This window comes from Chelmon rostratus, chromosome 24, assembly GCF_017976325.1.
Source record: "Chelmon rostratus isolate fCheRos1 chromosome 24, fCheRos1.pri, whole genome shotgun sequence".
Taxonomy (NCBI): domain Eukaryota; kingdom Metazoa; phylum Chordata; class Actinopteri; order Chaetodontiformes; family Chaetodontidae; genus Chelmon; species Chelmon rostratus.
Window position 1 is genome coordinate 3,741,106 of NC_055681.1, and position 124,691 is coordinate 3,865,796.

A 124,691-nucleotide genomic window follows, 5' to 3' on the forward strand; every position below is an offset into this window, starting at 1 on the left:
CGGTGAAACACAGCAGCTGTGGCCAGGGGTGGAAAGGGGGAACTGTTTTCTCCGTGTGGTGCAAAGGTTCGCAATCTCACCCTGGCTGCCTCAACATGGTTACATAACAGCGAACATGTGAAAGAAACGGCGAGAGAGAAAAAACGAGGGGAAAGATAGATGAGAGAGAAAAAAGGGGGAGGAGGGAAAGAAACCAGATGATGTCATCCATTGCATAGTAAGAGAAGGAGATCAAGTCAGCGGGGCAAACACACAAACATCACACGCTTTTCTTGCTCTCATTCTTCGAGTCAGAGATGCCGAGACGCTGAGCGGCGGCTACAATGCAAACAAGGAGTTTCAGCAGATGTGGCAAACCGGCCTTATTTGGCATCGCAGAGAAGAAAAAAAGGAAGGAAGGAGGCAGCGAGGGCCAAAATTCCACATCAGGTTTTTATCAAATCAAGACCGATGTGGAGTCAGCAGCAGCCTTTAAGCCTCGGCCTGCCCGCTGCAAAACCTGAATAACAATATCTGGAGGCCATCGGGTCAGCCATTTTGAGGCCTGAAGTCTTTCTTGACAGTAAACAAAGATCTCTGATAGTTTGATCTGAGCTGTATTCTTTTTGAATTGTCCTGTTTGCAAAGACATAATAACACGGAGCACTCCTGAGTGATAAGAAACAGAAGAATGAGGGTTTTAAGATGCAAAAAGAGACTTCTAGACTCATCTCAGAGCTCATGTAGTGCTTTCTTTGTGTGTCACTGATTCGGTGTGGCGACCTCGGAGCACAAACAGTTCATTTTGACACATAAAGACACATTCAGCCGCTCACATCTGACAAAACAACCAACAGGAAACAGAACAGACACCTCCTTGTCTGCTCTCTGCTCGCCGTTTTCAGAAATAGCCGCCCCCGCTGTTATCAAGCCTGGGTCACACTTCCTGTCTTTCTGCTGTTTCAATTCGCTCAAGGGATTGTGGGTAAGGACTGGAGGTACCATAGGCACCGCCCCCACCCACCTCTGTAGGCAGCAGGAAGTCAGCGCTCCCACTTCCTCCTCGGCGAGAGCAAATGCAGAAGTGGAGATGGTTTGGGTAGGAGAGAGGTCGCTCTCAGTTCTCTATCTGAACCTCTTCATCTCACTCCTCCTCCTCCCTGTTATCATGTCTGAGCCCATTTTGTTGTCTGGTGCGTTCTCATCGAGAACTGACAACAATGCTGCTGCAGTGGAGTTTCATCACAAAACATGAATAAAACACAAAAGATCTGCAGTAGCATTTGAGTTTTGGTGCCAGTAGAACAATTTCTCTCTACTGTCAAAAATGTGTGTCGAGACATCCATCAAAAAGATCAGCGGTATATATAACAGGTGACTAAGACACCAATTTCTGCACCTTGTGCAGAGTGCACAGAGTGCAGCTCAGATAAGATACAAGGAACATTATATTTTGAGCAATGGCATGCTGTGAAATGGGAAGTAAACCAGCAAAGCAGAGGAAAAAAGACGAAGATGCACAGAAAGACGACTCATCACATGCACCAACTTCAGAGAACAGACCCAAAGCTGTTGCAGGAATAGTTCATCCATCCATTATTTACACTTATCCTTTGCAGGGTTGCACCAGTGCGCTTAAAGTCTCCAATTAACCTGATCTGCATGTTTTTGGCCTGAGGGAGGAAACAGGGCTAACCACCGAACCACCTGGCAGGGGGAGCGTAAGAGTTTAAGGTGTCAGTGTGCTTCAACCAAAGTGCTTGTCAGATAGTCAAACAGGGTCTGGAACTCCTTCCACACACTCGTTTCCTTTGCAACTTTCCAAAACCGACAACATGTCCTGTAAACTAGGTTTTCTGAGAAAAACCCAACCTTTATTTTTCATCGCTAACATGATGGGCTAAAATGTGACCCTCCGTCTAACAGTCACCTGCTACACCTTATTGGTAACCTGTTCATCGTGTGATATAACACTTTCCTCAGTTAGCCAGTGGCAACACTGCTGGGTCTTAGTGTTTGTCCCTGGGGTCGCTATGCATGCTCTTTGACCAGGAGCCAATTAAAACAAAACAACCACAGCTCGGTGTCAAGCAGGTTTTTGATTGGCTGCCTATTAAGCTACTCTGCAAAACACAACAGCATTAAAACTACCTGGATTGTTAATGCGCCCACACACGGACAACAAAGAGGGTGATACTGTGAGCACTGCACACATTTGGAGGTGTATTTTTTCCCTTTTGTCCAGCATACAGTTTTAACATGGATATATCCCATGGACAAATGGTTCAAACAGTAAATATATGCAAGCAAAACAGTAATACACTGATATAATATGTGTGTGGAGGATAGAAATCCCTGCTTTTGGTAAGGTTGTACGGTGCTGGCTGACTTTTCAGGCCAGAGCTTCTGTCCTCGCCTTAATGAACACACCATCCCTCCCACATTCCTGAAACAATGACTGTTCTCTGCACCAAAAACAGTGGTTCTTCAGCTCAGGGACGTGTGGCTGAGCTAGAAAAAAATCCCTCTTGATGTGGTAACATATTGTCCTCGCAATGGGAAGGTTATCTGGCTGGTTTCAGTGTAACAGAGGAAGGGACGGCCCACATTCTTTAGGGCTGACCTCATGCTGGAAAACCATTATACCTGCTCGAAAAAATGGTCAGTAAATCTTAAAACCAGCTCCGCTGGAATTTGTCTTGCAGCACATACTCTCTCTAATTGCTTGTTCTCTTTTTAGTGTTGGAACGTCTCAGCTGCTGACAACAGGAAAGATTTCAGTCACAACCTCACCTACAATTTCACGTTAAAAGTGTGCGAAAGATGAATGGAGTTCAGCCTGGAGTAAAAGAATGCATGAGAGATAAACACATGTTTAACTTTGCTTGGAGTTTCTGGGAGCTATGTGAAGAAGAACATGTCATTATTTGTTTCTCACTTTCTTTCTCCTTCTCTTCCCTGAAAGAAACAGCTCTGAGCCCAACATCTCTGTTATCAGAGCTCTGATTGCCAGAGATAAGGGGCCAGATTGGGAAATTCCTGCACAGCAAATGGGAGCGTGCTCATTTGTGTCCAAATATGGGTGCATGCTGGCACTTGGCAAGAAGCGAAAAAAATGAGGTAAGAGCGACATATTTGAGCTCGTGTGTGTGTGTTCCCAAAAGGAAAAAGCTCATTTTTTGATGAACACGCTGTGAAAACAAGACCTCTGACCCCAGGTGGAGTCTCAAAGCAGTGACACTCCAAACGGCGAAGAGGCGTCCATAAGTCTACGCTCGGTGCACCTGCTGTGCACAAACAGCCGCACTGTTTTCAGTCACAAAGATGCCTTTCTGAAAGCATAATGCATATTCATCCCCCCCCTCCTCTTACTTTACCTGCCACAGTCCATCCATCAGCCATCTATGTGCACACACACACGCACACACACAGAATGAACAACAAAGGCTGCTAATGAGCAGGAATGTCCACAGATCAGTGAAACAGCACGACGGCTGTGGCGGCAGGGGGTCCTCTTACTGCTCGGCTGTTGTCCGCAGCCAACGGTGCCCCCCAATCAGACAATGGCTCGCCTGGCTTTTCCCACCACGGGTGTGTTAATACTGTACAGCGAGAGAGGGAAAAAAGGAGCTGAGAGGAGGAAGGAGGTGATGTGGGTGATGCTACAAGAAGAAAAACGCCTTAAATCAGCCACCCAGAGGAGCAGCTTTGTTGTTAAAGCTCAAATATGTGAAATGCATGAGGAGACTGTTGAGGAGGATTATCAGTGAAAGGCAGGAATGACAGTACAGTTCATATCTCAAGATAAAACGCTGCACATTGCAGTTTTAAAGGCTGCTTCCTTCCGCGGCACCATTAGGACCATTTCCAAGAGTGAAGCTGGAGCTTGATTTCTCTGATGTCTTGCATTTAGGTTTTTTTTACTACTGAGGTCTTGTAGTGAATACCTTGCAGAAAGTCTTCACCTTTTCAAGTAATTTAAATCTAAATAGAGTTTTAGACTCACGCTTTTCTTAATGGGTAACTGCACCTTTAAATTCTGCTTGCACCATCCCGCCCAGGCCAGAAAAAGCAGCTTTTACACATAATATATGTATTGTTGGATAAATTAGCTTTTATTAGCATCACCTGCCAATGAGAATCTATGGTCTAGCTATGAGACATGACGTAATGGAGCTCAATATAAGTGTGATACAACTTGTAGACAACTGGCCTTTACAGGTAGGAAAATAAGCCCTGCTAACTGTCTCTCTGCTAGTAACATGCAAACATATTCAAAGAGTTGCTTCTGTTTCATAAACAGATGTGTTACTTTTCCACATATCATCACACTGCACGTGCCCCGCGCCTCACGGAGTCAACGAAAACGCAGTCGTCATTCAAAACATCCCAAACATGCACAGATTTAGACGTCACTCTTCATTCACATACGATGTGTGTGATGACATAAGTGGAGCAGAAGCGGTTACAGTAATGCCCATCTGCTGCAGCGGCTCGGTCTAATGTCTGAGGAATGCACAACAGGAGACGTTTGGCTCGGGGAGGAGGAATGTTCGCAATTATGGCCGGCCTGGGCGGACTGGGTTTGTGTGTGTTTGTGTTCGAGGTTGTGTGTGTGCGAAAGGGCTGAAAGACTCACTGACAAAAGAAAGAGAAAAATGTGTCTTGGGGGACAATGGCAGTCTAGTTGAAGATCGCTTCGAAGATAAAGTGAGGGGAGTATTGTGTGTGTGTACGCGCGCTCCCACATACAAACCACTCCTCCACAATTTGCCTGCCTCCACTGTGCCACTAGATGGATGTAGGGATTACATAAGACGAGGTCTGATTGGCTGCTTCTAAGCATGACAACTGGACAGGTCTGGACAGATGCATCCCTGTGGATTATGGGTAATAGTGGAAAGTTGTATTAAAGGCTGTCTGTCTGTTTGTCTGTGTCTATATTAATATCAATACCCATATTCATACAGTAGCAGGGCTGTGAAAGGGAAACAATGAGTAATAACAATTGGATTAATCTGCATTTGTGCAGCAGCTTTCCTAAAAAAGTCCCACAGTGTTTTAGCATCAAGTAATAAAAAAAGGCCAGTATCAGAGAGAGAGCTGAGAGATTATATAAGATTGCATAACAGCATTTATATTAAAATGCATTTGTTTAAAAATTAGATGCTCTTATATAACCTTTGACTTTAAAGTCAACCTGAAATTTGAATGCTCCTCACTTTTAGATCATGAAATATAATCTACAGTGGCATTGCAGTTGTTGTGCATATTTTTCTATGTTTTAAAAGAGGATATTTTGCACATATTTGTGGAAACAGCGCAGCTTCAAGCCTCTGTGGGCATTTTCCAACGCAATCTGAGTTGTGAAGCAGCTCAGAAAGTTTCACCTGAAATCTGCTAGCACAGATGTCACATTCTCTTGACATCAGAGGAATGTTTGACTTGTCCCAGCCAGAAAGAGACAGGACATAACAAACCCTGAGAATAGCAGGTCTGTGCATGTTTGTCCTGTATCTTACAATGCAAAAAGACACACACACACACACACGGCCGGTGAAACGCAAGCTGAGAGCAAGTCCAAACACTCTCCCTCTAGATCTGAAGCCAATCAGCGGATCAGCTAGTTTGAGTCGGAGCCACTGATTTCTCGAGCCATCTGCTCGCTTTTGGCCCTGGCACACATTTCCATGACAACGCAGTGTTGATAAATGGAGAAGAGTTTTATTTAAGTCTGCAATCTGCTCATGCAGTGAAGTTAATTCTCCACCACTTCCTTTGTATATGTTTATTAAAATGACTGCCGGTGGCTGCAGATACGGCCTGACAGCGATGAGCTGTAATCCCGGATCAGCGTTTTCATAACAGAGGGGAACTCGCTGTTATTGGGAACATGCAACACATATTTCTTTCAGGAAAGAAAAATAACATGGAAATTGGTATGGGTTTTTTTCTGAGTTATGGTATTTTTTTATCAGGTTTTAAAGGATCTCAAGAACCACCCTGAAGAGGCACCTGCTTTGGTTTTTAGCCAGCTGTGATTCTGTCTCAATGAAAACCAGATCAGGCTATCATTTAAGATTTAGAGGAAGTTTACAGAGCGGCTACAACAATGCCCCCGCAGGCCCAGCAAACAAAACAGATCATCTACACAGCTGCTCCAGTTCCCATGAAAACAGGTTGCTCTCCCTTTGTGTGCAAGGAGATCCTCTTTCCTGTGACCTTCTCTCTCCCGTTTTCACCACCAGCTTTCAATTCCTCAAGGCTTCAGTAGCTGCTCTATTTACACATTACAACCTTCATTTACTTTCAGTAGTAACCTGAAAAAGCAGTTTCACTCAGCAGGTATTTGTGTTCCTGTAAGGCGATGACTCGGAACATAACCGACCAGTTTTACTTTGTGAAAAATAAGATGCTGTTTTAATGGTCTAAGACAGTGGTCCCCAACCTTTTCTTTACCATGGCCCAGTTTAATGTCTGACAATATTTTCACGGCCCAGTCTAAAGGTGTAGCAGATAAAAACAAAATAAAATTATAAGATCGGCATAAAAAAACTGTGGTATTTTCTCTTTAATAATAATAACAACAATAATAATGAACGTAAATCCACTTTTTAATCATGTCAAGAGGACCTGGCTGCAGACTGGCACTGTCAGGCACCTCCACTGTCAGTACGGGAAATCACGTGATACATTTCAAAATAAAATTGCGAGGGCACTTCCGGTAGCATCGCTTTTCTCACTAATGCATTCATTAGATGGATGTATATATTATTCTGTACTGTGAACAGTGAACAGTACACTTTATTTTATTTTTATTTATATTCTTTAATATTTTCATATTAAACTGTCGGGCGCTTGTTCTCCAAGTGGCGAACCAGCTTTGAATGCTTCATCGCCTCATTAGAAAGCCGGTCACCGCATATTACGCACAGCGGGCTAGGTGCGTGGGAATCGCCGGTAGCGATAAATCCATATTTTAAAAAGGATTCCTGATACTGCCTGTTCGGAGCTTTCCCTTTTTTAGCAGGTGTCGGTTCCTCTTCCGTCCCTTCATTGGACCGTTTCCCCTTTGCAAATTTTTTTTCTAAAGAACTTTGTTTGTTGTTCATTTTGTTAGCTTGGGATTTAATTTAGCGGGATATATCACGTGACTTATGGTGTCGTCAAGCGAGACGGTTGTAACAGAGAGAATCTGGCCACTTTTCAAAATAAAACGTCATTAAGACTCGAAAAATAAATCAAACAAATTATGTGAAAAAACAAAATAATGGAAATTATTTTTTCTTTCTGTGCGGCCCAGTACCAAATGACCCACGGCCCACTAGTGGGCCGCGGCCCACGGGTTGGGGATCAATGGTCTAAGATATAAGATATGTGCATCAAAGCAGAGATGAATTGTGAGGTTTGTCGCCTGTTCTAAGAAACAATAAGCAGAACTAATGGAGGGGTTTCAGCGCTGTCATTTGAAGTTAATTACAGACTGTATATGTAAAGCAGAGAAGAGGCTCCTCAGATTAACAACTTAAAAACTTCTTAATTGTCCGTTAAGACTTACCTGCAGTAATGTCACATATATCAGCTAATGAATTTATGGCCCCAAGGTACCTCAAACCCCATCTTTGTGACTGTCTCCATCTCTGTCTGTCATCAGTTATGTAAGACCCAGCCGGAGGACCCACACACACACATACAGCCTGCACGAGTCTGACAGGACCTGCACATCCAGCTGAAGCATCTCTGCTCTGTCCGATCAGCATCTTGTCAGGGTGGATTAGTGTGTGTGAGTGTTTGTGTGTGTTTTCTTTGACAGTCTGGTGGGCGCTGGGGAAGTCAGTGCCAATCATGACACGTGCCTATTCTTGATTAAGCTAGCAGTTAACATGCACCGGGTATCACTTGACCAAACTCAGCACTTAATGTTCATTATTAGAACAAAATTGTGCAATAACTCTGCATTGCAATACTTAATCTTTAGCTGCCAATGAGTCAATTTGCATGGAAACTTCAAACATTATGCTCTTAAGCTAACAGCTAAAATCGTCTTAACCATAAAAGCATCCTAAGCTGCCGTTGCTGTCAGGAACATACATCAGCATGTCCCTTCTATTGAAAGCAATGGCAACAAAAGTAAGCCGTCGCTGCGCAGAGAGCTTCCCGACATGCAGCCTCACTGTGGCTGGAAGCGCCGGTTGTCCTATTTATTGGCGGCGAGCCCGGCCTTGCAGTCCAACTAAACCATTTCACCCCTCTGGCAAGCAAGCGCTCCTCCTGCCGAGCCCAGCCGAGCCCTGATATGACATAGATGTGCAAAAGAGTGAATCCATTTAGCAGCACTGTTCCCGTCACTGTGCAAATTGATTAGCTTCTAATGGCTGCGGGTTGTGTATGGGGCGACCTGTCTGGTGGACGCCGGAATGCGAGAGGCTGCCAGCCGCTAACATTAGCCTATTGTTTTCTTATCAGATGCTGATAAACTGATAGACACTGCATTGTGGGGAAACTTCAGGTTTGACTAGCCCATTATTGAGTCTCATCGCCCTCTTAGCTTGGTGGAATGTCAATCTGTTAAAATGCTCGTATGTAGCCATTCTACTGTTTAAATAGCCTGTTTTACCTTTAGTTCGACTGCGCACTTCAGCTCGAGGCTGTTTAAAAAGCTCCTCTGGTGTCTGTCTCCAGTTACTGTCGTAATGTCAACACACTTACTGAACTGTGTATCATTGTTCTTTGAGACGTACACGACTTCAAAGGCAGTGTACTTTGGATTCACTTGGTCATTTTTTTTCCATGCTAAGTCACACTGATAAGACCACTCTGTTTGGTTTGAACCTTACACTCTTTAGTACTTAACTAAACATGGCAGGTAATTACCTCAAGCAGCATTATTTAACAATCTGAGCTCTGCCTCCAGGCTGCGACGGTTCAGGTAAAACAAGACTAAAGTAGGACTTGGCTTTAGCTTCCCACACTGGATTACGCAGATAGAGCAAGACACAGGTAGAATAAAGCATGTGCATCTGCACACACATACAGTATCTGAACTGTGAAAGCCACAGACAGGCACGCTGCATATATGTTCACTTCCTTTGCATCAGTCACAAAGGAACACTGGAGCTACTTCTCAGTCGTCACATAAATCATATTCAAATCCAGAAGCTGTGTGTGAAACCCGAACCAGCTCACATTTGGTCCATCAGCGTCAGAATACGACTGAAACTGGCCTGCTGGACGTTGTGTTCAAAATACTGCAAGAGGGGCATGTTGTTTCCAGTACCAGCGAGGTAGTGAGAAACAATCCAATGCAAATCCTGCATTACATAACAATGAATGATGCAGGTTCAAAGTCAAAATCAACTTTATTGTCAATTTCAATGCTGAGGTAAATACATGCATGCAAATATTCTGTGTCACATTTAATTTTAGTGAACTTCGACATGAAAATAGATGATGTGAAAAGAGCAGAGAGCCAGAGAGTCTAGCATGGAGGAAGCTATCATATGCAGCTCGGTTACTTCTCTCTTTATCAATGAAAATGACATCAAACAGCCAAGGCGACTGAGGGACTCGCGCTAGCATGCTTCCAGCTTGTTAGCAAGGTAGCAGTTAGCTGCCGAGCTATGTCGCCAAGCCTCCAGCACCGCATGTCATGCTCTCTCTGCTGCTTGGGATGTTTCAGTGTTCGTCTGTGATTTTGGTGCAACGCACCAAGGCAAACGAAATGTGCGTCATTAAAGAAACTATTTCCAAGTCGCAATCTATGAGAAAAAAATGCAAAACAATGGAAGAATACAGTTGTTTGAGTATTAATGGAAGCTGACGTCTAAACTAATGTCACAGTGGGTTTTGTTTCTGATGACAAATGGACCTCACACACACTCAGAAACACGACAGGGAGGAGACGCCACACATCACTCCTCACATACACTCCCAACAGTCTGTAGCTGGAGAAACACATCCAGCTCCATCACACAGTGTTTGTAGCTCCTCGGGCTATGAGCGCTCTTGTGTTTGGGAAGATTTGTTATGGAAAGAGAGAGATGGAGGGTGGGCCTGTTTCTGGGAAGTAACCCTGCTCTGACCTCTGAGGAGAAGCTGGGGGGGTGGATGAGGGGGAGTGGAGGATTCTTTGGGATTGTGGCAGCCCTCTTTCTCTTCGCCTCCTCCCCAACCAACTTTCTCTGTCCGTTTCTCATGTTAATCCTCTGCTATTTAGTCTCAGATTTCTCATCAGAGCTGAGGGCCGGTTAATGTTCGTAAGGCGGCGCGGCGTGGAGGAATACTCCCTCTTAATCAAATGAAAACAAGGGGGATATTGAGTTGGGATTCACTCGGTCGGCTCTTGCCGGTGAATGTTTTGGCTGCGGGTCTCGTTCTACACATCCTCGCACTCGCAGCGCTTTCGGCTTCATTCAGCTGCATTTTGTTAAAGTGAAAAAACGATCAGAGGAGTATTTTAAAACCCTGGAGACATTACGTTTTTCTGCACTAACCCGCGGCCTTAAAGCAGCTTTTAGGGGAAATATCATCCAGCAATCACCTCTCTTGTTCATAGACCTGTTATTCTGGCGTGGCGGGGGCGCTCCAGCTCACAGCTGACATTCCCTCCTCTCCCACGTCAGTTATTCCCGCCCACATCCAGCAAGGTCCGAGCTACATCGGAATGCTAATCTATTGTGTAACAGATGGGATGAAACCTCAGTTTTCCCTGTGCCAATCTAAACATTTACATTCTGATGAGAGCATTTCATGAGGCCTGTAGGGTTTTTCCCCCCTTGTATGATGTGGCTCACCATTTTTAATTGCGCACACACTGCTGATATCCAGCCATGCCACAGCGAAAAAAAAAAACATGTCAGAACTGGCTCTTCCAGGAAGTGAAACAAATCAGCTGTTTCTGGAGAGGCAGATGAGCCATGTGTCATGGCTTTGCACAATTTCAGACATTTGATCCACATTTTCAGTCTGAGGCCTCAACAGGTGTTGTTGTTGGTTGTCAAAGTAGGTATTTTCGGTATTTTTGATCAAGTGGTTTTGGTTTTGGTTATGATGTGCCCATTTTCGCGTTGAGTGTCAAACATTAGGTTTAAAAACACTATATTTAATGGCCGGTTTGAACAAAATCCTGCACACCTGGTTATCCAGCTAATTGAAGAGCTCTTTAAAACATGCGATAGATGATGTTCAGTACTTTAGCCATGTTTGAGCACAAAAACAAAGATAATAAAAATGGTGACTGTTAAAAAATGCTGCTGTCAATAACTTCAAAGGGAAATTTGTCTTAATTCTGCCTCGCTGAGACAGTCCAGACGGCAGCGCTGTGCCAAAGCGTGCCCGCCGAGGCTCCCCAACAAAGCAGTTACTGCGCCCTCATTACACATGAGCACTGACGCCATTATTGTTGTTGTGCCCGTCTTGGCGGCGTGCCTACGCTTGGGCGCAGGGGGTTTTTAGCACGCAAAATGGGGCACGGGGAACAATAGGGGCGTGGGTGGCATTTGGAGCTCGGCCCACGACGCCAGTTGCCAGAGCAGGTCATGTGCCAGATCCGCAGACAAAGAGGGTGAGTTGGTGCTCATCTGGGCAGGAGTCCAGTCGAACTTGGATTGGGACGGTGGAGGTGGGGGGCGAGGGGATGTAGGCACACGTCTGACTAAAGCCTTTATGTTGGGAAGGGGCCTCAACGGACAAAAAGACACAGGGACCGGCTGTTTCCCCCTGCAAAGACGGAGGGGTGCTCAGGCATCTGGGATTCTATTCACCCAGCAACGGCTCAAATCTTTAAAGGGAGCGTTTTGGGGAATTACGGCAGCTTGCGGGAAGTCCGATCTGCTGATTTACAGCGCAAGCAGAGCAGCATTAGCATGTGCGCTTAAAATATCAGCGTCCGTGTGCAGCCACATGGATACTCGTTAGTCCCCTCTCTTTTCTCATTGGCTCTCGTCCTTGTGTGTCACCTCTTCACAGTTTGTCTCTTTGCCTTGTTTTCATGGGAACTGTCTCACGCTACAAACAAATGTTCTGCCCACAAACCACCAGAGTTCATTAATCCAGACCTCAGAACAAGCTGGCTTCACCTTTGATACTCAGATGGGGGAAACTTGGCAGAAAGCAGCACAACTGAGCCAAAGACTCACACCTAAAAACAGGAAGAGCAATCAGCTCCTTGACTTCCTCGTGCAGCGCCAGCGGCAGAATCAGTCCAGCAGGTTTTGCTTTGGAGGACAGACCTGCAGAGGCCGGCAGATCTGCTTTCCTAACACAAAACTCTTCCATAAATTCAAAACACAAGCCTGTTACGATTTCTTCTTGTGTTGCAAATAGACTTCGACTGATAAGACATATCAGTAACACCTTTAATCTGCTGGCTCACATGCACACTGGTTTAATCTCAACAACAGACACTGACTGTGCTTTTATAATTGAGATTACTATGCACATGGTAAGTAAATCAGGTCTCGCTATCTTTATTGATTGGGTGTTGACCTAGATTGCTCACACACTATCAGTGAATCACAGTATGGAAACCATTTTTGTTTTACAAGTGCAGCAATAATTGGTGATTGTGGCCCACGACGGTCAGTTATTTATTGACAAATCAATGAATATCTTACCTAAAACATGCACCATGGCACGCACAGCACTGCATGTCCAACACTATAATAATTTTGGGCCAGGTTAGACTGCAGTGGAGGCTTAACAAACAGCAGGCGGCACATTTTGTATACAAATTGAACAGAAAGCATCTTGTTGTTGCTTGTTTCCACATTAGCTTCCCCACAGCCCCTAATGAGGGAGCATTAATGCTCTCTGGACGAGCACATTAAGCGAGATACATTTATTGTTTAGCAGCGAGTATCAAACAGGCTGCACGTCATTTTGCTTGCGTATCCATGGCAAGCTTGCATGTCTGTTGCCATGGAGACAGCATATAGACCACTCTGACTTAAGCCACTCATGATGGGGGACAGAATAACAGCCACTGCTTGTGCCCACTGACTGCTGGGTGTATCAACATGACCCCTGACGAAATCTGAAGGTATCATCACATCACTGAGGACATTGAAATCTAATAATCTGATCGTTACAACAGTATGAGCGGCACCAAATGAATATATTAGCAAAACTTTGAAGACAACATGAATCATGCTTTCATGTGCAACTTCCTCCTTCTTATTAGCACTCAAGAGTCATTCTTTAACTAGAGCCTGTGTGGCACAGACTTTACATCCTGTGACATTTTAAAAAAGGAGACGAAGCTCTTTTTAATGCAGTTTAAAATGTCATAGAAACTAAGTCTGAAACTTTACTACACAGTAAGTACTGACACAGTGTGAGAGGAAGTTAAGTGCCGCCAGACTTCCCTTTTTAGACACACAAAAGGCCTTATTCATCTCAAAAAAAAAACACAGTGCTGGAAAGGCATGCTGGGACATTCAGGAGGCTGAGCAGATCTTGGCGGCGATCAGGGCTCATGCCTCCGCGTGGGGTAAAAACCCCCCGAGGATTCTGGTGTGGAATAAGACAAGAAAATAAGAATTTACTTGCAACAAACTGGACAAAGACAAAGACTAAATCTGACAAGTCACGAGCTGCATTGAGTGCAGGTTTGGTTGTAGAGACAGAAGAAATTGACTCAAAAATCAATTTTGCAAACTGCAGCGATGATAATAAATCTCATAGTCAGTTGATCCCTCTCGGGAAATTGGATTCGCTCACTGCCAACCACAGCAGGGTCAAAGGTCAGGCTCCACGATCCAGGAGATCTGAAGAGACTGAGCTACTTTCTCATGGCAAACAGGGCTCGAACACGAACACACTCTGGCTTCAGGATGATCTTCTTAGCCAAAATATAATAATGTAATGTTTCTATCATTGTTTTTTTCCCATCGATCAAACGTGCAACTTCCTCCCGAAGAGGCACAGAAACTACTTTTTAAAAATCTATGATGTTTCAAAAAGCGATTTCATAATAAATTGATCCATTTATAGTGACAGTGGGTCATATTCAGCAGCCCTTTTCATTGCAATAACATTTGTGTTTTGCCAGTAAGAGCGATCTCCATGAGGAATTTGCTTCCTTTAGACAAAACAACATGTGGTTCAGCATTCTTGGGATGCCTGGAGAGACTGGCACATCTGTGTCGCCGTCCTTGACTGTGCTGGATGGTCGACAGCAAAGGAGAGCTCAACAAAATACGAAGCAGGAAATTCAGCTCTGCTATTGTTTGACAAGAGAAAAAGCAAAAGCGATTGATTTAAAGGAAACATGAAGCTTTTTCCTCACCTCTTCTAAGCTGTTAGGTATGCTCTACATTGTCATAACATGGAATGAAATGTGTCTGTGCGATGCCACCAGCTGTGCCTGGACTTAAAAACTGCTGGAATAACAACACCGTGCAGAATCAGAGTCAAAAACCTCTAAAAACAAATTTCCTTCATGATCATCCAACTTGCAGACGTAGCCGAGGGAAAATGAGCCTTGAGATCAGTGACATCATTATATTTCTATGCACACACCCCCGGCGTCCTGTTCTCAGATGTAAAAGCTTCAATAAATCTCAGGATGAGGCAGAACTTTCCGCTAACGAGAGGAAAATCTGCCAGTTCTCGCTTTTAAAATCGTTCGGCATTCATGATGGAGTGTGTTTGGGTCTGTTAATGCTGGTGTGTGTGCGGCATAATCTATAATCATAGTCTATTTCACTCTCAATGCAGCAGACCACACGTACATAGAGGGGTGTTCATGATGCATTCAGTTCACATAATCCACAAAAACTGCTAGCCTGGCTCTTTTATACTTAACATTTGTTTTAATACTCAGTCTGCAGAAAGGATTTAAGAGGCAGGTGTTATCTTGTGCAGCACAGATTAGCTGTTGTTTTGTGGGTGAAAATATGTAATTCATCATTATCTTAGTTCTCATTCATTCTCACATTCTCCAGATTTTGGGGAATGGGGTCACTGTTAAAAACTGTAGTCAGATACAACCACAGTCATGGGTCCTGATAATTCGATCCGTGCATGCTTCCAGCGTCCTGGCAGACGGCAGGACTCCAGTTTCCTTATTGTCCAACCTTTCACTGTAAGTGTGCTGCTTTGCTGTTGTTGACACAGCTTCGAATTGACCTTGGCTCGGTTTGACTCACTGCCATGCCAGCAGGCGTTATCGCCACTGGACTGACCTCGCCAACGGGAAATAAAAAATAAACACCGTGTCTAACAAGCGTGAGATATGAGGTTAAGTGGATGATGGGTGTGGTGTTTGAACTCCTGAGATTCAATTCGGGCTGAGAGTGTCAGTCTGCGTGTCGGATCCCTTCGTTCAAACATATTTAATGCAACTATATTAAATTCCCAAAGCTCTCGAGTACGTGCAACTCACACCACTTAACACGTGACAGATTAAAGAAGATGGTGATGGTATCCTGTGTGCATTTCAGAACCCAGTGAAGTGTTGCACAATGAAGTCTTTGAGCAACGTTGTTTGAGCAACCCTGTAAGTCTCATGTCACATAACTATATGATGTAACTCCGTGAGGAGACTGTATTGAAGCCCTAAAGGTAAAATGAGATGAGCAGCAGTGGGATAGGCGGTCTTGAACAGTATGAGCATGCATGAAGCTCAGGGCCTCAAAACAAAGATGAAGAGCTGATAGACGGCCAAAAGCACAGTCTGCGTGCTTCTCTGATAATAAGCCTTCCTTTAGGCGATGTAAAGAGCAGAACAGTAAGGTAGTGTTGGGTAATTACAAGCAACACAAACACAGGCACAGACAGATTAAATTATCAGTGCAACCCCACCCTGATCATGCAGACACAAACTAACTGATGTTTGCACCTCCACTCCACCATTCATCATTAAAGGCCAGGAGCTTTTTTAATTACAGCAGGAAAAGCAGCTTCTTCATCAAGCACAGGCAGTCGCTCGCTGCTCGAGTCAAGACAGCGTGCGAGGCTCAAGCGCCTTTACAAAACCGAATCAGCGATCAGTGTTTGTGCTGTGGGTTGACATTTGATCCAGAGCTGAGGCACATGCAGGCCCAAGCTTACATGGAAATGTTTCTATCCTGTCTGGGTCTGTGCACAGTAACAGTAAGTGAGGCTAAGTTACCCACACATGAGAACACCTCCACAAAGAGGCATCTAGGAGACATCCTGATCAGGTGAGCAACCTCAACTGGAGCCTTTCAACACGTGGGAGCAGCAGCTCTAATTCAGGCTCCTTCCGGATCAACGAAGATGCATGAAAACATCTACAGAGAGAAGGTTATGATGGGAACTGAAAGGTTCAACACACACACCTCTCAGCTCTCAGCAATCTGTGATGAGAGCTGATGCATCTGAAAAGTTGATTTGTCAGGAGGCTTCTTTCAGGAGACCAAAGAAGCATGTTCCACTTTTTAAAGCGTCTACTGTACATGCTTCATCAGATGGTCGAACGCCGTGTGAAACCTTCTCCCTCACGCCGTTACGAAGTCGGAACTGAGAGGCTGCGCATGACAATTTTTGTAACTTTCCAAAGCTGACAATCCGACAGCCGCGCCCTCTTCACGCAGACTGGCCAGGTGTGCGAAGATGTGAAAATAATCAGGGTGCGAATCTCTCAAGATCTCTTTTATTGTTCTCAACAAAACTATTTAAGTCACTTTTGTGTATGTGCAAATTAGCGCAACAATTTGAATGACTCCCTGATATTCGTACCTCTTCCCTCTCCATGTTGGCAGATCTTCGTCTTCAGGTGTGGCTGCGGCCTTCAGATGAGGTTGACCGCACCCTCAGTGTGAGCCCAAACACTATGAAGGAGACTGAGGTCAGAGGTCACGCTACATTACAAAAACACCAGCAGGTAGGGAGGTGTTGGCAGGGAGGAGCTCCGCCAACACAAAAGCTTGAATTTCAGCTTGAAAGGCAGTCCCAAACTTCTGCTCTGCCGTGCTGCATGTCGGTCTCATGCTGAGGAATAAAACTCAAATAAGGACATGAAATGACTGTGCTTGTATTAACAAGGGGGCAGTAATTAAACAGCTCTCTGCTGGGACCGCAGGGGTAATTAACGCTCATGATCAACATTCTTCCAGCAAGCAACTCGGCCTTGGCGACTCTCACACTCTTCTCAGTCAATTTGATAAAGTAGAAAAATTTTTACATCTGCTGAGTTCCTTTTATTACCCTACAAAAAAAATTATTTAAAAAACCACAAGGGTTCCTGGTTTGTGGTTACAGTTCCAGGTTTAATCTGTGTGCCACAGAGCTTTTACATCAAGGTGCTTAAACTCAACAGATGCAAATACCAGACATTAAATTCTCTATATTCCAATAACTGTGCTCATAAAATGTTCAGGTTGCTCACAGCCTTGGTCTGGATCGGAATATTTTGCAGCGTCTTTTGTTTTGGCAGATATGAAAAGGAAAAGTTAGCATTTTGGAGCTAAAATTATTTTTCAAGGTTCAGGAAATCTTTTTGGAGGGATTCATTGATTTTTTTTTTTTTTTTTTTTTTTTAGATATGCTTTTCTGCTGCTTTTGCATTTTTAAAATAAAAAAATAAAAAATGCAGCATCCCACATGCATTTCTAAATAGGCTGGAAATCTTCCAGTTTATAAAAAATTGATCTGCAAGCTCCACTTTTGCAGCTATCAAGGGGGTTCTACTACAAAAAGCATTAATAGTAAAGTGGGAATATTCTCTGTGGTGTTTAGCAAAAGAGAAACCAAGTGTTAGGTGTCTGCAGCTGCAATAAAGTGTTTTGTAAGGAGGAAGAGGAGATGCAGAGAGTGGCCCAGATCTGTGCCTGCAGCGAGGGAGGAGGCGTCTCGTCTGCAGCGTGGCAGTCACAGCCTCTCCGCTCAGGGGAAATGTCAGGGCTGTCGCCCCGTATAAACCCTCGGGAGAGCAGCCACTGAGAGCTTCTCCATGTTTACGCCTCACGGGTGCACCGAGGAGAGTCACGCACGCACGAAGGCCACTCGTGCATGCATCTGTTCATGAGATCACGGGCACCCATGCACAGCTGCAGAAGTGCGAGTCACACTCGCTCTTTTGTTCACACTCACTCTCGGCCATCACCTCAGAGTGGATATTTCCAGGACCGCCTCATCAAGTCACAATGAGTGGAGCTGACGCGCTGTGATGTGCTGCGCTTTGCTCTGCTGTCTATGCAGCTGCATCGATTCTGTGCAATGCTTAGCCTAATGCATTTACAAGCAATGGTGAACGTCAACACCATTTAGACACCATTGATCGGGGCCCCACCTGGGGCCAGACTAATAGAGCATGTCTGGGCTAATCAACCTGAGCTACAGACAGGCAGCTCAGCCTGCTGCAGAAAAAGTCCGGCCTGTAATGTAGGACCACGCCCGCTCTCTGCTCCGCTGATTCTGATCAAGCTGGCTGTGCTTTTATGCATCAGTTTGATTGTGTAATTAGGAGTTATAACTGTTTAACGGACTTTTACCGATGCACAGGATCTGGTGTAATTATAATTTATGCAACAAGAGAGCTAGCTCTGACATTACAGGTGGATGTTTTGAGCTCTTTCTGTGCTTCCTGTCTGCTCTTTCTTACAGTGAAGCGTTGGCTCATGTGTGTGAACTTTGTGTCTTTGTTCAGAAAAGTGCTATAAAAAGTTAGTTCCTGCTTCCCTGCTAACTCCGGACGTGGAACGGCACTTATGTGTAAACACTGTACAAAGGCGATGTGGCTGGTGAAACAAAAAGCTCTGATTCACTGCATGGAAACATTTGAATGTATGCAGTTAGTATGGGAGTAAATCCAGGGTGAGTGTGGATAGAACAGTCCATTTTAACAACTTATATCATCATGAGTTCGAAACAAGAACCAAAAAGGCAACTTCCCCGTGAACTTTCTCACCTTGATGAGCTGACATACTTCCCTGTTTTGTTTCATGTTATCATTTTAGTGTTTCGTGTCAGGCTGTAAATGTGTAACCACCATAACTCTCTCAGAGGGCCTCACAGGCAACATTAGACAAGAATCAAGGAAATCCCCCTCTGTAAAAAGTGAAAGAAACTTCAGGAAGAGTCACAGAAAGGAAGCACCTACCAGGTCTAATGGATAAATATAATATGTTAAGCTAATGTGGAACATTGCAGCAGTCCAGTGGGAAATCCCCAGATTTCAATCTGCTTTTTAAACACACATTATCTGTGTCTCATGGCTAAAAACGAGGCTGTCTCTTTTAGTTTGTGCAACACTGAGTCCTGGAGAAACAAGGTTTTCACAGGACAATGACTGATTCTGTCTCTTTGGAGCTCCATACTGCTCTTCCTGGTGCACTAAGATGGATGTTCTTGCACTGCTACCACCTGTGAAGACAGAAGTCTGTTGAGCGCTGTATTGAATGACACAGTCACAACCTATGAGCTAACACACACACGGCCCTCGGCCCTCCAAACATGGCTGCTCCTACCTCATATGTCGTCAAAAAGCACCAGTGGTGAGTGTTTGCATCCGATGACCTCGAACGCGACAGCGCAGGAGCAACACATATTGCATGTTTGCAGGGTGCAGCTAAATTGAGGTCTCCCTTCAGATCTTTTAATGCTGATCTGCTGACACCGAAACCACAGACAGTCTCAAGAGATACGGTCTGGACAGGAAGCTTGAATAATGACACAAGCACACAGCTTAAAACACTGTTTTCCTGTTTAGTCTCTCTGTTTGTATCTCTGCAATCAAACACATGGTGGATATTTCTGAAAGCTAATGGGCAGGTGTGAACGCGCGATCGATGGCAGGCACATCCCGCTTCACTGGCAACAGCAAATGTAGCTCCTGGGCGGGTTGTTGCCATGGAAATCCAGAGCAGAGCCTGTGTTTGTCTCTGCCAGTGAGTGGCAGAGAGATAATTGACTCTGTGGAAAACCAACCGGTACCTGCAGATAATATATAACCCAGATAACAAGAGAACACTTGGTGATTGAGCCATACTGATATGTGGCTGTTAATTTCTCTGCTCTCCAACAATGCAGCTGGTGATCAGAGTGAGTCAGCGGCCATGCCTGTGGCACTGTGAGGCTGCAGCGAGCGAGTGAATGCTAACATGCTCACAATGGCAATGGCAGCATGCGGATGTTTAGCAGGTGTAATCTTGACCAAGTTTATCATCAGTTCACGCCTTGAAGGCTGAGATTGCATCTGACTGCGCCTTTCCATTGACTATGTAATTAATGGCACCGCGTCAAAAATCTGTTTTGTGCACACACAGTCATGGTTGCACAAGAGGAAAAGTCAAGGGATCATCATTTTGCTATCATTTGTAAACTTGTGCCAATCCATTGTGCTATGAGGTAGATGATGGAGTAATTCTCACAATAACTGCTGGTGGCGCTATAGGAAAAGTCAGGGCATGACCAGAGTCGTTAGGATTCATCCTCTCGGCATCACTGATATCTGTAACAAATTTCATGGCGATTCATCCAATAATTATTGAGATATTTTAGTCTGGACCAAAGTGACCAACATGTCTACCCATGAAGCTGCAGCACCAGCATGGCTACAAACATCGCAGCCAGCCACCTCTCAAACACAAGCCCATCGAGCTGCAGCCTATAAACAGAGCTTCAACAACGGCACCTGTGCTTTCAGTAAGCATCAGTCAATCCGCCCCTCAGTTAATCAGGCCACTTTCAAAGACGTGCCTTCAGTGGAGACAAGAGGCTGCAGGAGACAGATGGTCAAATATGTCTCAACACAGACAACAGAGCAGAGCGTGCTGCGTCCATAATCTCCTGAGCATCCCAAACACAGCAACAGGACAGGTTTAATGACGAGCGCTTGCCAGAGACACAGGCTCCATGAGGAGAACAAGTATCCGACAGCCCAGCACCAGGAAGTGACTCAGCAGCAGCTGTTGCCATGGGTTACCAGGCAGGACACCCGTGGGATTTTGATAGGCTTGCTGCTGACACATCTGAACCCACCACCGCCGCCCCTTCCTCCACAGCGACTCCACCCCGTCTGCTGCTCCACCTTAAATCCTCCGTCACTTTCTCGGGGAGCTGTGACGGAGGCCTGCGTGGGGCCGTGCAGCATGCAGAGGGGAGGCAGTGGGAGAACCGGGACATGGGAGGTGTTAATCCCATCTGAGCGAGGACCTGCGAGGCTTTGGCCTAGTCCTCCTGCGCTAACCCACTAACCTCCACATCCACCCCTCCTCCTCCTCCACGCAGATTAATGCCTTATTAAGAGCAACTGACTTAACACCAATCCACTTACACTAACGTGAGATTTGCGGACTATTACGTGGCCTGCGATCAATCTCCCCATCGGCCTGGGAAGAAACGGCAGAGAAAATAATGCTTTCTCTCTGCAACATGCACTCTGTAAATACTGTGTTTATCCGCCACAGGAAACACCTACAAGACACAGGTTAAATACTGGAACAAAGATGCACCTGACTTGCTTAGAAATGTCGATTTATGTGATCACACTCCTGGGAGGGATTTCCTCCCTCAAATCCCAGTTACCTTTCAATCAAATGAAAGCAGGCACCATAATACTGCACCTACTGCAATGCATGCCGTTTACAGGAAATGTCAGCGATGTCATGCTAATGACATTAAGGCTTTGTAGGCGGTGGCTAATTTAGGACCAAGGCAGTTCAGGACGAACGGCTGAGTAAATCTCCCGCTGAGGCTACACCCTGTACTCTGGGTCAGGTCACATAAGCCACCGCTCACCAATGCATCGAGCCAGATGATATATGGAACAGAACAGGGTACAGGCTCAGAAACACACACACTCATCCAGTATCGTGCATTTACATTGCATTCAACAATACTCACTGCCTTCAGCTGCATTTTGTAAATGATCTTTGCTCCTCAGTCGGCAGGGTCTACTTCCTGGATTGCACACGTATTTGGCTGCATGGCTTGAGTTTCTCTGCAATAATCACTGATCATAGCTCCTTTTCGAAAAGACCTTCGTGACAGGTGGTCTAACAAGTTCCTTTCATTTCACTGCCTCTAAAAACACACACACACACACACAAGGATACAAATTTCATCTACTGTGCTTGCAAATCCCTGCAGGCCTTGCTGTGGAGAACTTTAAGCCTTTCAATAGTGCACAGCCTCATCCCTTAAGTAACGCTAAAGGATTGTTTGTCATCTGAGGAGTTCGAGATGATGTGAAAAGTGGGTTCGAATAAGACGAGCCGTCTGAACGTAAGCTACAACAACGTTACGTAAATGTTTGCGAGTGTGAAATGGGGCTAAGTGTCGTTCTGAAGTGAGGATGGTGATAAAGCATGGATGAGTTTGTGTCTGAAGAAGCACTCTGCAGCACAAATATTTAGTAACAAATTCTTTTTTATTACAACATTTCACGGTTTTCCATTTCTCGTAATGGTTTGTGGCAGAGTGACATGACCGCTGGAAATCCAAAGAATTTTTGATCTACGGTTGAAAGCAAACACATGGAATCGATTACCAGTATTTTTTTTTCCTTTTCCTCATTTGAGATCATTCAAAGACAGATTGCGACACAAAAGCTATCCCGAATCACTCGTTACAATTTAACCGTAAATAAGGTCCATTTGAGCATCTCCCACATCTTGATGGAATCCTTTTTTATCCTTGTGTACATACAAAAGAAAAAAAAACAATGTGACAGACAAGAGTATCAATTTTTGGGGCATTTACATTTTGGCCAGCGTACAAACAAAGTTGTGCATTTTCCGAAAATTAGAAGACGAAAAAAACAATAAAAAAAAGCTTGACGCCTCAGCTTTGGCGCAAAAGCAGCCACACAGGAAGTTGGGTGTCGGTGGTGAGGCGATGACGAGCTTCCTGGGACGCGGGCCACACCCTCGTCCCATCTCTGCTGCACATAGATGTTGGTGGTTAAAGGTTGAAGAAGAGACGTGCACCTTCTGCAATACCCCCCCACCCCAGACAAATTCATCCCCCCTGACAGAACGATGAGCATGAAGGTGGTTAAGGTGGCGTTTGTTGAGGGGACGGGGGCCGACTGCCCTGACGAAGGCGTCGTCCGTCCGCAGGCTGTGCAGCTTGGCTATTGTTGTCGTTTCATATTTTCGGTTACAAGGTTATACAGCTAAAAGAAGTGACTGAAAACAAGGCAATGCGGGAGGAGGGGGGGGTGTACAGTGCATGACGGGAGGGAAGGGCTTCACGACGTGTCCGCCTTCTCCTGTTCGATGGCTGTGGAGGGAAGAGAGGGAAGGAGAGGTGAGATTCCCGCTGAGAAGCTGGACAGTGAATGCAGCATTGTTAAAGTGCAGGACCTTTGAGTCTTACTTTCTTTTGTGGGCAGGGGATTCTTCTCCTGCGTCTCTGTCTTCTTCAGCTTGGACCTGTCGAAGCTGGTCACCTCTGAGATGTCGGGCTTGTCGCTCATTGTTGCAGATCTGGAGGATCAGAAAAGGAAGAAGACATTTTAATTCCAGAAAAAAGATTAAAGGAGAGGTGTTTGTCACCTTTAAGACTCTGCAAGAAGTATATGTATCTAATGTATGCCTGTGTTGCCTTTAAAAAATAGGCATAAATCACCAGAGCACGTGGTCAGTCCAAGGGCGTTGCCTAAATCTCAGTGGCCAAAAATCGGCTGTTCAGTTTTAACTACATGCGCAACCGCAGACTACTTTGCCCTCTAATGTGCGTGGCCGGATCCGCCTTCTTTTGTTCGCCCGCGGCTCTGCCCAGCGTGATTTGACTGCCATCCATCCCGTTATCCAACACACAGCCCGGGATGCTGCACACAGGGGACGGGCTGCTCCAGACAATGAAGCCAGTCCAAGGCGTTCAAAGCCGACATTTACATAACAAAAGGGGTTCCCATGCTGGGCAGAGCGAGAGGAAAAGTGTGGAAAAAATGAGAAAGCGCGCGTGCTAGTGTGTAAATGCTCTTTAAAAATAAATAAGAATAAAAATGATTTTATTCTCGGGGTGAAATATTGAGTGTCCACGCAGGGGCTTCCCACATAGAAGCTGTGCAACATCCGCAGACGCGCTGGTCACGTACTTCTCCCCTCGGGGTGCGATGTGAAGGAACCACCGCCCAGATCGGCTTTGTGCACCTTCCTCTTGCTCTGAAAATCCACTTTCAACTCCACGATGTCAGAATGCGCTCAAATACCCAGCGGGCGTGTACAACGCGCCGTGGAAGCGTTCAAGCATCTTTTTAACATCGGAACCGGGCGCATGCAGCTCGTCCACAGACGCCAACAAAGGAAATGGACTCATATGCGTGAATGTGTGCGCGTGAGACAAAGACACAGCACACAAGCGTGCCCTGCTGTCACATTCCAACCTGTTAGGAGTTATTAGTACACAAAAACAAGCTGCTTTCCCTAAGAAACCTCATTATCTGACCCTTTGCGCCTCTTTTCTATTTGGCACATTTTCCCTGCGCCAGGATCAGACTCCTCACGTTAATCTGACTTTCTTCTAGCTGCAGACTATGAAGATCAAACAGCAGAAATTCAGAGTTGAATGGGGTCTTACCGAAGTGTCGGCTGACGGCTGGAAGGTCTCTGGTCAGTGCGTTGCAGCAGTAGTGGCGCGTCTTTGCGCAAGCATCAGATATAGTCAGAAATATGCTAATGACATGACATCACCAGCTCCCATCCCCCTGCTGGAGAGACACAAACCTCCATCCTCAATCTGACACCAAAGCCCTGAGAGGAGCTCATATCCGCGATCAGCTCCCACTGTGAAACATGGAAATAAATGTATTTATGTGCTGCAGAGAAGCCATGCGGAGCTCAACGCTGCGCTCCACTTTTTCTCTTATCAGTGTTATGCCAGCGTGGTGTTCCCACACGTCTGCTTACAAAAATAACTGTTTTAGTAAAAAACAATACAAAACACATTTTATTCAGCTGCGTTTCATGGGAAAATGTGTCTTCAATGGCTCATTATTCCTCATGACTTTGAGCTGCGTGCAGCTGCTGTGGCTGCGCATTCGTGTGGAAATGGCGCCCTCTGGTGGCGGTTTAACGTTCACTCCTTCAGTGTCTCAAGCAGGTGAGGCAGCTCAGTGTTTTTGTGATCACATTAAAGATGAAAATTTGTCCAACTCTTGCATAATAATAATTATTCCATAATTTAAATTTGCAATAATTTGCCTTTAAGTGCAGATCGCTGAACCCCTGCCAGCCTGTGTGTGCAGTCACTGACTGTGACCTTTGACCTCAGATGAGTCAGAGATTATCAAGATGCTGATTCATTAATGGAAGACTTATTCAGACTCTTTGAGCCTAGAACGGTTATTTAGATGAAACCATGCTAGAGGTAAAGCAGCAGAAAATGAAGCACTGCCTCAAATGTAATCCATCAAGCAATTTAAATAACTTCAATAATTCATGCTTAATCTTTGCATAAAGTCCACTTTCAGCCACATCTTATATTTTTCTGATGTGCTAAATCCTCGGAAGTGAGTTTAACTGTTCCAATTTATTGCAATAATTACTGAGTTGCATTTTGGGAAGTGTAAAAAAAACAACTTTTAGGGACTGCAACACTAAACTGCTGTAATTCACAGAGAGGAGAGCAAAGACGAGCAGGATCGTGCTTCTGTAAGCCATTGTCAAAGCTTTATTGTCAAAGAAACAGCTTGAAGTGTTACATATAATAAAAAAAATGTAATCGCATCAGTCCACCAACTTTTTTTTTTTTTTTTTTTAAATCCACCTCCAGGCAAAGAGTGAGACCTGCCTCTATGGAGCTAAAGTGACCCATTACAGCTGTGATGACAATTACGGTTGAAATCTTGACACTATAATCAAGCTTTGGGCTCAGTCTGTTTTCGTGACCTTTTGGAACATGGGTTCAGCACCCACTACACCTCGTTTTAGACACTTTCAATCAACAACAGACCCGTTGGAAAGTCGTGACATTTTATAGCATTGGCGGTGAAGGTTAACAGCAGCTTATGTTGGGAGAGATGACACTGCGGAGGTACGATGCGTCGGCATGTTCACGAGGCTCACTAGAAAAGTGAGTAAATAAAGTGAGATCTCTAATTTGACACCTGTTTGTGGTCTGTGGTCACATCCACACATTCTCCACTTGTGGTGCAGCTGTTAAACTAGCGTCCGTGGCCAGATGATGGCGCTAAGCATAAACTATTACACTCAATACAGCTTTAGCAAGTAGGGGTTAGGCTCTATTATTTTAATACTTTTAACAGCTGTTAAAGCACTTGAGGGGGCAAAGGTGCCTGTTTTCACATTTTATATTACTAAGGGCCATAATATTTCTGATCATGACACAGTGGAATGCCTCATTTAAAGTGAGTTCGATATGTGGTACAAATAATACACAATGTTACATAATGGACCCTTTGGTTAAAGGTACGGCCAGGCCTCAGGTGTTCAAGGTCGGCAAGTTTGAAACAAGAGAAAAAAGGAAACAGAAAGAGAGAAATACTCATAAATACAAACTTGGTCTTCAGAGATGGAAGTGAGACTTTGCTCTGTCTTCTGGGTAAAATGGTCAAGACAATGTGTGGACGTGACCTTTAAACAGTCACAAGGGGTTGGCCAAAAACCATCAGGCCGCAGGATGTGAGGCAAAAAGTGCCAGCCGAGCGGCCCGCCGGCGGCGAGGAGGAGGAGGCCGCCCTCTCCCTGCTTTACAAGGGCACGTGGCTGAAGAGGTAGGACACTGACTCGCCGTTGTGGGTTCTCCTGATCGCCTCCGCCAGGATCATGGAGATGTCGATGACCTGCAGGAAAAAAGCTACTGTTATTATTTCTGTCTATTCTGCACACAGATACAGATCACATGTTAACAGCAGGTCTAAAGCAGACCAGCTATTTGGGAAGTGAAAAAGAGTTACAGGCCAGAATGTGAACTCAGGTCTGTGAACTGCTCAAACATTAACAAAAAAAGAGAACTACTGTCTAACATGCAGAAATGAAGCTAAAGCTCTTGCCGTCACTGTTGCTATCATGACTGCATTTTGTTTGTAAAGTAAATTTCAGACTGTAATCGTGATGGGAGACGCAGCTGGTTAAGCGTGTGCTGTGCACCTGTATTTTCGGGCACGCCTTCATCTTCTCCTCCTGTGGGATGGTGTTGGTCACCACCACGGCCTCGAACGGGGCGCTGTTGATGCGAGAGATGGCCGGACCGGAGAAAATGCCGTGCGTGAGGATGGCGTAGACCTTCACCGCACCGGCATCAATCAGCCTAAAAGCAGAAGCAAGACCTGTGAATGCAGCACTGATTCTGCCCGTTTAAGTGCCGTTTTTTTTCGCGTCACTTCCTGTGAAGTTTCCATGACGAGGCGACCTCTTCAGTGGATCAAAGGTGCTGCACAACCTTGTGTTGCAATCTCTCATAAAAGCACCTTATCAGTTCCATATTAATATACAAAACTCTGCACACAAAGTCCAGCGCTTCACAGCCTGAGCTCCCTGTAATCCTGCTTCAGACCAACACAGTGACAGGAGATTCAAAGAGCACTGACTTGTCGGCAGCGTGGCAGATCGTGCCACACGTGTCGGCCATGTCGTCCACCAGGATGGCCACGCGGTCCTTGACGTCACCCACCAGCACCATGCGGTCCACTTCGTTGGCCTTCTTCCTCTCTTTGTGGATGAGGGCGAAGTCCACGTTCAGACGGTCTGCGATGGACGTCACGCTGGACGGAGAACAGGAAGAACGACCCGTTAAACACAGACTAGACCTCTTAACCGCTCGTCCAGCAAGACGCCTTTTGTTCCTCATGATATGACTTCAAAATAGTGAAACCTGCGAATAAATCATCATCCAAAGACACTTCTGCACATCAACGAGGTCCCTGCAATCGTACCGTTTTGCTCCGCCGGCATCTGGAGACACGATGATACAGTTTTTCCACTCTGGAATATTTTCTCTGATCCACTGCAGAACAGCGGGCTCTGCATAAAGGTTGTCTACAGCGATGTCGAAAAAGCCCTTAAAAAAAGACAACAGGCAAAAATTCAACTAAATCTTAGGTGTCAACAAAAGTCCAGGAAATACAAGTATTGAGCACACACGTAACCCATGCTAGACACATTAACTAACATGAAAACATCACGCCCCCTTCAGGTGAGATAATCTCATTTTAAACAAATCACATGGCACAACTGCTTCCTGGCCCCAAACTACAAGCTTAAGTGATGCTCAAAGCCGCACCACCCACTCTGTATTAACCCCCTGATAAATACAGCGATCAGCTGTCATCACTGGACTGCGACAGTCGTAGTAGAAATACTAATTCTACTACATCAACTGTGACTAAGCTAGTAGTCGCATTGTCCAACAGCGCATCTGTTGAAGCCACGCTGAGCTAAGCTGGGTGAAGCTGTCAGTGAATGCATCAACTGTTAGCATGTTCAAGCTAAAACAGGATGTCAAGTTGCTCCTTAAAGTAAAAACATGACAATGTCTCAAATTAAATAACTCCCACATGGATGTTTATCTAGTAGATTTGTCTACAGACTGACTCAAGTTCTTGCAGAGAGACAAAAAGAGAGCTAACACTGAAATTACATGAACGTTTTGCTGTAAAGCTCTGTGTACTAACCTGGATCTGTGAGGCGTGGAGGTCCATGGTGATGATGTGGTCGGCGCCGGCCACAGACAACATGTTTGCCACCAGCTTGGCGGATATGGGTGCTCGACTCTGGGACAAGCATCAAGACACAGTCGCTTGAGGTAAGTAAGTACGAAAAAAATGAAACTTAAGAGAATTTTTTAAATAAAAGTGGAAGGTTTTCCTTTTTATTTTTTAACGCAAAAATCTAAATCATCATAGGTGAGCTTTCAAAACTGGCGTCTGAATTTTAAAGACAGCCTCCTGTTGCCAAGAGGACACGTTGTCGGCCGTGTCGCTGCCAGACTCCAGCTACGACCTTTGCATTATGGCTGCTCGCTCGAAAAATCATGACCTTGCTGCAGCCACAGGCTTGTTCACTCAAGAAAAGGCAACACCGACTGCACATCTGACACCGAGCTTCAGGGCGTGTTGACACAACTCTCGACTGCCTGGAGACGAAGGCTGAGCTGCGTGAGCGCTCAGAGGAAACGCACAGTTCGGACTGATTAATTATCCATTGGAAACACATCATGCAGCTCGCTGTTCGCTGCTATGGCTAACTGAAGGGAGCTGAGTGCAGCTCCACATTTTTTAATTCAAAGAATATCATCAAACTGGAGTCTCACATCAGGAGAATACTTTTTAAATGGACTTAAATGTGTGAAATATATTTATTTCCATATAAACAGCGTCTGCAGAGCTCTGACCCGCACATGTGACTCTCACATACTTTGCAAATGTACTGAACAACTGCTGCTCATGTGCAGGTGGAGTGACAGAAAAGAAGAGTAACATGAGGAGGGCCATTCATTGCTCAACTGGTGAAAAACTGCAGCTCTAATGTTGCTTCATACAGAACCTATACAACTGAGGCAACACAAGATAATGATTTACAAGATAAGCAGGCTGTGTGAGCCAGTTTCTCAGCCTGCTGGAAAGTCTCACGTGTCTATTTGTGATTTTTCAGAGCAGCGAACGGCTCAAATTCCTCGACTGTGGCAATTCTCATTGATATATTGGTGCAATGTTAGTGAACATGCAAACCTGCTGAGCTGCAGGAGAAATATTAAGCATTTACTCCCAGTGAGTAAACTAATGCAGCTATAAGGACCTTTAAGTGTTTATTAATGTATTGCTTCTCCTATAAAGACATATTTTATATTCTCACAAATGTGTAGGTTGGTTTATAAACTGTGTAGAAAGGCTGCACAGGGTTTCCAGAGCAGAGACATGCTTTATAATAATTTCCTGATTTATTCACCAAAATAAGTTGGAGTAGGTGCACCAGAATTGAGTATTTTTTTGTATTTGTTGTACACACTAAACTATGATGACTGGATTTATCAGTGATGGTTTGTGTGTGTGTGTCTACCTTGTCCTTCTTGTCCTGCCGGGCGTAGGGGAAGCAGGGGATGACGGCGGTGACGCGGGACGAGGAGGCAATCTTGCAGGCGTTGATCATGATGAGCAGCTCCATAAGGTTGTCGTTAATTTCGCCGCAGCCGCTCTGCACGATGTACACATCCTCGCCGCGCACGCTCTCCCCGATCTCCACGCTGTTTGGACAACAGAGAAGGGAAACACGGCAGCTTTAGGAGTCGGACTCAAGCAAAGATTTCAGGCTGATGGGAAGCTACTTTTAGCTGACTTTGACTGCCTCACACCACAGCATTAATGTTCTGCAACAATCCTGTCCAGATTAAGATGACATACAGTTTATCATCAAGCTCTAATGAGACATTTATGAGCTCTCAATCTCGACTGTATAGCAAACCTGCATGAAGTTATGTATGACACAGCTGCCTTCAGGTAGAGACAAGTTCGGGCCGAGTCCCTTCACTCATCCGAGGATGTTTTGGGGAAAAAAAAAAAATAGTAAAAACTACCCTGACAGGTACAGGTACAGGTACAGGTACACACACACACACACACACACACACACACACACACACACACACACACACACACACACACACACACACACACACACACACACACACACACACACACACACACACACACACACACACACACACACACACACACACACACACACGTGTGAAACATTCCTCAGCTGGATATGATCAGGTCCTCCCCCGGCCTCTGTCATGTGATCAGTGGACTCGTAAGACGTGAGAGTCTGGGCCTGTCTGTGCAGTCACAAGGCCCGCAGCTTGTAAAGAGGCCAGCACGTACAAATCAGCCAGAATTTGTCTGCAACGGTGGCGAATCACTGCGAATTAAAGCTGCTACGCACACTGTTTAATGTCATCACAAGCTTGTACGTCTCTGAACAAAAAGAAAAGACGGTCACAAGATGTTCAAACCCCGAACTCATAGAAACCAAAAAGGCAGCAAATACTCACACTTTGAGAAGCTGGCACTGGCAAATGTGTACAATTTTGGCTTGAAAAGCGAGCCTACCTGCAATTTTATACTCCAGTTTTGGTACCAATTCGGGGTGGAGCACTTTGGATAACTTTCAGCATGCAAGGGTAAACTGTCAAATCAGCACTGACACTGACTAATGGAGAAAGACGGGAGGTGTCTCTGCCTCTGCAGATTAACTTTACAAATGAGGTCCTTTACTTGGGCATTAAAGCCAGTGCTTCCCTCAGGGAATAAACATTTTACCCTGCATTCATTTTATCAGCTCAAAAATCCCACCTGCACCTCCAGCAGGATACTGGCAAAAAAATTGACTCTTTACGATAATGGTAGGTTTATAAAATAATCCAATTTTATCTCATGGGCTTCAAGTGTTTAGAGTGGCAGAGAAATTCAGAAGCTTATGGTGCAAATCATCTCCGAGACCACTGACAAACAAAACTTGGATAAAGAATAAAGATACAGCTCTTCCAGATTATTAATGCAGCAAACGTTAACGTGTCACTCTGTTTAACACTGATCAACACTCTTTTCTTCTGCTTCAGAGTAAGGTCAACCTGCAAGCCTGCAGGGTTCCCTGTGGACCACATTTAAAACACCATCCTATCTTAATGTGTATCAAGAGACATACACAGTGGATACGGAAAATGTTCAGACCCTTTCAATTTTTTCACATCTTGTTATGGTTCAGACTCCTCTTGAAATGGATTCAACTCATTTTTTCTCATCTTCAGTCTTCCTGAGATTTAATTCCCAGAGATAAACTCCCTCTGCGTTGGTCCTTGACCCCTGCATGTCACCTGGCAAACCGGTGTCAGCGCTGTGAGAAGAGCTGTTATTAGTGTACCGTTCTCACCTCCCTGTTAGTCTGCGAGGATGAGAAAATAATCTTTGTTTTGCACCCTGTGTCGTCCAAACAGCTGTGTTCCCTAGAGAGAAACCTCAGCACAGATAATCAGAGTTTCCCCGGGATTTCAGAGATGTGGGTGGAAACATCACCAGCAGAAAGGGTCTTACAGGGGATAAAGGGGTCAGGACACCTTTGCAAGCATCAACCGTGTTTAATGGCAGGAAGTGTTGTGTTGAAACTCCTTAATTCCTCATGGAAAGGAAAGATTATGCATAACAACACACTGCACACCGTGGAGTGGATGCTTTTATCCGGAGTGCATTACAATAGAATGAGTGCTTCAGTAAGTGACCCTGACAGGAACGAAATCCAACAATGTTAATGTCCTGCACACTGAGCCACAGGGTCACGATACACATTAGAGCAGTGCACGGTTTGAATCAAAGAGAGTAACATGCACTTAGACGTGATGTTGGAAAGCTGAATGACCATATCCTCGGCACATATACGCGCAAATATGTTGAACTGCAGACAAGCGGTGTCGTGATGAGTTCAGGTCAACAAAGTCAGGCAAACAGGCCTGTATGCAGGCGAAAGGTCATCCTGCAGAAGGGTTCAAACAAACTACGCGACCTGAACTACCTGTTTAAGGCCAGCCAGCAAAACAGACAGTAAAAATACAAAAAAGTCCTTTGTGATGCTAACATTAAAAGCGGTTAGCTGTTAGCTCAGTCAGTGACTCATCTATTGGTCAGCTTGTCTTTGGAAATTAGCACAAATTAACTGCATGTGATGTAAGCACTGGTGGGATAACTATGGGCTCTTGTTATACAGGCATTAATGTGAGCTACCTGTAAAAAAAAAACTCTTTTATTTAGCTGGAGATGTACTGCAAGTTATTCTCTCAGTTTAGAAACAGTATTAGACTTTTGACATCTCTGTCTGAGTAGCTGCTGTGGTCGAAGTTGTTTATTTTGCTGTCTCTAACCCTGTCAGATGCCTGTCACTGCCCAGAGGCAGTTATCGTCGATAGTTAGCCAGCTAACGGAAATCCATGTTAAATGACAGTTAGATAGCCAGTATCCATTATCGGACACACTCGTCTCCCGCATATTATCCCTCTTATCGGCAAAAATTGAATAGCAGTAGCATTTAAGCGACAGCGTTTAATCAGGTGTACAAATGCCTACATACATTTATAATCGCATCCACAGGTTTCAGGGCTATAGCTAGCTAACAATATCTAGCTAGCTTGGCTAGGTGAGGGCATTAAGGTGTCGCGTCAAATTCTGTACACCAGTAGAAATCTGTTCCCACTTTTAAAACTAGCAACTTTCTAGCTCATTTTAACGGGCTAATAAAACAAGCGGCTGCTCCTTATCATACATAGGGGTTATTCCACACAGGCAAGACTAACAGAATTGGCTGGGGGGGAACACTTTGCAACACATGTACAAAATTTGGCTCCACACTTTGTGCCTCATCTCACACGGGAAACAGATGCAACGTTAGCGTGGTTAGCATGATACGCAGCGGACGAAATGTGACGTTATGTAATTTCACAACTTCCCTTGTTCTGTCAGTCTGGTTCATTTTAACTGCGAGAAAAGCCAGCCAGGTGTACTTATGAATAACTCAATGAATAGAATGATGGGCTGGCAAATCTGTCCGATTAAGTACGCGTTTAAGTTAGCTTGCTATAAGTTTGCTAGCCTGGTGTGTTTACATGTGGCTAGTTAGTCACGTGTAGACATTAGAGTGCTGCCCGCTGAATAGTAAACTATTGTTAGCTTCAAGCTAACCTACCCACATGTGGTACCGCGGCTGAAGCAACACGAGCAGCTAGTCGCTATACCATCAAAAGTACATGCATCGTGCTTTAAGTGCGCAGCTGACGATGACAACGAGTGCCGTGTTAGCGTTAAAAATCTACTCGCCATGTCTCCTGGTTGCTGAATTTCTTCGTTATCACTTTGCCCAGCTCCAGTCCCAGCCGATCAGCTACTTTCTGGGACAGGTCGTGGTGAGAGCTCCCGCTAAAAAGCACGATGTTCGGCATGTCCGAAAACTCGCTGCAGCTCACTCAAGAACAGAAAAGAAAGAAGAGTTAAAAAAATACGACACGTCTCCCCACTTAAGGGTGATGGAAATGGGAAAATTAGCTTGCTAATGTTGCAGCCTTGGCATTGCAATGGTGTAGCGGAGGGGACTGTGTGCAGAGAGGAAATATCAGGTCAGTATTTGCATGCTAAACGGGAAGTGCCCTCCCCTCATTGGACAGTGAGGCAGCACACTGACACATGAACACTTATTGAGCTGCTGTATTGTTTACTAAACACACAAAGGCCCATTTCTAAAAGTATTAAAGATTAATTACCTTTTTGATTTTTAAATTTCAAGTTCTGCCTCTTAAAAAGACAATTTTGCTGGATTTCTTAGTCTTTTGATAATAAAGTAAAGAGCTGCACACTTGGTAAACAAAACCAGCTGTTTGAATATTCAACTTGTGCTTCTGCAAATAAAAAAGGAGACTTTTCACTATTTTGTGACTTTTAGAGACCAAATAATTTAATTTGAGGAGCAGGTCACCTGACAGCTGCCGCTTTGGACTTTGACTCAATCCGGCGTGCATACTTGTGATATTGGTTCTTGTAATTAGATTTTCCACTCAGGCTGAAGTCAGCTGAGACTGCACGCCTCCCCTGCTGTCTTCAGTGGTGACACGCTTTCTGCCATCACTGCTGTCATGTGCCGGCCGGCTAATTCACCGCTCCTCGCATCCAGAAAAGATTTGCATTGACGATGTCCTGTAAGAACCTTCTACACACACCAAGAACTACAACTACAGCCCCCGCTGCTGATTATCTACAGCTGGATTGTGCTAACATGGACTTTGAGTATTTATTTCACTGAAGCGACAGAAGCAGGTTTTCTGTTGCTGTGATTGTTTGCATCATCAGTTAGATTATCTTGAATTCTGCCATCCTGTCAGGGATTGCAAAGAGATCCCATACTTTCAGTGTCACCTGCTAACGCTGAGTGTATCTGCTGAATTGATGTTGTCTAGACAACTATTACTGATCTGAAGAATTTTTGACATTGTGCCATCAGTTCCTTTTTTTAATCCTTGGGCAGATTTTATTTCATGCAAAAAAAAAACAACAAAAAAACAACCCACAACCACCAATTCTTGTATTTTTCAGAAATATATTTTATAGATGATGTCAGAGATGAAATGTTCAAAGCGTAGGTCCCAAAGAAAGATAACATTTTTCATCAATAGAGACAAACAACAAACAAAAAATAACTTTTTATCCATTTACATGTAAACCGAGAATTGCTCTTGAGCCACAGTGGTTATATATATTGAACTGGCCGAGGTGGGTGTGACAATCAAAACGACGATGCCCTTTAAATCAAACCGATATCCGTCATTTCTCTACCGTTCAAAGATCTTTGAAAGAGGAACATTCTTTGGGAGAGTCTTTGTAAGGTGTGAATGTAGCAGAGGTTTGGCAGAGCGTGTTTCTCTGTAGCACATAGCACAGTCCACACATGTCGTAAGTGCTGAATCATGTTAAAATCACTTCTTGGAAATGATTCATTAAGAATGATATCAAATGTTTCTCAGTGGAGTCATTTGGACAAAGTCTTCTGAATTGTTTGCACACCACAGAGGAAGAAAACCGCCCTGCCTGGTGCTCATGGGAGTTGCCGTGGGAGGTTTTTTTTTTTTTTAAGTCCTCCAGTGTTCTTCTTCTATTGTGCAAATACATTTTTGTTACATAGACAAGCAGGCATGCTGACTCACAAACCATGCAAAGAGTTAAAGTTGGCGCGAGCAGACGGCAACAACGAAAGAGCAGTATTAAAAGTTTCTACAAAAAAAAATCAGATTCACTAAAAAAAATGTCAAAAATTAATTAAACAAGTAACAAGTGGAATGTTTTGTTAGACATGAAAAAAAATCAACTTAAGCTCAAATTTAAGTTTATAAAATGATATCAACTGAAAATAAACGTGATAATCGGCTTTAATGGTGTTTAACACAGCAGTGGACCGATGGGGGTAAATCTGAATGTGACTGGATCTACTACTGGTGTCAGATCAGCAGGAAGAGGGAAGAAGGAGGCACTGATGTTACAAAGCATCAAACATAACAGTGCAACACATGCTCAGAAAGAGATTTTTAAATAATCCCCTGATGTTTTCCGTCCAAATTCCACATTTCCGTGTCTTTTCCCGCCCAGTTCAATGCGACGCGCTACATGAAGCGGCCTCTAAAACTCTTTTTGGATGTGTTGTCACAGTCGAAAGGTGAAGTGCACCCATGCACAACAGGAAAATGTGTCAATTAGGCAACAAAGTGATCAAATGTTCAAAAAGTCAATTGCAGTGCCGTGTTATGATTTCACTTGAGGGCAAAACAGTGCAGTCGATGACGAGTTAAATATGCTGCTTTTTTTGAAAGTTCATGGAGTAATATCGTACACCATACTGTTTGTCGCTCACAATATCATAGCTGTCATTAGTTAGAGTACATTTATAAATTTTCCATATACAAATCTCCTATAAACAGTACATGTTATAAATACACAATTGATGAAAATGCAGAAAGGCATGGAGAGCCATAGAAAGAAAGGAAGGAAAGAAGGAAGGAAGGAAGGAAGAAAGTGTTGCTCCTTATTTATGATAAATACAAGAAAGAAAGTTTTGAACAAGAAGTGACAATAGTACTAAGTATGTGAATGGCAGCCCTATAACTATCCAGAAAACGGATAAAAACACAGAACAAAATCTATGGATGAAAAAAGTTAGAAAAATAATCTTATACAATAGAAAATAAAAAGTGGACACGCTTACCAAACACGCTGTTCGATATTGGAAATTGACAACTTGATGTGGAAATCATACATGTAGATACAAACAGGCAACTGCCTCTCAAAATATATTCAATTCAATATACATGACTCGTGTTTAGCTCACACTAGCAAACCAAGGTAGCTGCCAACCGGCAAAGCACGGGAGGCCGATCGGCACACGCACAGAATGCTCACTCCATGTGTGAAGGATTAAATTAGTACACATTGAACTGGGTAACGGGGGCCTTATCTGAAAGGGCCAATACGAGTAGTGTTTGTCGACTTGCCAGCTAAGTGGAGTGAAAGTACTACTGTATATGCAAACTCATGCTTTGGCTTTTCTTGCTTGGCTTTCTCTTTTGGATAACATTCAAAAATTTTGCAAAAAACGTCTGGTCTCTCTGCTCAAATGCATGCTTCATGTGTTTACAAAGCAATGACTTCAGTTAAAGGGAAGCTACATCAAAGGCTGAACCTTTTTGAGAGTTTTCAATCTAATTTCCTCGTCTGAACGTCTCCATGTTTGCACCGTTTTTTACTACTGAAGCTGGCAACTACCTTTACAAAGCGTTTTCTTTTTTACAGAAAAATAGATCCATCCAAAAGTAAAGTTAACTCTTCGAGAGAGGCTGTGCGAGACATAAATGTTGTCTTCGTCACGTTCCAAGTAAACATGCTGAAAGATTGTTTGCTTTATTTTTGTCATTCTCGTCCCCCGAAAAAGGACAGAAACTCTCCGTCTCCCTCCCTCGCGCCGATTCCTCAGCGAGAAAAATCTTTTGACTTAAGGCAATCTTTTCCTGAACGATCGTGAAATCCGGCTCACCAAGGCACTCCTCTCACTCGCCAACCTCGTCAACGACAGGCTGCGACGCTCTCGTCAGCAAATCTTTGCAAAAGCCTACTCAAACTCCGGCCGACCAAAGCCCACAGTGTACGCATCTCGTAAAATAGTATCTCAGTTGCCGCGGTGCCCTTTGTTTGTCGGGAAAAATAGTCGAGAAAAGAGGAAAGAAACTCCCGCGCTGTGTTTGACAGCCGGGATCGTCGCTGTCCCTGGTGTCCATACTGTGGTCAGAAGGCAGCTGTGTAAAGCACCGGATGTTTCTGCACCTCTCTATGGCGAGACCTGATCTCGCCGCAAACTCCAAATACACTCGCCCGCTGCCTTGGTCACATGGTTGGCCGCTGTGGGCTAACGTGGGGTTGCGAAGACTGACAGAAAAAATGAGTGTCTCTGAGCGAGCGCCGCCAAGCGCCGCCGGTATGTCTAATTTTTTTTTCCAATTCAGTCCTCCGTCTCCTGATTGGCTCCCTACTCTGAGGCTGAGCCCACCCCCTCTCCCTCGTTTTTGGCCGAGGGGCCGCCAATCAAGGTGACTGACGTGGTGAGTGGGGTTAGGGGGACTAAATGAAGGGATCAGTCGAGACTCTTCGCAGCTCAAAGAGGCTTCTCCGGAGAGGTCAAAGGTAACGGTGTGACACCCTCACGTTTCCCTCCGTTACAGCGGCTCCTCCTCCTCCATGGGTTCCTCCTCCGGCCTGGTGGACAAACAGACGCAAATATTGAACCTCAGGCTGCCTGTTATTTTACTCTATTGTCATTTAACTTCTCGGTTAATCAAGTGGTTGTATACTATCACAGAGGAGTGAAGAAAACAGAACATATTCACATGTAAGAAGCTGGAATCAGAGAATTTCCGATTCATCATTTGCCAAAATACTTGAATAGTTGACCACTAATTGATTAATCGTTGCAGCTCTGCTGTCAGATTCCCACTGCAGCTGTGCTTTACATGCAGATAACCTCCTGGCCCTCATGGACTTGGGACTCACACCGCTGCGACAGTTACTCATAAATGTTCCTCTTCTTGAAAGCAGTGTTACTTTCATACTCTTTTGTGTGTATATATATATATATATATATTGATGCACCATATGGACCATCCATATATGGATGACTGCCACAGACCACACATACAGGATACAGAAAGTAGAAGAAGATGGCTCCACTGAGGAGCACGCAGCTCCTGCAAATACATCCTGTAGATCTGACTTCAGCTTTTATTTTGGGTCATTCACCTCTGATCCATGGCGTTGGTGTTGGCCACGGAGAGGGAGGCCATGGCACTGACGGCCTCAGCCTCCTCCGAGTCTCCTCGTTTGGCCTCCAGCAGGGAAAGTCCCAGCCGCGGTGAGTAGCGGTGCACCGAGCGCCAGTACTTACCTGCAGAGGGGGAGAAGAAGGGAGGGATGTGTGTGTCTGAGTGTGTAAGCGTACCCAACAATGTCAGCTGAGAGGAGTGATCAGCTCCTGTTCTAACACTGGGTCAAAAGTGCTTGTGATCTTTGTGTTAGTGGAGGTGAAGGTGAACTCACTGTGAGTCTCTAAAACTTTTTCCAGAGAGCGAACGGCGTTGGGATTGGGCCTCTGCTCGAGGACGGCCTTCGGCAGCGGGTCCAGCTGCACGGGACAAAAACACACACAGAAAAACGTCAACACAAGTATGGAACAGGCTGCATTTCCAACACTTTCCACAAGGGGCTGATGAGGACAGAGTGCACCATGTAACTTCAGTTCATTCCACTCCCAGTCCAAATTCCAGCTTGATTCATTTCCTGAATCCGAGATGACTGATGTAAAACCCCATTAATGCCTGATTAATCTACTCCTGGCTTATGTTTCATGAAACGTATTAGAAACACTGAAACTGATCAACTCGGGGGTGTGCAGGGAAGGTTTCACAGTCCAGTGTGTCATGTTCTGATTTATTCAGGCAGAACTTCATTTAAAACTTTCCCTCATTTAGTTCCACTGCTGCTTTCATGCTTTACAGCTCAAGTAATGATACATTTGATTGGGATTAGTGCAGCTTTGTCCTCAAAATAATACATCATTGTTTGTTTTTCGATTTCATTGCCAGCACAGCAGATAAAAAAGGATTAATCTGAATGAAATCTCCAGATATTAAAATGACTTCACATCCACAGGTAGGTCTAAAATAATAATAATAATAATAATAATAATAACAGCAGTGATTCAATGCTGGAGATTCAGATCCTGTGTGTTACCTCCTGGCCTAGCAGGGCGGCCACGCAGGCCTCAGAGGCGTCGCAGATGGCGGTGAGATCATGACCCCCCTCCAGAGCCAGGACCACCCGGCCTCCAGCGAGGGTCATCAGCTGCCTGGTCAGATAGCCAAAACCTGAGGAAAGGAGGAATTTTAGCAGTTTATCACCCACAAAAACACAATTTCAGCCTTTCTCAGTGCTGTTTGTTTTGTGTGGTCAACTGCTGCAGTGCGAGATAAGAAGCGCACTTCACATAATCTCATACTCACACTTGGACGTCAAAGTGTAGCCGCCCAGTGGTGGAGGATGTCCCTCCACAGCGTCGAAGCCAGAAGAGACCAGCACGATGTCCGGAGCAAACTCGTTGGCGATGGGCATGACCACTGACCTGACGGAGGGAGGGTGGAGCGTAAAGATTATACAAAATAACCGCCAATATTTCAACACGAATGAGAAGATACTCAAACAGCACAAACTGTTTATTTTATCAACCTGTAGACATGCATTCATCAGTACACCTCAGCCAATCAGCATCAATCAGCAGCTATTTCACTAATCAGTCATTCGTTCAGTTAATTTTTTAAAGCAAGAACACTAAACGTGATGGATCATTTGCTGCTTTCATTTGCTTTATGAGCTAATAAATACTGAAAGGCACTGAAACCAAACCGAGTGGATTATCTGAAAAATGCTGGAAACAGACCTGTTTTTATTCATATTTTCAAGGAAGGCAACAATCTTCTTGGCTTTTTGTCCAACTTAAATCACCTTTTAACACCTGAACACTTCATTTATTTAGCCGTGTGGTTTGCCGATGTTGCATCTGGTACCTGAAAGCAGCCAGGTACTCTGCATCCCCCATGGGTGGATCAAGGCCTCCGGTGAAAGCAACATTGACGTTGAACCCGACTCCGGGCCCACTGCCCACCTGCAGAGAGAAGCACAGGAGTGACTCACATTCATTCGTACGGGACAGACTTCTGCTGGCTGTTAGCTGTTTACTTTTGTGAATTTGGGAAAATTGCTTTTGTCACCATTTTGTCTGGATTATTCCCAAAGGTCCAAAAAAAGAATAATCGTTTAATGTGTTTCTCTTTTTCATATCTTTGTAAAGTGAATATTGTTGGATTTTGGACTGCTCAGATAAAGTATAAAACAGTTTAAAGTCATCATTTTGGGCTATTTTTCACTATTTTCTGATATTTTATAGACTGAATGATTAATCAGTTGTGTGAAACAATAAATAAGCATTAGTTGCAGCTTTAAAACTCCAACTACTTAGCTTACTAAAAACTGCTTCAGTAAGAGAACATAAAAACAACTGCTGTTGTTATTTATTTTTATATCGTTTACTTAAGAGAAGAAATTCAATCCTGTTACAGGATGTGTCCCACAATGCACTGGGAAGGCTTTGCTCAGGTCTGCTGACAGTAAACACGCACTCACCTCGTCAGGTGCTCCGCTTCCAGGGAAGAAGTTGCCGTCGTCATAGCGATGAATAGACAGGTAAAGGACATTGGGGTCATCGTAGAACGCTTGCTGGGTGCCGTTGCCATGGTGAACATCCTGACGTTAGACAGTAAACACATGATATAATCACAAACTTTGCCACGATGTGTGCTTTTTAAAACACTGAATACATTTACAAGGATTTCCATGATGTTCCCAAGACATCACAGGATGGAGGACGCAGTCACTCCAGAGACTGACCCAGTCCACGATGAGGATCTTGTTGACATTGAGTCTCTGCTGCAGCAGTTTGGCTGCGATGGCCACAGAGTTGAAGTAGCAGAAACCCCTGAAAGCAAAGAGAAGGAGGGCTGATTTGTCCCGCTTGTTATGAAATTCATCTGCACCAAAGCACTTCCTGCTCCACTTTCATGTTTTTATAGTGCTCGCTGTGAGGAGGATATCAAAAATAAATAAAGAAGTCTTGAAACAGCTGGCAGAATAAAGGCACTCAGTACTTTATGTGCAAATAAAGTCAACGGTTTATGTAATTCCTATTCCAGACATGCCTGTTCCAGTGCTGGTATTTGTATATGCATAGATTAAGTGTGTCCAACTGAGAGTGGTGACGGCTGTGGCCTTACATGGGAGTGCTTTCCTCTGCATGGTGTCCAGGAGGGCGGACCACAGCAAAGCCATTCTGGAGAGAGAGACAGGGGTCTGTTAGCCACCGCAGCACTGATCGCCAATCAGCGTCTCCTCTGTGTTTACGAAGTGGTGGTGAACCACTGCTAAAACGCTGTAGTTTAGCCCAGTGCACGCTTAAAACATAAAGAGGGGAAGCTGTAATGATTTGAAATGCAGCTTCAAAATGGGAAACAATCTGACATACAGCGTTTTTAGCAGTTACAGCATTAAATCTGAGGATACACTAAAAGGTGAACTCGAGTGTGACAAAAACAGGGTTAGCAAGGAGCTAATCTAGAGCAAATATAATTCATTCATTCATTTAAAAAAAATCTAGTTCACCGTGTTTTCCTCAGGATGCGAAGTCAAGACCGATCAAGATCATCATGCATTCTTTTAGCATGAGTGATAACAGTTACCTTCAGCTCTCGAGTGGCCACTTTGAAAACAAGCTCCACCACAGAGCCGACAGCGAGACGAGCTGCGCTGGAGGAGTGGACCTCGTTCCAAATGGTGTCACTGTCCACCTAGAAAGACAAAACACAAGACACCATCTAAATCCACAATATAAAGACAAAGTGAAGGACTTCAAGAGACTTCCATCTTCCCAATGCTAAAACGTTTTTTAGTATTTGTTTTCCTAATTATCTTTTATTTCCTACATTAAATTCAGGCCAACTTTGTATGACACTGCAACAGTATTTGTGTGTGTGTGCGTGTGAGCATGATTTTTTTTAAAGCTATCTTACTTCATTTGCCTTTTGATGGTGTTTTAAATGTTGTAATGCATTTATTACCTGAGCTTTAGCCTCAGTCTGTTGGCATGATACATCACCTATGACCTGTTAGCTTTAGCCTCAGTCTGTTAGCATTATACCATCAACTGAGAACTATTAACTATAGCCTCAGTTAGTTAGCATGATATCATCACCTGGGAGCTTTTAGCTTTAGCCTCAGTCTGTTAGCATGATACCATCACCTGACCCCCTGTTAGCTTTAGCCTCAGTCTGTTAGCATCATACCATCACCTGAGACCTGTTAACTTTAGCCTCAGTCTGTTAGCATGATATCGTCACGTGGGAGCTTTTAGCTTTAGCCTCAGTCTGTTAGCATGATACAATCACCTAGGACCTGTTAGCTTTAGCCTCAGTCTGTTAGCATGTTACATCACCTAGGAGCTGCTAGCTTTAGCCTCAGTCTGTTAGCATGTTACATCACCTAGGACCTGTTAGCTTTAGCCTCAGTCTGTTAGCATGTGACATCACCTAGGACCTGTTAGCTTTAGCCTCAGTCTGTTAGCATCACACCATCACCTCAGACCTGTTAACTTTAGCCTCAGTCTGTCAGCATCATACCATCACCTGAGACCTGTTAACTTTAGCCTCAGTCTGTTAGCCATCAATTTCAGACACAACACTAAATTCTGGAGTTGTAATTCACGCTATGAAGGTGAATGTTACTTACCCCTACTCCTCCACATGGTAGCCGTACGAACATGGGAGTGATTGAACCTAGTGACGAGAAAATAAACATTAAAATATGCCTGGATATTAGCAGTTGAGTAATAATACTGCTGTGTGTGTGCGTTTGTGTGTGTGTGTGCTTACAATCAAGTTTCTGTCGGAGAGGGTTGGTTCCATACAGCAGGACGTGGGCTTCAGAGTGAACCGTCTGCAGCTCTTCTAGCGTGGCCTTCCTCCCACGGATACACTACACACACGAACACACACACACACACACACACACACACAGAGGGACACAACTCTCATATGCAGTTTACAACTTTGTGTGATGTTCAGCGTGGAGTGATTTCCTCTTATAACACACCTCACACTGCGCTCTGAGTCCGGTCTCCTGCAGCCGAGACCAAATGCTCTGAATCCGGCCGGCGTGCTCCGGGTGACTGTTGGTGTTTCCACACATACACTGGTGCTTCTGCATTAGAGAGTCGTACACCAGGCCTGAGGAAACACAGAAACATACAGTTGTTAAATCATGCATAAATATTGATATTTTTCCAGCAATGAAGTGGTGCCAACTTTTAGCAATATTTGTACAAACATAGCGTTATTTTCTGTTAATATAGACGTCTAAGAAGCATAAAGCAGAAGTGGACTTTCTTTTTTCCCCAAATTTCTTGCTTGGAACTGAGTGGGAGTAAAGTAGGCCAAAAAAAATATTTAAAAAATCTTCATCTATGGTGTGCAATTGCAAAAACTGCGATTGCCAACTTCAATACAGACAGAAAAGTCTACTGCTGGTTGGAGCCTGATTCTTTCTTCATTTATTCTCAGCCCATTTATTGTTTTCATCTTTGTTTAAAGACTCAAATGTCTGCGAGGAAGACAAAGTGGGTGAGAAAAGGTTTTTGGCAAGATTAGCTCCTCCAGCTCGATTATTACTGCTGCCAGATGGAGGCCGGAACCATTTCACCATTCTTCAGCCAATTCACCTGCTTTCTGGATGGAAGTTTCTCTTTTCACTCCCCAGTGCATTAGGAAGGAAGAGAAATTCAAAGCCAAAATCTTCTCGAATGAATGCTTGAGGCAGGCCAGAGTCAGGCTACAATTGTGGTAATAATAGATAAACAGATTCTGTGCAACACAGCTGCTCTGCAAACAGAAAACAGGCTCAACATCAAAGATTACGAGCAGAAGCACACACAGATAAGATGTTCAGCGAGAGAGGATGGTGGTGCTGACCTGTGGTGAAGCGAGGTTGGGTGGGAGGATCGGTGGTGGGGACGCTGATTGGGAAAGAGGATGCTGAGGCCGGGGACGACTGGGCCCTGGACAGGGGGCGGTGTCCCGGGAAGGAGATCGACAAGCCGGCAGCCTCCATGGAGGCCTGATAGTTTCTGAGCTGATGGATGCGCTGCTGCTCCAACAACAGGGCCTGCTACTCACACACACACACACACACACACACACACACACACACACACACAGGAAACATAAATAAAAAGGTGAATCCTACAGCTGTCAAGCTTAGTTATTGAGAAAAACATTTAAAAGTTGTAGAGGACTAAAGGGAAGAAAATTTGCTTTGACATTTTCTATATTGCAAATACAACTTCTGGCCAAAAGATGGCAGCCAAAACGAATGATACAGCTTCGATTTTCCCTCAGCATTTAATTACAGAGATGCCATAAGGCAACGAGCAACATCTCCACAGCCTTAAATACAATTCTGTGTCTGGTTTTTGGGTTTTTTCACCTCTCCAGAGCTTCACCAGCAACACCTACAATACATTAGTGAAGTAGAGTTGGATCACTCCTCCATAACTTCCTATTGATCCTCCCTGCCTGTGCGGTTTTACAGCTCCTCTACCTGTCTGAAGAGCAGCTCCTGCTCCGCCTGCCTCTCCCGCTCCCTGTGCTGCTGCAGCGCCTCCTCCTGCAGCTCCTGCGGGTCGGGGGGCTCCTGCTTGATGGTGACCCCCGGCGGCAGAGCCCCTCCGTCCTGGTGCTCCCTCAGCTCCTCCTCCGTCTCCTCCGGGTGGCTCTGGTGCTGACGGCCCACGGGGGACTCGCTGGGCTTGGCCATCATCTGCAGGAAACACGGGGAAGGGAGGGAAGGGGAGACGGGAGGGCGATGATGCTACGATGTGAAATTTATTTCACAATAAAACAGCAGGATGTGACAAATCCCCTCCAACGTGTGAGGCGGCATTCAGACAAACGGGCACGCTCTCCTCTGAATCAAATTCCTGGCAAATCACTCCTTTCTCTGGGGCATTCTTCTTTTAACAAGCTTAATTTGGATTACTCAGGCAGATTGGTGTCTTGCTCATTTCAAACCTATGCGTTCTAATTGGATGTGAGTGGCCGCTCCGCCGACTGTACTCTGGGGCAGAATGTGTCTCAGGGAACAGAAGCATTCCGCACTCCCTGTTGTGCCGCTTTTCATCGACTCATTCTGGGATCTGCTGCTCACCGAGTAGTGATTCAGTTGTCTGTTCATTCACTTTTCACTGACATGGGCCATTCAAAAGAGCCATTCAAGGCTGCAGAGTACTCGCCTCCGTGGTGTTTAAGACTGAGAGAACAGCGCGAAAGATGAGGTGTTTGCTGGAAGTCTCATTAGTGGGCTACGGCTACAGGTGTGTGTGTGTGTGTGTGTGTGTGTGTGTGTGTGTGTGTGTGTGTGTGTGTGTGTGTGTGTGTGTGTGTGTTTCCCAGAGCTGTAAGCTTCTGGGTCTCTTGGCACAAAGCTGACACAGCATTGACGTCAGAGCATTCACCAGCGCTCATTCAAACCCCCAGCCTCCCCTCCTTTACTGTTGTTGTCTCCTTTGCGTCCAAAGAACCCCCCCCCCCCCCACCTCCTCCCTCGACCCCCGCCACCCCCTCCTCTCTGCTCTACTTTCCCAGAAACCTCCTCTTTATTGAGCTTAAATCAGAGATACGGATAAAACACTCAATAATGACAAAAACCTTTGTGAGCAATAGTCCAAAACACAAAGATACTCAGATCACTATCATATATGACAAAGAAAAACAGCTGGAACAAGGAAAGTTTGGGCATTTTTAGTGTAAAAATGACTGAAATGATAAAGCAACTGTCAAAACTGGCTACAACTTACTTTTTCAGACTAGTGAATTAATCTTTTGGTCTATAAAATGCAAAAAAAATAAGGAAAAAAGCATCACAATCACAGTTCAGAACCAGGTCTGGACTTCAGGTATCAGCCAGATGTTACTGATCCCATTTAAATAAAGTTTTCTGTTTTTCTGTTCTGGTCATTTGCTGAGCTGAGCTCCTATAGCACAAACCACATGTGTTACGTGTGTTAGACAAGCTGAACTTGTTGTCTGCCCCCGTATCAGGATACAGGAAAATATAACTGCATTATAACAATACAGTCTCATAACCTGCTTTGAACAATATCATTAAAACATGCACAAATGTCTCCACGCACAGATTGTAGGTTATGTGATGAGTTCAACAAAGTTTTTTATGGTACCAGAACTTCTCTGTTTTTTTACACTTTTGTGCAGGTCGAATAAACAACGTGTAGGCAGATTTTGTGACCACCTGACACAGGCAGGCTAGCTGCTTCCCCCTGTTTACAGTCTTTATGCTCTGATAAGCTAATCAGCTGCCAGCTGATTAGTCTGAAACCCAACTGATAATGATATAAACATACAAAAACAAGCAAATCCTCAGAGAATCGTTTTCCTGATAAATGACCATTAAGGATTTATCAGCACTGCTGTCAATTTATTTCAATTAAGTCAGCAGTTAAATGACTAAAATGCAACCACTACTAACATTTTAGAATTCAGAATAAAAACAGCTGTTCATATTCTGATTAATTTAGCAGAATAAAGCAACATTTAAAGTGGACATTTTCTTTCTGTCCTGGCAAAACTCTTTGGCGTGCCAGAGGCTGTTATCGAGATGTTTGTGTGAAGAGCTGCCACTGGAGAGCTCTGAAACATACGGAGGGAGTGAGAGAGCAGAGCAGAGCAGGGGGAGGCGGAGGAGGAGGAGAGGAAATCCCTTGTTTCATCCACCCACCTCTCCTCCAGCGAGTACTCTGCGCGAATAGGTAAAGCCATCCAGTGCAGCGCTCGCTTCCTCCCTGACCATATAAGGCTGAGGTTTCCGCTCTGTTGCCATGGCAGCGCAGTTACCTCGTAGTCCGTGGCAACTGTCTCGGCCACAGTCACAGAGACGTGGATGCAAACATTCGCGCACAAACACACACACACGCTGCTATACATGTGAACCCACACCTGCCTCCACCTACTCACAAACAAAAATACTACAGAGAGAAAGAAAACGGCGGAATGAAATCAAGGACTTCACACACGTCCACAGCGAACACATTACTGGCTGCCGCCTACACAAACAAATACACTGCGGCTCCCGTGCTGGCCCACGCCAGCTTATAGCCCTAATTAATTACCAGTTTATTTGAATGCGATGTCAGATCTGTGGCCCCTTCCATCACCTGCCTTCATCAGCACAGTGTTTCTAACATGTTATCTGACAATAATGATGATGACATGTGCAACAAACAGGACAACCATGGGAGGACAGGAAACTGTGCATTGTAGGCATATGGAAGGAAAGTCAAAGTGCCTCCACCCCTCACCTTGTTGAGGTGGAGCTGCTGCTGCTGGAACTGCTGCTTGTGTTTCTCCAGGAACTGCTGGTGCTGCTGCTGGACCACCAGCTGCTGCAGGGCCAGGGCCTGAGCGTGAGCCTGCGCGGCGCTCCCCTGGGGCAGAGGGGCCGACTGGGTCCGCCCCAGGGGCCGGTGCTGCCGCTGCAGCTTGGCCATGGATGCTGCCGGCGACATGGACAGGCCGCTTACGCCTTGGACACAAACATGGAAGACTTTAGTTACAGGAGGAGGTGAGAGCCCAGGAGCGTGTAAACTGTGTGAATGAGTGTAAACTCATTTGTTCAAAGGCTGCGAGAGAGCTCAAGAAACAAGAAGAGTGAATGCAGCGTCTCAGTCTGAGGCAGGCGGTCTGCTTGATGCTGTGTGTTTGATTCAAACACAAAGGCTTCATTTTCTACACTTTGTCTCTCCGATATAGTGATGCCACTGTTTAAGCTTGATGCATTCAAGTTTTCAGTTAGGGTTCAGTCGATCTTATTAATGGTCCAGATCAAACCTGGCAGAGTATCCTGGTGGTGCATGTTTAGGAAAGCTATCGTGCTCAATAGTGAGTGCTTTGATGATGACTTGATTAGCTGTCACTCCAAAAACCAAGACCTAATTACGTATTTAAACTAAATGTCATAATTATGCATGGGTCTGGAATATTTTGGTGGCTAGCAGAACAGCCGCCATGTTTTACCAGACTGAAAATCTGGAAAGACCACAATGAGCGGTCACTGAGGAGGAACCTGACCTTTCACTGTAAGCTTCATTGACGAGGCTAAATTCCTGCAAAACAAGATAAATATATGACGTCTTGACATCAAAAAATGAATTCCTAATATCACTATTACTGGTGTTGGACCTAAGATTAGTCAGCAGATGTATTTGTGAACCAAATAAAAACAACCATCTGTGCTGCCATGCTGCGAGTCTTCTATTGTGCTGATAGGAGCCGGGAAAAGTGAACAGCTCAGTGCATTTACAGTGTATCATCCGGGTGAGGGAAGTAAGAAAAACAGACTCCACTGAGCAAATGATCTGAGAAGCTTGATTACTGTGAAAATGTCAGAGAAAATGAATCGCAGAGTGTTTTCAAATTGTTTCTCAAAAACCTTGCTCATGCGTATCACATGTTTGGAGATATGAGAAGCAGTTTCATGGCTAAAAACATGACTCTCTCTTGTCTGAGGCGAGAAGTAAATGACTGGCCTGTCGCTCGCTCTCTGCTCCTGGCCTGTGTGTGGGCGGGTTCACATACTTGTCTGTACGTTTTTTTTTGTGCATGAACACACACGCACATGCGTCTGTATGTGCGTCATTGCCCATTCAGTGCTAATGCCCCGCTCAAAATAGCACCAAAATTGTAGTCAATGAATGAGCTGATGGGAAAGAGCACACAATGCGACCATGTCACACTCTCATAGCATACGCTGACATATGAAAGGAGCTCATTAGTTTGAGCAAATGAATGGATGTCTGTCAGTGTGAGGGGGCACACAGTCGACCCCGGACACACATCTCTGTGAGTGCAGTGACGCTACAGACTGAAAACTGAATAATACTTTTAGCCAGAGTTGCATTTGGAGATTTTTCCTCTCATTTCCATCGGTTTTACCAAAGCTGTAACCACTAACAGAGCTAGCACTGCTACCACTGTTAATCACTACTAGCTTTCGTAAAAACCTGCATCAGTACTCCTACCTGTCACCAGGGGGCTCTGTGCCGGACTCTGCTCCATGAGCACCATGTGCTGAAGAAGTGGACTGTGCGCGCCGTGCCCACCTGTTCCCGCTCCGGCCTCGGCCAGGTAGGGGGTCAAGTGGCCACCGGAGAGGAAGGGAGGGCTGAGGGAGAGGGCCGGCTGCAAACCTCCATCCTGCTGGGCCGACGTCACCTGGAATAGAGCGGGGATACGGTGAGCGCTGATTTTCAATAAATGGTCAGACAGTAAACAGCAGATAAAAAAATTCCCAGATAAATAGATGCACAGTCAGTCTGCTAGCACTTTGCTTTGCCAGCGGTTTCCTCCTCACATTGGAAGCAGCAGTGGCCGTGGCAGTGGCGGGCAGTCCCAGGGTGATGTTGGGTAAGGATGGTGAAGTGTAGAGGGACAGCTGGTTAACGGAGCCCCGCTCAGCACCGCTGCACAGCCTCTGGGCCAGAGACGCCTGGGAAGCACATTTAAATGATTTATCTGTGTTTGCATCATGAAGAAAAACCACTGCGGCAGTAATGTCCACATGGAGAATGAGCAACTTTTTCACCCGACTGGCGATTTAAAATCTTCACGGCCACAAGCCTCCTCCACACTGCCTGAGTGCCACTAATGGCTGCCACAATAGCATGTTGCCAGCTCCTCGGCTGTGTTCCTCCTCTGCAGACACATCCCTCACTCCCAGCCTGAGTGCATGCTATAGGCTGCTAAGTTTAAAAAATAATAACTTGCACCTGTAGCCCAGCACACAAAACAGCAAAGCTTCTGCAATTTGTTTATAATTTAGGTTTATATACGTGAAAGTGTCACAGTATATACGCTAAAAATGACAAATACTCAATTTTTCCTCACATTTTTTTCCCCATGCAGAGAAGAAATGAATGAGCTGAAGCTTTTCTCAAAGCTTTATGAGTAGCATAAAGAGATTTTGGGTTAAAGGGTTTTACAGTGCCTTTAAATTAAGAGTTAAACTAAAATTAAAGAATGAATTGTGCCAAAAATGTGTGTCTGTGAGTTAATAACAGCTTTGTGTGTGTGTGTGTGTGGGTTACCTCTGTGTTGTTGCAGACTGACACAGTGATGCCGTTCTCATTGGGGATGTTGTTGGAGCTGTTATTCGGGGAGCTTGGGCCTGAGCCGGGGGCGCTGCTACACGCCGAGTCTGAAACACACACACACAAATCAAACACATAGAAGAAGAAAAACAGCAGCAGCTCAAAAATAAAACGTTCTGAACGCCGGACAGCTGTCGGCGTGTCCCTCACCTGCCATGTCGAGTGAGCGTTTCTTGGCGGTGGCGATGGGGCTGTCCCGACGCCGCAGCAGAGGACTGCTCCTCCGCTCGCTCACCTTCTGCTTCAGCCTGGAGCGCAGCTTCAGGTTGGGCTCCGAGGCTGAAAGGAGGGTGGAGAGAGACGCACCAAACATCATGAGTCATTCATTCATTCACACATGGTCTGAATGAGTCCTGGAGTATGTGGTGGAGTCAACAGAAGAGGGGAAGAAGAAAAGCCAGAGCGCAAGAAGAGTTCAAGAAGCTCGACGCACCAACTTTTCCACTTCAGCAAAGCCAAATCACAACATTTCTTCTCACTTCTGGGATTTCCTTCATGGAAATGATCGGTTTTGAGTGAACGTCCTGAAGCTTAATGTAGTCTCACTTAATGAGCATTAATTAGGAGCCACGCCTGTGTCTGATGACCTGTTGTGTTTCTCACAAGGTGTGTCACTGCTTCTTTTTGCAGCCTGGGAAAGGTCAAAAGCTGCTGTGTTATTTGTGAGAATAAATGACTCAGAATTCAGGAGTTTGCTGGCGAGCTCAAACAATTAGTTGATTAATCGATGAGTCAATCGGAAAAGAAATTTAATCGCCAACTATTCTGATAATCGATTGTTTTAGTCATTTTTTGAGCAAAAATGTCAAACATTTGCTGGTTTCAACTCTTAAACGCCCTTACTCTTAGGCCCTCTCATGTACAGCACCCTGAAATGTCTTGTGCCATTCAGCCACAACATCTTCACCTATGAACTGGTAACTTGGTGATTTTTCTTTCTTGCCAACTCAGCCGCCAACACCCTTGTTGAGCCTCCTTGATGTTACACAGATAACTGGCAGCGGTGTAGCTTTTGACAAATCAATCAAAACCAAAGTAAAGAAAAGGGTGGGAGAGTTACCTGAGCTACAGTCTCATAGGCTTTCATCTTAAACTGGGAGCTCTATACACTGATCTGTCGTGGAGGGCCTTCCACAGAGCTGCTCTGTTATGAAACCTGTTTGGTTCATGCTGCCGTTCGTTTACTGCTCTGTTCCTCCCTCCTTTTCGGATGCTTTCTGAATATGCCAAATTCCGATCCATTTTCCCAACGACATTGCGGCTAAAAAGCAATTAGCTCCAATTTGGGAGCCATGTCTGATTGCCTAAGGCCTTCTGGTCTTTTGTGTTCACTGTCGCAGACTTGTGAATGGAGACAGGGAGGAGGGAACGGCATGTCACCTTGGCTCCTGCCATGGAGGCTAATGCTCTGTTTACTCTGCCCTGCCAGTCAGCGACCTCGGATAATTTCGCTATTCATTATCCAATTTTTAATCATCAAAGGACGGCTAAATCCAGCGTGGTACACTGCTAACCCCGATTATGACATAACCAGATTAATCTGCTCCTATAGTCTTACTTTAAACCGAGCGTGCAGATGCACTCACTGAAAGGGACAAACTTTCCTGAAGGAAACATCAAAAATGAACTTGTTCCCATTCACAGCGTCAGCTAAAAGTAAAGGTGATGAAGAGTGAAGTGTGAGGGATGACGTGTGATGGTGCAGTGGCACAAGGAGGGGGGGAAAGCTCAGTTGGTGTCAAACCAATTAGTGTTGGTGAGAGAAGAGACGCTTCACTACAAATCAGGATTTCAATGGAAGTTAAAGTGTTCTGCCTTAAAAATGTAGGTCGGCAGTGTGAAATGGGCACTTCTGCCCAACAAAGCTACAGTTACGACCTGAATCTGACTTTCTGACACCTGATTTTGAGCATGTTGCATTTACAGTAACTAGAAAAACAAGGTAAAAACAAACCACTCCACAGCTAGCACGAGCTGATGATATTTAACAGCATTTATAGATCCACTTCCTGTGATTGAAAAGATTATTTTGAATCTCTGTGTACGCTTTAATATACCACATTAACAAAGAAGCAGCGAAATTTAATGAGAGTGGAAAGACGGATAAACAAGTTCTGCTAAAGCTAACTAGCTTAGCTTAGCTGCGATTTAGATCAGAGAGTAAAAGCAGAAGCTACGTCCATGAAGATGAGCCACTTGTGTACCTGGTTTGTCTTAATTATTATAAAGAAAATGACAGAAATCAACTTAGATATCTCTGCTCATAATCCAAGATGATCAATCCTTGCTGTCACAACAATGACGACTGAAGCCAGGAACTTTTTTCTCAGGATTTAATCGGAGGACTGTTAGCAAGAGAAGCTAAGCAAATGGGCTATTCTAGAAAGAAGGACAGTAATTAGCCTGTTGAAGTAGAATAATTAGGTTTGTGGTTCCTACTTCAGCAGAGCTTTAACAAATTTTAAAAGGCCAATGATCCAATATGACAGCACCCTAAAATAGTCACAGCAAAGGTAGAGTCAAAGCCAAGTGGAATTAATGGGCAAATGTCAATACGTGTGAAAAGCTTGTTGAGTGGACTGAAGAGAAAACGACAAAATGTGGCGTTTCATGTGACCTCGAAGATACCAGGTGGTTTTCAGGGAAGAGGGGCCAATTACATTCAATGAGGTTGCGTGAAAAGCATTGGATATCATTATTCCCATTTTGGTAATTAACTAACTTTACGATAAGTAATACCAAATGACTTGTGTGAATATAATTGCAGTTTATTATTAGGCATTATACCTAGTGCTACATAGTGACTGGAAGGCTTTGTTATCGCCTTGGGGAAGCATGAGCACATACGATCACACATGATATCAATGCACAGATGGTGCATTGTCGGCCTGCTGGGCCTCACAATGGAGGTGAAAGGTTGCGTATTCAGTGACATGTATTGAGACAGCCGCATTTGGCTCTTCATTCATGAGCGAGCTGCTCAGTCTGGTTTTCAGTTGATGCCACGTACTGTACAGTACCCGTCTGCCTATGTGCTATTGTATCCATGTGAAGGACGGGCTGCCCCAGTTAGGCTACAAAAAACACGTTTGTGGCATCAGTGAAAAGACAGGGACAGTGTGCCTTCCTCTGCCTCGATCAAAGAGCACAGTGAATCACAGGGCCTCAAACTTTCCCACCCCATCCACATCTTTCTGAGGCATTCATGAGTATGTGAACATGTTGCAGACAAGGCATACTGTATGTTCATGTGATGCTCTCTCACCCTGAAATGTGTACAGTAGAAGAGCTAATGATTTTAAAGGCTTCTGTTTGGCTGAGGTTCTGGTTTTCAGGAAGCATCTCTTGTCACGCAACTCTTTTCCCACTACAGGTTTAGATGAGTACTGGTTTCATGAGGGCATTAAATTTATAATCCTAAAGGGGAAAAAACCCAATTTCCATTCTCTCTATATACAATAGTGTTCCGTGTTAGTGGTGGAGTGTGCCGCTCTTGCCTTGGATTCAAACTGCCTACCTAGTAACATTCAAGGGAAATGATGTAGCAAGTAAATCAGCGTCACTGTTCACTGCTCACTGTGCTAACACCGTACCAGAGCTGTATTGAATTACTACTAATTCAAGATCTCCTGCAGCCGCTAGTTCACGTTAAAAACTTTCAACTGGTGGCTTTGAATGTGAAGCAGTCACAGGAAATGCAATGCATTCGCCGCAGAGGAGGGCAATGAATGATGAAGAAGAGTTTAAGAGTTCAATCAATCAATCAATTAAACTGCATTTATTTAGTTACAGGCTGCAAACCTCCAACCAAGGTAACCAAAAACTTGTACTGTGCAGAGCATGAAATCAAAACACCATGAGTTCGCTTGGCTGCACTGTGAACTAAACCCCACTTTCCACTAGCACTGTTAACCACAGTTGCCACCAATTCAACCAGGACTGAAACTGGATCAGAACTATAAGACATCAGAAGCTCAAACTGTTGTTTAGTTGTAATTGTGCTGTGGACAAGAGTATCAGCTGCACTAAATTTCAAAAACGTAAAAGGAGAGATGGGAGATGCACAAAAGAGTGCTGTTGCTTCCTTTGACTGTTGCTGGGTGCCAGTCTTACACTTTATAGCCAGGCGGTGATATAAAAGAGCCTCTAACCTCTCGCAAGCTGGCATTACCATAAGTAAACCCCGCAAAGCACGTCATCGCTGTGGGCAAATATCAGGGTGGCACAGGTTCTCGCCTCTCTGCAGCCGGGAACAATCCTCAGCCTTATAGAAATCGAGGGACGAGCTGACGCTCCGGGGACGATCTTCACTCCGCCATCCTCCTGCCTTTTTTTTTTCTTTTCTCCACATGGAGCAAGTTTTGGGGAGTGTGGCATCATCGTGCCACTTGCTGGATTTGGTTTAAATCCTGCTCGCCAGGCCCATCTTCAGTACTCTCATCTTCTGTTGCTCTGCTTCTAAAACGAAACCAGCGCTCCCTCCATCCTCCGCCTCGACTGTTTTTCTTGACAAGAAAAAAGTTATGAGGTCTTCTAAATGGTCAGGAAGCCATCAAAAGCTTCTACACTCTCATCTTCCTCTCTCCATCCTCCTGTTTATCACCGCTCCATCTTCCTCATCTCTCCTTCCCCCCTTTTCACTCTTTTATTTCTCCTCCTTCCTCCCTCTCTTCCTCTTCTCCTCCTCTCCCGGGGTGGAATGTGGCTGTGTGGGCCAGTGTCAACTGTGGTCTATCTGCTGTCGTAGCCAGCAGCCTGAAGGCTCAGAGTCAACAGGGCTGGGCTGTAGCCGCCTGCCGCTGCACTAAGTGAATAATTGCACTGTAAGACGACCGCTGCTTCACGGCTACACCACCGCACACACCACTCACACTTTACACACACACACACACACACACACACATACACACGGCTGTACACATACACACACCTGACAAAAACACACTGCAAACAGCTGGTTTTACTCTGTAAAGGTTTCTTTACTTTGAGCAGTAAACCCAGAGGACGTTCGGCTGTAGGCCACAAAAAAACTTCTTTCCAGTGGTGCATTCTGCAGCCTTTTAGCAGCTCTAATGACTTTTGACAAGATTTGTCACCCATTTAAAAGAAAACATGCCGCTCCGTGCAGTGCTAGTCACTACCTGAAGCAGCAGTGTTTCTAGATTCAAGTGCACGCCGTTGATAACCTTTATTTATACACACCACTTTTCCAAACACAAGATTGCAAAGTACTTAACAGATAAACGACTATAAGATAACTCTAAAAGTGAGAGTAAAACACTTGAAGTGTGACTTTATAATTAACCTGCCGAGTTTTGTCCAAGCTGAAGGTGGTCAATTAATGGAAAGTACATCAATTAATTACAAGTTACATGAACACAAGCTCTATTCTTAGTGATGACCAAAATGTTGTCAAACCAACAAAAGATTTACGGCCTCACACTAGGCCGTAAATCTTCAACACAAATTGGCTGAAATGTGTCAGCTGTGTTTTTTACAACTTAAAGAGAAACTACAACAAATAATGGGTTAAATGGCAAGATACATTAAGTTTGTGTGACATGGAAAAACACCAAAAGACTTTTTGCAGTATATATAACCAGATTAATTTGTTTTAGGCCCAAAGGTTTCATCAGCCGTTAACATCACAAAATGATTGGATGTCCAAGATTTGGCATCTATTAGACAGTGAGTAAACAGAGGAGAGGTCTGATGGGTTTACTGTGTGTGTTTTATCAGCATAAGAGTGAAAAGAAAAATTGCAGTTGTGAATTACTTCACCCAGAGGTATTATGCAGATTGAAACAATAAAGGGCCAAGAATAGAGCCCTGGGGAACCCCCAAAAGTAATTGCTGCACTGCTAGAAGAGATGTTCCAAACCGACACGGACCTCAAATAGATTCTGTCAGGGCCAGTTAGCTTTAATATGCAATTATCAAACAAATTAAAGGCAGCAGAAAGGTCCGGCAACGCAAAATACTGCAACAGCAAGCTTCAGATTTCTGCTGAATGTCACTGAACATCTAAAAAAAACCCTCAAATCTGACCTGAGCTAAACATACAATCCCCACTCTAAACTCTAAACAGAGCAATTATTAACACTGTCGGTGTCAAGATCAAGTTTCTTAAGACCCTGCTGAACAACAGCAGATTGAAAACAACCCCTGAAGATAAGGATATATTAAAAACTAATAAAACATCTGGGGCAAACGGTAAAAACCACTTTCACTCGACTGAACTCTTACTCCATTAAACTGTTGAACCACCTACGCTTGTACTCTCTCTAACACTCTCATGTGGGGGATGCTGGGAGACCCCGACAGCCAAATGTGGATGCCATTAATGTCATCTAAATTATACTAGTTGCAAGTGTGTGTGTGTGTGTGTAATCCTCTCTAAACGTGAGCCTGCATTGGCTCTGCGCTGCCAAAACTAAGCGTGTGAGCATGTGTGTGTGATATACCAGTCTTTCGCAGTGGGAAGTCATCCCGGGGGTTGTAGACACCCAGAACAGGGTGGTTGTAGGTGGAGACACCAGTCTGTGGAGGCGAGCTCTGGTCCAGAGAGCTGTGCTGGGTTTTGCTATGGAACAAAAACACATACGCACACTGTTAAAGGTGTCACCAAGATCACAAAATCATGTGGCCAAACGCTGTTAACTCAGTGGACAATCCAAAAGGAGTCACTAACTTCATGGCTATCAAAGATCTGTTTGATTAACGCATCATGCAAATCCCCTGGCAGGGCTTGCAGACATGCACTGCCATCTGTTCACTGCCTACAGAATAAGGTGCTGTTTGTAGGCAAAGTAAAGCCGAGCTGGCTCCAGACCAAATACGTGTTCCTGACAAGCTGATGCACACATTCATCTCTTCCAAAACTCATGAAGGCTGATGAGTCCAATGAGCGAAGAAACTTTACATTACGGAGAGAAAGTCGAGGCAGATATAGAAAGAAAGTCTGTATCACTTTGAGCTGTTGAAAGTCAACGCTTGTGGGTGTTTCATTGGGTCACACATCAAGATTATGTAACATTATTTATGTGTTCATGTGTTTGCTTTTAAAAAGAAATACATATCCTTGGAGCAAATCATGTCCAAGTAACTTAGTACATTTACTTCAGTACTGCACTTCAGGAGGTACTTCTGCTGTATTTTACGGTGCTTTATACTTAAAAAAAAACGTCAAAAAAACCTTACTCTGATCAAGACATTTTAGTCTAGAATTGTGTCTTTTTCTCATATAAAGTGAATAAAATCAAAGTGTTGCAGGATTATTTACCGGTTTTCTATTCCAGTAAACTTCTTTCAAGAATTTTCACATCATATTAAATTGAAAAGGCTGCACTGCAAGATAAGGTTTTGGAACTCAATTACAGGCAAATGTGGATTTATAATATTGAAGTTTTACTGGTTAAACCACCCAACACTTTGTAAAGTTGTTAGATTCACCTCCATCACGACCACCTACTACCAAAATGCTGCTCACATATTAATCCTATAATACATATAACACCACAAAAAAGGCCAGACAGTAGGACTACTATTTTTGTCACTTTAAGTACATTTAGCTTATAATACCTCTATACTTTAGTGACATTTTGAATGCACCTCACTTCTAATGGAGTACTTTTCTATTATTATTTCGTAAATGATCACAATACTTCCTCCACCACTGCAAATAAAAATAATAGGAAAAGGAATAGGTTTTAATTAAGGTAACATCCATCTTTCATTAAAAAACTGCAAATGTAGTAAGCAGCATTAATGGCCGTGACAGATTTTTACACAAATTTGACGGAGGTGTCTATTTGCATATTAAATCCTCTGGTTTGCATAACCATGTTTGCAGTCATGCAAAGTGTACACGGTTACTCACAGACACAATGAATGCATGTGACAGGCGGCTACCAGAACGAACAAAGAGGAAACAGAAAATGTACACACCTGCGAAGGGCTGCAGAGACGCTACAATAAACATTCAAGGCCGAGCCTTTGCTCTAAGAGCCCCTATCATCAGGTTCCAATATCCTGCTCTCGCATGTACGTGTGTGAGTGTGCATGTGTATTCCCATCTTTGTTTTATAACCCAGCTCGATCCATCTCTCAGTCAGGCTCATACAGTGTGGCAGGTGAGGAAGAGGGGAAGCTCAGTGACAGATTAAGAGACAATCCAATACATTATTCATCTGCTGTCAGCGAGAGAATTACCATCCAAACTTATGAGGAGGTGCAGTTAGCTGCTACTGTATTCTGCTGCTTACAAACATCACAGAGAACTGGAAAATAAATATATTTAAGTTGTTTTCCAGCCAAACTAACAGGAGTGACAGTGATTTATCAGTGCGAGACAGGTGATGATGACCCTCATTGACTGTGTAATGCAGGCATGTCCAAACTATTCCATAAAGGGCCGTGTGGCTGCAGGTTTTCGTTCCAACCAAGGAGGAGCACACCAGGCCAACCAATCAACATCAAGGGATCCCTTAGTTATCAGCTGAAAAGGGAGATCAGCTGATTAAATGAGTCCAGCCTGGTGTGCTCCTCCTTGGTTGGAACGAAAACCTGCAGCCACACGGCCCTTTATGGAATAGCTTGGACATGGCTGGTGTAATGCAAACCACTGGCAGAGGCTACTCTTCTGTATTCAAACTGTTCCTCACCGGTACCAGTAGGGAGCGTCATTGGGGGGGCCTCCTTGATTGAGGCTCCGCTGGGCCAGGGCCTTCTTCTTATTCAGAACAAACTCCTGGAGCCGCATCTTCACCTCAGTACTGGCCACAGCACCTAAGCAGCAAAGGCGTAGAAGAAAGTGAGAGATAGAGGAATGATGTGCAACAAAGGCAGCTGTCCAGACTCAAACTGGAGACATTTACATTTACAAGCCCCTGAGCCACAAAGCTGCACTGATTTTACTGTAATGTCACAGTCTGAGTAATGAATATCTGAACAGAAATGACTCAAAAAAAGAGATACTGTTTGTTTAAAGTTTATTTGTTAAATTAAAGGCCAACCTCTGTCTTCCAAGCTTCATAAGAACAGCACAATATCAGGTGATGTCCCTGTTCAGAGCCAATTACTGGCCAATTACTGACAGAAAATTAACCTGTAATTATTCTGGCAATCGTTAAAGTCATTTCTCAATCACCACTTAGAACTTTCTCTGGGTTTCGGTGCCTCAAGAGTGAGAAAAGGGTCCTGCTCTCTGTTTTAATAAAGTTTTAAATTAATTCTTTGGGTTCTGGACTGTTGGCTGGACAAAAGGAGCAATTTGAGATCAATAGAAAACTGAGATTCACCTTTTCCATTCAGTTCTGACCAAACATTTAATCAACCAATCCGGAAAGTCGTCAGCAGACTCATTGATAATGAAATTTCTGCACAGAGCACAGGAGCCTGGTCACAAGTAGAGTATTTTTGAAACAACAAAGCAGGAAAAAGAGATGAAAATGATGCAAAATGCTGGAAAAAACTGACCACAAACAGTCACGCAGGTACACGTGAGTGCAAACACACTGAGCAATCCCTCTCACACACACTGACTCGCACACGGACGCAGCCTCGATCTGTAACCACTTTCCATATAGTGTGTAAACTGCTCTCAAGGACTCCTGTCCACTAGCTTTCAATGAACTGTTGAGAGACTTCCAGCAGGCAGCGGTAATAACTTGGCTTAGCCCCCGCCAAGGCCACCGGCTAATACGACTCGTGTACCACAGTAAATACACAGGTTCTCCAAGTAAAATGGAAATACACAGAAGCGCAAACACACACTCACATGCACCAAAACACACAAACACACACTGTGAATACTGATCTCAACGGTCTTTTCAACCTCGGAGCGTTTTGAGCAGAGAGATGTTCAGACGCGACCAAACAGGTTGACGATCAAACGGGAAACTTTTTGCCCGTCAAGCTCATTTCAGTAATATATTCAGACAAAAGGAGGTTTCATGTTTAAAATGGGATGTTTAAGAGCCACAGTGTTTCGAAACAACACGGGATGAAATATACAAATGAAGGGAGTGAACACAGTGGTAGTGAATCTGGAAGCTATTTATGAGCTACTAACATGCAGTTGTGGATGTTTCTTATTCTAACAACTGAAATGTGGCAATGTGTGAATACATGTTGCATGGAAGATGAGAGAAAACAAAAATTACAATCTGAATCAGGTGCCAGGTTAAGCTGCACTTTCAAATTTCAGCTAGAAATGTGGCTTCGTGTGATTTTTTTGAACAGGGATGCGCACAGATTGGCGCTTCTGTCGAGGATGTCTAGTGGACAAACTTAGCTTGGCACAGCTAGCAGCGCTCCTCAGTTTCGCCATTGAGTTTTGGTTCTGTATCTGCAACTTACTCTCTTGTCCCCGCTCCTTGTTCTTCAGCAGCTGCAGCTTCTGCTCCCTCTGCTGCTTCTCCAGCTCCTGCTCCAGACGGTGGTTCTCCATCTTCCTCTGGTGCTCCAGCAGCTCCTGCTGATGCTTCAACGCCAGAAGCTCTTGTTGCTGCTGCAGGAAGAAATGCCAGAAACATGTCAGCAAAAACTTAATCTATCAGAGGTCTGCTGCCTCATATTTGAGAGAGTGTGTGGAAGATTGATGAATGCTTAAAACTGCATGTTCCTGACAGAAATTGAGAAGACGGCTTATCAGCACGCAAAGGTACCATCCGTATTTTCAGCTCTAAAAGTTATCAATTTGTTCATTTCTGGTCTTTCAACATCTATTTACATTCCACTCCTGGTCTGCTTCAGTTGACATCTGAAGTAATTAAATCCGACAGCTGTTTGAGCCAATAAAATAAAACCTTTGCAATTCTATAAAAACCTCAGGCCATAAGCTTCAGCCTTTAAATAAACAAACAATTTAAATGGTGATGAGGCTTTTGCAGGACACATAATCCAATCTGCTCATTTCCTCATCACCCTCGCCCCCCCCAAAAAAGTGAGAGAAGAGCATCTGTTAAAAGGTCCAAAAAATACAAATCTGTCCTCCTGAGACCTTTTTAAGGAAGAAACAAGCCTGATTGCGGCTTGATGGTTGCCCTGCAACCAAAAGGTCAAAAATAAAAGCCAAAATGTGCTCGCACACACCTCAGAAAGTGTCCTTCAGAACCAGCATCAGCATGGAAAAGTGCAGCCTGCTTTTCCCTTTCTTTGACCTAAGGCACAGAATCAAGTGTCCCAATTCTCTTTAATGTCTCTGTAATATACAATAAGTAGGCAAACTGTCTGTGCTTGCACTCAGCCGGCCCCATAATGACCTTCTCTGACATGCCAAGGCATCCACAATCCTGCCTCCTTATCATCACACACCCGGCGGCAATATTTGATCAGTTTACTGTTGCTGCATGTAATCAACTTCTGATGATGTTTTTAAACACCCTAAATAGACACTCAGTAGCCAGGACATGCTCTTGTGTTTACCGTGAGGGCGTATCAAATGTTTGAGACAAGCCCGTGAATAAATTAGCGGCTGGAGGTGAGAGGAAGGTGAGGCGCGGCTCGTGAGAAAAGCGCATCGGCTCTCTGGCCCGCTTCCATCCCGGAGCCTCGGTCCTTTCTTTGCCTCTCACTCAACACTGGGGATAAGGGATTGAGTGGGTGGGAAGGCTCAAAGTAACCTCCACACCCACATGCACACACAAACACACACACACCCAAAACCCCTGTGGCTCAATAGACCAGAGATGTGCACACAGACTTTGCCTTTTTGACTAATACTGTGAAGAGCTTCAGGATGGCTATCACTTTATGAGAGCTCCCTGTAGTCAACATGCAAGAAATGCGTGCGTGTGAATGTGGGAACAAACCGGGCATGCGTGCGACTGTGTGTTTGCTGACATTTGAGAGGATGTGTATGTTTTAATGCCTGTATGCCTGTGAGTGTGTGTGTGTGTGTGTGTGTGTACACAGGGGCTGTGAATGGGGCTGATTGAGGCTGGGCCTCCCTGCTCAGGCTGTGCGTCACTGGCCTCCACCTGAGTGGTCCTGCAGCCCCACCACAGGCCAGACGGAGCTTCAGACAGCATCACTCATCCTTCAGCGTCACAAAAACGACCCAACAGAGGAGACTCAATGCTCCAACAGTACAAACTATAGCCCATAAATACTGCCGGCCCACAGGAGAGAAACACAATGTGAAATGTGCCTGAGCTGAGGCACAAAGCTGCCTCACTACAGATGATCTGAAGATCTGCTAACAAACGAAATGAAACCACACTCTGTGATGAATGAATGATTGTTAAAAGAGACAGAGAGGGGAGGAGAGGACAAAAACAAAAGAGGAAAGAAAGAAGGGAGAGGGGTAGAAACAAATGGGGACAGGAAGGAAAAAAGGAAAGAATGAGGAGAAGGACAAAAACAGAGGAAAGGACAAGAGGTGAAAAGGAAGGATGGGTGGAAAGAAGAAAGTGTGGGGAAAAGGAGGACAAGTGGGAAGGAAGAGAGGTGAGAAGGAGGTCAGGAAGAAGGGAAGGAAGACACAGAGGAAAAAACAAGAAAGCAAGAGGGGAGAGAGGAAGAGATTAAAGAAGGAAGGTGACAGCAAGAAAGACAAGATGGAAGACAGGAAGAAATTAAAGAAGAGGAGAGAGAAGAGAAGAAATAAAGAAGGCAGCAAAAGAGAAAAGAGGCGAGAGGAAGGGAGGAGAGAATGAAGGCAGGCAGGCAATAAGGAAGGGGGAAGAGGAGAAAGACAGGAAGAGGAAAAAGAAGTAATAAAGGAGGTGAGGAAGGAAGAAACAGAGGGAAGAAGGAAGGAAGGAAGGAATAAACAGGGGTGGATCAGAAAAGATGAAAGCAGGGAGGCGACAGCAAGAAAGACAATAAGGGAGATGGATAACACAACAGAAAGAAAGAAGACAGGACAACAGGAAAAAAGGAAATGAAGGGAGGACAGACTGAAGACATATAGGAAAAAAGAGAAAAAAGACGAGAAGGATGGAAGACGGGGAAAGAAGTAATAAAGGAGAAGAGGAAGGAAGAAAGGAAGGAGGGAAGAAGAAAAACAAAGACACTAAGGAAGAGAGGAGACATAGAAGACAGGAACAAAGAAAAAAAGGAAAAAAGAGGAAGACGGGAAGTAATGAAGAAAGAGAAATTAAGAAAACAAGAAGCGAGAAGAGAAGACAGAAGACTGAAGAAAAGCAAGTCGGAAGGAAGAGACAGAAAGGAAGTGAGGAAAGAAAGGCCTCCAGTATGAATCAAGTCGCACGCGAGGAATTAAAATCGTTACATTCAAACTAATGTAATCCAATCTAATCTCCTGCACCCACAATCCATTTTTAGGCCTTTTATTCAAAGAAAAAAGAAGAAGAAGTAGTTCAGCTGTATTACAATTCACATGACAGCAGTAATGTTCTGACACAGAACAAACACTAGAATATTTTTACATGACATCTGAGCCCCACAGGAGCGCTGCGGTGCTCTCAGGGGCCCCGATGTATTAGAGCTCCGGAGTGTGGGCGTGCTGATCTAGATTCACTTCGTATTTCCAGGTCACTCCGACAAGGGCGTGCGATCCCCGCTCGATCTGCTGCGTGTCATGTGCTGGCTCGAAGTGCCATTTCCATCCTCGTGTTAAGACGTATTTATTATTGGACGCCGAGGCTACAACAGGACTGGTGCGTGAGGGTTTAGTTACGTAACCCACCACCAGCGCCACAGAAGTCCATCTTTCACACTTTCTCTGAATGTAAGCACATCCTTATATTGCTGCTATCCATCCCTGAAGCTGAATTAATGAAGCCGAAGTGCCTCCTTGTTCTCGGCTCGCTCTTTACTCAGAGATTTAAAGCTGACAGAGCTGCTCTCTCTCGGTGAGTTCGGTCTGTTAATGAAGAATCCTGTGGTAGACTAAATTAAGAGCTGCCTCTGCTTTGTTTCAGAAACTTTAAAATAGGTTCGGGCTCCTGGACTGCAGCCTCTTGGAGGAGTTAAATAAAAACTCTTTTGTGCAGCTTTAGTTGTATTTGTTTGTGCACATTGCTGCCTGCAATTGGCTTTGCTGATTGATGATGCTATCTTTCCTTGAAAATAAAGGCCAAATTTACTCTGTATACTCACTCTTTGAGGTGCTCCACATCCACAGGAATTATTTCAAACGAACTCCGTGAGAAAAATGCCCCCGAGTCATATCTTCTACCTCACTTATCCAGAAAATCTAGCCAAAGTGTCTTTAGCTACACAGCTGAGATGAAACATTCTGGTGCACTAACGATCAAAAACAGGAATGATTGCATAGGTTAGATGAGTTCAGACTTTCTCGTTTTGTCTCAAAAGCCTGGAAAAGAAGGCAGAGTGGATTATCTAATTAGTCTTTACTCTGAATTCTGCAGTATTATTCTAAAGTAAATGTATTTATCAGTCACTTGAAGGTCAATGATGGTCTGAAAATCTGACTTTTAAAACAATTTTAAATGGTTTTCTTCTTTGTTATGGCTTTAATCGCGATTTCATTCAGTCATATCCAGTGATGGAAGATGTATTCAGATCCATTACTTAGATAAAAGTAGCAAAAAACGGAGTGTAGAAATACTCTTTTACAAATGCATTAGTAAAGGATGTGCATTCAAAGTTAGACGTAAGTAGGTTTTTACTATATGTAATATAATATATGTAATATTACTGGATTCTAATTATTGATGCATTACTGTGTAAGCATCACCAATGGTGCAGCTGGTAAAGGTGGAAGCAGAAGCTAAAGCTACAATAATGCATCATAATTTATTAACATTTTTTAAGAATAATTAATCTGAATCTGTAAAGTAACTTGAAACTAAAGCTGTCGAATAAAAGTGTAGTAAAAAGCTTCTTAATTGCAGTGGAGAAGAAGCAGGAAGTGGCAGAAATGGCAGCTCTGAGGTAACCCTTCAGAGATGTAAATGATATACCTTAATGTGTTCCTGCAGCTGGGCCTCGTGCTGGCGGGACAGCTGCTCGTGCTGCCGCTGGAACTCAGCGATGAGGATCTGTCGCTGGATCTGCTGCTTCTGCTTCAGGGTCAGCAGCTCCTGCTGCAGCTGCTGCTCGCGCACCGAGGCCCCCACCACGCCGCCCCCGCCGACCTGGCCCGTCCCTCCCAGCGACCCCGGGCCGGACGACTGCTGGCCGGGCGGGGAGAGCGAGGACACCTGCTGCTGTTGCTGGTGATGGTCCACGCGTAGATCCATGGGGATGGCGGCCGGAGGGAGACGCAGGGGCAGCGCCGAGTTGATGTCCACTGTGGGGACGAAAACAGAGAAATGTTGATTTGCAATCATACAGAACTCTTTGAGGACGCTGTCTGTCCCCTTTTTACAGTATTAGTTTTAATAGTTTTGTCCAAAAATGACCGTAACATGTGTCTGTGTGTCACATTGATCCTATCAGGCACTTTGCTGGTTGCATACTTAATATTACTGCGAGGAGAGACACTGTGCAGCTGAATGAGATCAAATCAAAGATCTTCAAAATGTTATTTAATGTGTCTGCCTGCTCAGGGATGCAGCATTAAGCGTTATAAAAAGATACCTGTTGGCAGCAGACTGCACAGATATCTGTCTTCAGTGTCAGCATCAAAGTGTTTTCAAAGATCACAAAGAGCTTTGTGATCACAATTAACAGGTTCTCCCAGCTTTTCTGCACACTTAGCGAAGGAAATGCATACCTGCAAATATTTAGAAATGGCTAATATGTTTACAAATCAGAGTGATAAATCAAATTATTAGAGTTTCACCTGACAATAAAACATCTTAAAAACCACGAGAAACATTATAGATGCCTGTAATTGAGAAGTATTGATTGTTATTTGACCAGCAAAAGATCTAAATCTTTAATATCTGTAAAAAACAATCAATCTATCCACACTGGTGACCATCTTCTATTTAAAGCCTGCTAAAGGAGTGTTTTTCATTAGCTCATTCTGACCTCTGACCTCAGAACAGAATCTTGTCATGGAGATCAAAAAAAAGCTTCATGTTGCATTTAAGAAATCCGTGACACTGATGACTTTTTGCCTTTACTCACAATCACACACACGAATACACACACAACCGATGCTGCATGACTGGTGCTGCAGTCACACATGACATCTGACAAAGATTGCATTGACCTGGCAAGGTGCAGACCTTGAGCTGGGCCAGCCACCCACGAATCACTGCACAGGAAGCCGTCCAATCACACGGCTTCCTCCCAACTAAATCTGAATAAATAGGAGACGATTTACCTACATGTTGACAGAGAGAGCGGCAAGAGCCAGAGATACTTGCCTGGAACTTTGTGCTAATAAAGGAGCAAACACGCCATCACTGGCACTCTTAATAGCGCGGCTATGGAAGCGCACGAACGCCCCAACAGACACACTTAACATGACAAATTGCACAGTGAGTTTACACTTGGGCTGCACCAGTTTGAAGAAAATACGCCTAAAACCTGGAGAGATTTTTCAGCATTATTTTAGGATGTCACACTCAATCCAACTGTGAAAATACCTTTAAGAACGATCGTAAATACAAACTGATCCGAGGGATGTCTGTCTCTCGCTACAAGCATCTTCATTGGAAAAATCGCTGCTCTCTTTTCATTTCCACTCCAATTTTTTAGACCTGCATCTGTTGGGCCTCAACAGACACACTCTCTTCAGACATCATTCTCGGGAGACGTGCCACGTTTGAAAAATAAAGCCATAAAGCATTCATAGAAGATCCTTTAGCTGGGTAGCAGGCTAAGAAAAAGACTTTCACTTCTCCTGAACAAGCTTCACTTGCCATTAAAGCCACGTGACGCCTTTAAAAACATCCACCTTTGTGTTTTCGTGCAGCAGGCGAAATGTACCCACATGGCTGCTCGGAGAACCCGGCAACAACATGCAACAGCTCCTGGAGGACTGCCGTCATGAGGGGGATGACAACAACATATGGATCAGTATTTGGCACAGTCTTTCTCTGCTTACAATGTGCCCAAAGTTAATATCAGTTTCGACCCGCAGGACATGAGGTTTGACATTTTCCCATCATAAGATGCCTTCTTTCGCCCTTCCACAGTTAATTCCCATCCAACAAAAGGAGCTACAAGCTTTCTGCCATGAGTGAATGTGACTAACAAGGTGCCTGATATGTAATTAAATGCAGCGACGCCTTCAGTTTTCTCTCGTTTGGCCCTTGCTCGTTTTAGAAGCGACGGCGGCCACAGTTTGGCAGTTGATGAGAGCAGAAAGAAAGGAGAGAGGGGGCTTGTTAGTAAAGACTAACTCCTACAATCCTGAGTCACTCTGTAGAGCAAGTCTGGAACAAAACACAAAAAGGGAGTTTTGCTTTGACGACAGATCTGAAAGCGTCTTCTTCTTTGATTTGAAAGGCCGCAGTCATGCCGTGATTGTACCTGGATCTATATGCGCCACTTTGCAGTTTGAGTCAATGTCTTTCTGACTATTCATCAGGCTCAAGGCTGAAAGCAGCAGGGACTTCACATCAAGTCTTCAGGGTCGGTTTCAAGCTGACGTCAAATATAAACATGCGCTGTGACCGCTGACGTCTGGCCAAAAAAGCAGATTTTCTTATCACATATAAGAGTATACAAGTATAAGAGCTTGTTACGGAAAGGAAAGAAAGACAGCACAGGCAAGTCGGTGGTCATGACTGAAAACTGCACTTGTCAAAGCGTTGCAGCTCCAGACTTGGCCAAAACAAATCCATAACTCATACACACATGTGCTTGCACACACACACACACACACACCCCCGTACAAAATGTTCCTCGACAGATATCGAGTCCCCTCACGCCACACAAACAGCCTCCTGCACTTATTGATGGTGACGCACACAGATGCACAAACACACCTCATATGGCATGGCTGTCACACCGGCAGCGCTAATTGCTCGCCACACAAAAGAGGGAGAAGCACAAAGAGAGACAGGGAGACAGGGAGGTGGGAATCGGCGGTGTCACTAAACGTACCCATCAGTGCTCTCCTCCTCCTCCTCTTCTTCTCAGCAGCCTTCTCTCTCCGTCCTCCTTATCACTGCACCTCCTCCTCCTGCCTTCCTCCTTCAGTGTCTTACAGAGAACGCCAGCACGCTCTCGTTCCTGCTCATCTGACTTCTCCTCCTGCTCTCCACCTCTGTCACTTTTTGCTCTCTGTTCATCCCCTCCTGTTTAACCTGATGGGCGTCTCTCTCTCTAACTCTCTCTCGCTCTCTCTCTCTCCTCCCCTCGTCCCTCGTTTGCCCAGTGGTGACATCACAGGGCAGTCTCAGGCATGCAGCCTGTTTATTCTGCAGCCCTCTGCTTTTCCAGGAACCAACGTCACACACACACACACACACACACACACACTGCACTCTCTCTCCTCACCCTCTATGCTCTCTCCCCGCTCGACCTGCTTTCCTTGCTTCTAAGGCCAAGGAAAACCCTCCACGCCGGTTGCAGTGCATCAAATATCTCCCACACGCTTGCAGGCGTCCCATTCGGCTGCATGTCTCCTTTGGGTCCCCCCTCCTCCCCTACTTATAATAACCATCTCTTTCTCTCACTCGTTCCCTCTTTCTCGTGTGGTTTTAATACTGTGTGTCCAAATTCCAGGCCTGGAATTTGCCTGCATTTCCCAAACAAATAAAACCACAAAATGGTTTCAGGTGAAGCAGAGTAAGGACTTTCCCTGCAGGGAGGCTCCCCCGATTATTAATACTGGGGGATCACAATAAAATTAGGGATTAGTATTCGACAACTGTTTGTTATTGGTTGTTTTCTGCCATCTCAGACGTTGCTACTGTAGCCTCTTGTTTTGACATTGTGCTGTTTTATCATCACGGCGTGTGCATGCATGTGCATGTTTGGACAGACATGTCAAGGTTTCTACTTTTGTCTGCAGATTTCATTCACACTTCTGCTCATTTTGTCATGTGTTTGACTGAGCCTTTTGCTAAAGCGTGTTTATCTTATCTTTTTAGCATTTTTTGACCTCGCTTGTCATATTTTTTATTTCTATTATCTGCTTTTATTGTGGAATATTTGAGGAAGTAAACTAAACTGCTGAGCATTTTGAATATATATCAGGTCGGAGCTGAAGCAGAACCATTTTTGAAATAAATTAACCATTCGTGTATCTTTTCAAACAAACAATTTGCAAAAAATGTTCTCAAATATGAGGATTTCTCATCTTAACTGATAACAAACTGAATGTTTTTGTGTTTTGGACAGTTGGCAGGACACGTTCAAGCAATGTGAACATGCACATCAACGATTTTGTGACAAACAATTGAACAATTAACGGAGAAAATAATTTTAAATAAATAAATAAAAAAGATTAATCAATAATGAAAAACATAATTAGCTACCACCCTTTAACAGGTCAAGCTCCATAAAATGCTCAATAAACATCGTTGATTAAAAACCTTAAAGAATACTGAGAAACCTGCTCTGAGAAAGAGCACACACACAGCACACACCCAAACTCCCACAAACATGACGGCAGATAAAAAAACATTCAGAAGTCGATCAGACTAACTTGGCTGCAACTTGACAAAGATAAACTCCGATATCAGCACATCTTTGTATACAAGCAGTGACGTCAAACACGTACCTCAGTTTACTGATGTGTGCCAGATACAAGACAATATGGGGGCGCTCAGAGAACACCAAAACAAAGACAAACGTGCCGTCTCGCGGGAGACCGGAGGAGCTTCCAGGAGTCTTACACAACTGACAATTTTAGCTTGAACAACGCGAGTCTGACAAGAGCAAAGACTTCAGTTCAATTCTAACGTTTCCTTTAGAATCTGAAGCCTGAAGGGAAACCTCTCATTTCTGTTCCTCTTCTTCTCTTTTAGCGTTTAAAAGTTTCCTTGAGTTTGGGATGGAACATTTTTGAAGCATGACGGGGAATCTCCACGCTGTGATTCAAACATCTAGACGTAGAAGTGTCTCTCCACCACTGTGCAATAATGACATCACGACAGGTCATTTCAGCTCTGACCCATTATTCCTCCACCTTTCAGCAGGGTCGTCGCCTCACTTCCCTCCGTGCTCCTTCTTCTTGCCCCGTCCTCCGGCCCCGCTCTGCGCCCTTCTCCACTCAGTCGCTCCCTCCCACCTTTCTTCCCTCAATCTCCCCGCAACAAATCACAATCTGTTAACAACCCCTCGGGCGCACTCCACAACTCTTCTAGCTCCAATTGCAGATCTATTTATACCAGACAATGCAGAGGGCTGGCGTCTCTGATTTGAGACTCAGTTCGCCGGGTGTATATCGCACGGTCTGACTGCCTGAGCTCAACACTCGTTAGGCTTAATAGATGTCACACGGAGGCGAGCAGAGCCGTTGAGAGCGGCCTTTGCAAAATTATCTTTTTGTTGTTGTTTTTTTTAACTACGCACAGCGATGACAAGGAAGGGGAGATGTTCTGCAGAGGGTTTCACAGTGCATTTAGCAGCAGGGGCAACAAGTAGCACATCTGTTGATGAAAATAGCTGCTGTCCGCTTACTGATTGGCCTCTGAGGGTGGGTCGGGTGAGCGTCAGCCCACTGACTGTTCGCCAAAATGACACTGTGACCTCTTGAAAAACAAGACAGAACTCCGGGCAGGGAGCAGTGAGGGCGTGACAGAGGGACGTGTGGAGCTGCAGCGAGTCTCGTTCTGCTGAGAAGCGAGCTCTGACTTGTCGCGGTCTCGGTCACATCGTACAACGGTCTGCAGCACCGCATCTTAAGAGGAGGGAGATGGGTGAACGCGAGGCAGAGACATAACACGTGAGACGTGAGGGGCCGACGTGTGAAGGTTGAGGGGCCCTACGTGCAGGAACGTGTTCACTTCCATGAGGATGTACATGTACATGATCCCCGTGGCCGAGCACTGTTCCCAATCTTCAATCTATGCTGACAGATGAAGAACTCAGATCAAAACCTCGTCCGATCCAAATATCACATCCAGTTTGCGGCTGAAACTACATTTCAATTTTCAATATTAATGAATCTGTTGATTCATGCTCCAAACATCGCTTGTTCCAACTCGTCTCTTGTGAGAATTTGCTTTTCTCTGTCAAATGTGAAACAATCACAGATGTTTTATATAAACACAAACACATTTTGTACCTGAACAATGAATCAATCAATAGGGAACGGCCCACCACACAGGTGACACCTTCAGGTTGGCTGTTTTGTCCAACCTACAGCTCAAACCCAAACATATTAGTGAGAGAGAAAAGAGCAAATCTTCACATCTGAGAAGCTACAACACGTGACTGTTCATTTTAATGCAAGAGTTCAATGATTCAACGTATAGTTCACCAGAATCTAAATGTTCGTTTGATTGACTTCCAGCACCAGCTCAAAGAGAGCCTAGTGAGGCTTCCTTGCCATGAGGTCAAGTTAACTGTTGAATAAAAGTTCACAGTGTCTCTTAAAACAACCAGCACAGCTCAGGTGTTTGCTTTGAGTCATGAAGCTCCCTGCAGGTGCAGCAGCCACTTCTTTGCATCCCAAAAGAAAGCTGCATGTTGTGCGTTAAATGCATCCACCAGGATCTGACAACATAAAGGATTACATAAAGATTAGATGACAAAGCATTCAGGACTTTAACGATGCAACAAATGCATTTTCTGTGAGGAAGCTACTCTGTAGTGGTGGAGGGATGCTACAGAGTGCAGTATAAATGCTCTCAGACAGGTGTACTCTGCTCGTCCTGTGAGCAGCCCATCCAAACAGTCCGGGTCACACATGCTACCGGCGCGGAGGCCCCAGCAGCTCCGTATCCAAGACAACAGATTTAGAGAATATCTGATGAAGCCACTCCAGCGAATTTCAATATTTTATCAGCGTAGCCGGAGGCACTGAGAAAATAACCCCAACAACAACACGAGAGCACATGTGAGGCTGCGGCGAGGTCGGGGACAAGAGGAAGACACCTCGGGTTAAAGTGAAGAGGAAACTGTTACTTATTTGTTCCTTTCAGAGCAACAGGCTGGCTGAGCTCACCGACCTGCTGACTGCTGCTCTGTGAAATCAACAGAAAGCTGAAGAGCAGCACGGGGGAGTAAATTATGAATCGCACTCTTACTGGCTGCATTATCTTTTCAGGGGAAAATCCAAATTGTACTCCGTGGTGGAACAGTTTAAGTATCCTCATTATGGAATTAGATAATGCATTATGCATATATTACCTCAGACTCGTTTCTCCTTCAGATTACCTCATCTCCATCTTTTCCTTTCACGTCTGTACTCTCGCCTCCCTCTATACAGCTTCATCTCTGCTCCCTCCTCCTTCAGCTATTGTAAATACAGTACAACACTTAATGGTCCCTGCAAAGGACACAGAATAGAGATTCAGATGTGGAGACCTATTTCTCCTGTATTTTCGGTCAGAAAGGTACCTCTGATTTGTTTTGGGACAGCCTGTCTCAGGAACTTGAGGTAAACACATCACCGAGATGCACAATTGCTTGTTTTGCTGTATATTTCCGGCAGCTGTTCCTCTTGAGATATCCGACAATTTAACATAAGCTCACAAACAGAGCGCCTACATTCGGGGCGTTTGTATTTCCATTCAACAAAATGGCACTGTGAGATAACTGCATCAATATAACGTAGAGGAGAGTAAGCATGGACTCTTTTTAAGACTTATAAAATCCCAGCTATCAGTTAGATAAACCATATCTGTGAGTTACAGTTGTCACAGTGCTGCAACATGAGAACAGGTATCTTTAAGGTGAGGACACTTCAATAATTGGACTGAAAACAATCACGACAATGAGACGCGTCCTCGCAACACCTATGCATGCAAAGGCACACAGGATGTGGTTAATAGTGAAATCACGTAGGTGCACACACACACACAGGCTTTGGTTTGCAGAAGCTCATGCACACACACACACAAGCACAGTGTCCAACCTGTTGGGATGTGGTTGAGCGCCGATGTCTTCAGAACCTCCAGCGGCTGCTCCTTTCCCAGGATCCCCTCTGTGGAAGAGAGAGCACATTCCGCTTCAAATATGGTCCGCAACATTGAGATGAGTTTCCAGCAACAAACCTGCTAATCAGGCAGTTAAGACCACAGTCCGAACGGACGGGCTTCAGGTCATCTGCAAAGCAGCGGGCACATGCCGCTGCGCCGCTACCGCCACCTGAGCGACCCCCTGGTCCATGACCGGCGAAAGCGCGCAAGCTGTTTACTTGCAGGGATGCTCGGCTGCAGAGGTGCTCTAATATAAGCTCGAAATCTGAGGGATACCGAGAGGGAGCAGCCTTCAACAGCTCGTGTGTGCGAGTTCAGTGTGCGAGAGGAGGGATGTTGGGGCTCGACTGATACTGCCTGTGCTCAGCATAGCAAATGTGGCTGGCAGCAGCAGCAGAGAGGGATGAAGGGTTGGGGGGAGGGGGTGGGATGGAGAGGAGGAGAGGGAGGGAGAGAGGTAAAAATAGCTCACCCTTTTGTGTATAACAGCACATGCGGAGCACGCACACACAACGCACACACATGCAGACACAAAGACACAGTGGTGCTGCTGCTGCGCTCCTCTCCTGCGCTTGTGCGTGTATGCATGCGTGTCCGTGGGTGTGTGTGTGCAAGTGTGTAGGCTGTAATTATAGTGGCAACATGAAAAGGCTTTTGTAGCTGCCGAGCCCTGGGAAGACATGGCTATAAAAAGCAGAGCGACAGAGATGGGGTGGTGAAGGAGGGGGAGGAGGAGGACGAGGAGGAGGAGGAGGAGGCATCGCAGGAGAGGGGGAAGACAGAGGTAAGGAGTGGAGAGAGGAGAGGGAGGCATGGAGGATGAGGCGATGGAGGAAAAACAAATATAAGGCACAAAAAGGGAGGAGAGAGAAGACTTGCACTGCAACTGCACACAAATCTGTGACTACTCACACACACATTCTCTATATACAGCAACACTACCCTTCAAAATGTTCTGTATTTCTGCATAAATGTGACCTAAAATAACAGCAGATATATACTGAGGCATATGAATAGCAGTATTATGCAACATTAAAGTCTCTGTTGGAAAAAGTCTGGGAACCTCTCGCTTATGTGTGAGCTTAGCAGTCCCTGCCTGAGTGAAAGAATATGTTGCATAAATCTGGGTGTTTACTATCAAAGTCTGGTCTTTACCATACAGGTTTGTGGAAGTGTGCAATACCTCCATCAAAGGAAATTCCTGCAGAGCTCCGACAAAAAGTTGTTGATGCTCACTGGGCTGGAAAATGTCATTAAACTATTTCCAGAGTTGGTCTTTCACCAATCTCAGAACCAATCAGCTTCCGTCTGATTCAGCCTCTGGGAGCAACGGCCAATATTTTGATCCTTCTGCTGCAGGACAAGACTTCCTGTTCCATGTGTACATTTTTGCTAATCTCTATAGACAAATATCTGCATATGAATGCAAATTCGTCTGTTCACAGAGATTAAGGCCTTCACCAATCTGCTGTCACACACAAATGGAGGAAATTCAGCACCATTATTATGCTGCCTGTCTAAAGTTTGCTAAAGGCCACATGGATGACCAGGAAAGCTCTTGGAAGGATGTTCTGTGGACGGACGAGAACTTTTTGGTTTAAATGAGAAGCGTCATGTTTGGCGGAAACCAAACGCTGCATTCCAGCTTCAGAACCACATCCCAACTGTGAAGCTCAGTGGTGGCAGCATCATGGTTTGGGGCTGCTTTGCTGCCTCGGGACCAGGGCGGCTCGCAGTCATTGACGCAACAATGAACTCTGGATTGTACCAGCAAATTCTACAGGACAATGTCAGGGTATCTGTACATAAACTGAAGCTCAACACAAGGTGGGTCATGCAGACAATGACCCTGAACACACAAGTCAGTCTCCCAAACAATGGCTACAGTAGAAAAAAGTTTTGGAATGACGGAGTCCAAGTCCACATCTTAATCCAATAGAAATGTTGTGAAAACACCTGAAGAGAGCAGCTCATGAATTGAAGCCAACCAACATCGCTGAGTTGAAACTGTTATTGCTGCACAAGAAGGTCACACCAGGTACTGACAGAAAAGATTCGCACACTTTGTCCGACAAAGATAATCAATGGTAGATCACTTTGCTCAACACAAAAAGAAAAAAAGCATGTTTTCGTGTGATTTGTTTAACTGGGACCTCTTTATGTATTTTTAGGATTTTGATGAAGTTCTAATCACATTGGAGATCACATTTATGCTGAAATATAGAAAATTCTGAAGGGTTCACAAACTTCCGAGCAGCACTGTTTGTATGTATTTTTAGCAATCATCAGCACCTGATCCATATATATTCTGAGCACAAGGCTTAAAGACATCTGAGGCGCGCAAACATGCAATTATTCCTTTGGATGGGAGATGAAAAGACATGTAAAATCCCTTTGGAGGAATAAAAGCGAGGAAAACAGGCGAGCGTCTCACTGTGCATGATCTATTTCTGGAATTCTCTCTGGACCAGACTGGCACAGACACACAGACACACACTTAATTAGCCATGAAGCTGGAGGATGCATCGCATGCTGATTATGTGTGTGTGTGTGTGTGTATTTGTCTCGCACCACCTTGCATGAATGGCTGCACCCCGATGCACCAATCCCTGTGAGGACTTGGGTGTGGACTTCGAACATCACGTTTGGTCCCGTTCAAACGAATCTCAACACACATGGGTTTATTTAGCTAAATCCCCTCACCAGTGGCTGCCAGACATTGCTGCTTGATGTCTTATGATGAAGGGGAAAAAAAACAACAACCTCAAAACAGGTGCTATTCAAATTCCAAACTTTTGCGAGACACGGGTCAAATCTGCAGCGTCACACACGTGCACCGTGTCAGATTTCATGCAAAAGGTGAGGAAATATTGCAAGAGCAGACAGGTGGTCACACCTCTCCAAAACAAACAGATCCACATCAATGATAGTTGATATCTCTTGACGAGCCTATTCAAATGACGCACACACGCTGCCGCATTTTGCAATGGAAATGAGGTGCATCTGTGTGCGATGACACCTGTGGCTCGGAGTAATTCTACGCCGTTTTTTGCACAAATTGCCTGTAGCAGCTTTACAGCTCCGACTTAAGTGTGGGGAATTAGGGGACGGATGTCTTTGTCTGCGGTTATCTAGACAAAGCGTATAAGCTTTCAGCCCAAACCACGAGGTTGAAACCTGAGACACATGTGGAGGGAGCACAGGTGTGTACAAACACACACATCCAACGGCGTAATGAAGCACCAAACCACACGCACAAGCACCACGTACTTGCAGAGAAGTGCCCTATACCTTGGCAACAGGGTCCATCAATCTTGAATGTAGCCTAGTTCCCCAGCAGCCCCCTCCTCCCTCTTTCTCCTTCTTTCTTTTTTTCTTTCTTTCTTTCTTTCTTTCTTTCTTTCCTCTCCTCTCTTCTTGGTCCCACTGGGCAAGCATCAGGAGAAGGGGAGCTATAAATAGCCTCGGCTAGCCTCAGGCAGAGAGTCAGTCAACTCAAGCTAATGCAGCTACCGCTCGTTGAAAACATGCATGTTATGATCTGCGCTGAAAACGGGGAGGGATGCGGGAGTAATGAGCTAACCGAACGGTGGAGAGTCCTCGCTCTAGCGCTGCATTGCGTAGTTTTGTGACGGCGTGGAAAGACGGGCGAGCTTGACCCCCGACTGCATACTGTATGTTGACAGAGGCCTTTGTTATGTAGGAGAAATGAGATGTCTGCCCGTGCCTCTGTGGCGTTTACAAAGAGAGACAGCGACAGAGAGAAAGGGAGGAAGGATGCTCCAGCCTCATTACATTCAGTGCACTTCCGTTCTGGCTGCTTCGTCCAGGGTGACTCCAGTGAGCAAGGTGAAGCAGACAGGAACAATACGATTAATCAAACACGCCTCTCCTTGAAGAGCCTTTTCCTCTGGGTCGCAAATTTGCTTCCCGAGGGCACCGGCTGACGTCACGGCGACTGATAAAAGAGAATGGGTGACCCCTGTGTGAGCCGCCACCAGTTTGCGTCCCGGGAACAGTCGGAAACAACCATCTGACCCTCATTTCATGCTGCTAGAGTTGGAAAAACACAGCGGTAATGCAATTTGGCATGGTGCTTATTTGTGCTTCTCGGTGAATGCCGTCATTTGATATAAAATCAAAAATTAGTTGGGAATTGGTAATTGTCTGTTTCAAGTCCAAAACACATTAAAGTCATGAGGTCAGTAGAACAATACAGAGACCAAAAACTACAACTGCAGAGATGCTGAAGCTACAAAAACACAAAAACGAACATGCATAGGAGTGAGCCTCAGACTCGAAGTGTTGCAATGTCTGCAGTTCAGATTTATTCATTTAATATGACCGTGGCTGTTGGATAAGCATTTGTACGTGAGTTATTAGCTCATTTATAATTTAAGGGGTGCAAATTTATGGGCATAAGCTGCAGCTTGAATAAGAGAGAATGGTCAAAGCAAAGCGGAGGAGGGTAAAACCTGCCGAGAAGACGACACCTTGGGTTCGTCTGATCGGACTTCAGAAATCCAAGTGAAAAGTTCTTTTGTTCCTGATCGACAAACATTATTTGATTTATATAAAACCAGACAGCTAAACTGAAATACACCTTTGACACTTGAGTTTCCTGCATCTAAATCTGCAGGAAAAATAATTTTTCTGTGTGAATTCTGGCATTCAGTATGATGCATGTCGGTGGTGACCGTGCAACATAATTAAATAACGCAACAAAACCATATAGAGGGTGTTGTAACACACCCCCCAAGCAGCCGTATTGGTGGTCCAAAGAACTTGAGCATCAATGGCAGAAAGCTATATTTCTAACCACAAGTTAGGCTATGAAAGGTGTTTCCCTGACTTTTACCCAGTGCATTCTGGGAGAGACTGCGGCCCCCTGCACTCACCTTGTGCAGCAAAATTATGTACAGAAAATGGACAAATGCATGAATTATTGAGCTAGCCCACACACACCACTTATCACACACACACACACACACACAATCTCTCTTTATTGAGAGCGTTTTTTATTTGCACACAGTCGATTCTTAAAGGACATCCATGATGGTGCCACACGCGGTTGCTAGGCGATTTGTAATGCAACCGTAAAGCCTCGGTAACAGGGCCTAATGCCTTACAACAACAAACACCCACAATATGTGAGATGACAGTTGCTCCGCAGCTACTATGCATACAGAGTAACAGGTGCACCGTTTAACATTTGGTATATTTTCACTTTTTCAAGCATTCGTATGTTTCAAGTCGCAGCGACGATCATCCTCTGATCCGTTTGTATAACGGTTGTACTTCCTTGATGCCCAGGCCAGACATCCATGCTTCCTGTCAAGCACTGTGGAGCACAATGTCAAAAGGCACAAGGATAGGGCTCTGAGGCGGCAGTGTAAACCGTAATTGCCGTTGACAGCTCGTTGGCAGAACACAGTGTATCCCGTTTCTCAGCCGGGACGAGACAAAAGACACAGGGACAAAAGATGCGTCCCGTTCCTTTCATTAGCTCTCTCTCCTTCTCTGCTGTTTCTGTACTAATACCAATTAAAAACAGAGCTTTTCTGAAACAGCACTCTGTATAAAGGCCATGATTGGAGGGGGATGGGTGCGGCAGGACAAGATGGGTGCTGCGCCCCATTTGCACAAGGACAAAGCTGAGCTTGTGCATGTAGGGGGTCGAGCGTTGCACAAGAAACCCCCCTGGGTTTGTTCTGGGATGGACTGTTAGTCATGTTCAGCCAAGTTGGTGGCACATGGGAGGACAGAGCTGACGAACTGTCTGGCTGGCAGGAACCTCATCTCTGTTCGCCGGGTTCAGCGAGGGAGGGAGGGTGCAGCATTGTGGGAACACGCCGCTGAAGTGCATTTTGCAATCTGCCACAATTTCATAATTTGGTTTTGTAGAATAGAAACAACATGTCAGCACAAGTGGACGGCAGGCAAATGTGACAATAAGGCTTAAATTACCCTGAATAGGGCTCGTGCTCGCATCACACTGACCGGCGCACAAAAGAGGCAGCCGTTGTGTCATGCATGCACTCGTCCAGTGCTCCATTTTTAGCCACACGGCAACAAACCACTCGATCGTGAAGAGGAGAATCAACACGGGAGACCAAAAATAATGACTGTTTGTTCGCCATGCATGCACGTGCGCATATCTCGTGTGTGTGTTTCTAAAAATAGACTCAGGGATAAGCCGGGCCCTCTTTATTGCAGCGAAAACTTTTAACCCTTTCACCCCCGGATTTAAGCAATGTGACTGTGCGCATGTGGATAAGAGGGCGAAAAGGAGTGACTGGATGGGTCCAGCCTGGAGAGTAGGATGAGAGAGATGTAAATTTAATGCATTAACCATCTTTACACTTTGGCCTGACAATCACATCTCTGTGGGCAACCACTGCTGAGAAACTTTTACTTTTATTTTACTTTTGAGAAGATGGCAGATTAGGAAGCGTCCTTTCTCCTCGGCTCATCTCAACAGTTTTGTATCTGACATAATATCCCAGAGGAAACCACTGCCTTATTGTGGCAGCTCTAGTGGACCAGTTAGGATTCATGTGTCTTGCTCAAGGGCACCTCACTTTCTCTCACTCTCATTCACTTCACTTCCATTTACCAGCCAGTACAAGCCAGTGATCTTCCAGTCCACGTCAGTTCCTTTAATCTCTGTGCCACTGCTGCCCCGTTAATAGTATCTGGCAGGTGTAATAAAAAGCAAATCCATAATATAGACTTATAGCTATCCAGAGATTTGTGTGCGAACTGTACTGCAGTGTTTATCAAAGACTGGCGTGAGACCCGAATATGGTTCAGATCAGGGCTCGAGACTTCGTCCTTGAGGCAGCAGAAAATGTGTTTGGGATGAACTGCTGGATGAAACAAGACTTTTGTCTGTATGTTTGTATGTATAATTAGCGCTTAGCAGAAAACAAACTGAACCAAACGCTGACGACAACGGAGCACATCTTCTCATGCGCTCGTTGTTTTTGTCAGGCAGTCTAGTTGGTTGATTTTGTGATGTTGCTCGGTAGATAGCGCTATCAGAGCTAACTGCTTTCAGAGCTAACAGATAACAACACTAATAGAGCTTACAGCTAACAGGGCTAATAAAACTAGTAGAGCTAACAGCGAACAGAACTAACAAAGTTTTCAGCTAACACAGCTAATAAAACGAGCAGAGCTTACAGCTAACAGAGCAAATAAAACTAGCAGAGCTAACAGTGAACAGAACTAATAAGTTTTCAGCTAACAGAGCTATTAAAGGTAGCAGAGTTAACAGAGCTAATTGAGTTTACAGCTAACAGAGCTAAAGGATCTTACAGATAACTGAGCTAACAAAACAAGCAGAGCTAATAGCAAACAGAACTAAGACGTTTTCAGCTAACAGAGCTATTAAAGATAGCAGAGCTAACAGAGCTAATAGAGTTTACAGCTAACAGAGCGAATGGATCTTACAGATAACTGAGCTAACAAAACTAGCAGCAATAACAGCTAACAGCTTAGAGTCAGAAGTACTTCAGTTGAGTACAGATTGGAGGTAAAAGTACTTTGACTTTAATGTTATAGACACTTTACATTAGTGTTTACATTTAACCAAACTTCTGTCAGAGATGAAAGCTAACCAGAAAGATTTACTGCAGTTGTGTACTTAAATACAAAACTGAGGTACTTGTACTTTGAAAAAAAAAAGTATATGTAGCTTAGCTTTAACTGTTGCACAAACTATGTCACTAACAACTAACAACAACAGATGGCAGAAACAAAGCAAAGAAACAAAATTTTGAGATTTTGGGCTGTAAAATTATTCTGGAGAAATAAGCATTGTAAAAAATGACAATCCAACCACCACAAGGCAAAAAAAAAAATCAAAGCTAAATCTCAAAATCCTGAGTGAAATCTTCTTTCTGTCCCTGCCTTGTATGATGAGGCACAATACGAGACAGTCAGCAGTAGGGGGATGGAGCTGGAGCCTGAGTTTTATTAGAGCCTGCCCTAATAAACCTGCAAGATTAGTTTTTGGCCACGGCAACAATTACCTTGAGAGGGCCAGACACAGCCTCCAGGACTTTTTATCACCTCAGATTGGATCGTGAGGACAAGCATGGACAACACAGCAGGAGCAGAGGCTTCAGTCCAACACAGTGTTTCCCCCGCTATTGCCTCAAGGGGCCTGCTGACTCCCCCGAAAGAAACCACATATTTTATTCATATTACGCTGTGAATTATTCACATTCAGAGACATCTATGTTCAGAGACCTCTATTTTGAAATTACATGTTTGTTTCTGCTTCCTTCTTCTTCTCTCTGCTTTGTTTCTGACAGTACAAATTATGATATGAATGGTGTAACGCCATAACTCGATTATCTCTGTGCTGTCTCTAAGCTGTCATGATGTTACGCTGTCTAGTTGATGCTAAGTATGAAGCTAACTGGCTAGCATATGCAGAGCAGAGGTGAGACTGGTGACGTGAAAGGAACACCACTGTAAGTGCAATAAAGGCTTCCCAACAAAAGTGAATTATTAATGTAAGCTGTCTAAACCCACAGCGGAGGAGGATGCTCCAAGCTCTACTGCTGCTACTGGGTGAAGTCAGTGAAAACGGTATTTGTGCGTCTCTTTTGTCAGTCGTCCCACAGCAGCCAGGGAAAAGCCCTGCATCAGGGCACCAGGGAATAAACATGTGTGTCTCACTGCATGGTCGTAGTGCTGCTTACGTCAGCGGTAGTCCCTCACCATGTCTGCCAAAGCTCCGCGCTGACCGATTCAGAATAAAAGATTTAAAGGAATGGTTGGATATTTTGAGAAATTGGCTTTTTTCCTTTTCGCCAAGAGTTAGATGAGAAGATCGATACCGGTCTGTATCTCTGTGTCTGTATGCTAAATAGTAGTGCTAATAGTGTGTGTGTGTGTCTGTGTGTGTGTGCGCGCGTCTAAAGCTTCTAACAAGCACGAAATCCATCTACGCCTTCTGACCTGTTTCCTGTGTTGGAAGAATTATTTTAATTCTCTAACATCTTCAGAATTCAGTGTTAATCTTTATTTCTCAATTTCACCATTTGTGTTTGATTTGATGAAATAGTTTAAAGCTGGTCTGCAGGTGTACAAACGGAACTGTTAACATTTTTTGGCACAGTGGCGTTCTCTTTTCACCTGGGTGCCTAAATATAATCTTGACTAATTCAAGCACAATTTATGAGTAGTTTGTATGAGATTCAAATCTGTATATCCAAAGCAGCAAGTCCACCTGCGCCTGAAGCCTGATGACACATTATCTAATCTTGGGTACCGGCGCGAACGATGCCATCTCCTGCCCCGACTCATTAGTGTTCATTTCACTTTGATTCTCCTCAGATTTTGTTGTTTTTCAAGGCAGCGTAAACCTGGAAACTGTTGCGCTTGTAACCTAGATACAGCTAAGCCTTCGAGGAAAGGAGCACTGTGTCAAGTTCACCGGTTCAGAGCCATAAAAGGCGCTCACGCCCACACAGGCCCTGCAAAATAAAGCAGTAAAAATTCAACCTGAACACAGTTTGCATCCTGTTGTAGACCTGCTTTTGTTCGTGGAATGTGTTCAATTCTAATTTTTGCATAGAACAATGTAAAGTGCAAACCTCTCATTCACAAATAATCACTTACTGTACCTGGCACTTACTTACCAACCACTTACTGGTCTAAGTGTGTGTGTGTGTGTGTGTGTGTGTGTGTGTGTGTGTGTGTGTGTGTATGACTCATGTGCAGACCCAGTTCTTGTTCCAGTGGTGAGCACTGCAGACTTTCCTGGAAAGCTGGTGCACTTCTGACTAAGACAAAAACAAATCTTTGCCAGCTAGTGGCATCACCTTCCCTCTTTAATAAGGCACTGTAACACCTGAGGAGGCCGGCTGCTCTTTTTAAACTTCTGTTTTCATTTTCACTCACAGCTCACGCTGCCTGCATCAATTTCACAGCGGAGCATCAGAGGTGAACACGGTTTCTCTTTCTTTATGATGGTGGTAAAGGGATGAATATGAACCTATGCTTCTTATACGTTTCTTCTTATGGTATAAAAAGATATTCCACTTGCCAATAAGGAAATATGGTCCCATCTAATGTTAATTAGTCTAATTAGCAATTTACAATAATAAAAATATTCTTTATTCTAGGGATGATGAAGGCATCACAACATTATGTTCTATTAGGAAAAATAAACCCGTCAATCTAAAAATACAGCATTTATTGCATCTGTAAGATTAATATTATTGATCACTGTATCTGCCACAAGTATGAAGAACCGTATTATTGGTGCATCTCCAATACAAAGTGGTCTGGGTATATGCACCTGTCATGTCCTATCATCTCCACTGTTTCATTCTTACTCATTTATTCTACATCAGACATTGGTTTATCTTTGTTTTTGTCACTGTCCTTTCCTTCTCAACACACAGGAGCATGCGGTTTGTGTAGTCTTCCTTCCTTCTATCTGGATAGAGGGCAACCCGGATTGTCGCCAGGAACTGATAAGGGTGCTTGGCAGGTGACCACAACCACAGAGGGGCCCCAGAGAGTCATGGGAAAGAGGCAAACACTTGATGATGAACCCTGAGGTCAGACATTTCTGAGTGAGGGCTAATGTACAGCAAATGAAACCTTCAAAGGCCCAAACACAATCAGCAGTTGACTGATTTTAAATGACTTTGCCGTCAGTTGGTCATTTATGCTTCGGTCCAACACAGAAGTTCAACAGTTCAGCTTAAACAAATTCATGACTGGCAAGCAGGTGGCGCTAGTTAATCACCACGCTTCTGCTTGTGTGTGTGTCTGTTTTTATTGAATACTCCATATTTAGCCTAACTGCTATCGACAAGTGCGATTCATCCTGAGCGTGACATTTACAGAAACCGCCCCGCTCAACCAAACACCGTCAACATGTTAGCTCATTGCTAAGCACGAGTGCAAAACAAATGTCGCCAGCTAATGTGCTAAAGCTCTCTGTACACAGAGTAATCACTCCTGTGCAAACACTCCAGGCTGTTTGCTGATACGTCCACAAAAAGACTGATGTGATGGCCTCTTCGGCCTGACCCGCCTTTTGTTCTGGCAAATATAAACCCGACAAAGCGTTTTTACATTTCACTTTTCTAAGAAGAGATTTATGGTAAATGATATTTAATCTAAAAATCCCACCGCTGCTGTAATAAAGAAAATGAGTAAGTCCTGGATCAAAAAAAAAAAAAAAAAAACGTGCGTGCTAGTAAGCTCATTTGCAGATTACAAAAATGGCACACAAGCAGGCAGGCACGCATGCACGCTCGCAAAACACCCGCCAGAGCTGCTGCATGAGGGTGAACATGTAGGGAAACACACACACACGCACACACACACACGCACACACACACGCACACACACACACACACACACAGCTTTACTTACAGGGCTGGTTCATGATTGTAAATAAGTGCAAAGCAAGAAAAAGAAGTTGGCAATTTAGGATCGCACTGCAAACACAAGAGTACAACAAAGCCGAGGATCTGAAAGTCTCATTGTTCACCCTGAGAACAAAGCCAATGTTGTTTAATTACACTCAATATAAAACAAATTCAATTTAACAGCGGCAGCAGCAGACAACCCTGATGCAACCAGAAGCCACAGCATCCATTTCCTCGCGTCTATTTTTCAAAAGAACAATTAGAACAGAGAAATGGAAATGATGCATCTCTTAAAACAGCACAAATTCCTTCCCCTGCACTTCTGTAAACATCACTGCCGTAGCCCGGGAAGCGCCACAAGGCCAATTCCTCACATTTCATGTCTTTAAATGTCTCTTGGCTGCTTGTTTCTGTCTCTCAACGCGCACCACCATCCAACAAGTGTGTCTCTAAGCTGTCATTCAAACGAGAGAAGCAACACCTCAAATTGACGCCCACGCTCGGCAGCACTCTGAGGACCGGGATCGTCTCCTCTGAAGGCTTTTCGGAGGCAAACGAGACAGTGAGAAACAGCAGCAGCAGGTATAAATCGTCTCTCCTGGACTCACACAACAGATCACAGCTACTTCTGTTTTGGCGGGAGGTGAGCGGACGCGGGTGACGCTGGGCAGATCCTCGGTTGCCCTGTTTGGCCCTGGTGTGGGAAGCAAACTGTGAAGACGAGAGGTAAAGCAGGGCAGGGCGGGAAATTAAAAATGGGCTAAATCCTCTTATATTTTAACAGGAGCTGGTTAGTTTATCAGCTGCTGCAGCCCGTGGCCAGAAAGGAGTGAAATTTCCTGCCTTGGCTGTGTTCAGAGCTGGGCACTGACTCAACATCACTGTTTGTCTTCATCCAATAGAATTGTATTATGATAAAATAATGATTGAGGTACCAAAAATTAGAAAATAAAAGCAATTATTTATCTGTAAAAAGCTGGTTTGCTTTCATTTAATTTTTTTTTTGCCATTTTTATACATGAAGCTTTACTCATTGAGTCTAATGAAAGTTGTATTATGGGAACTGTCCAATGTTTTTAGAGCTTGAACCCTATTAGGGACTAAAACTCAGGATATCTCGGCCTCTGTTGCTTCAATTTTGACCATTTTTATTCCATCGATCTCTCATGAGGCCTCTTTATGAAAGAGAAATGCTAAATCAGTGGACAGTTCTGAAACTCAGTGATGCAAAGGACTAAATTTAACTCCATTAAAGTTAATTTACTGCCTTGATTTTAAATATAACAACTATATTTTCGGACTTTACTCTTTATCATTCTTTTAAATTGCAAAATTGTGTAAAAAAAAGAAGAAATACATATTAAGATGTGTCATAAAATGAGCTATAAGCATCTGCAGGACTGGTTAGATTTAATCTTTAAGACATTTCCAAATAATTATAACTTCTAAATATGAAAGAAATAAGTAAAGATCATAAAAACTCAGTTAAAACAGACTCCTGAATATTATTTGCATGTTTCATCAAACTTTACTGCGCGTTAGCATGTATGTCGAGGTGGCGCACACACCTCAACCATTTAACATGTCGTTGTGCATCAGTTAGCGCTAATCACTCTGAAAATCATGTGTTGGGATTAGCGGGGCATTGCTTCAGTCAGGCCTGTTCGTCGAGGAGACGAGTGAACGTGTGGGGGAATTAGCTGAATGGTAACGGTTGAGCCGCACTAATCTGAGGTTGATCTAACGACGTAATGTGCTTGGCCCTTACTCGGTGAAAGCGAGTCGACACACTCACGAAGCATCTTCTCTGGACGCGACTTAAACACTAGAGTACGAGACGCCTGCTCCGCCCGCCGCGGCGCGTTCACGTGTCGGTGATGGAGATGTTGGAGGGCTGATGATGCCGGCTTAGGCCGCAGCTCGCTCGTGTCCCTCGGGGCCCAGTGGTTACCTCAGCTGTGGTATTTATAGTGCACACACTCCCAGGTGTACAAAGTAAACACGGTCGACGCTGTCAGGTACCACACCGACCGGGGCAGGAAGCTAACCTTTTCATCTGCCAGCTGCTCGCCGAATAATTCATCAGCTCACTAAAACACAAACCGAAGCTTCTAAACTGAGCTTGATTAGGTGTCAAAGAGGAACGTAGACTCTCTTAATGAGCCCGTGTTATGGACTTTTTCTCTCACCCTCTGGAGCTCATTCATATTGAATCAAGCCAATTAGCAGTCATAAGACCAGATTAAAATGTTTTATTGCGTTTCAGCGAGCCTCGATCTGTCTGTGTTCAAAATGTTCACATACATCAACGTGGCAGACGGAAGAGCGTGGAGGTTTCCCTCAATGTGACTGTACTGAGGAGCTGAATTCGCATTACTCCGCACGTGACGGTTACAAATTTTGTTGAAGATTCCTGACGCGTTTCAGCAGCGGTGATGGATCGGTGTTTCCTCGGCGCTGAGGCCGAGAAGGTGCTGCATGATTACATCGCCAGTCCGCCGTTCTGTCGCTTCTAAAAAGCGGAGTCCTCCCAACAGAGTTATTTCCTTTCAAGTTAATCTCATATGTTTTATCTGCATCCTACGCTGGTATTTGTGCACTTAAGTTACAAATAAGAACAGTCCTATTTTGATAACTTTTGCTCAAAATTTAAACCAAAACCTTTACAACAAGTCCGACGAATAAAACTCTGATTTAAGGAGCATTATCTAATCCTGAAATCAGGGTGACCCGATGAATGAACGGCTCACTTAAGATTATTAGTTGGATATAAGGCCAACAAACCTCACAAAACAAGAGGTACTGTATAAAGGTAGTGACGTAGCTCTTACCTTGGTGGCTGTGTGATGTCATCGCTGACAGGTCAGTCAGGTGGGCGTCCACGCAGTGCGGCAGCTGAGCACCCGGCTCGGTGTGCGTGTTGCAGAACAGACGTGTGTTTGTGCAAGTGCAGACGTGATCTACAGAGTGGCGATCAGGAGGCTGTTATCCTGCCAGAACTGTGGATGTCTGGGAGTGTGTGTGAGTGTGTGTGCGTGTGTGTGTGTGTGAGTGTGTGTGGGTGTGTTTGTGGGGGGGTTTGAATGTGTGTGTTCAGGCTGATCCAACACTCAGGACGGTCCCTCAAGAATCCCTCAAGGCTGGAGACAGGAAGCAGACGACCAGCAGCAGCAGCCAATCCCCATGAGGCTTTTGATTTGGCTACTCCAATCAGAGCGGCAGATCGCTGTCTAGCACCGGTACCAACCTATCAGAGAGGGTGAAAAGGATAATGTGGTTTCTGATGTAATAATGTCGGTTTACATCTGATTTTTTAAGCAGTTTTATTCACGTTAGTTTGGAATCTGCATACAAACATCAATGTGTCATGGCAGTGTTTACATAAACAAGATGTATTCTGTTGGATCAGCTTTGGTGGTTCTGCTGTCGGGCCACGAAGGATCCACATTAAACACAGCTTCTTGTTAGCATTCAGTGTTTCCACTGTCATGTACATTCACTCAGTCATGGTGGGCTGCCAGCTCATCTTTTACTGTCCCGCGGCCTCATGTGAACTCAGTGAGTCTCATGCAATGAGGTTTACAGAATGTACATTCGTGGAAGGGAGAGCACTGATGTCAGGATGAGCTGAGGCATCGGAATCAGCATCAGAGGAGAGGAAGCTGGATGGGTGAATCCCCAATGCCTGACACACACACAGCTCATTTTCCAGTTATTTATATTATTGATCTTTGAGTGACAACTGTTGACTGAAGCCCAGGAATCCTCTTACGCTACAGAGCTGATATGACTCGGTCATCTGTAATCGTGACAAGAACTCTTGACAGTTTTACATCCATCAAAGCAATTATCATAATTTAACAACCCAGACCTGCAGCTGAGGATTATTAGGTTAATAATAAACTATGGATAGTAGATTACAAGTATCCAACACCTTAGAAAACATCATTGTGATACACATTTGCACATTTTACAACCACAAGGCCCAGCTTTGACACAATGCGAGCATGATGATGGAGAAACATCAGTCTCGTCTCCACATGCTCTATATGACTGTGTGTGTGTGTGGCACGCGCACGCTCAGCTGAGAGGTTGCGTCCTGCTGAGTCGGGCGCAGAGACACGTCTGAAGTGTTTGACAAATATGAGCAAAATAACTGATGACAAAACTCGTTAAGAATGGGATTGATTGCGCAGACGCCAGCAGCAGCAACTAAAGCCCACTGAAAGGGCTGAATTTTCCATATAATGCACGCCGCATTGACGGCTTCATGAATGAACGAATTATCTTTATTTACATTGCACTCTAAGACGCTCTGCAAACACACCAACACAGGCAATGTTGTCAAAGTAACAGGTCTGTGTCACGTGAGGGAACTGAGGGGTACCTTAACGGTTTAAAATGTCGCAAACTGCCATCATCCAAACAAGTGCTTCAAATCGTGTTAAAAATAACATGATATAATAGAACTTCCTGCATTAACACATATATACGTGATAATAACAGTTATCTAGAGAGTGTGTGGACTAAAATGCACTAATAAGTAAGACATGTAAACTCATTAAAACATGCAATAATTAAGATCAGTGCATATGAAGGAATGATGGCATCAAACGCCACCAAATTTCAGTCCCCGGACCCCCCGACCTGGCGACTGCACATCCTTGTTGATTGACTGACTGAATAATAAATAATGGTTTCAACTCGAAGCAGTCTTAAGAATAGTAAACTTCTAGATCGCCATCACTTAACGACTTTAAGACATTTATTTCCTGTTTTTTAATCTGGGCCAATTATGCGATCCTGCTCCTTCAAAGGCATCCCAGGGTTTTTTTGAAGTAAAATACTGTTGCCTTACGAATCCAAGACCACCGTCGGAATCTCCGTACGACCTCAAGTTCGACCTCGCGCTTACACTGCAAGAAGCTGTTAACCAACCGGGCAATAAATTGCTTGTCCCGGACATAGTTTCTGTTTGACTGGGGAGAAAAAACATGGAAAAAGTATGATGTATTACTTCCATCGTAGCGATGTTCTGTCTGTCTCCGTCAGAAACCTTTAATCCTTTTATTTCTTTGGGGGATAAACGATCTTTTCTTTGTTTTGGGAATAACGGATGCTTTTTTTTTGCTGTTTCTGGAAATTCGTGATTGTTCTTTTCTTTGTTTTCGGAGAGTAGCCCGAATCCTTCGAGCCTGGAGCAGGAGTGTCAGATGTAATCACGGCTCGAGCCCTTAGCAAGTCGACTTTACCACCACAAATAGAAGGGGCAAAACTGCCCGAGGGCGAGGCGGGTGGGGGGGTGGCGGAGCAATGGGGCCAGCGTGCATGTTCACGCCCTTGTGTGTGTGTGTGTGTGTGTTGGCAGAGGTCTCTGAGGTCCTCTGAAGCGGGATGGATGTGTGTGTCTGTGCGCACTTAGGGGGGTGGGTCTCAAGACAAGAGGGCCAGACAGTGCAGCCGCAGGGCGAATTGCCCCCCAAAAAAGTCGGTCACTGCACAACGCACGCACACTCGCGCTTTGTGATGGGAAAGCAGAGCAAGGAGGGGTGGGGGAGAAACGTGTGTGTCACAGGGAGTAGCTGACACTCCAGGGGGGCTTCATGCAACACCATTCTCCCAGGGCATCTCATCTGTCTCGGGAGGGGGATTCGTGTGTGTGTGTGTGTCGAGGGCCATTGTCCCTAAAAAGAGCTTGCTTGATGCAGGGTGACAGATCTGGGGAGACAAGCCCTGAAGCCTGAAGTGAAACAGGATAAAAACACAGACGTGGTGGATGGGTTAAAACCAGAGCTACTGCACCAAAACTAGCAAAAAGTAATCATCAACATCCAGGAAGCAGGCAATTATGACACAAGCTGCTGTCACAAGAAAAGGTGGGTGCACTCAGTTAGCTGCCCCCCCAGTCCGAACTCTAACTCCCTCACATATCTGAAGCCACAATTCACCGTTTGTTGCGGTTATTTCCTGCTAAAAGTCGCTCAGTGCCGCCGTACTGCGCTGCTTTGATGTCGCTTTAACAGCTCCAACAAGCCGAACGCCCCCATTCACAAAAAAAAAAAAAGATTGACGCATGCAGAGAATTACCACCGCCCATCCCGAACCATTCACACACTCGAACACACACTCACGCAGGCCTGCGCCTTCATTTTACGCATTTTTCTCGCCAATAACGGAGGAATGAGGCGATGGAGGCGCGCGGGTCTGTGTATGTAGCATTAAACCCTAAGGCTCGGCCGTGCACTAAAAATAGCTCAGCAACAATCGGCATAATAAACATCGCCTGCCCCCCCCCCCCCCCCCCCCCCCCCCCCCGCCTTGTTGCCTACACACTTCCCGCCCGCTTCAGCGCAACAAACCGTCTGGAAATGTTGAGCTAAACGGTTTTAAGATGTGGAATCAGTCCTACCAGAAGCAGATACGAGTCGTGCTCGCGAGCAGCCGCGAAAAAAGCGACCTGGACGCGGCAGCCGATGCGGAGCGGAGTGGAAACTTCAGCCGGACATTGTTTTGATGAATCCTGTGTGTGTGCAGCGCATCCCTGCCTGAAGATCAACATCAAAGCGGCGCAGCTCGGCTACACGTTCATCCCGCGAGGACACGAACGCACCAGCAGCTCACCTACACGCGCCAGGAGGAAGCCAGCGTCCCAACATGCGTCCCGCGGCGCGGTTAGTCCTCTCCCATGTTCACTCCGGGGCTTTTCTCAGCGCAGGAGGGGGGACGAAGAAATTCATCTCCTGACAGATTCCGCCATACTGGATTTTTGTTACAGCCCCAGCGTCACATGGAGCGCCCCTACTTCAACCAGGGGCGGGCTCAGCCGGATGAAAATGTGAGCATTGATCAGCGCGCGGCGTGATGTGCGCCTAAATATGCGCTGCTTTGGATGAAAGCTTGTTGTGCCGTTAATAAGGGGAAAGTCTCTGGGCGTGTCCTGTGCTAGAAGTACCACAGAGTAAAAATACTCACTTCTACTCAGAGTCATGCATTCAAAATGAGGAAAAGTACAAAAGTATTAGCATCAAAGTACAAAAAGTGAAAGTATGCATTACGCAGAACGGCCCATTCCAGTTTTATGTGTATTATTGGAATATAATGTGTACATCACTTTAATGTTGCTTCCCTTTTAAGTACTTTATAAACAGCTGGTTAGTTCAGCCAATAATAATGCATCATTAGTTATTTGTGTCATGAAGCTCTTTCTGCAAAGTCACTTGTAACTAAATTTAAAGTTAAGTACAATATCCCTCTGAGATGTATGAAGTCGCAAGTATCTACAATTGTACTTTAGTGCAGTACTTGAGTAAAAGTACTTAGTTACTTTCTATCACTGGTTAGAAATACCACTATAATATTCCAAAATAGACTTCATGAGTGTGGTCAATATTTAATAACTTTCTCCTGCTTTATGATGTTTTTCCTGTATTGTAAGGACAGTATAATATCAGTTGGAGCCTGCATGTTTGTGGTGCATTGTATAGAGTTTTTAATAACATTTTCCTGCTCTGTGGCATTTTTACTGACCAAGCTGTCGTTGTTAAATCCAAAATATTCTTATGCAGTCTTTTATTATCTATGCCAACATTTTTTTTATCCATAATAACAGTGTTATAATGTACTTACACTAATAATTAGTGTGCCTGTGCTACTGAAGGCAGTTTACAGGAATATTTAAGGGTACTTTTTCTTTAATGTCCTTTGTCATAATCACAATAAGCTGTCATTAACACTGTGGTGTGTTTCTCATAGCCTTTATGATGGTGTCACCTGCTCTGATGTCATTTTAACACTTCTAGAAAGTTCCCGTAGATTTATAGTTGATCTGTGTAACTTAAAATTGATTTTTGCTGTTCTGATTTTGTTGTAGTTCTGCAGTGATTTCCCTGCAAAATGTCCTACAGGTTGCTGTAACTGTCAATACACACATCCAAACAGACAAGCATGACAGTATTTGTGTTGTGATTGAAAGCCATATTCTGACCTTCCTTCTATTATTCAACACTTTCCGTAACCAGCAGTGGCAAAATGAAGCAAACGTTATTTATCCAATTCTTGCTCATCGTGACATGAAACGCCTTCCACGTGCCTCCGCTAATCCAATATGCTTTCATTTCCATTGCTTTATTATTGGATTTTGCATCTCGGCAGCCACCCACAGGCAAACCTGCAACACCACTGTCTGGTTCAGCAGACTTGATTACTGTAATATGCTAACCAGCTTCTATAGGCTCCATCTGCAGGCAGAGAGAGTGTTATTATTCACCAGGTGCAGGTAGGCCACGCAGCTCTGCTCTCACCGGTTCCTCGCAAACCCTACAGAGAAGATTAGGATTTAATTCTGGGCCTGAATGGACCAGACCAAGCCACCGAAGACTAGAAGTAGTTAGAATATGACTACACTTCATCGCTGCCAAGATCTGTGTCAGGGTGCCAGTCAGCAAAGGACAGACCGCTTTGACAAACAGCATTAAATCATGACTGTTGCATTTAATTACCCTGTGCAGCTAAAGCATAAAGATCTCCATCAGGAGCGAAGCTTTGGTTGCAGCTGAAGCTACAGTGTTTAAACGGTTTACTTGGAGCTAACTACAGCTAACAGCAGCTATCTGAACTGTTCAGACGTGTCTGCTTGCTTGCCAGCGAGTTTTGATGTGCTCTCAATGGCAACACAGCTGAGTCAGTGTGTGGATATTTTTTCAGATTTCTATTTTTATTTCCATTTTCCAACTTAGCTGAGCTACCCTGCAAACTTTCCTTCTATCTCAGCAATAAAAATTAGCATCTGCGAAATTCCCCCTGCTTGTGAAACACTATTTTTGATCTCATGCCATGATTATAATATCATTATAATGTTCACATCCACATATTGCATTGCCATTTCTTCTGTTACAGGGCAAATACCGTCTTTTCACTTCACTACTGGGGAGCAGAGGTTCACAGACAATTTTCTAATCTTGCTCAAGGGCACTCCAGCAGAGCAGGGGCTTCATTTCTTGAACTCTGACCTTCCCTCCAGGTCACCAGAATCCCCTTTACATTATTTTTAACTCATTATTTTTGCCGCTCAGGTACAACTTGCATTTATTAATCGAGGTCGCTCCTCTTTTGGAGTACAGGGGAGGCCCGTCGGGACAGCCGTGTCCATAGCAACAGAGGATTATCATTTCTGTGGATGAGCTACGGAGCCGTGGTTACGTAAAGTGATCGGTCTTGGAGGCATCTCTGATGCTGCTGTGCTCAAGTAAACTCTGTCGTCCTCAGCCCATACGGCTGCAGACCTTCCTGCTTGGTTGCATATAAATGCAAACATGAAATAAACAGCCTGCCCAGAAAACTAAATAACACCCAGCAGGAGAAGAAGTGCTCAGATCTCTTACTTCAGTAAATGTAGGAAAACCACAAAGTAGAGATACTCTGTTACCTGTAAAAGTACAAAAGCATTAGCATAAAATACACTTAACTTACCAAAAGTAAAAGAAGCCCACTCCGGACACAGAAAGGCCCATTTCTGAATAATTTACTGTATATTACATGATTGGATTGTAACTGCTGATGTATTGATGTGTACAATATTTTACTTTTTACTTAATATTTATTGTACTACTTTATATACTGCTGGGTAGCTTGTGACTTTCCTTCTGGGGATCAATAAAGTCTTATCTTAACCTAGAATAATACATCATTTTTGTTGTTGTTGTTATTAATCTGAGTCTGAAAAGCAAATAGTAACTAAGGTTATTAAATAAATGCGGTGAAGTGACAAGTACAATATTTGCCACTGAATTATGGTGGAGTAGAGTAACCAGAAAGTACCTCAAAATTGTACTTAAGTTTCTTTCCACCACTCCTAACTTTTGCCTTCAAATCACACCTTTTTCTTTCTCCATTTTTTGATAACTCCTGAGCAGAAGTCTAAACAAACTGGAACACAACTGGCCTGCTGGAGAGACTGTGGAGAGACCGTGGCAGACCAGACTCATGTCTTCTGGTCCTGCCCTCCCATCCAGATTTTCTGGAGGGAAGTGGCTAAAATTATCTCAAAGGTACAACGATGTATCATTTTCAGCCCTCTTTCTTGGAAATATTTCTCATGGACAGTTAAATAGAGCTGATAATTACCTTTTCAAGGTTCTGCAGGCAGCAAGTAAAAAAGCCATTACGAAATGTTGGCTCCAGAGAAACGCCCCCACCAGTGATATCTTTGTTAATAAAGTAAAACAATTACATGTCCTTGAGCAAATGACATACTCAATCCGACTTCAAAAAGATCTGGGTGAGAAACGATGGCAGAAATGGACTGTTTATTTGGCCAATGAGTGACTGTAAATGTGACAATGTTATGTGTCTTAAATGTATGTGATGCACATAAAGGATAATTTATCCTTTGGATGTATTGACTATAGCCCCGGACCCTGACTGTTTGTTCAGTTGTTATTTGCTTTATGGAAAAAATAAAAAAAAATACCAATAAATAAAGAGTTAAAAAGTTGTCAGTGACTGTTTAAAAAGTATGAAAAAAATAAATCAGTATCCATCCTTAAAAATAACATGTGTCCACTGCCATGTTTTATGCATAGCTTTGCGGGCCTGAACTTAGCCACAACTGGCTTCAGGTTAAATGCTAACAGCATGCTAACATGCTCACATAGCAACACTAACATGCTGATATTTAATCAGGTTAACCATTTTCGTTTTAATTCATCCAACACATGCTGAGATATTTGAGTCTTTACCAAAGTGGTGGGCAGTGCTCGCATTGCTAAGAGAATAAAAACTACTCTCTCTGTTGTTAATTGAGCAAATGTAACCAATACAAGACATATGATAGCTATACTTCTTTACAGATAAGTTTCAAATGGCTAACAACCTTAGCAATCCTCTCATCATATTCATAAAGACAATGCACAGAGTTCACACTTTTTTCTGTCAGAGAGCACAAATTGGTCTCGGACATCTGCATCTGCACTGTTTGTCTGTGGGCTTCTGCTGATGCAGACATGCATAAAACACTCAAACATGTGTGTGTGTGTGTGTGTGAGAGAGAGTGCGTCCAGAGCAGTGATGTCAAAGCAGGGATTAGATTGGCTTATACTGCCCCGAGCAGCACATTTGCAATTCAGTGAACATCACACTCGGCTTGCCAAATCGCTGATTATGTTAGTTTAACTATTTTGCATCCATGGGAGTTACCATCGTCGCTTTCCATTTCAGGTTTATATACAGCGTGGGCAGCTAGAAGTCCTTTTATTTGGAGCATGATGCCTTTAAAAGCATCTGTATCAAAGTACCTAACATGGCTCTGGCTAAAAACACAGATCCTGAGTAATGATGTTCCAAAAATACATAATGTTTTCAGCCAGGGGCTGGAAAAGGAGCAGCAATCAGGCTAGAAAGTCAACAGGCGAGTGTGTACGGCTTGCGCAAACTACCGCTCTGCTACCACAGCAGACACATCACACACAGGCTGTGGACCAGACCTCTTGCAGTACACACACAACTGGCTGTTAGTGGTTTGAGAAGGGAAGCCGTCATCTCACCCAGCACGGTCCCACATGAGTCAGGCACAGCGTGCAGACAAAGCAGGCAGACCTCAGCGTCATAAAGAGGCTAGAAAACACTTCTAAACATCTCACAGTGCATTTCTTAGCATTTCATGGGACTGAACGGCAACGGCCTCCATTAATCAGTGTTATTATGCGAATTAAGCCTTTTTTTTTTGCATGTTTGCTTGCCTGTGTTTAAAAATGAGATGCAAAATCTTTCCACGATGCCGTGAAACTGCAGCGTTTAAGAGAGAAAAGAGAGCAAAAGGAGCCATAAAGAGTTCTTGTTAAAAAGAAGCAGAGTCAAGGCTTCTTACAGTCGAGCCAGTTAGTCTAAAACTTTCCATCAAAGCCTCGCTGAGCTGCATGGAGTAATTACCTCTCACACAGCAACAGCTCCCAGGCCTTATTAATGACACTGTTTGTGTGTGCATGCGTGTGTGTGTGTGCAAAGGTGCATGTAGTGCACACGCACACACACAAAGTAGATGAGTTTGCCTCCACGTCTTGGTCAGGCAGAGTGTGCGTTTCTGTGTGTGTGCCTATAAAGTAACAGCACCCTGGAGCGTCCTGCTTTTCAGACATAAACCAGCTTGCCGGAGTGATAAACCGAGAAATGTTGTTATGACGGGTCGCTCCTGCTCTCTGCTGTCCTGATGACGGCAGGGAGAAGCCCACCCAATGTGCTGTTCCAGAGCGTCTGGGTAAAAATAGGCCGTTTCAAAGACTAATACTAAACCAAACTGGAAAGCACCCAGAGCAAGAAAACCTCCACGAGCGCTGAACAATCCTCCAGCCTGCTGCTGCACCTGAACGCATCGTTCCTATCATCTTCAAACGTAGGTTAAAATGGTTTCCTGATCCTGAAAACACATTTTTACACATGCAGATCAAGTCTTACAGCTCATCCTGAGGGGAGCAGGATTATCTGGACCAAATGATGACCCAGTCCATCAAATAGTTGTGGAGATAATTGAGTCTGGACCATCGAGCCGTGCAGCTAGCATGGCGAAAAACAAAGTTCTGCTTCACAAATGTGTTTACATTATGTGCTTTTCCATCATTTCTGCTGTTTTGGTGAAAAAATGTAGAGCTTTTACTTCTCTTTGGCCTCCAGCTATTATTTACATGACACCATATGACAGGTCTCATAAAACATGACAAGGGGCTCGGAGATGATTCTGCTTTTTCATAAGTTCCAAAAATGTTGGAAAACACTGGTTTAATACTTAACTACTTTTTTTTTTACAAGCTTCTCATGTTATGTTTAAGGAAGAAGAGTTAAAAGTAACTCAGAAATAGCACAAATGTAGTAAAGCAGAAGTAGCATAAAATGGAAATACTCAAATAAAATACAAGAAGATCACAACTGAACTTAAGTACTTGAGTAAATGTACTTAGTTGCTTTCCACAACTGCTGATGTTCAGTTCATAACCTCACAACCACTCCCAGTCATATGGGGCACTGAAAGGGGTGAAAAAACTTCTTTTTAGCCCATGATTTATGTTTGATTGGATGTCCTGGTTGCTCGGGGGACTGAATCACATGTTTTCAGAGGTCAAACCAGCTCATGATCTCTGTTGCATATATGGTATTTCCTGTTACTCCTCAGCAGACACGGCATATACAGTCCGAGCTCCTGACACGGATAAACCTGTGTATCATCCCGACTTTGTTTAGTCACGTTGTCGACCTTTAGTGTGACCAGTCAAGTTTTATTTTCATTTTTCTGGACATTTTCTGAATTTTATTTATGAGCCACACTGCCTCAAGGAGCTGCTAAGCCTGAAAGAATTCCTTAAGTCTGGGTCTTAGTGTCTTATGATGGCCTAACTGCTGTTTTAAATACTTTTTCTTGGAAAACAGTGACTCTATTTGCCATGTTTTGGTATGAAAATGAGTTAATTTAATTATAAAGCAGAAAATCTGCTCTTGGATCAGTATTTGTATCATCTTTCAAAATCAACCTCGACCCAGTGTAGTAAAAACGCCCAAAAGTTTGATTAATATTCCCAAATCAATCCAACAATGTTAGAGGCTTTTAAGTTATGTGAACAGGAGCTGAATGAAGCTCTTTGCTGGCAGGAAAAAAACGACAAACTGCAGAAACAGATTGATGAAATAAAGCGTCTGTAACCAGCGTCGTAACTAATGTCATCTAACTTTCCAGCGTGAAAGTTCAACGGTCTCTTCCAGCGTTACTCATGACCGAACTGAGAGTTATAAATCTCTCACTCACTGCAGATTTAAAATGTCTAAATAACGTACACCCTGATGTTTCCACATCTCACCACATCATGAGATGGTTGTATTTTTCCAGGGAAGGCTTGAAATGGAGGGCCCGGGCAGCCAGTAAAACTTATTTGGGCATGCAGTCCCTGAGCCCTGCCAGTAGCGTAAAGCAGGAGACATAAAACCCCCAAAACCTGAAGTAGACAAACTTTGTTAAGTGTTCATAAAATATCTCTGGCTGGGGAACTTTTGATGGCGAGATTAAGAAAGAGGGGAGAGCTCCTTTTAAAACGGGGTCCTGCTCTGCTTCTAATGTTATCCTGTGGTTTACAGCTGCCTCATAAATATCCTTAAATGTGAGCTTAAATCTGATTCTGCCTGCCCAGGGAGGTCAGAGGTCAGGCTCAGTGTACCTGGAGCTGACAGGGATTTTATTCACTGGGTAGTACAAGCACTTTAACAGAAATACATCCATCAAGGTTACATTACAGCATAGCACACTGTATCAGCTCTCTACAGTGGCCTCAACAACACCCTCAATGGAATAAAGTGGAAATTGTCAATAGCATGAGCGCTATTGCTCTGCTAATAACAGGTGTGTAAATGACAGTTTTGTAAAAGAATGAAAATGATTCATTTAGTGCCTGAACTCTCGGTTTACGACTCACTAGAGAAAGCCAGCGAGTGTTAATCAGAGAGGAGATAAAAGAGATATGATTTCTATTCTAACAAGAAGGAGCGCAGCTTAATCACATTATAATGGAAGGGAGCGGCTCGTGATCAGACTGAAAAGGGACGTATTATTACTATCACACAATGAGGAACACTTCATGGTTTCAAGAGTGAGTGACTGGCCAAGAGATTTTGCACATGCAAGGACTTTTGCTTCCTGGGCTAAAAACAGCACAAAAATAGAAACTGTACACACACAAAAACACATTATCTGCATGATGCTGCTGATAATAGCCACTATTAAGTTGCTTATAATTATTGCCAGTAGTTGTGGGAGGACTTTTCATTACCCCACAATGATGCCTTGAGGATGTATATGGACACAAAACTCTTTTTTTTAATTTGTACATATTTAAAATTAAAAAAAAAAGGAAACTCAAATATAGTAAGTGGAGAATGACACCTGAAACACTGTGCACTAAATATTGATTTGCTCCTCAATTATTATTATCACTTATTTTAGCAAGCCTAGCAAGATTGGTTACCTCTGAAATTATTTTTAGTCTTGATTATTTTTTCAAATGTAACAGTTATACTATGGTTTAAGAGATATAAAAAAAAAGTTACCATAAAATCCATCGATGACAAAACATAAAGGAATAATAATAATAATGATAATAATAATAATAAAACAGCATAATCATCAACCTGCACTGTAACAGAAGGACAAGTAGCATTTTTTATTATCTTAGCATGATCATGCTAGCGTACAAGCCTACGCAGTCAGGTGACCTACGAAGTTTCATACAAAATGTAAAAAAGGGTTTAGTCCAATGTTAATATTAGTGTTGGTGTTACTGTAACACACGACAAACTGGCAGTATTTTCAGTTCAACTCAGTTTGTACAACGCTGCCACCTTGTGGACACGTAGGTAAATGACACCGCGCATGGAAACGTATCTATGGACGCTGGTGGTGCGGCTACGTGTTTGCGTCATCATTATGCGTCTGTCTGTCCAGTCACCACAACGTGATAAAAACATGGGGAGGCAGTTAGGTTGACATTTAACTATTGTTTATCGAAATTCACTTCACACTGAATGCGACGTTTGTGAGCGAAAGTGTATCTTTTAATCACGTTAGCAACTCATAGTGAGTTAGCCTCAGATCGGGTTAGCTAGCTTTACTCGCACCGCTACTTGTCGGTTGTTTTACTAGCTTTCAGCCTGCTAACAGCATGGATAACACGGAGGAAAATGCGGTTGAGCTCCACGGAGATGAGGAAATCATTGAAGTAATCGACCTAAACGATACGGAACCTGGCCCTGGTGGGTAGAAAACGGTTTACAACTCTTGAGTCACGTTTACCTTTAACAAAACCCGTGATAATCTGTGCCAGGCTCGATGTTTGCCTCTGGTAGCTGAAATGAGACTCCATCCAGACGTCCATCTTTATTAACTTCCTTTCTCTCTCGCTGTCAGATGATTTGGCTGATGACTTGGAGGACGTTGACTTTGAAGACTCTGCAAACGCAGATGATGAAGGCTGGGAGACCGAGGACGAGATGGAGGCAGAGGCAGAGCAGGATGACAGCGAGCTCACCTTCTCCAAACACACCGGTAGCACCTTGCCTTGGGTTTACGCCCTTATTATGAGCCAGTTTTAGTCCCTTCTCTTTCAAATTGTTCATCCCCTCCTTGGTCCAGGTTCAGTGTTTTGTGTCAGTTTGGATCCTGCTACGAACAGCATGGCAGTGACAGGAGGAGAGGATGATAAGGCCTACGTTTGGAGGGTGAGCGATGGAGAAGTGCTGTTGGAGTGTACAGGTGAGTGGTAAAGACTGATGGCTGCAGGTACACCTGCCGTTAGTTCATTCTGCAGCTGTGTAAATGCTGTCTGTCCACACTTGTGTTCACCGGTCGGTCCAGACTAAAGAGAGAGCAAGAATGACTGGAAACCACCTCGTGTTTTTCCTATTTTGGTTGGCAAAGAACTAAACTAAACTTGCGGCTAATCTGACTAAATATACATCGATTCAGGTTGTTGACATCAACTTTGTATGTGATTGACAAAACTGACGTTTAAAATGACTGAGTTTGTTGTTACTAGGCAACAGAAAGGTGGCGTCACAGCCTCTGACAGTGACTGAGAAGAAGTCCTTTTCTAAAAGTTCCGTTTTCTTTGTTTACACAGAATTGATACTGAGTTCTGATCCAATATCAGTGTGTCATTGATGAGCTGTGTGCCCCACTGTGTGGAAGAGACCGGGATCTTTCGTTCATGTTTATGGCAACTTGACTTAAACATTGCTTTCCTAACTTTGTAAAACAAATGTAATAACATAATATAAATTTACTAAATTGTTATTATTAAGATAATAACTCCTGCACCAGTAACTCTGTGGGCATCCCTGCTTAGACTGCTGCCCCCGCGACCCGGCGCCAGATAAGCGGAAGAAAATGGATGGATGGAATTAACAGGAATTTTAGATGCAGAAACAAATTAAATTTAAATTCTGTGAGAAAACAACACAACTGCAGCAAAAGAGAACAAAATGTCAGCAGGGAGCCTCCTGGATTTGTGGACGGCGTCCTCTGACCATTGTGGGGTGTTTAAGTTCCTGTGTTGTCAATAAAGTTAATGAAAGTAATACAAAAGTAAAACAAAAATGTGCCAAAAATGACCACTTGAGGCTGGACATAGACCTCCATATTAAAATGCTCAACTATACAGCAGAAATAATCACGTTAACAGTCTGGAACAAAAACAGTATTGGTCTCTATAGCTGATGTCTCTGTTCATGACAACTGTACGGGGGTGAATTTTCATATAACTCACTTGGTCAAAATCTATGAAGACTTTTATGGGCGTGGCTCGATGTTGTCCCTGCTGGTGGGAATGTCCAGAATATCCAATATCGGATCAGGATCTGCACGAAAGTAATTCACGAAACATACAAAAAAATCTTTTCCCTTCGTGTCCTCAGGTCACAAAGACTCTGTGACGTGCGCCCTGTTCAGCCACGACTCCTCCCTGGTGGCGACGGGTGATATGAGCGGCATGATTAAAGTTTGGAAAGTTGGAACCAAAGAGGAGATCTGGTCCTTCGAAGTGGGAGATCTGGAGGTGAGAGCTGCAGCACAGAGAGCGTGTGTTTGAGAGTCTAATCCGCAAATGCTGCATCAGCCAGAATGTGTATTTGTGTGACTGTTTAGTTTGTGCATCTGTAAGCACTTGCGTAAAGCTTTTTATTGGAGCTGAAGGGATTTATGAGGAAATAAGAGACCGCTCAGACTGAGAATTTGCGGTCTTGTGGAGGAAGTGAATGATTAGACATTCTCCCCTTCCTCAACCACCACTGCTGAGTTGCCCTTTAGCAAGGCACAAGCCACAATAATTATAAGACCAGCTCACTGGCCGCTAATAGAAAACTGGAGTGGAAATTGGAGCGAAAAATCTGTGTGCTTGTGTGCAACATAGCTATTAATTCGTGGCTGTCTGCCCTGCTTCCTCCTCAGTGGTTGGAGTGGCATCCCTGCGCCCCGGTGCTGCTGGCGGGAACAGACGACGGCAACATGTGGATGTGGAAGATCCCCTCGGGCGACTGTAAAACCTTCCAGAGTTCTGCATGCCAAGCCACCAGCGGCAAAGTCCTTCCTGATGGTGAGAGATGAGAAAACAACACACTAAGTCACTCACAAACGTCAGTTACAAGATGCTTTACAGGGCTTACAATTACAATTAAAAGCTTTGCAGGATACTGAACTCTTGATTCTGGCCTCAAAACACACGCTAAAACAAATCTCTCTAAATAAAGGTGGACGACGTCTGTCATGACGTCACACCCCCTTTTTACAGCATCAAATAACTAATTACAGCCAAACTTGTCAGAAAAATGAACAAACATGGAGGGGGTGGGGTTTATGGCGTGTACTGCAGCCAGCCACCAGGGGGCGATGGAGATGTTGTGATGCCGCTTTTGTCGTACATCTTCATACACAGTTGTTGGTTAAAACAGATGATCTTGATTAAAAAAACACGGTCTTTTAAAGTCTTGTGGAAACAATGCAGTTATTGTACTTTGAAGTGAAATGTGTAGATTTTTTGAAACTTTTCTCCAGGTAAACGAGCCGTGGTGGGTTATGAGGACGGAACGGTACGCGTGTGGGATTTAAAGCAGGGAAACGCTATCCATGTCATTAAAGGTGAGTCTGGCAGCTTCATCCTTCTGTTCTCTCCACATTTTAAGCTTTTAGTAGAGTTATTTACTGTCAGGGCAACAATCGACAAGACTCATCAAATTACAGTCATAACAACAAGAACTAATTTCACAGTCGTTGGCCTTGATTTTAAAGTCTATAAGCAGCATTAGTGAGAAAATCCACATTGCTGTTGCATTCATGGTTCGTCTTGTTCAACAGGTCAGGACGGACACCAGGGGGCGCTGACCTGCCTGGCGTGCAACAAGGATGGCTCTTTGGTGCTGACGGGTTCAGTGGACGGTCGTGCCAAGCTCATCAACACCACCACAGGGAAGGTGGGTGTCAGAACGACGTAGTAAAAGATAGAGAAGAAGGTTTGTTGTAGTTGCATTCTCTGTAAGACTAAAGTGTTCTCTGTCGGCTGCCGATGTGTGTTTTATGGTTGTGTGTGTGTGTGTGAAGGTGGTCGGCTCATTCTCTGTGGATGGAGGCAAAGCCAAAGGATCAAAAGACGAAGAAGAATCCAACTCTGTCGAATCTGTGGGATTCTGCAACATGTGAGTTGTGAAGCATTGTGAACGTTGATGAACATCACCAGCTGAATAAAGTAATTAGAACTCTCATGTAGTTGAATCAAGATGAAGTGGACATTGGATTGCAGAGAAGTTTCTATGTATTGTTATCAGGTGAATTCAGGGGAGAGAGCAGAGAGTGGATGTATAATACAAGAAGGAATCCTGAATCTCATCTTCAGACATACTGAGCTGCACAGTGCTGCTCCAGTTTAAATGTTTCATCTCTCTCGTGCTTTCCAGCCTGCCTCTTATAGCTGTGGCGTACCTGGAAGGGACTCTGGCCATATACGACCTCTCCACACAGGTCCTGCGGCACAGGTGCCAACACGAGGTAACAAGCAGCAGAAAGAGGGAGAGTTACTTTCATTTGCATTTACAGTCTTAACTCTGTGTCCTGTATGGAGGGCACAACCTCGAGCAACCGCTTCTGGTGCCATCGGTGGGGTCCAGTTAAGTTGATGTTGCTTGAGTGCAGATCATGTCTTAACATGATGACACAAAGAGTCATGTTTCTGGTCACCAGGTGAATTTAAGTCCAATAATCACACTTTTAGCTCTGTTTTTTGGGAACGATCTGGCCCTTTCGCTGCTAAATGAGTGTTCACCAGCTGGTCGCTAACTATGTTTGTTGCTGTTTGCTGCTGAGCAGGTGTGTACAGAAGGTTTTTCGTGCTTTTCAGCCAGCTCTGTGAGAGCGTTGAGAATGAACCAAAACAGCAAAGCAATGAGCTCAAACTCAATATTGTCGTTATAAAGACATGAATTATAGATGCTGTAACGGACAGTTTGGCAAACATTTCCATCAGTCCAACTTGTTTAAACACAGTGTCTGACTGACATTGTGCTGGTTAGCTACATAACCGCTGTCAAAACAGGTTGAGCTGCTGTTCACACCTAAAACCCCTCTCTGTGTTCCTACAGGCTGGCATTGTTCACCTGCAGTGGGAGGAGTCTTCTTCTGTGGTGTCCACTTGCTGTTTAGACGGAGCGTTGCGCTTATGGGACGCTCGTTCTGGCAGCATGGTGTCCGAGTACCGCGGCCACACTGCGGAGATCCTCGACTTCACCATCAACAAGTAAGAACGTTCTTCACGGAGATACCTGGTCCTCTATCGTGATAGTTGGGTTCTTCATTCGTGGCCTCTTTTTTTTTTTCCATCTGTCCTTCAGGGAAGCGTCTGTCGCAGTAACGGCTTCAGGAGACAACCGGGCGAAAGTTTTCTGCCTCCAAAGACCTGATCGATAAAGACAGCAGGAGCGAGAGGAGAGGAAATACGTCAGACTTTTTACGATCAGACTTTTTCAATACTGGAGAACGTGTTTCCTCTCTGCTCAGGATTTTAAAATGCCGTGTGGTCTCACCATCTTATACGCCTTTCACATCTGATTCTTAAAAACAAGATGTTCCTCGTTTCTTTCCTCTCAGTCTGCTCTTTTTGAAGAACCTGACAGAGTAAACAGAGAAAAGAAAAATTAAAGAGTGATACATTACAAGTTTTTTTTTTTGTTAACATCCCCTTTGCTGTTCTGCCCAAAATGCTTTTGACATAAAACATGAGACCGAAAGAGGAATTTCCTTTGGTCTCAGTTCTAATTTTAAGGGTCTAATTCAAAGGGTGTGTTGGTGTGGTCTTCCAGCTTTCAGACTTACCGTCTATTCAGGCGAATTTTTTGATGTAAACTCAAATGTAAATAACAAAAAATAAATATACTTTCTTCTGGGTAACCATGACAATTCATTTTCAACAAGGTGTCATTTGTGACTGATGTCCACACCACCACTTCAAACAATTAAACCTCATCTGCATCTGAGAAATAGTTTATACCGACATCTATTTTTGTCTCTGTTTATCAGTTTAGACAAGGTGAAGCACTGAAGTGGTCACTTCGTGGGTCACGCTGACATGCAGAGGGCTGAGAAAAATATGCAATCTACTGGAAATATCTTTCTGAATACAAGTGGGCTATTTCCTTGTTTAGACTGTCATTTGAGTCATTTTTAACTCGAATCGTTTTTTTTGTTTTATCACATAAGAGTAGAAGGAGGAGATGAGTCAGTCCGGAGACGACAGCACATTTAAGCAAGTAAAACTGCAGCACAGATATGATTAAAGGTAGAAAATCGTAAATGTGAAGGAGGTGAGTGCCGCCATAATGGAGCCGCTTAAAGTGTTACTCTTATTTTGAAAGTGTGCATGTATAACAAAAATGAATGCAGTGCTTTATGATCAATTCGTCAATATTTGCATTAACTCACTGTGAAATAGTCGAGCAGTATTGTGGAACAACATGCTACAAACGCGCTTTTTCTATTTTTAGTAGAAATATTGAAATTGCTTTAAGCTTTACAGCAGAACTAACAGGACCGGAGCTGCAACAGTGGAGCCACTGCTGTCAGTTTTATTGGTAACTTCAAATGTATATTTCAGTAGAGAGTTTTCTATGCGTCTCTATGTGTTTTAGAATTGTTTTCCAGCCTGATGGCAGTAAAGTCGCGAGGGGAAAAACACAGAATCTTCCTCATGAAAAGCGTCCAATATGTTCCTGAAATAAAACCTGAACCCAGCAGATGACCGCGACGCTGTCGAGCAATTATGCTTTTTATGAAACAAGTGGATGTTGTTGACTGTGCGAAATAGAGCTATCATGACTCTTTACTGCCCTGACTCATCTTCCCTACAATCTGGAAATACATTAGCTCCACAGCCACTTTGTTGCTTGTTGCTATGTCAGTGCTTTAATACAGGCAAGCTGCTGCTCATATTTATGTAGGGTGTTTGCATGTTTCCTATGCATGTTGAAGAAAAAGTGTCTACATGTATGTTGTCCAAACACCTCTGCTGCTTCAAGGCCAAAACCCATCCTTTTCCTTGCACTCTGTTGTTGTTCTACTATTTCTCTGCCCTCTGGTCCTCCTCAACAAGGAGGACAAACATCGGTATCCTGTGCACAAGTGCTTCTTCCTTGTACCTGGATTCTCAGCTCACACAGTCATTGTACACGTCTTCATGTGCACATGTGTGCATGCATAGCTCATCCAGACAGGAAGGCAGTAAAATACTCGCACGCACAAGCATATTTGTGCGCTTCTTGCAAGCCGTGAAAACACTGCTGAGTCTGGTAAAGTCGGAAGATGGAGCAAAAAATCAAAGAAAGATTTTGTTGCGCAAATCTCATCCAACAGTGTTTCAGCCGCAGTGTTTCATGCAGCTGCAATGGATCAGGGAAAATAACACCTGTCAAGTGTGGCGTTCAGTGGCAACAGGATATTTTCCACACAGCAGTGTGTTTGGCCTCAAAGGTTAGTGGCCTAAAGGATTATCACCTTTAGACCTCAACACAGCTGAAGCCTGATCCATTAAACTGCAGATCATATTCTCCGAGGGCTGCTGTGCAGACAACAGATGCCGAACAAATCGGCTGAGCAGGGAGAGGCAGGTGCTGATGCCAAGGTAAACACGTCTGGAGGAAGGGGAGGCGAACCCATTAAAAATGCATCTGTCTCAGAAAAACCAGCTCACGCTAAAAAACATTTTGCAGCATTTCAAGGGAGATCAGGATGAAAACAGACTGACGGTACTTAACATGACTGATACTTTTACAGTGGCAATAATGAAAAATACTAGTTATAAAACAAGTGAGCACATTTCTAAAAAAAAAAAAAAGCTGTTGAAATATCTGAAATTGCTGAGCTCGAGAAAACTGAAGTACTCAAAACACAAATACTGAAAGTGAGTGAGGAATGAGAGTCAACACCGGCAGGGGAAATGTCAGCTAGCTAAAGCTACCGCAGTCAAACACAGCAGTCCTTCAGTAAATCCCCCCTTCATAACCGTTCAGACGTTCAGGTTTCGTTGAGGCGCTTTCAGAGACGCGTTGATCCAACTGCACGGCCATTTTGGAGGGCGTAGTTTGTGGTGCTTTTGAATTGTATTTGCTAATACACAGCAGCTTTTCTGTTATTTAGCCTCTCCTCAGTGATACACATGGGGTGGACAAATATTAGCTTACATTTTAGCAACATGTACCAAATAAACTGGGAAATGAGTGTATTTTAATCTATATTTTATACTCGACTTACAGTGGTTGGCTCATTTTTTGGCCTGTTTGAGTTTAGGTCACTAACTGGGAGCAACAAAGTGGCGTCATACGTTAGCTAACGTTAGCCAGCTTGACAAAAAAAAGCTTTGAGCTTCTCTGCCAGCAGAGTTCTGACTGAATGTGCCTTTAATTAATAACATCATATTCAATTTTTCCACTGTGTATATATATATAAAAAAACAAGATTATACCTTTGATGTAGGCCTACTGGTAAGTGGCGGGCTGTTCCAGGAAAGCCAAGATGCTCCGTCTCCTCCTTTGTAATGTGAAGATGTTGTGGTTTCACGTCCAGCTTGTCCTCCCTGCGTAGTGTCTTCCCAGATGCTCCTACACTCAGGAACGTTTCTGTTTAAAACCATTATCTGACTGGAGCTTGTCCATGTCTGCCGGCACCAGGTCTGCTCCGGGCTATCAGCGAAGGAGGCGTCCGTGTTTGGCTAAAAACAGGGGTCAGCGCCGGCCCTCCATCCACAGCTGTGTTTAAATACCAGACACGTGTGACAGCTGTTATGAATTAAGACGTACACACGGTTGTATGTATATGTTTAGGTCAGTCTTGGGCCAAATAAAAGGAGCAAATACATCTTAGCATTTGTTTTAACCTACTTCGAGCATGGTATGGCTGTACCTGACAGGCTTTATGCAGGCTGTCAGGTGCATTGACAACAGATTGATTACTAAAATTACTTCTGACGCCAGAATAAGTGAGAAGTTATTTTGTCTTGTGATTCTCAAAAAATGAAATAAATACAATGTAAGTTTACACAGAAAGTAGCTCTAGGTACGTCTATGGCTGGTTTTAAACAACTAAGAGCTTTAGCATTAGCTTAATCGCTCCGCGCAGTCACAGTAGCTCCTCCAAAAGCAACAATTTGCTGTTTTTACATCACTGTTTGTATTTTAATTAAACAAAAAAGATAAAAAATGCTAACAATTGAGCTTTAGAAGTTTTGATATTCTAATTTTGTCACTTTAGACAAACAGGCTAGCTTTTTTAATGTTCTTCCACTCAGTCTTGGCGCTAAGCTAACTGTCTGCAGATAGCATCTGTGCTATCTGACAGTTTTCTGTGTAGACGTGCAGAAGCTGAACTGTTGGTACGCAGATTATTTGTGAAAGAGCTTTGGGTTTTATTTGATTATAAAGTTAGGGGACAAGAACATCCTGTTTTTCTCAACTTATTGGCAACAATCACAATAAATAATTTTATTTTCCAGAGAATTGATTGGTTTGTAAATCCCACAGCAAAAATCAATCTTAAACACCTAATCTAAATAATGTAACCATTTCCAAAAGTGACACTGGAAATGCAAAGCTGAGTGCATGAATAAAGATGCATTAAAAATGAACTGTATACAAATATAAATTTAGCCAAAAAGCAACAAATATGTTAAAGTTCAATCCATTGTGTGTCTGTACTAAAGATCTATTTATTTCCCCATTTATTTCAAAATGTATTTACTCACATTATCATGCACATAAAATAATTTATATGGCCCACTTCCTCAAACCTGTAGACTGATGCCCACACATCCAACATGTTTTTGTCCTGCTATCAAATATTCAACTTTTCCCCTGAGAAAAATGCTATAAGTATTCGTAAACCTCTTGGAGGATTGAGATTCATTCATGTTGTCATTCACGCTCTTTCTTGAGATGAGTAACAAAGGGAAACCGAACCACATGCCTGGTCTACTGGAATGCTCTTATCATTCTCAGGCTGCAGTGATAACAGCTTTCCATCCTCTTCCATTCATGGACAAGCACCGCAGCATCTACAGGGGCTGATGGAACGAAGAGTACGAAGAAGAGCATGATGTGAACGGTCAGCGAACACTCCTGCCTCATCCTCAGTGAGACCAGCGCCACCCCCCCAACTCAGGAACAGAGAGACATACAGTACAGCTGCTGTCACCTCCTTCCTCCTCCTTCACTGTGCACTTCCCCTTTAAAGTCTCTGAGAGGATCAGCCAACGCTCCTCTCCGTCTCTCCTGTAGTTTGTCATGGGGTTTTGATGCTGTGTGGATCGCTTGACTGAAAGGATCTTAAAGGATAAAAAGGCAGAGGCTGCACCTTCTGCTTGTGGATGTCATGAAGGGAACAGGCTGAAGTTATCAGGAGAGTGACAAGAAGCTGGTTTTTATTGGCTTTTTCTTCAAAGTATACATGACTGGACTGTTCATCCTAAGGTAAAAGCTTTATTTTCATTATATTTGCAACAGATCATTTTGTACTTCTGGTGATTTGTTTTAAGTCATATCATCACTTTCTACATTACATGGATTGCAGAATTTTATTATTTTTTTTAAGTATTTGTGTTGTGAAGCATCAGAAAATGCCTTTATAATACATTTCATGAAAAACAAAGACGCTTGAGGTTATAGAGGCAGAACGTGTAAAATTAAGCCAAACTGCTGAAAAACCTATTTGTTTCTGTGTCCACCTTTTAAACCCCCTTTAAAAGCAGTAATTTACTGAAACTGTAACAGGACTTTGATACCATAAAATTCCCTTCATTGAGCTTGTTTGCTTTCAGATCGTATGTTATGTAGGTGGACACTGGAAATACTGACATGTTGCAGGGTTTATTTCTAACATCATTATCATATATGAAGTTAATTTGTGCATATAAACGATTGTTGCACAGCGCTTTATTTATTGTAGTTCATCTGTGAACGTTTCCTCCGACCATAAATGGACTTATCTCCAGGACATGTCTCACTCTCTAAAACACAACGGATAGAAAAGGAGTTGTAACTCCAGAGTCCAAGATGATGAATTATTGAATGAGAGCGACCTCCATTAACGTGTGCTTTTATTCTTGGCTGTTATTGTCGGGTTAAAGATCACTGCAGGCTGTCGCTGTTGTGCCGGGACTGTCTGCTTATCATACCTGGAGCAGATTTCTTTACTTCATACAAAAACCACAAAGAGAAAATGTTTTTTATAGTGAGAAACAGAGTAGATTCAGAGCAGCATTAAAGAAAGGGTGTTCTATATCGTTCCTCTTGAGGGCTTAACAGATAAAACAAGGGGCATACAGATGATGAAATATTGGGCAGGAGAACTTGATTTATGCAACCTTGATTTATCTAATGTAGCCATAAAAAATGTAGATATGCATCAACCACCTGATGAGACAGAAATGGTGCATATTACTAAACCGAAACAGGAATATTTCTTTTCCTTGACATCCTATTCATCTTCTGCTACGGTGAAGCCGGCTTCATCTTTCTATAGAGAGTTCTTTCCTGAATAAGTTCCTGTCTACACTGCGGCCTTGATGCTGACTTCCTCCACGCCCCCGAGATGCAGTGAGAATAAATCATCTCAGTTATCGTTCTCTTGAAATTTGCTCAACATCTTTTGCCTTTTCAGTTTGAACACTACACTGTCCTTTGCAACATGGTGCCTTTATATAAAGAAGGACTGCAATGATAGTCGGCTCACACGGCTTGGACTGAATTTGAATGAATTTCAACTGTGGAGTGGCTCATACCAGTAGCCAGAATAGACGTATCTCTTTCAACCAATAAAATCTGTATGGATATCCAGATTGTACCTATTCTGAGTTCAGAGTTTCTGCTCTCTCCTGAACTCCCACAATCCATTTCTGATCATCCACTCTGCTCCCCTGCCTGCATCTCTTCTTTCACTCTGCTCAGTTGCATTTCCTCTGCAAGTTCAAGTCCTGTATATCCATGTTAAGCAACAACAGCAAACTCTTCAGAGAAAAAGGCAATCAAAGCCTCTCAGTTTACACGCCCGCCACAGCGACTTTGACCATGTTTCTCCTTCCTTACAGGGCAGCTGTAGCTTGATGGGAGTGGCGCCGGGCTGCAAATGGAAGGAAGTCTGCAGGTTTCACACATGATGGACTGCAACGACTCCCGTGCTCTGCTCTCTAGGGAGCAGCTCATCTACACCATCACCATACCGCTGTCGACCTCCATCATCCTGGCCAACCTTGTCATTATCTTGGGCATTGCCTGGAACCGCCAGCTCCACAACACGCCCAACTACTTCTTCCTCAGCCTGTTAGTAGCAGATTTGTGCACAGGTGTGGCGCTTCCTTTCATACCATTAATGGGTGTGAACCGGGAGTTAAGTTTTAGTTCCTGCATGGTGGCTCACATTTTCCCAAATTTCCTCTTCCTAGCATTTCTTTTAAACCTGGTAATGGTCCACTATGAGCGCTACATTTGCATCATTGACCCCCTGCATTACAATAACTTGTGGATGCATCGCAGTTTTCCTCTGGCGTTGCTTGTGGTGTGGGCGCCTCCGCTTCTGTACGCATCTCTACCAGCATTTGGGTGGAATAACTGGACAGGGCCAGATTGGGACGGCTGTTGTGCAAGTAGCCAAAAGATTACGCCATTTTGTTCAACAAACGGCACCACCTGCTGCTCGTACAGGCGAGTATTCCCCAATGCTTTTATCTACCTAGAGGTGTACGGACTCGTCTTACCGGCCATTCTTACCATCGCTGGCATGACCGGACGTGTTTTATGGATCACCCGGGGCCAGATGAAGGACATTTGCCGTCTTCATCGTTCAGTGGAACGGGGAAGTCAGGCCTCAGACCAAGAGCAGAGGCTGAACCTGCGGTACACCCGCTGCGTGGTGGCGGTGTCGCTGACCTTTCTCGCATGCTGGGTTCCCTACCTCATTTACATGCACGTCTGCATCGCCTTCTTGATCAGTGACACCAAGTGGAGCTCCACCACTCACATTGTGCTGTCGTGCACTGGTATCGGAAGCATGGCCGTGGTGCCGCTGGTGCTCGGCCTTGCTAACAGGCAGTACACAGAACCTGCAACCAAAATTCTCCAGAAGCTCCGAGACAGATGGAGGCGAAGGACGCAGGGATCAGAGGCAGTGGCAGTCTGAGGAAATACTGATGAATATGAATATTTATGGATATGAGATTATGTTGCCAGGGTTGATTAACATCATGCCCAAGGTATTGATTAGGCCACCAGGAGGAAATATTGCATTACAGCAGAAAAAGACTCCTGCATTCATTCTATCACAATGAATTGTCAGTGCTCCAAATAAAGGCCGCCACCATGACACTGGGTTTAGAAACATCAGTTGTTTTTTCCATTACATTTTCAGAATTTAGCTGACTTGAAAGAAAAGCCTAAAGCCTCATTCAGACAGGCTCAATATTACAGAAGGAGGTTTGGATTCAAATATTCACTGTGTTTCTCTGTAATTTAACTCACAGTTGCAGACAGCATTGTAGCTGTTGAGAAATTGCAAGATCTGGTCTTTAATAGACGGACGTTTTGCAAGACCAGACAAAAGAGAATGCCAATAGCAACAGCACATTCGATGAGCTTTTAAGGTGGTTTTAATTTTTGTCTGCTGTCATATTGGTTTCCAAACAAGCCGATATGTTGGTGTTAATATGTTTCCAGTCAAATTTCACACTGATAAAAAAAAAATGTGGAAGGAAAAGCAGGTCAGAGGTGCATTTCAAAATAAAAGGCTGTAATTATGGCTGTGATGAGGGTGAAAAAACTACCACATAAGCACTCTAGGTGGGATTAAAGGCCGCTGCCAGTAATGTGAAACCCACCTGCCCCAGAGAAATAAATCCTGTCCGAATGGTGCTTAAGTCTGCAACCATGCAGTTGCAAGCAGATATAAAAATACAAAAGTTAAATAAAACCCTTGTACCAGTGAGGTACAGTACATCCTCATTTCTCTTTGTGCTGCCTGCTCTGGACATCAGTTTCACTGGTCGTAGATTTTCTCTATCTGTCACCCACCTGCTTGAAATGTTAACTCCTACTTCCCTTACTAGTGTTTATCTATATGCTGGTATGCAAGCTGAAGAGGGAGACAGATGCATCCACAGTCCGTAATACATCTGCACGACATGAGGAGATTAGGGATTCAACAAGAGTGAAAACAATGTCTGCAAATCCACCAAGTTATGAGTTTCAAGTTTCTTCCATACGGAGGTCCAGTAAATGTTACAGGAAGGTTAAATACTGTAAAAACTGCTTGCAAACTGTATTCAGAGACTAAAAGTTTAATTTCCCGTTCAAGGGAAATTAGATTTTTATTTGAGACTTGATTAAACACAGAACATATTATTTGTTTCCCCAGTCAAAATGTGGTTTTAAATGTGTACAGTATGTGAGTGGTAACAAGATGCCCAAAGACGAGCGAGCTCAGGAGGAAAAGCACACTACAATCAAATTAAAGAGCAAACAAGGTCTGAACTGTTGTGGGACATTAGGAGAGATGGGATCATGGGTTCAGGGTACACAATCTGCCTGTGCTGCTTCGCCAAGCTATGTTCCAACATGTTTTCCACATCAGAATATTACGTATGTGTCCAGAAGACAGAGGAGAACCGGAGGAGGAGGAGGAAAAAGAGGAGGAGGAAGGAAAAATGAAGACAGGACAAGACCGTCCGGCTCCAGCTCCTAATGATTGACTGCTTTCTGTTTCAAGCAGACAGACTCTGTTTTATCTGACAAACACAGTATATCCAAGCTGTCTGGATTCTCAACGTTTTTGCAAATATGCTTTCAGTCCGAGTGTAAAATAAAAAGAAGTCTCATGTCTCATTGTTAAAGTTCTCATGAATATTAGTTTCCTGTAAAAATCTGCTTCCCCTAACTTGACCTCTTGTGATTCTCGTAAACAACTTGTCCTTGCTGATGTAACAAGACGTGGACCAACAGAACAAAGACTCACGCTAACCACCTGCTCCGTCCCACAACTTCCCCATTTTATTGTTCACTTCATTAGAAACCTTTACACCATTACATGTGCGGGTTTTCTTTTTCACAAAGCTCACAAAGGAACGAGAGAAACAACTGCAGAAAGCTGAAAAAGTACTCAGATTATGCCAGGAACAGGAAGTCTTTGCACATGCAAACAAAGATAAGAAAACCTTTTTAAAAACACTGCTTGGCATAAACAAAATGTCTCCATCTTCAAGCACTGATTCTAGGAAAAAAAACCCTCAACCTGCCAAAAACAATTGTCAGACTGCTCACTCCACCAGAAAGCACACAAATAAAGGTAATGGTGATTGCATTGAAATTCTGTGTCATGATGATTCTTCAAGCGTTTAATTTAACTTTGAACTTTCACTTTTTAAAGTCACGTTTTGCAGATATCCTGAAACGCTGCAGACAGAGGAGCGATGCACAGTGCCAGTCACTCTTCAGTATAATGGGTGCTCTCAGACACGACTCTGCCTGCCTCCACTTCCACACGGATCAACAGCCGTTTCTTGGAGGAGGGGCACACTGGTGGGATAACACTATCTGCAGGGATAAAGGTGGTTGCCGGGACGACGGTGGGTTCTGGGGCTTGCGACTTCTCCGGCAGGTGAACGTCTGCATGCAAGTAAGGACTCGGATTGATTGGTTTGTTTTTAGAAATCTGAGTGAAAGAAAAAACATGGATCAATCATGAGGATGCGGGTGTGTTTGAAATGAATGCAGGTTTGTTTTTATTACTGTGTCTATTTTTGTTCTTTCAAATTTACACTGTTTTCATGCTATTTTATAAACTCTAATTATATTAGATTTAGTTTTGCTGTATCTTTCGACCTTCTTTGTCGACCTCTACTTCAATTAGTGATTCCCTACATTTCCCAGAATTCCTTTCAAAAACATCCTGACAGGGAACCAAGTACAATTTTGTGGTAGTTGTACTTTACCTGAGTATTTCCGTTTTATGTTATTTTATATTTCTACTAAATAAATATTATAGTTTTTACTCAACCACATTTATTTGATAAATCAAGTTACTTGTTACTTTACAGATTCAGATTGACATAAAATATAATTAACAAATAAAATATGATATATAATTAAAAATTAAGATACCCATCAGTTTATGAAGTAATTTAAATTAGCCCCACCTTTATCTGCTGCACCATTAAAGTGATACCTAAACTTAATGTAACAGACAGTGTGATATCATAATTTAATGCATAATGATTACTTTTGGTATTATCAGTGGATATTTATGCTGATACTTTTGTATTTTTACTTGAGCAAAATTTTAAATGCAGGACTTTTACTTAACAGAGCACTTCTACGCTGTGGTATTACTACTTTTATTTAAGTAAATGACTTCAGTACTTTTCCACCACTACATTTGCATTATTTAGCTGTATTCCACTCTGGTATATTGAGTACTTAAATTGTGCAAAAATTGGAAGAAATTTATCAATGTTTTAGATTAGTGGTTCCCAACCTGGGGGTCTGGAGCCCCAAAAGTGGTTGCAAGACAAGGCAGAGGGGTCACCAAATGACAAGCAGGGTAGAAAACCAGAAAGAAATCTATTTCTGCCACACAACCACCATTTTTTCCCACTTTCCTCTCAACTTTGCTTTTACAAAATGGCTCTCACCTGCTTGGCGCATGAGGTCATTCATTCTTCACAGAGGTAGAGCAGAGACAGTTGTTAGCGTCAGCATCAATGCATCATGGTATATTTCAACAAACAGCAACATGAGTGAATACACTGAATAGAAGGTCATGCATATTAATGCGCTCTCATCTGTCTACACCCAAATCCCAGCTGCTCACATACCTCTGCTCCTCGCCCTCCAGCAGCTTGCGGTAGGTGGCGATCTCGATGTCCAGGGCCAGCTTCAGGTTCATCAGCTCCTGGTGTTCGCGGATCTGTCTAGCCAACTCTTGCTTAGCCCGTCTCAAGGCCTCCTCCAGCTGGGCGATGTCCTGCCGGGCCTTCTCCAGGTTGGTGTCTCCTTCTGTCCTAATGTCAATGACTTCCTTCCTCAGGGACTCTTCCTAACAGGAAAACAGAGAGAAAAGTAAAGATCAGATACTGATGGATAGATGTTTGCTTTGGCCTGAACTCTGGGAGTGTTTATCTCTGTGGTCCCAACCTTCCTGATGAGAGCTTCCAGGTCCCCGGTGAGCCTCTGGATGTGGCGCACCATGTCTGAGATCTCCCTCTTTAAATCACGCACTTCCTGCTCCTGCTGTCCTGCGCTAAAGACCATGGCATCAATCTAAGCGGGGGACGGAAGAAAACAGCAAAACTGAGAATGCATGCTTTTTTTCAACAGCATCTGGCCTCACATATTGTGCATTTTATTCACATTTCACTCACATTTGCACATTGGAGGCTTTGAAAAAGAAGCAATGATCTATTTAGTGGCATTAGGACACCATAACATCACACTTTGTAAGCGCAAAAAAGCCAAGAACTATGTCCTCTATGTATAATCTTCCTCACCTTTTTCTGGTTCCAGTACTCTGCTTCCTCCCTGGTGCGGGCGGCCATGCTGGCATACTGATTCTTGACACTCTTGATGATCTCGTCCATGTCCAGAGAGCGTTTGCCGCTGTCCTGCAAGACCACGGTCTCGTTCTGGATTTGCGACTCCAGCTCCTTGATCTCCTGCAGGGGGCAGACACGAGTACAACAGAGTTAATGTAGTCTCAAATGGAACTTGTTCAGCACATTTTGAGGATATATTTATTCTACATTTATTATTAAACTGTTCCGTTAGCCTACTACATAAAGTTATTGTTAGCGTTCTCTTCAGGTCAAAAAGGTTGTAGCTTTACAGATCACAGAGATAGAACAAAACTAATGAAAGACAATGAAAATAAAATGAAATAAACTTTGTCAGTACCTCGTCATAACCAACCCTGAGGAAGTCCAGTTTTCCCATCAGGTCCTCCAGCTCGAGAGCCAGATCTACGGCCTCCAAGTGGCCCTCATCTACATCCTGTTACGCACACACATTAAACACATGCATCAATATATTTCAGACATGGGGAATGAGTCACTTTATGGGAGTTTTTACTATGTTTCTAAATGGTTGCATAAATAAGCAGCATAAGAAGCTAACAGTACCTTTTTGGTGACGATAAACTCATTCTCCAGCTCAGATTTCTTGTGAAACTCGTCCTCATAGCTGAAAACAAGACAAAATAAAGGGCAAAAGATGTGTTTGTGCCAATAATAACATAACTGACATAGTTTTGAGTCGTCGTGTTTGTGTTTGTTGTTTGTGTCTGTGGATAACAGAAAGATTCGTTCCCGTCACACACACTAACACACTCTCACTCAGATCAGGACCTCTTCTATGTGTGCACACCCTTGTTTTTTAACTTAAAGACATAGTGCAGGACCAGTGGACAGGTTTAAAAGTGGTGGAGGCTGAGTCAAAGCATCTAGACCATGACCTGCTGTGCTGACCTCTTCTTGATGTCCTCCACCTCCTCCTGGTCCTTCAGCAGCTGAGCCTGCAGTTTTTCGTGGTCGCGGATCAAGTTCTCGATCTGCTGCTCCATCTCGTTCTCCACCTGCTTGACGATGTCGTCAATTTTCCCCTCGTAATCCTCCTGCTCTTTGAGGATCTTCAACTTTGTGTCCAGCTTTTTGTTCTCGTCCTCCAGGTGTTTCACCTAAAACAGGGGGGGGGGGGGGGGGGGGGGGGGCAAACACATACAGAATATGTCGGCAGCAACAAAACAATGTCAGCTCTGAATATATCCTGTAGCTACATGCCAAGTTTGGCACGTTATTATTATGTGGCTCATGCTGATAATGACAGGTGAGGATTTTTTGCACACTCCAAATATGTATGTGCAGTCTATTATCATGTTTGCCTAGAAAGATTGAGGCGAAGTGTTCAGTCTATATATCAAATAAAAATCTTATCAAAAAGCAAGACTGTCTACATGACCCTGAAAAACCTCTGACTAAAGTTTTCTAATTATCCACAGGGTGGTGTCCAACATGAACCGCCCCACTCTTTAAGTGAAGCGAAGCCTGCAGAAGAGGAGCCACTTTTCATGGCCTCAGGTCACAGAAAACGACAGACAGAAACGGGCTGTCAGTCAGGCCCCGGGACTGGAAACAGGTTTTACAATCGAGAACATGACAAGCAAAACTAATGACTAATTTAGCAGAAAAAGAAAAGAAAAGAAAAGAAAAAGAAAATGCAGAAACATTTTGATTTATAATGGCCTAAATAAATTATATTAAATAGTTAGAATAAACACAAAGAGAGGGTAAAATGATCATTTCTTGCCTGTTTAATTAATCTAAGCGTCTTTATTGGTTATAACCTCTGACTAATTAACTTAACATTTTGCCTAACTAAATAATAATAATACTGTATATACAAACCTTGTCAATCAACCTGACGAACTTGTCATTGAGTCCAACCATGTCGTCCTTCTCCCGGGACTTGCCCATCGGGTCGATGTTGTTGCCGGTCGGAAAGCTTTTGGTCGGTCCCGTGCTGCTGGGGGAGTAGGATTTACTGCTGTAATCTCTTGGTTTGGACATATTGCAGCTTGTCACAGCGATCTGAAGCCTGGAGACTGAACAGGTGAGCGGTGAATGTACCTGCAGCCCTCAGATCATCTGCTTTTAAAGTGGACTAGGACAACCCATCACCTCCCCAAAACTCTGCATGTGTCCAATCCAGAGAGGACAAGTGCAATATTACAGTGAGAAAAAAAGAAAACTCAACATGAAATACTTGAATTTCGACTCTGCACCAGTTTGTCCAGGAGTGATGAGCCAATGGCATCAATGGGGGCGGACGGATGCGTAACAGCCAGGTATAAACCTGCGTACCCTCTCATCACATGCATCTCTCCAGTCTGAGACACTCTGTCACTGTTAGCTCTCTACAATCCAGCAGCGATCATGCCTTCAAACACCGCCGCAAGCATGTTTGGTGGAGCCGGGGGAAGGGGCTCCAGGGTGTCCGTGGCGAGCCTGCAGGGCCTGCGCAACGTGCTGCGCAACGAGACGGAGAGAGACTCCGCTCCCGCCGCTTCAGCCGAACCTGCCGCTGCCCTAACTCCGGCCGCTCCTGCCGCATCCGCGGACGACAAGCAGACACTACGGGGTCTGAACGACCGGCTGTCCGGCTACCTGGGCCGGGTGAGGCAGCTGGAGAATGAAAACGGGGACCTGGAGAAACAGATCGATGAAATTTTGGCCAAGAGGAAAGCACCTGTGGGACGCGACTGGGATGAGGCTGAGAAACCCCTGGAGGCCCTCAAGAAGCAGGTTGATAATCAGATTTCATTATTTCTGTTGTTCTTCGAAGAAAAATATTAAATGCAATATGTCTTGGGTTGGAAATAAGGAATAATGATCTTCAAATATTATTAGTAATATATACACCATGCCTTCTTCTCCTAAGATCAAAGACATCACCATGGACAATGCCAAGCTGTTGCTCCAGATTGACAACACCAAGCTGGCTAATGATGACTTCAAGAACAAGTGAGTTCCATGAAATGTAGATAAAACCTGATTTCTTTCGTGATCTAAAAGTCAGTGATTCAGATGAGAATTTAGATTAAGATGCAATGGTGTGGATCATGGCTGGGTTTTTCTCTGTGTGCAGGCTGGAGGATGAGAAAAGGGCACGGAGGATTTTAGAAAAAGACCTGGAGGATCTGAAGAAGACCAATGAGGATACCAAGCTGAACCGGAAGCAGACACAGAAAGAGATTGATTTGGTGAAGGAGGAGCTTGCTCGCCTCAAGCAGGAACACAAAGAGGTGAGACTGGAAAGAAAAACCAGACACTTCCAGATCAGCTAATGAAACTGTGTCGGTTGGAAACTAGTGTGTGGCTCTTGTAGGGGGTGGATGCCCTTCGTGAGAAGATCAAGGACTCTGAGGTGAAGGTGGAGATTGATTCCCAGAACTCCAACCTGAATGAAATACTCAGCAAGATCCGCAGCCAGTATGATAAACTAGCCAAGAAGAACCTGAAGGAGACAGAGGAGTGGTACCAGAGCAAGGTAGGCTCTTCATGTGCAGGATGTCAAGTGTTTTCTTCCTCCATTACATCTCCACCCTCTCCTCTGTTTATCTCACAATTTCCATCTTCTTTTTTCTTCTTCAGTTCGAAAACATCAAGGTGGTGGAGGCCCAAAACAATGAGGTCTTGCAGAGTAGCAAGAAGGAGCTCAAGGATCTGCTCAAAAGGAAACAAACTCTGGATATTAAGATCCAGAGTCTGCACAGCACGGTAACCACACACAAATACAAACAGTAGATCCCTAAAAGGCCGTAAGCAAAGTCCTAAAACCTTTGAAGCAATTCTTCCAGAGGCGCATCGAATATTTCCTTTATTCCCCCCGCAGGCATCTTAGTGTACCTGGCTTTTTCAAAAAAAAATTCTTGACTACCCTCTCATCATGCTGTGAACCTGATAGTTTAAGCCAAATTCTTGACGTGTGCGCTGACAAGCCACCTGGTTCTGCTCTTGCATAACAAAGCAAATGATGAGCATGAAAAAGATTGAGGCTCCCAGAAGTCACAGTGATCTGATCTGTTGGCCTATTATACAAAAAGCAAAACTAACCATTCTTAAACAAGAGATTTGAGGATAGAACCCAAAAAAGGATATAAAGCAAAACCACCTTATGTCTTCTTTTCAGATCCACAATCTGGAGGAAACCCTGAGGAGCACTAAAGTGGAGTATGGTCAGCGCCTGACCCCCCTCAATAAAGCGATACTGGACCTTGAGGCGGAGCTGAAGGAGGTGAGGTCACAGGTGGAGCAGCACGTGGAAACCAACAACAATCTGCTGTGCGTTAAGATGAAGCTGGAGGCGGAAATTGGCAACTACCAGCAACTGATTCATGGCATGACAACTGACGCTGAAAGGTGAGGGTGGTTCCGGCTCAGATACACTTCATGATGGTTGTAGTTGAGTGAATATATAGAAAAAAACAGAAAACAACAAAAAGTGACCACTTGATCCAGAAAAACAACAGTTTTTTTTTTAATCTTAATTGTCCCTTTGCTTGATACCATGAGCACCTATAGTGAATTAATATGACATTACAGCATTATGTATTAAAGTTTAAATTTCAAATTCATAACTCGCCCCTTGCTAGCATTTTATCCGATTTAGCAGAGACAAATGGCTTTCCTGCAGTCCAAAAATCATGCCTAATGTAGCTTTAAAGTTTGACATACAGGGAAATACACAATACAATACAAAAACGCTTTTTAGCAGAGTTAGACAAGAAGTTTGCGAGCACTCTGCGCTACAGCTAGTTAGCATAGCTTAGCACAAATACTGACAACAGACTTATTTTGCACTGTCTGAAGGTTAGCCTACTTGCGCCTCTAAAGCTCCTGAAAGTAACACATTATATCTTGTGCGTTAATCTGTACAAAAAACAATAAGTAAAAATAACAAGTTGTGGTTTTATGGAGGTTTATGTAACATGTTAATAAAGTTTTAGATGGGTTACTTACCTCCAGACGGAGCTACAGCTATGTGTTCCCCCATTTCCAGTCTTTCTGCTAGGCTAAGCTAGCATCTTCTCGTCTGACTCCAAGCAAAAAAGCTAAATAATGCATTTCCCAAAATGTCAAATTCATTCTTCAAAAAGGTTTAAAAGAATAGCACACAAAAAAGCATGGTGTACCTGTTTCCCACTAAGTACGTTAGCATGCTTATCCTCCTCTTCCCCGACAGCGTGGAGTTGTCTTTAGAGGATGCGCTGCACAGCGGTAAGTCCAGATCCACAGTATGGCACCACGTGGTTTACACCTTAATATTCTTTTAAAATCAACAGCAGAGTTACATCACTTTTTAGACTTAGATGAGAAAATTGGTACCACTCTCATGTCTGTCTATTAGATATAAAGCTACAGCCAGCAGCTGGTTAGCTTAGCTTAGCCTGGAAACAGGGAACCAGCTAGCTTGGTTCTGTGTTAACAAAATCTGTTTACAAGCATCTCTACAGTTCGTGTCATATCTCATTTGTCTATTCTGTTAAAAAAATTAAGAAATAAAATAAAAACTTAAATTTGGCATTTTACTAGTGTTTAGCTTTAGAGTTAGGCTGCCAGCGGGTAGATTTAGGATCCTCATACAAGCTAGCTGTTTCCCTGTGTTTCTTTTAGCTAATGGCTGCTGGCTTCAGCTTGACATGAGAGTGGTGTCAATCTTGTCATCATTCTCGTTATTTGCCTGAAGGGTCACTAAACTGCACTCACCTGTCACTTTGCACCTGTAGCTGCATGCCGTCACCAAAGATTTTAACACTACATGGGAACCATAAATGCACTGATTTTGACAATCAAATACAAAATTATTTATTTGCCCTGTATTTGAAATTCTCTATCCAGCAGAAGTACACACAGATTAAAGGAAATCTGATGAATCCAAATTATTAAATGCTTTCTACATTATATGCTTGTTAAATCTGATTCATCTTGTTTCCAGGCCAGCAAAAGCCTGAAGATAAGGTACCCGAGCAGCAGGAAAGCGCTCCTGAAATGGTGGGAGGAGACCTCATCAAGGCTGAGGAGGTTGCTACTGAGAAGACACAGAACAACCGCCCCGCTAAAAAGAAAAAAAGCAAAAAAAATGAGGGCTCATCCTCTTCTTCCTCTTCTTCCTCTTCTTCCTCCTCCTCCTCCTCCTCTTCCTCTTCCGAGAATGAAGATGAAAAGCCCAAGAAGGAGGGTGAAGTGGCCAAAGCCTGATCTTCATATCAAAATGTTTCTTACTATTGCTGACAAACCTGGAGGCTACTACAGGCTTGTTAAGGTGTTTTCTCTGATACCAGCAAATAAATCCGTTTGATTTAGAAAGAAAGTCGCTCTGCAGTTTTTTCTTTACTCACTGTTTTGGTTTGTGAATTATGTGTCAATTGCTTTTTTTAATTTCTTTTACATCAATTAATCTTCACACGACTTACTTTCATAATCACAAAGTGCAGGAATTCCCATTCAGGGATATCATTATTTAGCTAAATAAAGTATACCTTATAAATTGGGCTCCTTTCTTACATGGAAAAGCTGCAAACATAACATGTTTGTTTTAGCTCTTTTGTGTATTATATTTATAGTCACAGTAGTCAGCAAATTATCACCCAGCAGCACAGAAAACACCCCATCAAACCTGTGAAATTAACCGTTTATTACAGTGAGTTGGCAAGGAGGCAATAAACACTAAACTGATTGATCCTTAGAAGCAACCCAGCAATGGTTGAAGCATCCAGTGTCTGTTATGCTGTAGTGTGAATGCAAACATGATCAAAATGCCAGAAACTGCACTGGTTTGGGGCATTTTTTTTAGCTTATTTCAATGGTTTTAAATGGGCTCTCATGAGCTCAAGGATGGTAGAACTTTTGAACCATTACAGGATCATGTAACCCTAAAACTGAAAAACTGAGAAACTGGACTCCTTGACAACAGTAAAA

At 44.0% G+C, this 124,691-nt stretch overlaps 7 protein-coding genes across 13 annotated transcripts; 3 read left to right on the forward strand and 4 right to left on the reverse strand.

Moving 5' to 3' along the window:
• Positions 1 to 22,296: 22,296 nt before the first annotated feature.
• On the reverse strand, positions 22,297 to 24,619 carry LOC121627251 (thymosin beta-12). The gene is made up of 3 exons (XM_041966058.1): positions 24,472 to 24,619; positions 23,266 to 23,375; positions 22,297 to 23,169 (listed from the first exon to the last, which is right to left on the reverse strand). The coding sequence occupies exons 2-3, from the start codon at positions 23,363 to 23,365 to the stop codon at positions 23,138 to 23,140; spliced, it is 132 nt and encodes a 43-aa protein (XP_041821992.1). The 5' UTR covers positions 23,366 to 23,375; positions 24,472 to 24,619; the 3' UTR covers positions 22,297 to 23,137.
• Positions 24,620 to 25,543: 924 nt separating this feature from the next.
• LOC121627333 (ribose-phosphate pyrophosphokinase 2) lies at positions 25,544 to 33,998 on the reverse strand. The gene is made up of 7 exons (XM_041966187.1): positions 33,713 to 33,998; positions 29,910 to 30,093; positions 28,526 to 28,624; positions 27,788 to 27,912; positions 27,443 to 27,616; positions 27,003 to 27,162; positions 25,544 to 26,695 (listed from the first exon to the last, which is right to left on the reverse strand). The coding sequence occupies exons 1-7, from the start codon at positions 33,832 to 33,834 to the stop codon at positions 26,603 to 26,605; spliced, it is 957 nt and encodes a 318-aa protein (XP_041822121.1). The 5' UTR covers positions 33,835 to 33,998; the 3' UTR covers positions 25,544 to 26,602.
• Positions 33,999 to 34,954: 956 nt separating this feature from the next.
• Positions 34,955 to 91,884, reverse strand: LOC121627240 (histone deacetylase 4-like). Of its 5 annotated transcripts, XM_041966033.1 has the most exons (27): positions 91,750 to 91,880; positions 87,960 to 88,375; positions 73,660 to 73,728; positions 65,690 to 66,018; positions 61,155 to 61,305; positions 59,459 to 59,582; positions 57,260 to 57,378; positions 50,946 to 51,074; positions 50,733 to 50,842; positions 50,000 to 50,134; positions 49,668 to 49,860; positions 47,949 to 48,172; positions 45,176 to 45,394; positions 44,548 to 44,743; positions 43,673 to 43,806; positions 43,453 to 43,555; positions 43,310 to 43,356; positions 42,265 to 42,372; positions 41,803 to 41,858; positions 41,420 to 41,507; positions 41,156 to 41,275; positions 40,540 to 40,637; positions 39,979 to 40,097; positions 39,710 to 39,843; positions 39,017 to 39,101; positions 38,720 to 38,864; positions 34,955 to 38,179 (listed from the first exon to the last, which is right to left on the reverse strand). In XM_041966033.1, exons 2-27 carry the CDS (start codon positions 87,979 to 87,981, stop codon positions 38,140 to 38,142), a joined length of 3,297 nt encoding a protein of 1,098 aa, XP_041821967.1. In that variant the 5' UTR covers positions 87,982 to 88,375; positions 91,750 to 91,880; the 3' UTR covers positions 34,955 to 38,139. The 5 variants fall into 5 exon arrangements, with proteins under 5 accessions (XP_041821967.1, XP_041821964.1, XP_041821963.1 ...); XM_041966030.1 differs by having other exon boundaries at positions 43,310 to 43,555; positions 91,754 to 91,884; XM_041966029.1 differs by having other exon boundaries at positions 43,310 to 43,555.
• Positions 91,885 to 100,596: 8,712 nt separating this feature from the next.
• On the forward strand, positions 100,597 to 106,081 carry LOC121627415 (angio-associated, migratory cell protein). The gene is made up of 11 exons (XM_041966316.1): positions 100,597 to 100,908; positions 101,063 to 101,200; positions 101,288 to 101,407; positions 102,568 to 102,707; positions 103,100 to 103,244; positions 103,703 to 103,786; positions 104,003 to 104,118; positions 104,246 to 104,340; positions 104,599 to 104,689; positions 105,280 to 105,434; positions 105,529 to 106,081. Exons 1-11 carry the CDS (start codon positions 100,818 to 100,820, stop codon positions 105,602 to 105,604), a joined length of 1,251 nt encoding a protein of 416 aa, XP_041822250.1. The 5' UTR covers positions 100,597 to 100,817; the 3' UTR covers positions 105,605 to 106,081.
• A 4,390-nt stretch (positions 106,082 to 110,471) lies between these two features.
• Positions 110,472 to 115,513, forward strand: LOC121627299 (G-protein coupled bile acid receptor 1-like). Its single transcript, XM_041966138.1, has 2 exons — positions 110,472 to 110,649; positions 112,266 to 115,513. Exon 2 carries the CDS (start codon positions 112,304 to 112,306, stop codon positions 113,351 to 113,353), a length of 1,050 nt encoding a protein of 349 aa, XP_041822072.1. The 5' UTR covers positions 110,472 to 110,649; positions 112,266 to 112,303; the 3' UTR covers positions 113,354 to 115,513.
• LOC121627300 (keratin, type II cytoskeletal 8-like) lies at positions 115,397 to 119,780 on the reverse strand. The gene is made up of 9 exons (XM_041966139.1): positions 119,619 to 119,780; positions 118,683 to 118,891; positions 118,338 to 118,398; positions 118,114 to 118,209; positions 117,711 to 117,875; positions 117,358 to 117,483; positions 117,039 to 117,259; positions 116,856 to 116,881; positions 115,397 to 115,830 (listed from the first exon to the last, which is right to left on the reverse strand). Exons 1-9 carry the CDS (start codon positions 119,778 to 119,780, stop codon positions 115,649 to 115,651), a joined length of 1,248 nt encoding a protein of 415 aa, XP_041822073.1. The 3' UTR covers positions 115,397 to 115,648.
• zgc:92380 (uncharacterized protein LOC445086 homolog) lies at positions 119,446 to 123,989 on the forward strand. Of its 3 annotated transcripts, XM_041966136.1 has the most exons (9): positions 119,446 to 120,058; positions 120,139 to 120,515; positions 120,652 to 120,734; positions 120,859 to 121,015; positions 121,099 to 121,260; positions 121,365 to 121,490; positions 121,903 to 122,132; positions 122,956 to 122,990; positions 123,709 to 123,989. In XM_041966136.1, the coding sequence occupies exons 2-9, from the start codon at positions 120,147 to 120,149 to the stop codon at positions 123,969 to 123,971; spliced, it is 1,425 nt and encodes a 474-aa protein (XP_041822070.1). In that variant the 5' UTR covers positions 119,446 to 120,058; positions 120,139 to 120,146; the 3' UTR covers positions 123,972 to 123,989. The 3 variants fall into 3 exon arrangements, with proteins under 3 accessions (XP_041822070.1, XP_041822069.1, XP_041822071.1); XM_041966135.1 differs by having other exon boundaries at positions 119,446 to 120,515; XM_041966137.1 differs by lacking the exon at positions 122,956 to 122,990 and having other exon boundaries at positions 119,446 to 120,515; positions 123,709 to 123,851.
• The last annotated feature ends 702 nt before the right edge of the window (positions 123,990 to 124,691 follow it).

Bases quoted from the DNA above. Each gene is read 5' to 3' on its own strand.
- LOC121627251 (XM_041966058.1), bottom strand. From the start codon at position 23,365: ATGAGCGACAAGCCCGACATCTCAGAGGTGACCAGCTTCGACAGGTCC. The intron at 23,170-23,265 runs GTAAGACTCAAA...TTCCCTCCACAG, and splicing joins TCCCCTGCCCACAAAAGAAA to CCATCGAACAGGAGAAGGCG.
- LOC121627333 (XM_041966187.1), bottom strand. From the start codon at position 33,834: ATGCCGAACATCGTGCTTTTTAGCGGGAGCTCTCACCACGACCTGTCC. The intron at 27,617-27,787 runs GTACGATTGCAG...TTCTCCGTCCAG, and splicing joins GATGCCGGCGGAGCAAAACG to CGTGACGTCCATCGCAGACC. The intron at 26,696-27,002 runs GTGCACAGCACA...TTTTTCCTGCAG, and splicing joins AGGCGTGCCCGAAAATACAG to GTCATCGACATCTCCATGAT.
- LOC121627240 (XM_041966030.1), bottom strand. From the start codon at position 87,981: ATGACATCACACAGCCACCAAG. The intron at 51,075-57,259 runs GTATATCACACA...CCCTCCTTTCAG, and splicing joins CTTCCCACTGCGAAAGACTG to CCTCGGAGCCCAACCTGAAG. The intron at 41,276-41,419 runs GTCAGTCTCTGG...GTCTAACGTCAG, and splicing joins AGATCCTCATCGTGGACTGG to GATGTTCACCATGGCAACGG.
- LOC121627415 (XM_041966316.1), top strand. From the start codon at position 100,818: ATGGATAACACGGAGGAAAATGCGGTTGAGCTCCACGGAGATGAGGAA. The intron at 104,119-104,245 runs GTGGGTGTCAGA...GTGTGTGTGAAG, and splicing joins TCAACACCACCACAGGGAAG to GTGGTCGGCTCATTCTCTGT. The intron at 104,341-104,598 runs GTGAGTTGTGAA...CGTGCTTTCCAG, and splicing joins TCTGTGGGATTCTGCAACAT to CCTGCCTCTTATAGCTGTGG.
- LOC121627299 (XM_041966138.1), top strand. From the start codon at position 112,304: ATGGAAGGAAGTCTGCAGGTTTCACACATGATGGACTGCAACGACTCC.
- LOC121627300 (XM_041966139.1), bottom strand. From the start codon at position 119,780: ATGTCCAAACCAAGAGATTACAGCAGTAAATCCTACTCCCCCAGCAGC. The intron at 117,876-118,113 runs GTACTGACAAAG...TGCCCCCTGCAG, and splicing joins TCAGGGTTGGTTATGACGAG to GAGATCAAGGAGCTGGAGTC. The intron at 117,260-117,357 runs GTTGGGACCACA...TTTTCCTGTTAG, and splicing joins TGGAAGCTCTCATCAGGAAG to GAAGAGTCCCTGAGGAAGGA.
- zgc:92380 (XM_041966135.1), top strand. From the start codon at position 120,147: ATGCCTTCAAACACCGCCGCAAGCATGTTTGGTGGAGCCGGGGGAAGG. The intron at 120,516-120,651 runs GTTGATAATCAG...TCTTCTCCTAAG, and splicing joins TGGAGGCCCTCAAGAAGCAG to ATCAAAGACATCACCATGGA. The intron at 122,991-123,708 runs GTAAGTCCAGAT...TCTTGTTTCCAG, and splicing joins AGAGGATGCGCTGCACAGCG to GCCAGCAAAAGCCTGAAGAT.